A 144179-nucleotide genomic window follows, 5' to 3' on the forward strand; every position below is an offset into this window, starting at 1 on the left:
AGAGTCTGGATTTGGCTGAATCCAAACAGACGAAATTGAACAAACTAAGGTAATCATACAAGATATATTTGTTTAAAAAAAAAAAAAAGCTGGATACTACAAGAGCTGTCATCAGCCCCATTTTGCTGTTTGGATTTGGTCATATTCTTGAGTAGAGGAACAAGAGGGCAGCCTAACATCATCCGTGTAGCCTCCAGCCACAGCCAGTCAGAACTCTGCCCAGACCTAGCAGCTATGAGGCCGTCCAGGCATCTGGTCGAGACTCTGGGAATAAGTTCCTGGGCCTGGGGTGAGAGTGCTTTTGTCACATATGCCTTTCAGCATGATCCTGGCACTTTGGGAGGCAGAACCAGTTTTTCAGCTCTGGGGACTCAACTGTGCTTTATTTGTGGCCAGTGTCTCCTAGTAGGATGAGCTCTGCTCAGGGGGCAAGGGACTGCCATTTGCCAGTTGATTGCAGCAAGTCACTTTATGTCTGAGGGCCTTGGTTTCCTTGGAGTGAGGCCATCTCTAAGCTGGATCTCAGCACAAACAATCTGTGAATCTGTGGTCTGCCTCTGCCTGGGGCACAGAAGTGTGTGTGTATTTTTCTTCCCTCCTTCCCAGCCCCTGGTCCTGGGGATGTTCCTTTCAACTGTTCTTGACCCCTCTTCCATTATCCAAATTTCTCTGTGCAAAAGAACATTAAGTTTGAATGGATCATTGTTTCTTATAAGATAAACAGCTGCTGATAAAGTCAGGGGTTGACCTATTTCTGAAGCAGACAACTGAGGAGAAGTTTATGGCTTTCTCTTCTTCAGAATTAACCAGTTTTTCTTCTTGGAACATGTTTTATGGGACTTGACTAATCACCCTGGCAATATGTGGCTGAAGTTTTCTTGGCTATAGATCAAAGTCTCCGATACACCAGCACAGACAATGAGAAAGCAACAAGAGGCAGGAGAAAGCCTTTGCAATGAATTTTGGAGTCAGACTCTAATAGAATGAATGTTTGGAGTCAGACTCTAGTAAAGCAGAAATAGGATAGGGATAATTAATTCCTGGAAGAATTGCAAATGACCAGTACATAGGAATAAATGTCTAACTTTCTCCAATAATGAAAGACATGCAAATAAAAATTAAAATGTTATCATTTCCCTTTGTCATTTTGGCAGAAATGTAAATGGTTGGTTAAACCTGGTGCGCCCGTGATGTGAAGAGATGTACACGCTCATGCAGCTACCTGATGCAACCTTTTGGAGGGCAGTTGGGTGATATGCACTGAAATGTAAAATGTATCATCTCTTTGCCCAACAATTCTCAGTTTAGGACCTACCCTAAGGGGATAACTACTTGAATGTAAAAATAAGTTTGCAAAAGCATACTCATAGGGAAAACTAGAAATAATTTTGATGTTCATCAGTTGGGATCTGGCTTAGTCAATTATGGTAAACACCTGGGAAGTTCTGTGCAGTCAATAAAAATGACGATAAAGAGCTTTATGTACGGTGTAGACAATTATTTAATGACACAAAGCAAGATTCTAAAACAAAATGATCACATTTGTATACAATTATATGAATAGAAATGTGGGAGGTTTTTCACTTAAATCTTAACTGGTAGGATTTGAGGCTACTTTTACTTCCTTTCTTGTTTAACTTCCAGTTCTGCCACTTACCATCTCCATGTCCTTAGGGAAGCTTATTTAACCTCTCTTGGTAAAAATGGGAATAATAATATGTATCAACCTTTTAGAGGTTACTGAGGAAATCAGGCAGTGAAACACATGTCAAGAACCTGGGATGGTATAAGAAAATTCTTTGATTTTTTTTTCACATGGTTTCTATTTTACTTTAATTATATGAGTACAAACAGCTGTGTTCCTATGCTCATGATTCAGAGAGAAAGCTAAGAAGGCTTTGAATAGCTTCCATTGATTTAAAGGCAGGAAGAGCCCTACTTCCAAATATGTGGAACAGTTTTTTCCTCAGGCTGTCAGAAAAAGGCCATATTGAGTCATTGTTTTCTGAAGGCAGGAGAGGAGAGTGAGCGACTGATCCTGTTGGGTAACCTAAAATAATATTTCATTCTTGTTATCCTGATGCAGTTTAAGACCAAGGATTTTGGATGGTTCTACAATTTCCCTCTTGGTTTGCAAGAACAAAACTTTTGTTATTTATGTTCTTAAACAACAGAGCTTTGTCCTATACTCAGGAGCATGCAAACTAAATAGAAGATTTCCTGAAGGGCCATCCTATTTACTGTGAGGAGTGATTCCAAGTGGTAAGTAGACACAGTTAGCTCCAACCATCTGTGGAGGACCCACATCATTGCAGAGGAAATTAGCCAAGACTCACAGAAGCACAGCAGCCAATCAGGTTGGGGATTTACTTCTCCTATAGTGTGCTAAAGTTGGTGGACTCAACCACTTAAAAATGCCCTATTTACTTGGGCCCTGCTTTGTCTTACAAAACAAATAACCTTGTATTGCTTTCTTTGGGCAGAAAAATGAAAATGTCAATATTTTGAGTGTTTTTACTTTGGGAACTTCTGGTTCGTAGACGATTGTTTCAAATATTGCCGTGTTGTCTTTTCAGAGCTGTTGATACTGTGGAATGGTGAGGGCGGGTAGTTGAGGCTCAAGAGTTTTCGTCAAAGGCTAATAGATCACTAGAAGAACACAAATTCGGCTATCTCTGTCCCGTATCCCTCTTCTCATTTCTCTTTCCTTGCACTAAACTAGCTCCTGGCTTGCTATCAGGCTGCCAGGCCCATGTGCAATTTTCACTTAACCAAGGTTAGGTCTGAGTAGAGTACATGAAGTTGGGATCAATTCCAACTCTTAATCATTACAGCTAGTAATTATTGAGCACTTTGTAACATGCCAGGTTTTATGTTAAGTGGTTTGCATGCACTATCTCAATGCTTCTCAAGAGTAATCCGTGATGACTGGTTTAACAAGCCTAGGGGCGGGGGTGTGTGTACCAATAAAAAAATGCAGATTTCTTGGCTCCATTCTAGACCTGTGAGATGAGCACCCTGTGGTGGGTTCAAAGATCTACCATGTTAACAAGCACCTTCAGCAATCCTCACGTGCAAGAAGTTCAAGTGCCTCTGCATTATTTTTCAAAGCACATGGGACACAAGTGCCATCTGCTCTCCTTCCACTGCTCTGATGTCTGTGCTTAAATTCTCATGGCAAAAAAAAAGTAAAAAAAAATCCTGTGGACTGGGAGACATTGTGAGACTTATGCCTTTTAGTAACTGGTGATCACGAATGTGTCCCCATAGCCAAAGTGCTTTTGAGATGCCAAGTATTTATCTCTATTGTGGGAGGACTAAAAATTGAGAAATCTTGACTGATGGTAGGCTGTGCTCTGTAAATAGAGAGGGAAGCCTCAGGGACCACAGAGACATGACTGTATGAGTTGTTGTACGGGTTGTGCAATGCCCAACTGGCCTTGCCCGAAGGAGTGAAAACCCAGCATTCTCCTTGGCTCCGGGCTGTGTGTTGCGGTGGCCCGCTCCTGAGAGGAGAAGGTAACTGATATGCTGGTGTGGGTCCCAGAGCCCAGAAAGCCCCGCCTGCCTTCTGCATGCCTTTGTTGTCATGCTCCAAGGGGCCTGAAGTGTTCAGTTTCATAAATTCCTTTGTTCTCAAGTTTATTTCTAGAAAGCCTCTATTAAAATGAAGTGCCACGTGGAAGATGACAGGGATATTTAATCATAGTGGCACAGACTGGTTTAATCTGGTTGCTCTGGGGATGGCAGCCCAGAGGATTCATTTGGTGGGAGGGGAGGACAGGCTCCTTTGTGGACCACTTTGGTGGAGGAAACTGGAGATATTAGGAAAAAAATATATATATATAATGAAAAAATAAATATATATTTTTTGAGGCGCAAGGCAGAGGTGAAGTGGGAGAGGGCTTAAAGACACATTGGACCTGTGTCACAATTCTGCTGGTTACCTTCCAACACACTGTTTTCTTAATTCTTCAGCCCTTCCCATCCTCCTCGTCTTTGGTGAATGTCCAGTGCCCAGTGACTGTCCCCTCAGTAACAGGCCTGGACTGCAGAAATACTGCAGGTGGCAAGGACTCAGTGGCATTAAGTGGGCCCCGGAGAGAAACTTCATGTCCAACTCTGGAGCTGGTGCAGCCTAGGGGAGTGGGGGAGATAATCACCCACCCCTGAATCTGAGACCTCCCCCTTCCTTTTGCATTCCTCTGCCAGGAGCAGGATAATTAGAATAAAGAGACTTAGTTTAGGTCATTCAACTCCCTGCTGGACTCCATACAAACCTTTCACATGTGCAATCATTTCTAGCAACCTGGGTAGGCTTCCGTGCATTTCTTTATCAACTTGTTGAGAAAGACCAGAGATGATTCTCTAACTCTAGTGAAGAGTCTGTCTATGGGACTATTAAGCCTTGACAGTTGATTTCATTTTGGATCTTGTTGAAAGTACCCTAGATTTCATTTTGAAATCTTTTTTTTTTTTTTTTTTTGCTAAATTGAAAATGTTCCCCAATTTTCCCACTGATTATTTGTCCTGCTAATTCATGAGGTAAATGGTGCTGATTCATTACTTTATCCGGCAGGGAATAAGCACCTTCCATGGAGAGGAGGTGGGTAGGAAGGGGTTTGCTGGGAAGGAGGGGCTTTTCCTTGGTCTTAGTTGTAGGTGCTGGGGAGCGGCATGCAGATGGAGAGGGACATCCTCAGAAGCATAGGGGTGAGAGAGCATGGCCTCCCTGAGGCCCTGTAAGCCATGAGATGTGACTGGTGGGGGTTTGTGTGGGCGTGGAAGGAGATAAGGACAAGACCCTTAGTGAGTGAATGAATGAATGCAGGAATGACTGAGTGCAGAAGTCTATTGTCCTTCCCTAGGGTGGCTGCTCCCTCACCAAGCAGACTGTTTTTTCTCTGCACTTCTCAGTGAGTAAGTTGAAGTTTCAGTTAATAATCTCCTAAACTGAGAAATCCCCTATCACAGGAGGAAAGGAGATAATTAGCTTCAGTGTTCTCTCATATCTAAGCTGAGAAGTCAGCATGAATTCTAGACATGGTTCATGTCTTTGGATAATCAGCGCACTGCTGTTCATGATAGGTAACTCTCTCTCTCTCTCTTTTTTTTTTTTCTCCCTTCAAATCTTTTTTTGGTTAGGGTACCATGACTGAAATGAATGGCTTCCATTATTTTTTTGCCTTCACGCAGGAATCTTTAAACTAGCATGAACTTCGTACCAACTATCATATGAATCATGTCTACTACAATTACCCCTTTCTGTGTCATTTCCTAGGTTAGTGTCCTTGTGTGACACAATAATAGGGGGCAGGGTTGAAAATGTCAAGTGATAACCAGGCAGAAAACTGACAGCTAACAAACCCACCTCCTTGAGCTTTTATCTCAGAGGCCTTAAGACAAAAATCTTACTTGTATAAATATTACCTGAAATGAAATATGTAATGTTAATAGATATATTTCACCATATCTGTCTGTTTAGTAATTCACCTCCATTTTGGATATTGTGTACCTTTATTGCAATGAGCTTAATAATCATTATAAAACAAATGATAGTTTTCTTTTAGTGAATGTTCACCATATAATAGGCTCAGTTCTAAGCAGGTGTTGCCCATTTAATCTTCATGCCAGCCCCAGGAGGTAGTTACTGTGGGTGGCACCATTTTTCATATGGGGAAACTGAGGTGTGGAGTTCTTAAGTAACTTGCCCCAAGTCCACAGTTAAGAGTCAGCTGGGATTTGAACCCAGGCAGTCTGGCTCAGAATTTATGCTCTCAACCTCCATGCTATAATGCTTACACATTGCTTGAAACAAGAGGCGGTTTTAGCATCAAATATGAAGAATGCAACCCTTCAAATTTTTCTCTTCCAAATGTAAGTAATTGCCTGTTTTGTATCTGTATTGTTGTATGGCTTTTGACAAACACTGACAAACAGCAAGGCCAAAGAAGTATCCTTTCGCTCACGTCTCGTTACCTAGAAGAAGAGTTTTGACTATATATGAGTGCTAAAGGTTGTTGATTTAGGTTAATTTTATGTATGATATGGTTTAGAATCTTGTCACATGCATTTTTAGTACATTTCCAAACATTCATGTTCTTGGGGAGACAATTGAAAAACAGCCACAAAAATTCCCCCCATGGGCCAAGAACAAGTTTGATTGTGAGGTCTGTGTGCCCAGATGATGTGTTTTGTTATCTGAACCAAGAACATAAGCTTACTCCCGGCAATGACCATCATATATAAATGCCTTTTTATATAAGTGAAAAAAAATTTTTTTTTTTACTTTGTTAAAGTGAGCAGGCCTTCTTGCTGACGTTTTTCTAAGTAACTGCTTCTCTTTCGGTTTACACTATAGACAGTGGCTCCAAGAGCTGGCATTTGAACTGTCAGCAGTCCCCCCCCACACCACCCAGCAACCTGGTCCAAGGTCTAGGATTTCTTTAGGCAGAGTCCAGTGCTGTGAAAACAATGGGGCTATTTATCCACGTCCCCTGGAGTGCAGTTAACATCCCGCCAATCTCAGCTGGTCTGACACACTGACATGGTGGGTCTGGATGTTTCTTATGAGTTTTCTCATGAGCAGCTCCTTTGGCCACATAAACTGCAGGGCCAGACAGATTAGTTTATGGGCCTAGAAATCCTTCTTGGCCCAGATATAGGGACACTTTTCAGTCAACCAGAGTTGCTCTGATATTTGAGATTTGCTGACAGTTCTTGGTTCAGAAAGAGGTTTGCATTCCTGAGCTACTTTTCTTTTATTGGGATCATCTTAATTCTTATCTGTGAGGTGGAGATCCAGGAAATGAGTAAGAATGGAATTCAGCTGTTTGGGTGACCCTTGTATACCACGAGCCTCTCAGTGCTGGATGCAACAGCCAACAGATATTAATTGATGGTGATGATGGAGGTAGTCTTTCTGCCCAGAACCTGCTAGCACAAGCCCTGACTGATTGGCAGTGACACCTAGATGACTTTAACACACTGCACTAACAACTTTAGGCAAAAGAAGTTTAGAGTATCTGTGTGTATTTTTAAATGTCCTCCTTCATTGCATTGCTTTTTAATAAGGTATTGAAATCAGATGTAAACGGTATAATCAGCTTAAGTTGGATTGTACTGAGACATCACTTCCCTCATCCCAATGTGGGGTTTTCCCTGCTATGTGACAGCTCCAGGCGCTAAATATCTACCCCTCCCCCGCAAATTGCCAAGTAGCAGTAACATGTCTCAGGCTATCACGACTGTTACGATTATAGGAAGGGAAATCCATGCTGGTCTTTTAGAAAGCTCTCGTCATGAATGTGTTTTCGGGCGTGCATTTCTTACTAACAGATGAACAGCTTGCAGTTGAGTCAGACAAAACCTTTAGTGTTTGTAAGAGTCAGGGCACCAGGGATCAGTCTGAAACTGAGTTTTATATTGACACAGACAATCTCCAGAAGCTGAGAAAGCTTCTACCTCAAGGACTTGCTGGATGGTTGTTGGCCATTGTCTTGAGTGGTGAGATGGTTATCTTCAAAGTTGTCAAAGATGAAGTTTTCCTATAGGAAACTTCTGGACAATTATCATGTGAAGTGACTTAAATGCCTTAGTTTAGAGTATCCTTGGACTTGTCTGTTGACAAATGGAGGTTTGAACATGGGCGTTTGAAGGGATTTTAATGTAATATTTTTCAGGGAATGAGAAACGGGGAGTGTTGTGTGTTGAGGTTTCAATGACAACATTACCTTAAGAGCTTGCTTTCCCTTTCAGACTAGATCATCCGTGTTACCGTTGAGTAAAGGGAATCACAGTTTTAACAACCTGGCTTCCCTCAGAAATTTCAATTCTCACATAGTCACCATAGGCAGCAACACTGTCAAATAAACAATTCATTTTATATTAATTGTCAAGTAAACAATTTAATTAAATAAAAAATATTTAAACAGAGTGAAATATTCCTCCCTGGCTAGTCACAAGTTGGACAATTCAAAGAACAAATCTTGGGGGAATTGAGAATGGATTACTTTTTCTGTTCCCTGTGTACTGCCCTGTTTTTCTTCTTGGGGTCAAATCTCAAGTTGAATTCAGTCAACTATCTACAGCAAACAAAAAGGGCATAAATGTCTTTTCTGTTACTGTTCCTTATATTTCATCACTAAACAAAGCAAGTTTCCCTTCCTGGCTTCTTCCTTTGGGAGCATATAAAACTGACATGAGTTTAATACTGTGGAGGTTCTACTGTCACTTTGGAAGTATAATGATTGATTTCATTATTTAAAGGTTTATTACAGTGATTTTTTTTTGTTGCTAATGTCACACTTGCTACAAAATTTGTTGAAGAAACACACCATTTGCTGAGGATATGGAAGGATTTGTCATGAGGTAAAGTATCTGAGGGTGTGGTGTTGGGTTACCTGTACATCAGTTCCAATACTTTCTTTTTTTATTTTCTCTTTCCGTCATCTCTTTTTGCTTAAAATGTTTCCCACAGATCCAGTAACAACTACACATTTGGCAGTATGGTAAAACAAGCTGTTGGCATAACTAACACTTCAAAATGTAATGGGAAATAAGGAAACTAGTGCCAAGAAAACAGAAACCTGGGCCACGGGGGCTCTGCCAACTTGCGCTGATGTCATTCTCTGCCCCAAAGATCCCACCAAGGTTCATCCTAGTACCTTCTCATATGGCCTAAGTGCCAAGGGTCAGAACAATACCGTGTCTTCCTGCATACGGTCTGAGCACCGTTATTCCTTTTAAGACCCTAAAAGCACTTAATTGTACCCATGAAACCCCTTTCCTCTCCCCCGTGCCTGAGCTGTCTTTATTCTTGTTTCTGTGGGTGGGTGAAAAGGCTGCCCGTCTGAAAAGGCAGCTCAAAAACAGTTCTGGCAAATGATCTCTCTTCTTCCGCAAATGGTCATTTTGGTTTTAAGTTTATTTCAGGTACATTAAGCCACCCTCTACTCATACTTAATAGCAAATGATCCTACAATAGATGAGAGTAGAAAAAGGTAATCTAAAATCAAAGCATACCTCGTTGCCCAAGTGACTTCATGTATATCATTTTGACTCAGCATTACTCCTACTAAAAATAAAAAGAAAGATGAAAATTACCTTCGGGTTTTTGCTGCTATAGTTGCCTTCCGGGTTCCAGCGGTAGGTGGGATCTTTAAGGCCAGCACTGTTGGGATTGCCAAACCATAAAAGATCTTGCTCCAGGGTGAGGTCGCATTTCCCAGGTCCTCTGTCCTGCTTCCCTCAGACAGTGAAATGGTGATTTTTCTCTGGCCCTGCAAAGAAAGTGATTCCAGATCAGCTGAGTGTTATGTGGAATATCTCATCTTTGTTGTTCTAGTGCAGCCCTTTCAGCCTTCCAGAGCCAGTTAGACTTGTTATGAGGAGCTAAATGATTGGCTGGATCTGGGGCTCAGTTTCATAAATTATAGCCCAGCGTACGAGAAGCCCGAGTCCTATAGTTGCTGTGGTCCAGAGGCCTGCCAGTTCCTGCTTTAACGCATATGTAGTCGTAATTGAGTTCTAACACGGCCTTGGATGTTTCTGTCCTAAATAGCTGACATTGCATCTTCAAGACTGTGTGAGTAATCCTGACTTCTTTTTTTTTAAACTCCGTAAATTAATTATATGCCCCGAGAGGGAGTGATTGCAATTAGAAAATACTGAAGTAGCAGATGATTCATTTTCAAGTTGCTGTTTTCTATGTATCAAGTTCAATGCAGCTAATCTTAAAGCTTCTAAGACCTGGCAGGGTCATTCCAGCTTTTTGCCACGACTCACAGGCAAGCTGCCTTTTGAATGAGGCTCTTCAGTGCCTTTGCTAGCCCTGTTTGTTTTATGGGGTCAGGAAAAGTGATAAAGGTCCAACAGGTTAAACAGATTGCTGGTGTCAAAGCAATGGCTGAGAGTCCTCGAGTCGGGCAAGTTTCAAGATTTCCCACCCCTACCATCCATAGCTGGGAAGGAGCAGCTCATGGCAGGCAGTCCTTTTGGGACACAGGTACATAGCAGTTAGAGCACAGAAAGAGGAGAAACATGAAATGACAACAGAGCTTTTCCTTGCAGTCATCTGAAGCTGTACTGAGACATAGTCTATGGATAACTAGAACATTTTTACATGCATAAAAATGTTCCTCAGTGGTCCTGTTTATGTGGTAGGGAGCTGAATGAGAAATCCCTAGGTTGTTTTTTAAAAGGCCTTTTAAGAAGCACATTAAGCACACACAGACAACAGTGGTAACAGAAGAAAGCATGTGGATTGGGATGTGTGGTGGGAACGGATCAAATCCCAAGGAAGCCGTTGTTAGGTTTGTGTAATTGCTGGGGGTGGCTTCTGTTGCTAACCAGGTTGAAGATAAAGCCGGAGCAGACTGAAATGAGCAACTAGAAAACATCAGCATTTTTTAACCCTCAATAGCATACACTGCAGGATAGAATTAATACGAGTGTAGACTGGTGAGTGTAAGTAGTTTACTTTTTACTTTGAAAACATTATTGATTTTATCCTAACCTATCATAAAAAAATCAGGCTTTTGTCTATGAAGTTAATGTGTAAAAATAAATAATTTTTCTTCCTCCCAAATCATTTTTATACCTTTTCTCAATACAGCACAAAGTTAGGTAATTTCTTATAATTTGAGGTTGTTTTCCAGTTTGCTTTTTGTCGTATTTTTCCTCTTTAGACTTAGAGATACAAATGTATATATTTGTGCTATGTATAAGCCTCAAGCATAAATCATTTGAACAGTTTTTAAAATCACAGGTTTCTGTGGCAAATATAAACTTCTAATAGCTAGAATAGTTACTTGCCAATTCCTATAAAAATATTATTTTTATACCCAAGAGTGGTTTATTTTTGGTTGCACCTATTTAAATGACATGATTTAGTCAGTAGGAAAGAAATAGTAGTTGTGTTTTTTGCAAAATTTTATGTTTGGTCACACTGAAGTGCAAAGTTTTGTTGTTAAAATATTTTTGCCCTCTAAAATATGACCCCTTTTAGGTCACAGCAATGGATGAGGTTTATAAAAGAAGAGAAAAATAATGAACATAGAATCCTTTTCTGTATCAGCCAAGTGTATGTGAAATAGTTTTAAAAAGTGTAATTCTAGTACGTTCTTTCAGAAATACATTTACTTTGTGAAGAAACAGCATAAGCTTCTTTATCGTGATAGTATAGTGAGTTCACTTTTTGGGTTTCTGTGGCTGTAGACGCTAATAGTAATAGTTGACATTCACTGTTCTACATTCCTAACTGACTGTAACAGTGGAAGAAAGTAGTGCATCTGTTGAGGGACTATGATCTCGCCCCTCCAGGTGGTTCGGGATCCATCTACAGTGAGAAATGGTAAGGGTGGAAACTGCTTTCTCTGAACTAGTTTCTGACCTCTAAGCCGGCTCCTTTTCTTGCCATAGGATCAGTGTTGCTTTCTTGCCATAGGGTCAGTGTTGCTTTCTCGGTGTAACAATCACATTCCCTTCCAGCTTTTTGTGCCCTCATTCTTTATAGCATTAACTTGCTTGAGCTCTTATTGAGATGAATCAAATAAAAAATGACTTATGCTTAATTATCAAACGTGAATCAGCTGCTCATGCAATTCAGAAGGTGTTCAGAACGTGGCTCAGGGAAATTCTGGTGAGAGTATTGACATCTTGCACTGGTGCTTCCTCCAGGACCTTCATCTTTCAGTTCTCCCTGAGATGCCAGGGTTACATCTCTTTTTCATGAAAGGGCAGAATATTAAGAAAAGAAAGAGTAGAGGTGTGCCAGGTGTCCAGTGGACAGGTATCCATGAGCAAGGCGTTGTGAAAAAAGGAGACATTTTCCAAATAGCAGTAGTTGATCTGTTTTCCCTCCCGTCCTCTTTATTTTCTATAGCCATTTTTGTCTGACTCTGGAAGTTCTTTTGCAGATAAGGTTCTGTAAACTATGCATATCTGCCATAGACAGATGGATTTAACAAAAGATATATCCAAAAAGGAATGTATTACATCATGAACTTGCAAAGCTCCATGAATACAAATCGTTTTTTGGCAACTATTAACACTACCTACTAAAGCAATGACATCAATCCAAATTGAAAGAAAATATTATTCCTTGATTGAATTACATTTTCTAGTGTTTCATTTGGTAAATTTTGCTTTTGGAAAGACTTACTCTTCTCTAAGACATTTTTTCCACTGTTATATATAGGACTAATCTTATTGCTTACTCTTGCCAAAGAATTTAATTGTTCTTAGTTGGCGTTTTCAAAAGACTCACTGTCCCACCTGGAGCATGTTTTAAAGAAGGTGGAGCAAACCAAATGAAACAATCCCCCCCCCCACCCCGCTACCACATAGAGTTAAACGCTTTAGAATTGTATGACTCCCTCTGTTTGTGGAGCTCAACACTACCCATTGGAAGAGGAGGAGCTTTCATTTAATTAAAAAAAATCATTTTTTCCACTTTAATTATATAGTGTATGCAGGTGATACAATTTTTCAGTATATTAGTCACTAGCCAGAATTGTATCCTTCCAATTTCAAGAAGCAGAAAGCCTTAGTGAATTAATCTTGGAGTCAGTGAGATCATGCTCAGGTCATTAAATTTTTCTAAGCCTCAGTCTCTATGTCTATAAAATGAAAATAATGATATATGTCCTGGTATTTTACTGTATTGGCGAATATCAGCAGCATGATGAGAAAGTGCTGATTAAAGAACGTTTTAATTCTTTGTGCATTGTGATCTACTGTACAGCTATACATTATTATCGTTGCAGAAGATCTTAGCACTAGTTAGCTTCCTTTACTTCTAAAAGCGTGTTCCCGGTATCGGATAAGTACTTTTTAAAGCAAAGAACGTCTTCACTGTTTGATCTTGAAAAATTACAAAGGTTTTCAGAGCCTCAGTCCTCATCTGTCTGTTGCTTGAGTCTTAAAAATACCAGTATGGTTACCGTGACAATAAAAAAGTGATATTATATGTGAAAATATATTTAGTAAACTTCTAAGTGCCATGTAAATCTTACTTATGACAACTGTTATCAGAATATTAATACAAGGTATAATTGTCAAGTTTTTAAAATGGGAAATATCACACACATTTCTTTTCTGAAAAATCATATGATTCCATTTATATAAAATATACAAAATAGGCAAATTCACAGAGACAGAAAATAGATTAATTGTTGCCAGGAACTGGGGGGAGAATGCATGGGGAGTGACTGCTAATAGACATACATTTCTTACTGATTAGTTTGATTAGCTTTCTAAGCTATGTCTGCTTCCCTCAAGCAGGGTGGATTTTCTTGTTGGTTAAGCTGGTGCCATGACTTTCCTTCCACTTAGATATAGCACAAAGCCAATAGTCAGATAAGCATTCCCTCACAGTCTATATTTAGAACTGTTAATGACAAAGTTTTAGAGGGCATAGTTTCCTCAGAGGAAAAAATGAGTTAGAAAATTTAGACTGACAGATGTTCTTGGCTTTTTATTCCTGTTTTGACTCTCTTTATTAAATTTAACTAATGAAATAAACATGTAGGTTGAGGTGATGCTTATTCCTAGATCTTTTCATCCCAGGAATAAAATGAATGGTCAAAATGACTTTCTGAATGATTTAGAAAGTTCAGTCAGCAGTTTTGAATCCCAAATTTTTAACTAGTTCTACTCTGGAAGGTCATCACACTTTTTGGAAGATTGGCCACAGGTGTGTCCTACGTTTCGGCTGCTTAAGTGCACTGTTGTTAAGAGTGATTATTTTCTAATAGTACTATTGGTTAGTCTGAGACAGTTCTACCACCTATAGGATCTCTCTCTTTTTTTTTTAAAGATGAAACCATACAGGGAGCACAATAAGTAAAACAAATATAAAAATGAAATGAATCCTCTCTTATCTTTATCCTACATACTTTACCCAGCAATTTATGAGAGGACTTTACAGAAATGAAGGAATTTCATTTGTAATATAGTTAAACAATTTTTTTTTAATTTTTAAAATTTATTTTTTTATTGAGCTATAGTTGTATAATATAAGTTTCAGGTGTACAGCATAGCGATTTATAATTTTTAAAGGTTATACTTCATTTAAAGTTATTATAAAACATAAGCTATAGTCCCTGTGCTATATATATAGTATATATATATTATATATATAGGATACAGGATTATATATTATATACAGGATATAATATATCCTGTAGCTTATTTATTTTATACATAGTAATTTATATTTCTTAATCCCCTACCCCTATCTCGCTCCTCCCCCTTCCCTCTCCCAGGAGATACACACACACCACATCTTCTTTATCTATTTATCTGTTGATGGACACTTAGGTTGCTTCCATATCTTGCCTATCGTAGATAGTGCTGCTAAGAACATTGGAGTGCATGTATCTTTTCAAAACAATGTTTTGTTTTGTTTTGTTTTTTATATATCCAGGAGTGGAATTGCTGGATCTTATGGTAGTTCTATTTTAGTTTTCTGAGAAACCTCCATACTGTTTTCCACAGTAACTACACCAATTTACATTCCCTCCCACAGTGTACAACAGTTCCCTTTCCTCCACACTGACATTTGTTATTTGTGGTCTTTTTGGTGATAGCCATTCTGACAGGTGTGAGGTGATATTTCATTGTGGTTTTGATTTGCATTTCTCTGATGGTTAGTGATGTTGAGCATCTTTTCATGTGCCTGTTGGCCATTTTTATGTCTCTTTTGGAGAAATGTCTATTTAGGTCTTCTGCCCATTTTTTGATTAGGTTGTTTGTTTTTTTTTGATATTGAGTTGTATGAGCTGTTTATATATTATGTTTTGGATATTAATTGCTTGTTGGTCACATCATTTGCAAATATTTTCTCCCGTTCCAGTTTGTCTTCCATTTCATTGACGGTTTCCTTTACTGTGTAAAAGCTTTTAAGTTTAATTAGGTCCCATTTGTTTACTTTTGCTTTTATTTCTTTTGCCTTAGGAGAGAGATCCAAAAAAATGTTGCTACGATTCATGTCATAGAGTGTTCTATGTTCCCTTCTAGGAGTTTTATGGTTTCAGGGCTTACATTTAGGTATTTAAGCCATTTTGAGTTTATCTTTGTATATGGTGTGAGGGAATGTTCTAATCTCATTGTTTTACATGTGTCTGTCCAGTTTTCCCATCACCACTTGTTGAAGAGACTATGTTTTCTCCATTGTATGTTTTTGCCTCCTTTGTCATAGATTAATTGACCAAGGGTACATGGGTTTATTTCTGGGCTCTCTATTCTGTTCCATTGATCTGTGTGTCTGTTTTTGTGCCAATACCATACTGTTTTGATTACTGTAGGTTTATAGTATAGTCTGAAGCCAGGGAGCATAATACCTCCAGCTCTGTTCTTTCTCAAGGTTGTTTTTGGCTATTTGGGATTTTTATGTTTCCAAACAAATTTTACAGTTATTGTTCTAGTTCTGTGAAAAATGCCCTTGGTATTTTGATAGGAATTGCATTGAATCTGTAGATTGCCTTGGGTAGTATGGTCATTTGTAACAATACTCATTCTTCCAATCCATGAACATGATGTATCTTTCCATCTGTTTGTGGTGTCTTCAGTTTATTTCATCAGTGTCTTATAGTACAGGTCTTTTGTCTCCATAGGTAGGTTTATTCCTAGGTATTTTATTCTTTTTGATACTATGGTAAATGGAATTGCTTTCTTCATTTCTCTTTCTGATAGTTTGTTGTTAGTGTATAGAAATGCAACAGATTCTATATGTTAATTTTGTAATCTGCAACTTTACTGAATTCATTGATGAGCTTTAGTAGTTTGTTGATGGTGTCTTTAGGATTTTCTATATATAGTATCATGTCATAATGACACGGTTTACTTCTTCCTTTCCATTTTAGATTCCTTTTATTTCTCTTTCTTGTCTGATTTCTGTGGCTAGGACTTCCACTACTGTGTTGAATAAAAGTGACAAGAGTGGGCATCCTTTTCTTGTTCCTGATCTTAGAGGGAATGCTTTCAGCTTTTCACTGTTGAATATGATGCTAGCTGTGGGCTTGTCATATATGACCTTTATTTTGTTGAGGCATGTTCCCTCTATAAAGACTTTCTGGAGAGCTTTTATTATAAATGGATGTTAACTTTTATCAAAAACTTTTTCTGTATCTACTGAGATGATTATAGTACAGTTTGAAAACTGCCATCTGTAACCATTGTCCTGACTTTCTTTAATAATTTTAATACCTTTTAGTACTTTAATACTTTTTTAGTACCTTTAATAATTGGATAAGACCACTCTTCAGTAATTTAAAATTATAATTAAAGAATGTTTTTAACTCCTTTGTTCCCCCCGGGTTTACTGAGATATAGTTAACATATAACATTGTGTAAGTTTAAGGCATACAATGAGTTGACTTGATACAGTTAGATACAATAGTCCTCCCTTGTCCAAGGTGTGACTTTCTGCAGTTTCAGTTACCCGAGGTCAACCAAGGTCCAAAAATATTAAATGGAAAATTCCAGAAATAAACCAGTCATAAGTTTTAAATTACACGCCACTCTGAGTAGCGTGATGAAATCTCATGTCATTCTGCTTCTCCTCCCTCCCAGGATGTGAATCATCACTTTGCCTACCTGCTAGTCACTTAGTAGCCATCTGATTATCAGATCAGCTGTAAAGATATCATAGTGCTTGTGTTCAAGTAACCTTCATTTTACTTAATAATGGCTCCAAAGTGCAAGAGTAGTGATGCTGACAATTCAGATGAACTTTATTATAGGTAAGTAAGTGTAGGGAAAAATATTATGTATAGAGTTTGTACTATCCGTGGTTTTAGGCATCCACTGGGGGTCTTGGAACATATCTCTCAAGGATAAGAGGGGACTACTGTATTGCAAAATGATTGCCACCATTGTATTAGCTAACATCTGCATCATGTCACCTAGGTGCCATTTTTCTTTTCTTGGTGAGAATGTTTAAGATTTACCCTCTTAGCAACTTTCAAGTATATAATACAGTATTATTAGCTATAATTTCTGTGCTGTACATTAGATCCCTGTAACTTTTTCATACTATAACTGGAAGTTTGTACTCTTAGACTAACATTTCCCCCTTTCCTCCACCTCCCCAGACCCTGGCAAACACCATTCTACTCTCTATTTCTATAAATTCAGCTTTTTTAGATTTCACATATAAGTGAGGTCACACAATATTTGTCTTTCATTTATTTCACTTAACACAATGCCCTCAAGGTTCATCCATATTATTGCAAATGGCAGAATTTCCTTCTTTTTTATGGCTGAATAATATTCTACTCTGTGTTTGTATGTGTGTGTGTATGTGTGTGTGTGTGTGTGTGTGTATCTATCATTGTTGAAAAACCATTCATCCATGGATTGACATTTAGGCTGTTTCCATATCTTGGTCATTGTGAATAATGCTGCTATGAACATGGGGTGCAGATATCTCTTAGAGATAGTGATTTCATTTCCTTCAGATATATACCCAGAAGTGGGACTTATGGATCATATGGTGGTTCTATTTTTAATTTTTTGATGAGCCTCTGTACTATTTTCCATAGTGGTTTTACCAATTTACCAAAATGGATATTCCTGATGGGCAAATTTCTCCCATTCAAGTGGTTTTCTTGTGGCACTTTTCTCATCACCTAATTATCACCAGTTTCCAGGTCCTTGTGCTTTGGCAAAGGGGAAAACACCTAGAGGATTGCTCACATTCTTTAGGCCAGAGTTTGGTCACCTAATGGCCTCACCTAATATAAAGGAGGCTGGGACATGAGTCCTATTTGTCTCTAGGAAAAATAGAAAGTTGGTTTATTGGTCAACTCACCAATTTATGCCATATCTTTTGTTCTTTTCTTTTCTATTCTTTCCTTTTATTTTTTCCTTCTCCTCCCCTCCCCTCCCTTTCCCTTCCCTCTCTTACTGTCTCCTACCCTCTCCTCTTCTCTCCTTTCTTTTCTGTTATTTAATAGGGCTACATAGGATCTAAGCCTTGAGTCTGACCACTATGTATAAGTTAGATTTTAAAAATTATAATCTTCACCATCTAGAAAAAATTAAGAATACGATTTAACTTTTCAATTCTTAATCCCATATGTTAACAATTTTCCAAGGCTATTTACATATGATTGAAAATGATGATTATAGAGATTACCATTGATTTAACATTTATGTCCAATAGTGAAGAAAGTGGTAATGGAATGTTTTTCTCCTCCCACCTAGCCCATCCTCTTCTGTGTCAGGTGTTTGAATATCTTGCTTTGTAGTTATAGAAAAAGGTAGGAAGAAATTGGAAAACAGGCAACAACTATAAAATGCCTGATCAAAACTTCTCCACTCTTTCCTGTTCCTTGAGTATGGTGTAAATTTTGCAGTGAATGCTAGTTTTTTATTGAGGAAGAGTGCTATAAAGAGAGTGTACAGCTTTTGGAGAAATGTTTCTTGCCTGGGGTTGAACATATGGTGGAATTAATATAAACTTTTCTGTAGCCTCTCTATTTTCTAGAGGCTACAAAGATTTCTTTCCACTCTGAACTTTTGGAGATTAGCAAAAATATTTATATCACAAACAAAAAAGAACACAGATGCCTACTCAGTAACCAAAAATATTTTTCAGATCATTGCTATTTAAAAAAAAATCTCCCACAAACCTGTAATTTTCTTTTAATGAACATCATAAACCAATTTTAGTCCTTTACTCTGGATATATTAGGGTCAAATATTTTTGTTGGGTGTTAAGTCAGTAGTAACCTCAGTTATTTTACCAAATTACTTTCCTCCAATATAAGCCAAATTTACAATTAAGTTATTTAAGAAATAAAGACAACTGGGGCTTCCCTGGTGGCGCAGTGGTTGAGAGTCCGCCTGCCGATGCAGGGGACACGGGTTCGTGCCCCGATCCCGGAAGATCCCACATGCCGCGGAGCGGCTGGGCCCGCGAGCCATGGCCGCGGAGCCTGTGTGTGTCCGGAGCCTGTGCTCCGCAACGGGAGAGGCCACAGCAGTGAGAGGCCCACGTACAGCAAAAAAAAAAAAAAAAAAAAAAAAAAAAAAAAAAAAAAAAAAGAAATAAAGACAACAAATAAATATATGTTTCTTTTTGTTGTTGTTGTTGTTTTGTGGTATGCAGGCCTCTCACTGTTGTGGCCTCTCCCGTTGCGGAGCACAGGCTCCAGATGCGCAGGCTCAACAGCCATGGCTCACGGCCTAGCGGCTCCGTGGCATGTGGGATCTTCCCAGACTGGGGCATGAACCCGTGTCCCCTGCATCGGCAGGTGGACTCTCAGCCACTGAACCACCAGGGAAGTCCCTAAATATCTGTTTTAATCTTCATGTCCTGACCTAAGAAATAGAAGGACTTACTCATTTCACATCCTCTTATTTATCTGATAGAACTAGGAATGCCTAAAAAGAATTTTCCCATAACTCCATTTACTTGTTTATTTTCCTGGCACATTCCAAAAACAATTTTAAAGGCAACACTGAAAAAGCATAAAATATCTTCATCTAACATTCAAGCAATCTTTTTATTTTGGTGGAACTGAACAAAAATAATAGACACTTAGAATCTTTACCCCGAGGCATTGAAAAACAGTGACGATTCTAAATCGTTAGATTGTGAAGATTATATTGTATTTAGTAGAGATTTTACATATATCTTATCATGTTCATGGTCTTTGAAATAAGGCAGCCCACATATAGTTATAAGGTAATTCCTTTTCATAGTGTAGTAATTGGAAAACTGGTGTCTGGAGCCAGACTGCCTGGGTTCAGGTCCCACACTTAGTGGCTGGGTAAATTATTCAGTCTCCTTGTACCTCCATTCTTTATCTGAAAAATGGGATAATAATAGTAGCTATTTGGTTGGATTGTTGTGTGTATTAAATAAATTAATATATGTAAAACACTTGGAAGGATGCATGACTCATAGTAAGTGCTTTATAAATGTTTGTCTTCCTATTATTATTATCTGGGGAATTATTTAATAAAATATATATTCTAGATGCCTAAAGTTTCTTCAGTTAGTTCCAAAACTCCTGGTGGCCAGTTTTCATGGGTCTTTCTAAATGGATCTTATGTGTCTCCATGTTTCTTCTGTCTTAAAGAGATTAAATGGAATCTCTCCTCTGTTGATTCAGAGTCATCATTCTAAGTAAGTGATATTGAGTCATGTGATATTGAAATCATTAAGATGATGTTAAAGTACTTAGGGAGAGTGTTCTGCCCCTAAACTAGCTGATACAGACTGCTCTGCTGTTTCAGTCCTCTGGCTGTGTTCTGACGGATTTTGGCCTTCACTATACTGGCCTACACTAGCACCCTTGATTTGAAATACCTGCTTCAATTTTGCTATAGGTTGTAAGCAAGAATATATATAGCCCAGTTTTTAAAAATTGTGTACAAAATGAGAGAATAAGACTTCACTCAGGATGTCAGTCCTCCCTTGAGAGTAAATAAGAACATGAGTGCATTTTTCCCTTCTGGGTGAGGGATGTGTTTCACAACAGGGATTGGCAAACTACTGTTTGTGGGCCAAACCTGTTTTTATAAATAAAGCTTTATTGGAATATATCTACACTCATTTGTTTGTGCATTGTCTGCTGCTGCTTTCACACCAGGGCAGAGTTGAATAGTTGCTGCAGAGACCATATGGCCTGCAAAGCCTAAAGAATTTACCATCTGACCTTTTATGGAAAACGTTTACCAAACCCTGTACTCAATCTTTTAATCTGGGCAGAGTCTGAAATAAATGAGATGTTACTTTGTTTAGTAGTCTCACTTAATTGGCAAATTCAGTTATCTGGAGCATTGTCTCTCCTAGGTATATTTTTGATAAACTAGAATTTACTGGGAGAGATTGGTTCAAGATGGCAGAGTAGAAGGATGTGTGGTTACTCCCTCTTGTGAGAGCACTGGAATCATAACTAACTGCTGAACAATCATCAACAGGAAGACACTGGAACTCACCAAGAAAGATACCCCACATCCAAAGACAAAGGAGGAGCCACAATGAGATGGTAGGAGGGGCACAATCACAATAAAATCAAATGCCATAAGTGCTGGGTGGGTGACTCACAAACTGGAGAACACTTATACCACAGAAGTCCACCCACTGAAGTGAAGGTTCTGAGCCTCATATCAGGCTTCCCAACCTGGGGGTCCGGCAACGGGAGGACGAATTCCTAGAGAATCGGACTTTGAAGACTAGTGGGATTTTATTGCAGGACTTTGACAGGACTGGGGGAAACAGAGAACCCACCCTTGGAGGGCACAAACAAAGTAGTGTGTGCATTGGAACCCAGGGGAAGGAGCAGTGACACCATAAGAGACTGAAGCACACCTACCTGCTAGTGTTGGAGGGTCTCCTGCAGAGGCGGGGGGTGGCTGTGGCTCACTGTGGGGACACAGACACTGGCAGCAGAAGTTCTGGGAAGTACTTCTTGCCCTGAGCCCTCCCAGTCTGCCATTAGCCCCACCAAAGAGCTGGGTAGGCTCCAGTGTTGGGTTGCCTCAGGCCAAACAACCAACAGGGAGGGAACCCAGCCCCAGCCATCAGCAGACAAGCGGATTAAAGTTTTACTGAGCTCTGCCCACCAGAGCAACACCCAGCTCTAACAACCACCAGTCCCTCCCATCAGGAAGCCTGCACAAGCCTCTTAGATAGCCTCATCCATCAGAGGGCAGACAGCAGAAGCAAGAAGAACTACAATCCTGCAGCCTGTGGAACAAAAACCACATTCACAGAAAGACAAGATGAAAAGGCAGAGGGCTATGTACCAGATGAAGGAACAAGATGAAACCCCAGAAAAACAACTAAAAGAAGTAGAGATAGGCAACCTTCCTGAAAAAGAATTCAGAATAATGATAGTGAAGATGATCCAGGACCTCAGAAAAAGAATGGAGGCAAAGATTGAGAAGATGCAAGAAATGTTTAACAAAGACCTAGAAGAATTAAAGGACAAACAAGCAGAGATGAACAATACAATAACTGAAATGAAAACTACACTAGAAGGAATCAATAGCAGAATAACTGAGGCAGAAGAACGGATAAGTGACCTGGAAGACAGAATGGTGGAATTCACTGCTGCAGAAGACAATAAAGAAAAAAGAATGGGGCTTCCCTGGTGGCACAGTGGTTGAGGGTCCGCCTGCCGATGCAGGGGACATGGGTCCGTGCCCCGGCCTGGGAAGATCCCACATGCCGCGGAGCAGCTGGGCCCGTGAGCCATGGTCGCTGAGCCTGCACGTCCGGAGCCTGTGCTCCACAATGGGAGAGGCCATAACAGTGAGAGGCATGCATACTGCAAAAAAAAAAAAAAAACAAACAAAAAGAAAAAGAAATGAAGACAGCTTAAGAGACCTCTGGGACAACATTAAACATAACAACCTTCACGTTATAGGGGTCCCAGAAGGAGAAGAGAGAGAGAAAGGACCCGAAAAAATACTTGAAGAGATTATAGTCAAAGACTTCCCTAACATAAGTAGGAAATAGCCAACCAAGTCCAGGAAGCACAGAGAGTCCCAGGCAGGATAAACCCAAGGAGAAACATGCTGAGATACATAGTAATCAAATTGACAAAAATTAAAGACAAAGAAAAATTATTGAAAGCAACAAGGGAAAAATGACAACATACAAGGGAATTCCCATAAGGTAACGCTGATTTCTCAGCAGAAACTCTACCAGCCAGAAGGGAGTGGCATGATATGTTTAAAGTGATGAAAAGGAAGAACCTAAAACCAACATTATGCTACCTGGCAAGCATCTCATTCAGAGTTGAGGGAGAAATTAAAACTTTTACAGACAAGCAAAAACTAAGAGAATTCAGCACCACCAAACCAGCTTCAAAACAAGTGCTAAAGGCACTTCTCTAGGCAGGAAACACAAGAGAAGAAAAAGACCTATAATAACAAACTCATAACAACTAAGAAAATGGTAATAGGAACATACATATAGATAATTACCTTAAACGTGAATGGATTAAATGCTCCACCCAAAAGACAGACTAGCTGAATGGATACAAAAACAAGACCCATCTATATGCTGTGTACTTGAGACGTACTTCAGACCTAGGGACACATACAGACTGAAAGTGAGCAGATGGGAAAAGATATTCAATGCAAATGGAAATCAAAAGAAAGCTGGAGTAGCAATCAGATAAAATAGACTTTAAAATAAAGAATGTTGGAAGAGACAAGGAAGGACACTATATAATGATCAAGGGATCAATCCAAGAAGAAGATATAACAATTGTAAATATATATGCACACAACATAGGAGCACCTCAGTACATAGGCAACTGTTAACAGCTATAGAAGAGGAAATCTACAGTAACACAATAATAGTGGGGGACTTTAACACCTCACTTACAAAAATGGACAGATCATCCAAACAGAAAATTAATAAGGAAACACAAGCTTTAAATGACACAATAGACCAGATAGATTTAATTGATATTTATAGGACATTCCATCCAAAAACAGCAGACTACACTTTCTTCTCATATGCGCACAGAACATTCTCCAGGATAGATCACATCTTGGGTCACAAATCAAGCCTCAGTAAATTTAAGAAAATTGACATCATATCAGTCATCTTTTCTGACCACAACGCTAAGAGATTAGAAATCAGTTACAGGGAAAAAACACAAACACATGGAGGCTAAACAATATATCACTAAATAACCAAGAGATCACTGAAGAAATCAAAGAGGAAATCAGAAAATACCTAGAGACAAATTACAAAGAAGACAAAACGATCCAAAACCTATAGGATGCAGCAAAAGCAGTTCTAAGAGGAAAGTTTATAGCAATACAAGCTTACCTCAAGAAAGAAGAAAAATCTCAAACAAACAATCTAACCTTACACCTGAAGGAACTAGAGAAAGAAGAACAAAAAAACCCCAAAGTTAGCAGAAGGAAAGAAATCATAAAGATCAGAGCAGAAATAAATGAAATAGAAACAGAGAAAACAATAGCAAAGATCAATAAAATTAAAAGCTGGTTCTTCAAGAAGATAAACAAAATTGATAAACCATTAGCCAGACTCATCAAGAAAAAGAGGGAGAGGACTCAAATCAATAAAATTAGAAATGAAAAAGGAGAAGTTACAACAGACACCGCAGAAATACAAAACATCCTAAGAGACTACTACAAGCAACTCTATGCCAATAAAGTGGACAACCTGGAAGAAATGGACAAATTTGTAGAAAGGTATAACCTTCCAGAACTGAACCAGGAAGAAATAGAAAATATGAAAAGACCAATCACAAGTAATGTAATTGCAACTGTGATTAAAAATCTTCCAACAAACAAAAGTCCAGGACCAGATGGCTTCACAGGTGAATTCTATCAAAGGTTTAGAGAAGAGCTAACACCTATCCGTCTCAAACTCTTCCAGAAAATTGCAGAGGAAGGAATACTCCCAAGCTCATTCTATGAGGTTACCATCACCCTGATACCAAAACCAGGCAAAGATACTACAAAAAAAGAAAATTACAGACCAATATCACTGATGAATATAGATGCAAAAATCCTCAACAAAATACTAGTAAACAGAATCCAACAACACATTAAAAGGATCATACACCATGATCAAGTGGGATTTATCCCAGAGATGCATGGATTCTTCAATATACGCAAATCAATGTGATACACCATATTAACAAATTGAAGAATAAAAACCATTTGATCATTTCAATAGATGCAGAAAAAGCTTTTAACAAAATTCAACACCCATTAATGATAAAAAAAACTCTCCAGTAAGTGGGCATAGAGGGAAACTACCTCAATATAATAAAGTCCATATACGACAAACCCATAGCAAACATCGTTGTCAATGGTAAAAACCTGAAAGCAATTCCTCTAAGATCAGGAACAAGACAAGGATGTCCAGTCTTGCTACTACTATTCAACATAGTTTTGGAAGTACTAGCCATGCCAATCAGAGAAGAAAAGAAAAGAAAAGAAAATTAATCCAAATTGGAAAAGAAGAAGTAAAACTCTCACTGTTTGCAGATGACATGATGCTATGCATAGGGAATCCTAAAGATGCCAGCAGAAAACTACTAGAGCTCATCAATGAATTTGGTAAAGTTGCAGGATACAAAATTAATGCACAGAAATCTCTTGCATTCCTATACACTAATGATGAAAAATCTGAAAGTGAAATTAAAGAAACACTCCCATTTACCACTGCAACAAAAAGAATAAAATACCTTGGGCTAAACCTACCCAGGAGACAAAAGACGTGTATGCAGAAAACTATCAGACACTGAAAGAAATTAAAGATGATACCAACAGATGGAGAGATATGCCATGTTCTTGGATTGGAAGAATCAATATTGTGAAAATTACTACCCAAAGCAATCTACAGATTCAGTGCAATCCCTATCAAATTACCAATGGCATTTTTTACAGAACCAGAACAAAAAGCCTTAAAATTTGTATGGAGACAAAAAAGATCCCAAATAGCCGAAGCAGACTTGAGGGAACAAAATGGAGCTGGAGGAATCAGACTCCCTGACTTCAGACTATACTACAAAGCTACAGTAATCAAGACAATATGGTACTGGAACAAAAACAGAAATATAGATCAATGGAACAGGACAGAAAGCCCAGAGATAAACCCATGCACCTATGGTCAACTAATCTATGACAAAGGAGGCAAGGATATACAATGGACAAAAGACAGTCTCTTCAATAAGTGGTGCTGGGAAAACTGGACAGCTACATGTAAAAGAATGAAATTAGAACACTCCCTAACACCATACACAAAAATAAACTCAAAATGGATTAGAGACCTAAATGTATGACTGGACACTATAAAACTCTTAGAGGAAAACATAGGAAGAACACTCTTTGACATAAATCTCAGCAAGATCTTTTTTGATCCACCTCCTAGAGTAATAGAAATAAAAACAAAAATAAAGTAATGGGACCTAATGAAACTAAAAAGCTTTTGCAAAGCAAAGGAAACTACAAATAGGACGAAAAGACAACCCTCAGAATGGGAGAAAATATTTGCAAACAAATCAATGGACAAAGGATAATTTCCAAAATATATAAACAGCTCCTCAATATTGAAAAAACAAACAACCCCATCAGAAAGTGGGCAGAAGACATACAGATGGCCAAGAAGCACATGAAAAGCTGCTCAACATAACTAATTATTAGAGAAATGCAAATCAAAACTACAATGAGGTATCACCTTACACCAGTTAGAGTGGGAATCATCAGAACATCTACAAACAACAAATGCTGGAGAGGGTGTGGAGAAAAGGGAACTCTCTTGCACTGCTGGTGGGAATGTAAATTGATATAGCCACTATGGAGAACAGTATGGAGGTTCCTTCAAAAACTACAAATAGAATTAACGTATCACCCAGCAATCCCATTACTGGGCATATAGCCAGAGAAAACTATAATTCAAAAAGACACATGCACCCCAATGTTCATTGCAGCACTATTTACAATAGCCAGGTCCTGGAAGCTATCTAAATGCCCATTGACAGATGAATGGATAAAGAATATGTGGTACATATATACATGGAATATTAGCCATAAAAAGGAATGAAGTTAGGTCATTTGTAGAGACTTGGATGGATCTAGAGAGTGTCATACAGAGTGAAGTAAGTCAGAAAGAGAAAAACAAATATCGCATATTAACGTATGTATGTGGAACCTAGAAAAATGGTACAGATGAACTGGTTTGCAGGGCAGAAGTTGAGACACAGATGTAGAGAACACACGTATGGACCCCAAGGGGGGAAGGTGGCAGGGGGCAGGTGGTGGAGTGATGAATTGGGAGATTGGGATTGACATTTATACTCTAATATGTATAAAATGGATAACTAATAAGAACTGCTGTATAAAAAAATAAATAAAATAATATTCAAAAATTCACACACAAAAAAGAATTTATTGCAGTAGCCTGTGTTGGCTAAGGAATAAACAGCCTACAACAGCACAGTTAGAACATTAAGAGGAGGTGAAAATGTGTGCAAAGTTGTGGGGGAATCCTCATTTGGTATTTGTTGTTCTACTATTATCGTTACATAACATGACAAAATTATGTGGCTTTCCATTGTGTTCTGTAGAATGTTCTAGAAATGTTAGCAGTTAGTAGCTGCTTTTCTTACACAATTGTCCTATGTAAATGTAAATGTAAATGCCTCTGTTGTCTCTTTTGTCACATATAGATCTCTGTTCTTTATCTTTCTTCTTACATATATCCCTGTTCTTTTTCTTTTCTGTGAAAAAATTGTTCTGAGTTTTCCAACAATGTATTACTCTGGAGCATAGTGTACAAAAAAGGACTCTGAACTTGGGTTTGAATTCTGATTTAGTCACTTTATGGAAGAGAAACCTCGAGGAAGTGTCACACTGCCACCCCCAGCTTCATTGTCCCTGCCTGTAAAAGGGAGACAAGAATCCAGGCTCTGCTGACCACGTGCTATGGGCTGAATGTTTGTATCCCCTCAAAATTCATATGTTGAAATCCCAGTGCCCAATATGCTGGTATTAGGAGGTGAGCCCTTTGGGAGGTGATCAGTCATGAGGGCAGAGCCCTGATGAATGAGGCTAGTGCCCTTCTAAAGAGCCCCATAGAGTTCCCTAGCCCTTTCTGCCACTTGAGGATAAAACAAGAAGTGTGCAACTTGGAAGAGGGCGCTCACTCAGCCATACGGGCACCCTGATCTCAGCTTCCAGAACTGTGAGAAATAAATTTCTGCTGTTTATGAGCCACCCAGCCTGTGGTATTTTGGTACGGCAGCCTGAATGGACTAAGACACCATGTGAGGGGCAGTGTGGGTCTGAGCACAGAGCGGACTCTACCAGTATTATTACTTGTATCTTTAATAGCATTCTCAATTTTGTCCGGTTTCTTTTTATACAAAGATATATATGTTTATGGAACAGAATATAAAATGGATTCTGTGAGACTAAAATTGTGGCTGGGTGCGAGGCTGTGAGAGTGAAGGAGGTTGGGTGGGAAAACCTCTTCAAACAGTGTATTCATTGCTCTGTGTCTGCTTCCTTATTCACCTGTCTAATGTGAAAGTTTATGCTTTTGTGCAGACCTCGTGGGAAACGTGTAAAGGAAAAAGGAAGAAGGGTAACCTTGGAAGAGGAAAAAGATAGTGCTTATGTCAGTACAAAAGTCTGAATAGAAGCAAATTACGGTTGGTTTATTTTAGCTACAGTTCTGTGAATGAGTTTCATATGTGCACAGGAAGGTTGTTAATTTTTTTGATATGAAAGAAAGAATAGTTTAATGAAAATAGACTCTAGTACTGTGGAAAATAGAAGTCCCCAGTGATGAGGCTAGGGTAGAATGACTGAAGGGTGAAGAAAACATGCAGTTTCATTTTTTAAAAAATTAATTAATTAATTTATTTATTTTTGGCTGTGTTGAGTCTTCATTTCTGTGCGAGGACTTTCTCTAGTTGCGGCAAGTGGGGACCACTCTTTATCGTGATGCGCGGGCCTCTCACTGTCGTGACCTCTCTTGTTGCGGAGCACAAGCTCCAGACGCGCAGGCTCAGTGGGTGTGGCTCACGGGCCTCGTTGCTCCGCGGCATGTGGGATCTTCCCAGACCAGGGCTCGAACCCGTGTCCCCTGCACTGGCAGACAGACTCTCAACCACTGCGCCACCAGGGAAGCCCTCCATTTTGTTTTTATTGGAGCCCACAAAGAGAACCACCAGTCTACTGTGTGTCAGATATTTATGCTTGTAAAAGATCACCCCACTTTTATAATGTAAGAGGATGCTAATAATTTAGCTTTGAATTGAAATTACATTGCACATATTTCCTCATATTCCTGTTGTTTTCAAATGATTTTTAAAAACTTTAATTAGAAACTTAAGCCCTCTTTTGCTTAGGTAATGTCATTTTAGCTTGTCCATTGTAACTTGTCCATTTTTAATCTCAGTTATTTGGAGGGTAATTATGCAAGTTATATCAGTTAGCTATTGCTGGGTAACCAACTACTCCAAAGCATAGTATCTTGAAATGACAACCATTTATTATTTTTTATGAGTCTACTGGTTGGGTAGGGAAGTTCTGTTTATTGAAGCCAGATTCTGATTATTTTAGCTGGGCTTCCTCATGCATTAGTGGTTAGCTGGGAGTCTATGATGCCCTTGATTGAGGAAAGTCAATACTCTTCCATGTTTCTCTCATCCCTGATCTCATACCTCCAGCAGGCTGGTCCAGGCATGTCCTCATGGTGGTGGCTGGGGTCCAAAAGCATGAAAGCCCAGTCATGCAAGCGGGTAGGTGGCAAGACACATGTGCTTTTCAAGGCTCGATTACTGTCACATTTGCTAATATCCCATTGGCCAAAGCAAGTCATGGTGTAACTCAGGGTCACGATGAATGAATACAAAGCTATGGGTCAAAGGTGTAGATATAGGGAGGCCATGAATTGGGACCTCAATCTCCCAGATGTCATTTCACTTTCTTTCTCCATCTTTGCAGCCTTCATTTTGGAAGTTTTACTGTTCATTAGCACTTTTATAGACTGGGCAGAAAGAAAAAAAACCAAATGCTATCTTGTTACTTGTTTTCAAAGCTTGATGAGGGAGTAGCTTGTCATTAAAGGCTAAAATAAAAAAATTTACTTTATTTACTTATATGCCTCCCCCCCCTCCTTTTTAAACCAAATTAAGCACCACAAATTCTTGTATAATGAAGTGAGTTCTTTTCCAATTCTATCAATATCCATCCATGAGTTCTGTTTCCAACTAATTTCTGTATTTTGGGGCCAACATTCCAGTAGCATTTGGAGGATTTTGGTGGGTGGGTCTGTGCATTTTTAGTCTTGCTTTCCGGTGTTCTTGCTTTTTGCTTTCCTTTGTCCTAAACTCCATGTTTGCATTTCTTACTGCCCACTCTATGAGTCCTCAAGAAACCTCAAACCGAACATGTTTCAAAGAATACTCATTATCCACGCTTTGTGCATTTGCTCATGCCTTCAATCACTAAATATTTGATGAGTGGCTTCCATAGTATTTCAGGCATTAGTAATACAGTAGTGTGCAATACAGACAAACTGCAGGCCCTCCTGGAGCTTGCGGTCTAAAGGGGCTTGAAAGACAGGAAACAAGTGCATGAATGCATGTCATTTGATGTTTAGTAGTGGTAAGTGTTATGGAGAAAATAGAGCAAGGTGAGCAAGAATGATGGTGATGGAGGAGTGAGCAAGTATTCACGGAAGACCTCTGAAGTCAGGGAGTGAGCTGTGATGACCTGGGAAGGATGCTGCAGGCAGAGGAAAAACAGATGCAAAGGCTGCCTGAATAAATATCCAGTAAAGCTGCAGCTATGTTCCCAGTGGGAAGAGTGGTAGAAAGTGTGGTGGGGAGACAAGCAGAGGCCAGATCATGTAGGGCCTTGGTAGAGTGCAGTAAGGTCTTTGCATTTATTCTAAGGAGATGGGAATCCATTGGTGGATTTGGGGCAAGGGAGAGACATGGTCTAGTTTCAAGGGTAGAAGCTGGTAAACTATGACAGTCATGTTAAAGGGAAGCTGCCTTAGGGGAACAGCAGGGGAAACTGTGAGAGGATGGCAGACTCTGGAACTCTCCAAAATGTGTTTCATTTAAATAAGCCAAATTTAGATATTGAGATCAGCTCTGTAAAGTTGAGCATATGGAGAAGTGTTTCCCAAAGTAGACCCAGCATATTTCCAGTGATATCTGAGTTAATTTTAGGTGCTATGTCACATGAATGGAACCTTTTAAATTTTAACAATTGCTTATGAATTTAATATATATTAGGAAAAATAGAAAACTTGTAATTCTATAGTTTTGAATTACACTTGAATTGAAGATAAAGTATTGAGTATACTACACAGTTGAGTACAGAAATAGAAAAAATTGTGAGGGATGTATCTGAATGACTAGATTTAGGACATAGTGACAGTATTACTTGTAAGGTTTAGTCCTGAGAGACAAGTGAATGATGACTCTGATTTTGGGTAGTGTGTAATCATAATCACATGTTACCGTTTATTGATTATCTACTGAATGTGAGGCTCTGTACTAGGCACCTTATAGATGCTATTTCATCCAATTCTCACTGCAATCCTATGTGATATAGGTGGAAGAGTTTTTTTTTTTTTTTTTTTTTTTCTGTACGCGGGCCTCTCACTGTTGTGGCCTCTCCCGTTGCGGAGCACAGGATCCGGATGCGCAGGCTCAGCGGCCATGGCTCATGGGCCCAGCCGCTCCGTGGCATGTGGGATCTTCCCGGACTGGGGCACGAACCCGTGTCCCCTGCATCGGCAGGCGGACTCTCAACCACTGCGCCACCAGGGAAGCCCGGTGGTAGAGTTTTGATGTTCCCATTTAACAGATGAGAGAAATGAAGTTCATAGGGAATAAATCACTTGTTCTAGGAAGTCTCTGAGTTTTCAGATATTGCAATATTATGGAAGTGATGTGTAGTTCTGGTAAATTCTCTGCAAGCAGAGACTTAGTCTGTTTGGTACACCACTGTATCCTTAGCACCTAAAATAGCTTCTGATATGTGCCAGACATTCAATCTATACTTGCTGAATGAATGAAAGAAAAAAACAGTGGGGTGTTTTCTTTTTTTTAATTGACATATAGTTGATTTACAATGTTGTGTTAGATTCAGGTGTACAGCAAAGTGATTCAGTTATACACACACACACACACACACACACATATATGTATTCTTTTTTCAGGTTCTTTTCCATTATAGGTTATTACAAGATATTGAGTATAGTTCCCTGTGTTGTATAGTAGGTCCTTGCTGGTTATTTATTTTATATATAGCAGTGAGTCTTATTTAAGTCTGATTCAAGAGTGGTGAATATTGGCGTTTCTCACAACAGGATGAGATTTAGGAAGTAATCACCTGAACTTTTCATGGGAAGGCCATATTTGGGGACAATAGGGTGCTTACTGTGCCCCCTAAATGCAGGTTTTCCCAGCATCCTAGTCTTGCCCTTATATTTTTCTCCTATTCTCTCTTAAGAATCTCATCCACTCCTCTGGGTATAATTGTGCATCTCCCAAATATCAGACTATGGTCCTCAACTCTAACCGAAGAACAAATAAACCTGCTGACAAACTTGGAACCACTTTAGGGCAACTTAAGCTTTGGCAAGTTACTTAACCTCCGTTGAGCCCAAGTCTCTGTCAGTAAGAGGAAGAGACGGACGCTGGGTCTGAGCCCTGATCTGAGAGGAACCAGTGTGTGCCAGAAGGAGAGGACCAAGATTCTTAGGGAGAGTGGCATTAGGGGAAAGATGACTTGAAAGGCAAATGACATTCAGGTTTCATTTTTCTTGAGCATCCTTTCTTTGCTTTTTACCTAGAACTTTAAAAAAAGTTTACTACTCCTGTTTTGGGTAAGTTTTCTCTAAAGCCTTGATATTTATTTTCCTTAAAAAAAAGTAGAAAAGGCAAAGTATCGAAAGCAAAGTCATTCAAGCACTTAGACTCCTGGGTGAAGCTCTCACATGCAGCCAGGGAAGCTCCACACATACTCTCTCTGCTGGCAGCAGCTGGGTGCATGGCCAGCACAGGGCAGAAATGCTGGGAGGTCTGTGTGAGGCAGGGGGACAGACCGAACTGACTGAAAACAGGGCTCCTGGTAGGGGACAGGAGCTCTCTAAAGGCGAGCCCAGGAAGATGTTACTGAGCACAGAAGGCCATTCCTTTTCTTCTTTCCTTTCCTTGCAGAGGTGGGAGCTGCAGAGTAGGGCGTGTGCCCGAATAAGAACTTGCCAGGTTTCATGCTCACTGCCAGAGCTGCGGCCTTCTCCTATCCCTTCCTATCTGCTGCCCTGTGTCCCTGATCAGCCCTGGCAGTACACATTTTCTGAGTTATGAAATAAATAGTTTCTGCAGAATTATGTAAGAGAAGGTGGAGGCGTAAGGATGAAAACTACGTTATTATCATCTTCTGCAAACTCCCAATCTCCTAGATGAAAGACATAAAATTTCTAGTACAAGGTTGAATGGAGGTAAGCTCTACAGAGAGGTAAACGCCTGCTTTAGGAGGCTGGGTAAGATGAACAGATTCTAACTGGGTGGATCTGGGAAGCCATTTTGAAAGAAACAGGATTCCAATTAGGCTTTGAGGGAAAGATATGACCTTGATGTTTATCTTTCGGAAGAAAGGGGGTTCTAGTCTAGGCAAAGGTAACAGCCTCTTCAAAGGCCTGGATGCAGGAAAATGCTGAGGCTGGGGTGGGGTCAGGGGGCATGGGGAATCCAGCAGTGGGGAGGGAGTTTGTGCATGCTGTTGGGAAGGGTGCCAGAAGATTGGAATAGAAGTGGGGGAGGTTATACATTGCTTTGCATGCCAGCTGGGTACTTTGAACTTAATTGCCTTCCACATTCTGGTGGAGGGACTTGGGAAGTGGAGTGGCAGGAGAGGGCCATGGTCAGGGGCAGCAAGGAGACTGGTGGTTTTTTTGTTTTAAGCTTTGTATTTTGAACTAATTCTAAATTTGGAGAAAAGTTGCAAGAATAACCAAAGAGCTTTGAAATATCCTTCCACTGGATTTACCAGTTGTTAAAGTTTTGCCACATTTGCTTTACCATTCTCTCATTCTCTAACATATACATACTACTAAGAGTTTTTTCTAAACCATTTGAGAGTGAGTTGCAGACATCATGCCTCTTTTACCCTTAAATATTTCAGTGTGCGTTGCCTAAAAATAAGAGCTTTCATTTATGTAACTTCAGTACAGTGATTGAAATTGGGAAATTTAGTATTGATATACAACTGCTGGCTGTTATACAAATTTTACTAATTGTCCCAATATATAGGAGGTCTTTTCTTTCTTTTTTTTCCATGTATTAATGAAATAGGCTGGAGCTAAAGCACTGATGGTGTGAATAAGTCAACCATTTCAGAGGTGGACGGAATAGGATTTGGCAGCAATATGTTCTGAGGGTGAGAGAGGAAGTAAGCTGATGAGGGGTGGTAGTTTATACGATTGGTATCATTAACCAGGAACTCATGAAAAAAATTTGAATTGCAGGGGTGGCCTGATGTTCTGGATTTTTTATTTAATAATAATAATTTGATTTCTGCAGTGCATTAAAAGGCAGATAGGCAGTATAAAGAGAGGCAGCTTAGCGTAGCTTTTGGGGCTAGACTGCCTGGATTGGAATCAGGCTTTGCCACTTATTAGCTGTGTGACCTGGGGAGGTTACCCAAATCGGCTGTGTCTCAGTGTTTTCATCTGTGAAATGGGGATAATAGTACTACTTGCCTCACAGCATCCTTGTAGGGATTCAATGAGTTATTATTTGTAAAGTCCTGTATTATAAGCCTTCCTGACAAACTGTAAGTGCTCTATTTAAATCAATATAAATAAATTGAATTTCCTACTTTTATGTCACTGAATCCTCACTAGCAAACCTATGAGGTAAGTACTACTATTTTTACTAACTGGGACTCATGTTACATGGTTTGCCAAGGCCAAACCACTGCTCATATAGAAAACTCATTCTTTTCCACATACCAGACCATTCTTGGGTTTCCGCTTGAGATTACCCAGCAGGCAGTAGAAACGGGCTAGTGACTCAGTATTGGGCTAAGGGCTGAAGGCTCTGGAGTTGAAAGTCCTCTGCACTGAGGTGATTGTTGAGGACATGGGATGCATGCAGTTCACAAGAGAGAGCCTATAGAAGAAAAGACTGAAGGTTGGAGCCGGTGAATGAGACTGGGTAGGAGCAGTCAGAGAGGTAAGTGATAAAACAGGGTGTGGAATGAAAAAAAGGACGAGAGGGTTAAGGACAACCTGCCCATTCTTTGGGAGTTGAAGTGGGACAAATTCCAAGCAGAGAGCTGGGATAGTAATGAATGGGTCCCTGTCACCTTAGTGAGAATGGTTGCCTTGGCTTGGTGAAGGCAGAAGCCTATTTACTGGGGCTCAAGAAGACAATGGGAAGAGAAGAAGTGAATTCCATGAACGTGAACTATTCTTTCAAGACGTTTGATAATGAAAGGAGAACTTGGGGAGAAGCAGGATTAGGAAATGATCCCTTTTCAAAAGAGGCAATTGTCTTTGTCATCTAGGAGGGGAAAGACAAAGTCTGAAGATACAAGAAATAGTGGGGAAGATGGAAAGAGCAGGCTGTCAGAGGTAGGTCAGGAGCATGGGTTTGGTCTCAGAAAAGAATAGGGATACTGCTTTAAGATGGGAGGGAAGAAAGAGACTATGTGCCATGTCCTATGACATTTCGTGGAGAGAGAGAGAAAGTTGATGCAGTTCACTTAAAATCATCTCAATCTTTGTAGAGTGGGCAATGAAGCTGTTCTTTGGGGAAGTTAGAAGTACATTTGAGAAAGTGAAAGAATTGATGAAAGTTAGGATGTATATTAGAGATAAAAACGGGGGCTTGTCTAGTGGTGGCCAGTGCCTAGGACTGATTGAGTGGCATGGTTCTATAAAGTATTGTAACGGGACTTTCTCTAGTGACACCCTGGAATTAACTGAGAAGAGATGGATTGGGTCAGTCCAAGTAAGGGTTTTAATGGAGAGTCAAGAGTACTCGGCATTCTCAGAGGTCAGAGAGAATTTGGTTGGGAATGGTTAATCATAGGCTGTGAAGCCAAGAGGAGGCTGAATAGGTTAGGTTAATGCTTCTCAAACGTTTCCTATGAAATATTCATAATGACAGAGAAGAGAAGCTTGTCTCCAGGACATGGAGTCTTAAAGTAGCCTATCAGAAGCCTTTGTAAGTTCTAAAGTCCTGAGCTTTATTTTAAAAATATTTAAAATTCCATGATGTATCTGTATTTGTTTTAATTTTAAGTATTAAGCTATTTATTATTAAGTAAAATAAAGAGTTAAAAAATATATGCCACATTTTTCCATGACTAGGCCCTATACTGGGATGAGGGTGGGGGTATATATCCTAGTTTAAGAAGCCTGAGGTTAAAACAAGAAGAAAAAGCAAAATTAACTGGAGAGAACAGGGAAAGATAAATTCAGTGGGAGGCAAGGTGGAAAATTTTGAGATGGTAGCTATAGGGAGGTTTGTCAAAATGTCAGATCTTGAAGATAAAAGAGTTGTAAGTGATAGTGGGTCTCAAGTGTGATCAAGCAAGCCACTTACTGATTCAGATGAAGAGGTGGAGGCTGCCTTGGGTGATTTCAGTCTCATTGAGTTGCTCTTGACTTAGAACCTGAATGCAAAATTTCTCTCTTGTGGTGCACGAAGAAAAATTAATGTTTAAAAAGAAGATTTTGTAAAATGTTAAGCCGGACATTTATTTTTAAACATTGTCTTGAAGTCAGAGAGAGATTAATAGAGCCAATTTAAATCCCCTTAGGGAACATCTGTTATCTGCCTGTTGCCTTTTAGCCTCCATTAAAAGTGGAAGCAAGAAGAAGTGTACAATTGAAATGTCAATTGTGACACTCAGTAATTTTTAAATGAATGCATTTTCCAGTTCATTGATAGGAGACATCCTTATTTACTTTATCTGTGGCGGTCTCTGTCTTGAACAACAGGCAGATAATTTGTGGAACTAGTGGCTATTTAAGGAGAGTAAGTAAGCTGTCATTTGTGCCCATCTTGTTTCAAAATAATGTTGCAGGCAAATACAGTAGACCCTTGAACAACTGGAGGTTAGGGGTGCCGACTTCCTAAGCAGTCAAAAATCCACATATGACTTTACAGTAGGCCCTCCGTATCCGTGGTTATGTATCCATGGTTCCACATCCATGGATTCAACCAACCCCAGATACTGTAGTAAGTAGTTCCTGAAGAAGATCTATGTGTAAGTGGACCCCTGCAGTTCAAACTCATGTTGTTCAAGAGTCAACAGTACTTCCATCCAACTAGTGGATGGACTTTTGGCACTGGTGGATACTGCAGCCAAAGAAGCGATGTTGTCAGAAGTCTAATGTTAGCCATTTGTCCCTAGAGTTTTGAAATAATTAATTTCACTGTCTGATGTTGATAATTTCCATTGGTAAATACCTTCAATACTTCCCACTTCTTTTTTTTTAAGTTCGAAAGGTGTACAAGTAATAAATGTTTATAGAAGAAAAGAGTTAAGTAAGAGGAATAGAAATCTTGGACCATCCCAAACCGACCAATGGGAAAGTCTCTGTGCACGTTCTTCCAAACTTTGTTTTAAGCTATTTCGTGACAAATTTGTGTTTACACAAATGAGATTATACACAGCTTGTTTCTTATGATTTATGGAAGTTATGATTTATGGAAGGTAAGCATTTAGCCTTACTTTTAAACTACCTTAGGAAAATTATCTGAAGCTTAGTGAAAAGAATAATAAAGCAAGAGAAGTGAGACTTAAGTTAATCACATAACAGCATGCTGGAGACTAGTATACTGAGGAGTATTTCTTCAGCTTAGCACATGTTCAGGAAGTGAGTGGGTTCATTTTCCACATTTGAGTCTGGTCTTTTTATTTTTACCTTTTTAGCTTCATACCCTGCAAAAGCATATCAGCGGGATGGAACTGGGATTCCATGCTTAGCGCTGACTTACTTCCTTGCAGCATATTGAGATTTTCCAGTGTCAAGATCAGAGAGCTCTCTTGTAAGGCTCCATCCCTGAGATCTATGGGAACATCCCTGGAGACAGGCAGCAGCTGCTCCCAAGGGAAGTGGCAGTCAGAGCCCCGACTCTAGTGAGCTGGGTAATGCTGAACCTTGAAACTGTGCTGGGCGAGTAGAGCCCTTTTTACCTCTTCTGCTCCTGCAAAAGCTGACTTATCTATGGATTTGCCTGTGATGATAAGATCCAGAGTGAGGCCTGAACTCCTGTGGTCAGTCTTTCCATTGACAAGGAGGGATTTCTACCTGATAGCATTTCTCTTATAAATTTAGGTTTATTTCTGATTATGCTAGGCTATTTGTAAAACACAAAATTCAGGTTGATTGACTGCAATAATTTCTTCCCATCCGTATTCTGGATGAACCAAAAACGAAGCCAGCAGTGTTTCTTATCCTTTGAAAACATTTGGCTAATTTTCACAAATGGAAAATTACACGGTTTCCTGGAGATGCTGATGTGTTCTCTTAGAAGGGTTAGGCCCTTGGGAATTATTCATTTAACCAAAAACTCACAGATTACAATATGGGTGTGTGGAGGATGGGGAGGAAGAGGGAGAGAAGGGAAAGAAATGGGTTAACATTTCATTCAAAGGAAAAGTTTCAACATTGGATTAGGAAATAAAGACTGTCAATAAAAAATGGACCATTCTAAAGTTTGCATAAACTTGTTGCATGTGTGTACTTTTATTTCTGAGTAAAGCTCAAACAGTTTCTCATGAAAGGGAATGAATACAGAAATCTTCCAGGATGTGTTGGAATTGGCAGTTGGTTGGAGCTTGGCCGCGGCAGGAAAGGACAGCTTTTCGTTGTGGTGCTTTTTGCCAGGGTGTTGGGTAAAACATCTTCACTTCTCTCTGGGAAGACCCCCACGGAGGAGCAGGCTGGGACAAACAGAGCATGAGGGCACGGCTGCATCCCCGTCAGGCTCGAATGCTTTGCTTTCATAGTCATCTGGATTGTTTACTAAGGGTAGAAATGTCTTGGCTCCACCCCAGACCTGCTGATTCAGTCTCTGTGGGGTGCTGCTTGGGAATCTGTATGTTAGAGAAGCTCCCAGGGTAATTGTGATGAGTGGTCATGTTTAAGAACTTCTAATGTAAATAATGGCAGATAGTAGGACAGACTGACGGGAGGCACTGTAGGAAAAAAGTGTGTGTGTGTGTGTGTGCGCGCGCGCTTGTGTGTGTGTGTGTGTTGTGTAACAGCTATGAGTGGAAATCAGGCTACTGGAATTTGCCAAGAGGCAGCAAGGGAGACACAGTAACCAGGTGCCAAGGATGTGGCCTCAGGCCTTACCAGAAACTCCCTCCTCTACGGTGTGAGCTTCTGGAAAACACTGACTGGTCCGGGTTAAATCCTGCATTCCCAGGCCTAGTGTAGGATTGGCTCCAGAAAAGGCCATCACAACATTTTCTTTAAGGTTCTGTTTACTGTTTATCTTTGATTTTCTACCTCAGTCAGGCATCCTAGCATCCAATTTTCTTTGGTGTGTTTGCAGATTTCCGACAGTTCTCTGGTTTCTTAGGTTTTCCTTTTATTTCATTTTCTATTTATTAGGATGCCAATCTACAGATTTAACAGATTGAACAACCTTTGCAGATAAACAACAGAAGCTGGAACTACATCCGATGCTTTCTATTATATACCCAAAGTCTGTTGTACATGACAAAGGTGAAGTTTTATTTACTTCTTGAGTGTACCAAGCATAAACACTCACTATGTGGGGAAAAAAGAACCTTACGGGAAGAAAAGTGCTGGATGCTACTGGGTGGCAATTGTTTTGGAACTCTGGGCTTGGTGTTAGTGAGGGATCATTACAGGGGAGGCTACTACCTGTAGTTTGGTGTAGCTGGGATGAGTTTATATCCCAATTTACAGGACAGTCTTGGCTTCACCTATTGAGATGTTATCCCATTTGGTTAGGGTCCGTTTTATACTCAACAGTGCCCTGGTTCAGATAATAAGTTGTGTCATCACTGTGAGGATAGGAGAGAGAAAGACATTTCCTGGGATCACTGAATAGCACACGTTTCAGTCTGTGATTTATCTCATTCCAGGCCCACCCCTAACATTTGCAGGCCCAGGACAAGAGACCCTTCTGTCCCACAGTCTTGTCCTTTCTCTTCCTTCCCTGGCTCCACTGTGCAACTGTAGGAATATGTGTGGACCAACCAATCTGCTCATTCAAGCTTTATCCACACCCATAGCCGGACAGCTGCCCATGATCACCCCTCAGGCCTAGGGGTACACACACTGGCTGTAAGGTGGTCTGCCCTTGGGAGAGTAAAGACCCACATGGGCCTTGGAGGCTGGCTTTGGACCATGTGAGACAGGGAATTCCAGGGACATGGGAACTTGGGGAATGGTCTAGAAGGGAGATTGTTGCTATAGGGAGGTATATACTCCAACCCTGCAGACTCCTAGTCCCATGGGAAGGGGTGGCTAGAAGAGGAAGAGGGGAGCCTTAATTTAGGGTTACCCGGCCCTAGGATGGTCCTGTCCTTTTCACTCCTCCTTTTCAGAGATCCTGCTTCTAGCACATCCTTGAGCATCCTGGGAAAGCAGGCTCACTATGCCATGTGGGATAAGCACACTTCAGACATGAATTCTGCTTGGTCAAGTGACTGAGATCCAGAGGTGTTGTTTATCTGGCCAGATAGAAATCCCTTATCCTACTTTCAAGCTGGCGTGTCCTCAAATGCCCTATATTTAGGGTATCAACTCCATGTTTCAGATTGAAACAAAACCTTAAATTATACGGCTTAATGTTTTCAAAGTCAACCAAAGAGAAGGCATGGCATATTTCATCAATGGAAATTTGGTGAATGTTTTCTTTGCTTGCTGATATGTTCTACTGTGTGTGTGGGTGTGAAGATAGGAAAGTCTTTTGCCCAGCCATTCCCACTGTGGTTTTGTTTATCTGAGGATCAGTCAAATGGAAAGACTTTCCTTTCTTGTGATTGCGGTCAAATCTTTTACAATTCTCAGATACTTCTGAGTCTGTTTGTGGAACTTCTTGAGTAGTTTTAAAGTCAATAAACACTCTCTCTTTTTTCTCCTTATCTCATTAGGATTGAACTAGGTCACAGGGCAACATGGTATTTTCCTGGACTAGGAGTGCTCAGGTTTTTTGTGGATCCTTGTGTACTCTTAGATAGGCTCACTGTATATAGCACAGAGATTGAGCCTTGCACAGCCCTGGAGGTGGATTTCACAAAGAGTATGAATGGGATTGTGTAAAGTGGTGGCCCTGTCTGTGAAGGTTTTGGTCAGGAATTCCTCCTAACTGTGCACTCCCCAGCAGGCCTGTTGTTTTCCTCTTTCTCATTCATCATAAGTATATGGAGAAGATGGGTGTTTGGAGAGAGGAGTCGAAAAACATGCTATTTTCTATACTTTTCTCCATTTTTTGAGGGTACTCATTCTCCTTTTAATGTTAATGTAGATCAGGGAAAATAGAAGCCACTAAGGATGTACAGAACTAATTTTTATATAATCAATGATTTTGGCCAACAATTGTCCCAAAAATATGTTTTCAAACTCTTGTTCTATCCTGTCAGTTAGCTTCCCTGGGGTCTGAACAACTATGACTTTTCCATTTTAATAGATGGTTCAGTATGTGATTTTCCTGGAATTAAGAGCATAAAGTGATGCTTCAAATATCTATGCGTTATTGCCCATTTGTAATCAATGAAAGTTACACTAAGTCACACTGCTTTGGGTAATTAATTGTCTAACTGTCTGTCTTTATTTGGTCATAACTAGAGACTCAACTGAGCAGGAATTACTATCCAGATATTTTCTTGCTACATTTTTGGTTTTCAGTGGTGGTAGACTGAGGAGGGGTGCATTTGAACGGCAAAATAATTACTGGATGAGTCCTGGTGTGCAGTGTATGTGCTCACTCATTATCTTTGTGTGCTGCTCATTACCGCTTCTCTCCTTTGATTATTGGAAACTTCCATTCTTAATAATTTAATTTATCCCTACCAACTCCAGCCTCCCCTGACAGCCTGAAAACCAGGCTTGATAAAGTCCAGGTGTATTTTAATTCTTCTTTATCAAACCCAAGAGAGAACTTCTTAGAGACTGTGCTGATCTATGTGTCTTGAAAAAACACCAACTGTGGGAATTTTGATGTATAATGAAGCCCAGGGAGGGATGGACTCCTTTCCAAGATGCTGCCAATAGATATAATTTAAGCAAGCAAACATGACGTACATTCTTAACTATCTTCCAAAAGGGAAAATACTAGAAGAGATGTGATTTGAAAATAGAAACTTTCCAGTAGCGACGGGATGGCTCATAGCTACTGTGGTTCTCACAAGTGCTCAGTGGAGAGTCAGATGCTTATTAGGTGCTCAACAAAGCATTTGTTAACTGAATAAATAGATGGATCTGATCTTGTTCTGAGAAATTCTGAAGCGAAGAATACCTGGCATGAATGTTCACATCAACCACACATACTGAGCCCCACTGGGCTGTGTGCTCTCCCATACAAGCTAGTTGATTTGGTCTTGGCTGAAACAAATCCCTATTCTATAGATGACATTGAGGCTCAAAGAAGAGTTCAACAGCTTCCTCGAGGCACCTGAGCATTAGAGCTGGAATTGGAATGTGAGTTTTCTGACACTAAGCTGAGGGTTCTGGGATTTCAGGGATTACCTGCCTTTTTGAAATCATGGGCCAGAACAATGTCAAAACTGCCATTTTCCAAGCAGCTGGAAAAAACTGAAGTGGACTCAGTATTCACCCTTATATAGAGGAGAATAAAGCTAACTCTCAAGAACCTTGATACATTAAAAGACTTAAAAAATAGAGGCACATGGAATGTGTAGGGACACTGCTAAACATCCTCGAAAAGGCCCAAATTTGGGGAATTAGAAGAATGTGAGAGTAGAAGAGGGGAAACGTGTCTAAGTTCTTCCAAGCTATTTCTTTTGCTACTCAAGCCAGGTGTTCTGTCTCTTAATCAAAATTTCAGGGAAAGCTCACAGCAGATCAGATGTTTGGAAGAGTATTAGAAATCAGGAGGAAAAGGCCTTATAACTCATCCATTCGCATCCTTGTGTTACTTTGTAATATTATTAAAGAGTTTTCATTATACATAGATTCTGTCTTTTCAATTGCCCTGAAAAACTATTAGGACAAGTTTCTTTTCTCTCATCTCTTCCTTGTACTCTAGGTACATAGAGAGACCTCTCAGCGCAGCAGGCAGTTGCCTGCATGATATGTTCAAAGTGCTCCAAGAAGCTTGTGTGTCCCCCACTGGCCTGATCTCATTTCTGCAATACATACCTTCTACTGGAGTCATTTTACTTATTAAGGAATGATATGTTTTCAAGGCCCTGTTTACAGTGTTAATTAACTTGCACAAATGACCTATTCAACTGATAACACTCACTAGCCCATTGGTACATGGTAGGTAGTTTATTCTATTAGTTGGGTGACCACCACCAATGGATAAAGCCCTGAAAAGATGAGAAAAAGAATTGTCTGGTGGTAGAAAGGGGGAAGTAGAGGCACAGGACACATTCTTGGGCAAGTGGATCTTTTTGTGTTCCTATGGAGAACAACTCAGGTATGGTAGGGTGAGGTGCTAAAAGAAGGGAGAATGAAAGGGAAGATTCATCATTCAGTTCGGCTCACAGGCTTGACCTGTGATGTTTTGTAGACTGAGCGTAAGGAAGTAGAACTTGAGACAAAAGCTTTTCTCTCTACCTGGTCACTGCCTAGCAGCTCACAAAGCTTCTCTTCGTGCTGGCTTATTTTTTAGTTGTGTCTAGACTTTTCTCGCTGAAGAAATGCATCCTCTTGTGCTCACTGTGGACTCCATGGTATTAAAACCAAAATCATTTGACCAACTGAGCTAAAGTAATGTTATCACTTAGGATGGTTACTTTCACTAAATAGTATAACCAATACTATCTAGTCCGGCTTTTGGGATATGAGATACAGCTAATTAGATTTTCTGGCTAACCCAGATTAAGGCAGAAATGTCATATCAACAGTAACACCCTTTGGCCTTGGACAAGAAAGATTCTTGGCTTCGTTCCATGTTCCACGAAGAGAGGGTTCTGCAGGGACGTGGTTTGTGCAAGGCACCCTCACCCCCACTGCTAAACCACTCAGGACTCCACAGTCCCCTGCTTAAGTGACCCCCATATTACTTCCAGAGCCTGTGAGGGTCTGTCTTGGGGTCAGATCTCTCAGGTGTGAACTGCACTACTTGAGTACGAGTGCTACTAGGACCAAAGAGTGTGGAGCTGTGTGCGCATCTTGGATGGGCGGGCTGGAGTGTTCTCATGAGTGTGTGCAGGGCTCCTTGAATTGCGGAACAGAGCTGAAGTTGGGAAAGAGAAGGGGAGTGGGGCTACTGGCTGGGGCTACTCCACAAACTTTATGGATGAGGTTGTGTTTTAAAGTCTCTAGTGGGAAACCGTTGCAAACAGTCAGCTCATTCTGACTATGAAATTCACTACTTTGAGTAACTAGGGTTTCATTGACCACTGGGTCCTTGAGTGGCTTCCTGATCTCTGGTCTGCATGTGGAGTAACAGTGGTTATTGTTCTGTGGATACGTAGGAACCAGGGATAACTAACTGTTCTCCAGGGACACTCCTAGGAAGTTGCTACTGCTGGTGATCACTATTATTTCATGAACACCGAAATATCTTATGTTCTTGTAAATTTGTTTCTCCTTGAATACTGGACAGTAAAGGTAAACTACTGTTCTAATTTAAATTTAAAGGTAAATTACAGTTCTAGTAAATTCAGGATTCTGGTTGTTGAGTTCTGGTTACTTAACTTTTTATTACTGAAGTTTGTACTTGCAGCTTGTTCAGAGTCTTAAGCACTTTAGCATGGGCATATTTTATCCTTTTGTCCTCTCTCCACTCTAATGTATGGCTTTCGAGCTCAGGAAGATTATTTATATGTCACTTTAAAATATTACCTTTCTTTCTCTCTTTCCTTCCCCTTTCTCTTCCTCTGAGGTATATTTATGCCTACCCTCTCCCAGGCCCTGTGCTAGAATTTCTCTCATGCTAATTTTTAAATAATAACATATGATTGTTTAAAATGTCATTATCTAGTGTGTAGTAAACACATAATAGAAGATAACTTTGTTCCTTCACAAATATTTATAGAGCTTTAAAGTTATCATTTCAATATCCAAATATTGTGCTTTTTTTTTTCTGGAGAGAAACAAATAACTGGAGGTATCTGTTACCGTGCAAAAAGTACATGTGAAGATTTTCAGATGTTATGCTCTGTAATTAGAGTTGTGTACTGTTACTTGGGTCTCTTCTTGAGTTCTCTTAACTGTGCGTACCTTTGTGGTGTCTCCTCTTTTTCTCTAAACACTTTGCCCTGCTCCCCACTTACCAGCCCCCCCACCATGTCTCTGGAGTTTTCCTCTCTCTCCTCATTATTCTCTCTTTCTCCTCCTCTTTCTCTTCCTCTTCCCTCTCCTCTCCTGCTCTTCCCACACATCCCCGTCTGCCTGCTTCTCTCTTGTTTACACTCCCTCCTCAGGTACGTGCCCTTTGTTCTTGCCTGGGTTTATATCCACTGGGAGAAGAGCCAACCATATTTTTAATGTAACAAATGGCATCCAAGTGTGAGGCCCCAAGTCCAAGAGCTAGAATGTCCTCCAATGTCAGGGTTGTCAGAACTTTTGAGATTGATCATCTAATAAGGTCCTCTTCATTTTGTGCCAGAGAAGACAGGCCCGGTGATTTATATAACTGGCCCAAGGCTACACAATGACCAGGCTCCAAATCTCCTATTTCCCAGTTCAGTCCTTTTCTAAAAAATAGTTTCCAAATACATTCAAGTAAAAACAAATAAGCCACTGTAAGTTATAGACTTTTGTATGTTTTCTCCTATGGTGCCAAGGAAGGAAATAAAGGGGGAGGGGGCATGAACACAAAAGAACACATGAGATGCCCTGATAAGTCATTTCCTCAGAAGATCTCGAAAGATAACTTAGAAATTGCCAGTAAGAACTACAGACAAACAAGTTCAGACAAGTTACTGCAGGGAGTAATGTACTTAAGTTAGGGGGGCAGGAAAGGTGCATTTGTCAGCATATGCAGAGAAGGAGGAGCTATAGACCTTATAATTGGAAAAATATTTTGGGAAAATAGGAGTTGATGCTTTTCCTTGATTTTTCTTGTTTTGTGACAAGGCATACAACAAACCTGTTTTAATGCATCAGCTTAAATCAGTAAAATGTAGTTTACTTGGCTTAATATAAATTTAAAACTCTTTAGGCTAGACCAGCTGTAATAGTATTCCCAAAGATCTCCATTTTATCATTATTTACAGCTAACAAGACATTTATGATCTTTTTTTGGTTGTCTCTGGTGGGACATTGTTGGCAATAGTTTCCTGACGTGAAATTCTCATGTGCATGGTAATCTAGTTAGGAAAATGAGTAAGTAAATAGCTTTTCCTAAGAGTATAATCTCTCCTTTGTGACATAAACTAGATATCCATTCACATCTATGGAATAATTCCCAGTTTTGCAATTAAATAATTTGATATGCACAAGCAAACATGCCAAGTTCTTTCTAGACTAGGAGAATTCAGTCAACTTTCTACTTGAACAAACTATGCTTTTAAATAGATGCATTGTTTTCTCAAAATTGGATTATAAAGAGCTGATCTGAGCTGCAATCAGATGGATAATTAAACAGCAAAGGTAAGAGGCTTCTGACTGTGCATGTTTACAGTGTTCATTGAAAAAGCTAAAATGTGATTTTTAATCCTAAGGGTAATTTGAACACTGTACCTGTATAATGATGTGAAGTTCGCTCGCTTCACATTTTAATCTCAAAGCTGCTGGTGCATTTGAAACTAGCTTTCTCACAGAGACTAGGCAAAGTTGGATTGGAGAAATCTGGTCTCATTTTATGTTTTTCTGTTGTGTGTGTAGTTGAATGAAAAAATGAAGATGCTACTTTGAAACTGTTTTTTTTTTTTTTTTGCGGTTCGTGGGCCTCTCACCGTTGTGGCCTCTCCCGTTGTGGAGCACAGGCTCCGGACATGCAGGCTCCGCGGCCATGGCTCACGGGCCCGGCCGCTCCGCGGCATGTGGGATCTTCCCAGACCGGGGCACGAACCCGCGTCCCCTGCATCGGCAGGCGGACTCTCAACCACTGCACCACCAGGGAAGACCTGAAACTGTTTTTTAATTTTGTTTTTTCCTCCCTCAGCTGTGATGCTTTGTTTTCTCAGATCTGTTTAATAATCTGGAATATTTTCTGGAGTGATTTTTAAAAATTTATTAATTGATTTATTTATGGCTGCATTGGATCTTAGTTGCTGAGCGCGGGCTTTCTCTAGTTGTGGTGAGCAGGGGCTACTCTTCTTTGCGGTGCACGAGCTTCTCATTGCGGTGGCTTCTCTCGTTGCAGAGCACGGGCTCTAGGCTCGTGGGCTTCAGTAGTTGTGGCTCGCGGGCTCTACAGCTCAGGCTCAGTAGTTGTGGTGCACAGGCTTAGTTGCTGCGCAGCATGTGGGATCTTCCTGGACCAGGGCTCGAACCCGTGTCCCCTGCATTGGCAAGCGCATTCTTAACCACTAAGCCACCAGGGAAGTCCCTGGAGTGATTTTTTAAATGCTGGGCAATGTTCTCACTTTCTTAGCATAGCTGTGGCCTCTGAAATGTCATAGATGTTGGATTTTTTAAAGAACCTTATTGATGGCAGTGTGTACATTTTACTTCATGTTCTAGTAATTTGGCATGCAAATATGTCTTCCATACTAAATTTTAAGCTCTTCGAGTTCAGGGTCTGTATCTTCTTCTTTACCCAGGGCTTTTCATTTGGTTGGTGAAATGTTTATGGACTCATTGAATTATGATAAGGCATACATTGCTCTCTAAGAGTGTACAGATGTATGGCTGACTGTTGGCTGGAAAGCTGGCTGGCCAGTTTACACCTAGGTGAGGATTAGGATTCAGAGACAGCATGTTCATAATGTCCTATAGATTATGTTGTTTCTTTGAACAAGAATGAAGTGAAAATGTGGATCTCTGTTCTAGCCTTTTTTTTCCAGTGTGATTGAAAATGTAATTCAGTGTGATTATGTTGAAAATGAGCAGGAAATATGATGGCACTTAGATTAGTTGAAGAAAATTCCAGATTTTGCCCTTGGGTCTTTGGACAAGTGACCTTTCAATTTTTTCTCAGATATTTAAATTCCAAAGGCTGAGCATTCTCCATTAGAGAACATCCTGAGGATTTCTTCTTACTATTTCTCATTTAACTGATATTAATTTTTCCAAGAGAAGGAATGAGAAATATGATTTTTTTTTCCTGTTATTTAAACCTTCCCGTGAAACCATTTAGACTCCTTTTGTGCTAATGAGAAAAACTGTGTGGACACTTTTCCTGGGCCTTTGAGAGTGGTAAGAAGAGTTCTTTTATTATTGTCATTATATATTTAATAATACTAATTCCAATTTCATTTCACTTTTATGTAGTATTAATTTTGCAGCAAGCCTAGCAAGACATCACTCATACATCCTGGTCAGTAAAGATGCTGTTATCAGTCATGCTACTGAACATGACTGAGCTGATAGTGGGGTCAGTTCAGCTTCCCTCTCTTGGCTTGGTAGAGAGTCCAGCGGTAGGTGCTATGGAATTAGGGATGAAAGGAAACTCTTCTTTTGGTTTTTCCAAATCTCTTAACACCATTTAAACTCCTGGAAGTTTTCCCCATTGAGAGGAATAGTGTGGTTCTGACATCCTTAACACCAACAGACTATGGGTCAAATTCAGCCTTTAATCCTTCTGTGGGTAGGGAAATAAAGGCATGTCTTATGACTTCCCTAAGGCCCATAGTTATTGGGAGAGCGGGGAAGACTATGTTTAGAACTTAGGTTTCTCCTACTATGCATATATTACATTGTGAACTCCCTTGGAGCAAACTTGGGTTATCCTAGAGGTAGCAAGGAGACCCAAGAGAGACAGGGGCAAAAAGAGATGCTTAAAGACAGTAGCAGAAATGTGTGCCTCCTGTAATTTTCATCTTATATGAACATCTAAAGGTCTTAGCAAGAACCACAGGGTGCTTGGAAAGCCTGGTGATCTGGGCTGTGGAGTGTCAGTTCATTCATTTACTCCACAAATATGTGTTAAGTGCTTACTGAATGTGTTAAGAGAACTATTTTCAATACATTTACACTTCTAAGTCCTATTTTTAACCTCATACTATATGTCGGGCAGCTTGTTTTTATGATTTCTACTTTCACTTTTTCATTTATAGGTAGGAGATAGTAATAGTAATGCTCTGGTACCTTCACAAGAAACTTAGGGTTGATTACTGGATGAGCATCTTATTCAAATAAATCCATATAAAGACATAAGGACAGCATTTATATATTTGTGGTCAAATCAATTGCCAGTCTTACTTTCTCCGTGTAAAAATAGGTTTCACCATTTATATGGCCAATTACCTTTATCCAGCTCAATTTGACCAGGTCAGTGAACCTCGTAATTTTGTATTGTGGAAGATATAGAAAGCATACTGACACCCTTAACTTACATTTGGTAAAACTGAGTTTGTGAATTTTCCCCAAATTTATTCTGCTATAAAGTAAATTATATTGTAGATACAGATTTTTCAGTCTCTAACCTTGTATTCTCATCTAATTGTTCTACAAAGAAATGCATATTAAAGTTACGTTTTTAAAATAACTCAGTCTCCTTGTCCCTCTCTCCCCAAGTAAAATAAATAACCCTCATTCTTCATTTTGTCGTGATTTCAATTTGTCCAAAATAGACTGGGGATAGGTTAATTAAAAACTTATATATTGGGCTTCCCTGGTGGCACAGTGGTTGAGAGTCCGCCTGCCGATGCAGGGACACGGGTTCGTGCCCCGGTCCGGGAAGATCCCACATGCCACGGAGCAGCTAGGCCCGTGAGCCATGGCCGCTGAGCCTGTGCGTCCGGAGCCTGTGCTCCGCAACGGGAGAGGCCACAACAGTGAGAGGCCCACACGCTGCAAAAAAAAAAAAGAAAAAAAAGAAAAAAAAAGACATATATTAAAATTAACTTGGGGTTAGAACTTTTATCCATTTGGGGCAAAACCACTTTTCAAATGATTAGCAAATGATAAAATACACTCACTACTAACATTGTCATATGAACATGACTCACAACTTTAGAATCCTTTTCATATTTATGAGGCTACTTATTTCAGGTTCAATCTCCACTGATCGTATCCTAATAGCTGCTTTTAAAAATAAGTCTCTGAGCCAGCTTGTTTATGCTTCATTTGTCTCTTTCTCATGAAAGGCGACTTAATGAAACAATGGTTATGTGAACTGCTGATGGTTTAATTCCAGTTAAACAGGAGTTTGCTTCAGTTTCTTTTGTTATGATCAGGGAGAAAAATGACTTCTTGCTTTTCAGTTGCGTTTGTGAGGGACTTGCTTCTTTCAGAGCACCTCCTGAAGCCTCCGCACTTGCCATCTCATAATCTCAAAGGGTCTTTGCACTCACCTCTCTGCTTTTTTGGAACCTGGGACAGTTTACAAAATCTCCAAAGATTTTTTTCCCAGGTGATCTTTAAAAATGGACTTCAGGGAGATGTGAACAATCGAGTCAATGATGTCTGTGTTAAAAAATCTTTAAAATCGTGTTTTCATGATCCAGTGTATGGGATGGAGTGGGGAGGGCAAATAATAACCAGAAAAACCTAAGTAGGATTAAAAAATGTTTTCTTCCAACTTTTACGCTAATACATATTCAGGCAATTTTATGTAGGCTTTTTGGAAATTCTAGAAGCTTTTTCATTTCAGGCTTAATATATTTGGCTTATAAATAAATATCAGATACCTTCTGGAGGCATTAGAAACTGAACATTATGCAAAGTCTACCCTCTGTGGCGTCAGGAGCTTGAACTGTTTTCATTTAAATATCTGCTGCGAAAGCACTTAGATTAGATGGGACATTAGCTCCCTCTTTTTTTCCCTGCTATCAAATGTCAGAGATTTGTATTGTTGGTAGGAACTGAGATTTCATTTCCCTTGGCCACATGCTGATGCTGCCTGTATTGCAGCATCTCTCCCGTTCCAGATTTGTATGCCCAAGGTAAGTTAGAAAAGAAATTTCAGGAGTGAAGCATGGGTTTGTTGATGAAGTGTGGGGGAAACCAAATGAGGATCTTCAGAATGAAAAAGTACATCTTTCTGCCTGAATGTGTGAGAAATGGTAAACCCTTTCCAACCTAAACCTCCCACTGGTGAGATTATCAAGTACGTAGTGTTTATGGTCAAAATGTGACTGAGGGTTTTTTTGAAGCAAAATGTTTTATGTTATGTGTGGGGCAGGCGTCTGTGTGCCTGCCTTAAATTTATGAGCTAATAACATTCTGTTCCAAGAAATACTGTCAGGTCTTATAACACCACGGGTTTGTTCTGAGTTATTCTGGTAAATGGATGATTTCGCTTTTAAATAATCACTCCTGGAATTTCCAAATATAAAGGAAACTCACATAAACTTTAATTTATGAGGAGTATGCCTTTTTCATCAATGAAAACTGTCAAAATGGACTAATAATTGCAGTTTCTCTTAACAAAATGTAATTTATTATTTTCTACTATGTGGAATGACTGTAGATGTCAACCAAATAGGTTCCAGCAACTTTTAGGAGTGAGGTTCCAAACAAATGATAGTAAGCAAAATTGTGAGATAAATCCAACAAGATAATTGAGCTAGAATATACTATAAATAAAACAAAATAAAATAAATTAAAAAAATTATGAAGAACTAAAGAACTGTTGATAGTAAAACAGATATTCTCTGAGATTACCACTCTCAGTAATAGGAATTCTGCTGAAACTGATCAGGACTGGTGAGAGTAACTTCTCGCTGCTGATTAAGGAACTGGACCCTGTAGCTTCGTGTCCTCACTGTGTACACAGCTCTCCCCTGATAATGTACCCTGGTCTTAAATAAAACAGAATGGCAAATATTTAGAGTAAGTTTTATGTGTCTTTGGGATTTTTTCCTTCCCCACCATTGGTAAATAGCATATTTCCTCTGCCAACCTCTGACCTTTGGGATAACTTCCTTTGTTAAACATCCACTCATTTATGTGGGCATTAGTTTTCTTCCTTTCTATTTTTCCCCAATTTCAAAAGCTACTCCATTTTTTCTGCCTCACATTCAACTGCTTTCAGTACCGAGTAAGGTCTTCTGATGAACCTCTTGTCTATAGTTTTGAAAGGAGGGAATCAGAAGCAAAGGAATTAGCAGTCACAAAGATAAGTTTGCAAATGTGAACTAAATAGAAACATGTTTTCTCCATTGCAAATTAGGCTTAAATATTACTTGTTGTAACTTCCATGCTAGCATATCTCAAAATGAAGTACAGATTTGTTGAGATGCTGTTCTAAAGTGTATATGATATGGTTTGAATGCATGGTAAACTGATTTATATGAAAGCTGTAAATTTTCAGGGGCCCCATGTGGACCTTTTGAAATGAAAACATCATATTGGAAATAGATGAAAACATGGTACTTGCCATGAGCCATACAAACCGGGATACTTAGAAATCAGCATGTGTTAGTGAGCCGGAGGCCACAGGATGGTATCTAAGCACTGTTGTGCTAAGTTATGCCAGGACTATCACCACGTAGCTGTCAGTCCATCAATCCGGAGCAATGCTTTCCAACTCATGTCAATCAGTACCACTACTAGAGAAATTATTGACGCCTCCAGGGGAGGCAGCAGCAACCCCAAACTTCTTTTTCTGTCCCTTCACAGTTTCCATGTCCAACTGCATGTAGTTTTCCTCTCTGTGTTCTTCCTTTTGAAATCTCTGGGCCAAAATTTGGCAGGGAAAGGGGCAGGATTAGGATGAAGCGACCGGTATGAGGAGATATAACAAGGTTAATCATGTTACATCAGCGGTATTGCAGCAGACCAGTGAAGGAATGCTAGAAACCTGGCTCCCTAACTAAATTCCATTACTGACATGTTAACTGTGAGTCAGGCTGCCATTTGCTTAGTGTTGTGTATTGTTTCTATTACTACTACTACTACTACTGATAATTAGCTATCATTTGTTGTACCAATGTATTTCAAATTAATATCTCAACCAACATATATTTTCTTGTTTATGTATGGTAGCATAGGGTGGTAGTGGGGTTGTGCTAGGCTAGTATGTGATATTACGGTTTTATAACCTGCTTTTGTTTTTATTTTGTTTTTCCATTTAACAAACTGGTGTGAACATCAGATCATGCCTCTAAATATTTTTCTACAACATACTTTCTTATAGTTAGTTTTTAATGATTAGATGGCATTCACCTATTCAATCAAATTTAAATTATTTGCTAGAGTAAAAATTGTTATGTATTTCCTTATAGCTAAAACAGAATTATTTCCTTAGGATACACATCTAGAAGCAGAGCTGGTAGACTAAAGGGTATGTGTGCTTATATAGGTTTCATTCTTTTTGTTAAATTGCCCTCCAGAAAGTTTTTTTTCCCTTCAATTTATTCTCCTACTACTGGTGCATGAGAAGACATATTTTTGCATATCTTAAATAGTATTGTTTTTATTTTTATTTGTTTTGTTTTGTTTTTGGTACGCGGGCCTCTCACTGTTGTGGCCTCTCCCGTTGCGGAGCACAGGCTCCGGACGCGCAGGCCCAGCGGCCACGGCCCACGGGCCCAGCCGCTCCGCGGCACGCGGGATCCTCCCGGACCGGGGCACGAACCCATGTCCCCTGCATCGGCAGGCAGACTCCCAACCACTGTGCCACCAGGGAAGCCCTATTTGTTTATTTTTAACATCTTTATTGAAGTATAATTTCTTTACAATGGTTTGTTAGTTTCTGCTGTACAACAGTGTGAATCAGCTTTATGTATACATATGTCAACATATCCCCTCCCTCTTGCGCCTTCCTCCCAGCTTCCCTATCCCACCCCTCTAGGTGGTCACAGAGCACTGAGCTGATCTCCCTGTGCTATGCAGTTGCTTCCCACTAGCTATCTGTTTTACATTTGGTAGTGTATATATGTCATTGCCACTCTCTCACTTCGTCCCAGCTTACCCTTCCCCCTCCCCGTGTCCTCAAGTCCATTCTCTAAGTCTGGGTCTTTTTTCCTGTCCTGCCACTATGTTCTTCAGAACCTTTTTTTTTTTTTTTTAGATTCCATATATATGTGTAAGCATATGGTATTTGTTTTTCTCTTTCTGACTTACTTCACTCTGTATGACACTCACTAGGTCCATCCACCTCACTACAAATAACTCAATTTTGTTTCTTTTTATGGCTGAGTAATATTCCATTGTATATATGTGCCACATCTTCTTTATCCATTCGTCTGTTGATGGACACTTAGGTTACTTCCATGTCCTGGCTATTGTAAATAGAGCTACAATGAACATTGTGGTACATGACTCTTTTTGAATTACGGTTTTCTCAGGGTATATGCCCAGTAGTGCTATTGCTGGGTGGTATGGTAGTTCTATTTTTAGTTTTTGAAGGAACCTCCATACTGTTCTCCATAGTGGCTGTATCAATTTACATTCCCACCAACAGTGCAAGAGGATTCCCTTTCTCCACACCCTCTCCAGCATTTATTGTTTGTAGATTTTTTGATGATGGCCATTCTGACTGGTGTGAGGTGATACCTCACTGTAGTTTTGATTTGCATTTCTCTAATGATTAATGGTATTGAGCATCCTTTCATGGGTTTGCTGGCAATCTGTCTATCTTCTTTGAAGAAATGTCTATTTAGATTTTCTGCCCATTTTTGGATTGGGTTTTTTGTTTTTTTGATATTGAGCTGCATGAGCTTCTTGTATATTTTGGAGATTAATCCTTTGTCATTTGCTTCGTTTGCAGATATTTTCTCCATTCTGAGGGTTGTCTTTTTGTCTTGTTTATGGTTTCCTTTGCTGTGCAAAAGCTTTGAAGTTTCATTAGTTCCCATTTGTTTATTTTTGTTTTTATTTCCATTTCTCTAGGAGGTGGGTCAAAAAGGATCTTGCTGTGGTTTATGTCATAGAGTGTTCTGCCTATGTTTTCCTCTAAGAGTTTTATAGTGTCTGGCCTTACATTTAGGTCTTTAATCCATTTGGAGTTTATTTTTGTGTATGGAGTTAGGGAGTGTTCTAATTTCATTCTTTTACATGTAGCTGTCCAGTTTCCCCAGCACCACTTATTGAAGAGGTTGTCTTTTCTCCATTGTATATTCTTGCCTCCTTTATCAAAGATAAGGTGACCATAGGTGCATGGGTTTATCTCTGGGCTTTCTATCCTATTCCATTGATCTATATTTCTGTTTTTGTTCCAGTACCATACTGTCTTGCTTAATGTAGCTTTGTAGTATAGTCTGAAGTCTGGGAGCCTGATTCCTCCAGATCCATTTTTCTTTCTTAAGACTGCTTTGGCTATTCAGGGTCTTTTGTGTTTCCATACAAATTGTGAAATTTTTTGTTCTAGTTCTGTGAAAAATGACATTGGTAGTTTGATAGGGATTGCACTGAATCTGTAGATTGCTTTGGGTAGTATAGCCATTTTCAAAATGTTGATTCTTCCAATCCAAGAACATGGTATATCTCTCCATCTGTTTGTATCATCTTTAATTTCTTTCATCAGTGTCTTATAGTTTTCTGCATACAGGTCTTTTGTCTCCTTAGGTAGGTTTATTCCTAGGTATTTTATTTTTTGGTTGCAATGGTAAATGGAAGTGTTTCCTTAATTTCCCTTTCAGATATTTCATTATTAGTGTATAGGAGTGCAAGAGATTTCTGTGCATTAATTTTGTATCCTGCTTTAAGTAGTATTGTTTTTAAATAAAAACCTTGCCAGTCTGATGCGAGGGAAATGGTACCTCACGGTGGTTTTATTTGTATTTCTTAAAATACTAATGAAGTTGGACATTTTTTCCAGTATAAATTGCCTACTAGTATTCCTTGCTTATATTTCTTTTGTGATGCTTATTTTCCAATTAATCTTATTGAAATTCTTTATGCAGCAAGATAGTATTCATTTGGCTATGCATCTTCTATCATTTTTCCCATTTGCTTAGTCAGCTTTTGAATTTTTTCCCTTGGTATATTTTAACATGAGAAATTTTTGTGTATGTAGTTGAGTCTTTGCCTCTTTTTGTTTTAAAGTTTTTGCCTTTGTTGTGTTTAGAAAGATTTAGAAATCTTCCTCATCCCAGGATTATATACACTTTCCCTACATTTTCTTCCAGTACTTTTTTGGTTTCTTTATTTTACATTTAGATTGTGATCCACCTGGAATTGATTTTGTTGTATGGCAGTGTGAGAATTTGTTTATATCTTTTCCAAATAGTTTTCCACTTGTCCTGACAATGATTTACTGAATAATCTGTCCTTTCCCTTTCAAGTTTTATCTTGAAAAAACATAATACAAAATTCTGTATGTAGATTTTCTCTTTTTCATTGATTTCTTTAGCTCTTTTTTGATCAGCATCACATTAACTATTGTAATGCATTTAAATATCTGATAGGTTGAATCACTCATCTTTCCAAAAATTTCTTGACAATTTCTTTTATCATCTCCTGACCAGATGGTTGTCATTGTGCCTTTTTCTCATTCTACCATTAATCTCACTTGCTTTTAATCTGTTCACAACAGAGCTGGCTATTGCTCTGAAACACAAATTGGATAATATTACTCTCCTGATTGTTGTATATACTTCCAGCCATTTAAAAAAACTGAAAATGGGCATGTTGCCTATAGCAGGATTTTAAACCTAAAGTCCAAGCTGTTTCTGGGCTTCAGAGTGTCTGTGGACAGTGCATTGTTTTGGTGAGTGTGCTTTTTTCCTTCTTTTTCCTGAGAATTTGGTTCATAGTTTCACTAGATTTTAAAGATTTATGACCCCAAAGCATTGATAACCACTGGACTCCATGAAGGAGGTCAGATTCTTCAAAATGGCTCATAAGGCGTAGGCTCTCCATGGGTGGACTTTGCTTACCTTCCTTACCACCCTCCCACATCCATCCTGCTCCCTACCCATCCTGAACTGCTTTCAATTTACTAAACAGTCTGCTGATTCATGCCTCAGTGCCTTTGTACATGCTATTCCTTCTGCCGACAAGCTCTCCCCCACACACATTACTCATCTAGAAAATTGCTGCTTGTCCTTCAAGAAATGATCAAAGGGTGTTCTCTTCTGTGAAAACTTTCCTAATCTCCTTAAGCAGAGCTGATTTCCCTTGCTCTCCTTCTGTTTTTTTAACTATTGTACTTAGTCTGTATTTTATTATTACTCTTATATTACCCGTGGATTCTTGAGCAGAAGTCAGAGAAATTTGGGGTACAAAGTGGAGTGGGAGGGTGAATGAAAGGAAAGAGGATGATTCGGGGGCTCTTGCAGTCTCACATGTAGGCAATGGAGATGGAGGAAGGGAGTGGAGATTTATTTTGGTAGTAGAGTGGACAGAATTTGTTGATGAACTGTTGTATGGGGAAAGAAAGAACAATCTGATATGATCTCTAGGTTTCTGATTCAAACATCTGGGTGCGTGGTATGGCCATCATTATTCTCATTTAGCTCATGGGCTTAGTAAGATTTCATCTAGTAGATAATTCTCTACATCCTTAGATACCACTTTTCCTGACTTAATGCAAAAGTCTGATGCCATCAGGGGTAGGATGACTAGTTCCTGTACTGCCTCCTGAGACTAAGGCTCTGGGGGTGCTTGTCATGCAGTAGTCACAGGGGACCAGGGGAAGCCTTCATGGAGAAAATGTATCTTGAAGTGGATCTGGAAAGTATAACAAACTAAATTTAAAATTATTGGAGATGAAGTAAAGTTCATGTCCATCATCTACAGTCCATTTGTGTTAGTTTTCTGAGATGCCTATAATTCTAGATAAAACAGATATTTTCACAATTATAAAAGCTTTGCTATTGGAGTAAAAATAATGTTCACTAATAAAACTGTAAGATAGTCTGCAAATTCAAAAAATGTTTGGCAGTACCAACTGTGAGCTTCTGGAGAGGTGAAATATAGTGGTCTACCTTATTCTTTTTTAAAGGCTGCAAGGAGTTCTGTTGCTTATATGTCATATCATTTATACAACCAGTTCCCTTCTAGTGGATATTTAGGTTGTTTTAATCTTTTCCTATGCCCAACGGTGCATACATGTGCAAGTATATCTGCAGGACAAAGTCTTAAGGGTAGAATTATTAGATAAAAGTAATTACACAATTTTTCGCCATAGAAGTTGCAGCAATCTACCCTTCCAGCAATGTCTGTGAGTCACTGCTTCTCCTATGCCCCCAGCAACACTGAGTGCTAATCTGACAGGAAAAAATACTGCCTCATTCTTATTTTAGCTGTTTCTTCTATCATGAGTATAATCGAGCACCTTCTCCAAGTTAATGTTTATTTTCTTTTCCCACCATTAGCTACTTTTGAGCTTCTGAAATTGTGAGAAAGTGGTGAGTATCAAAAGGAAAATTTGCCTATTTTTCCTAACATCTCTCTGGGAATTGACTAGAAGCCTCAATTTCCAGTCTTGTGGAGGCCGACTTGGGTTACTCAGCTAATGGTCCCTATTCCTTCCACATACATATTTATTGAATGCACACTGTATGCCAGATTCTGTCCTATCACTTGGGGAGGTATAGTCAATGAACAAAATAGGCACAAAGTCCTGCCATTATGGAGCTTGCATTCTTAAGGGGAAAGCATAGTATATTTATTTATATATTTATTCATTTTTGGCCACACAGCATGGCTTGTGGGATCTTAGTTCCCCAGCCAGGGACTGAACCCGTGCCCTGGGCAGTAAAAGCACAGAGTCCTAACCACTGGACCACCAGGGAATTTCTGAAAGCATACTATAAATAAATTAGCTTAAAAAAAAATACAGGCTGTTTGGAAGATGGAGGAGGAGTAAAACATGGAGATCACCTTCCTCCCCACAAATATATCAGAAATACATCTACATGTGGAACAACTGCTACAGAACACCTACTGAATGCTGGCAGAAGACCTCAGCCTTCCCAAAAGGCAAGAAACTCTGCACGTACCTGGCTAGGGCAAAAGAAAAAAGGAAAAACAGAGACAAAAGAATAGGGATGGGACCTGCACCTCTGGGAGGGAGCTGTGAAAGAGGAAAAGTTTCCACACACTAGAAAGCCCCTTCACTAGCAGAGACGGGGGTTGGGCGGTGTGGGGGAAGCTTCGGAGCCATGGAGGAGAGTGCAGCAACAGGGGTGCGGAGGGCAAAATGGAGAGATTCCTGCACAGAGGATCAGTGCTGACCAGCACTCACCAGCCTGAGAGGCTTGTTTGCTCACCAGCTGGGACGGATGGGGGCTGGGAGCTGAGGCTCAGGCTTTGGAGGTCAGACCCCAGGGAGAGGACTGGGGTTGGCTGTGTGAACACAGCCTGAAAGGAGCTAGTGTGCCACAGCTAGCCGGGAAGGAGTCAGGGAAAATGTCTGGACCTGCTGAAGAGGCAAAAGACCATTGTTTCAGGGTGTGCAAGGAGAGGGGATTCAGAGAACTGCCTAAACGAGCTCCAGAGATGGACGCGAGCCATGGCTATCAGTGTGGACCCCAGAGACGGGCATGAAATGCTAATGCTGCTGCCACTGCCACCAAGAATTCTGTGCGCAAGCACAGGTCACTACCCACACTCCCTCCCAACTTGGGAGCCTGTGCAGCATGCCACTACCAGGGTCTTGAGATCCAGGGACAACTTCCCTGGGAGAATGCACGGCACGCCTCAGGCTGCTGCAGTGTCATACGGGCCTCTGCCGCCACAGGCTCACCCCGCATTCCAATTATGACTACCGTACCCCACCCTCTCCCTGGCCTGAGTGAGCAAGAGAGCCCTAATCAGCCACTGCTTTAACCCCGTTCTGTCTGGGTGGGGAACAGATGCCCTCAGGTGACCTACATGCAGAGGCAGGGCCAAAATCAAAGCTGAACCCCAGGAGCTGTGAGAACAAAGAAGAGAAAGGGAAATCTCTCCCAGCAGCCTCAGGAGCAGTGGATTAAATCCCCACAGTCAACTTGATGAACCCTGCATCTGTGGAATACCTGAATAGAAAATGAGTGTTTCCAAAATTGAGATGGTGGATTTTGGGAGCAACTGTAGACTTGGGGTTTGCTGTCTGCAACTGATTTGTTTCTGATTATTTGTTTATCTTAGTTTGGTTTTTAGTGCTTGTTATCATTGGTGGATTTGTTTACTGCTTTGGTTGCTCTCTTCTTTTTATTTTTGTATTATATATTCTTTTATTTTATTATTTTTTATATTTTATTATATTATTTTTTCTCTTCCTTCTTTTTCTTCCTTTTCTTCTGAGCCTGTGGCTGACAGGGTATTAGTGCTCCAGCTGGGTGTCAGGCCTGAGTCTACAAGGTGGGAGAGCCAACTCCAGGACACTGGACCACCAGAGACTTCCTGGCCCCACATAATATCAATCAGTGAGAGCTCTCCTAGAGATCTCCATCTCAACACTAAGACCCAGCTCCACCCAACGGCCAGCAAGTTCCAGTGCTGGACGCCACATGTGAAACCGCTAGCAAGACAGGAACACAACCCCACCCATTAGCAGAGAGGCTGCCTAAAATTATACTAAGTTCACAGATACCCCAAAACATACCACTGGACGTGGCCCTGCCCAGCAGAAAGACAAGATCCAGTCCCACCCATCAGAAAACAGGCACCAGTCCCCTCCACCAGGAAGCCTACACAAGCCACTGAACAAACCTTACCCACTGGGGGCAGACACCAAAAACAACAGGACCTATGAACCTGCAGCCTGCAAAAAGGAGAAGACAGAGAAATATGCAGCAGATGAAGGAGCAAGGTAAAAACCCACCAGACCAAACAAATGAAGAAGAAATAGGCGGTCTACCTGAAAAAGAATTCAGAGTAATGATAGTAAAGATGAGCCAAAATCTTGGAAATAGTTTGGAGAAGATACAAGAAACATTTAACAAGGACTTAGAAGAACTAAAGAGCAAACAATGATGAACAACACAATAAATGAAATAAAAAATTCTCTAGAGAGAATAAATAGCAGAATAACTGAAGCAGAAGAACAGATAAGTGGGCTGGAAGATAAAATAGTGGAAATAACTGCCACAGAGCATAATAAAGAAAAAAGAATGAGAAGAACTGAGGACAATCTCAGAGACCTCTGGGACAACATTAAACACACCAACATTCGAATTATAGGGGTCCCAGAAGAAGAAGAGAAAAAGAAAGGTTCTGAGAAAATATTTGAAGAGATTACAGTTGAAAACTTACCTAACATTGGAAAGGAAATAGTCAAGTCCAGGAAGCACAGAGAATCCCATACAGGAAAAATCCAAGGCGATACACGCCAAAACACATATTAATCGAACTATCAAAAATTAAATACAAAGAAAAAATATTAAAAGCAACAAGGGAAAAACAACAAATAACATACAAGGGAATACCCATAAGGTTAACAGCTGATCTTTCAGCAGAAACCCTGCAAGCCAGAAGGGAGTGGCAGGACATATTTAAAGTGATGAAAGGGAAAAAACTACAACCAAGATTACTCTACCCAGCAAGGATCTCATTCAGATTCAACATAAAATTAAAACCTTTACAGACAAGCAAAAGTTAAGAGAATTCAGCACCACCAAACCAGCTTTACAACAAAGGCCAAAGGAACTACTCTAGGCAGGAAACATAAGAGAAGGAACAGACCTACAATAACAAACCCAAAATAATTAAGAAAATGGTAATAGGAGCATACATATCAATAATTACCTTAAATGTAAATGGATTAAATGCTCAAACCAAAAGATATAGACTGGCTGAATGGATACAAAAATAAGACCCGTATATATGCTGTCTACAAGAGACCCACTTCAGACCTAGGGACACATACATACTGAAAGTGAGGGGATGGAAAAAGATATTCCATGCAAATAGAAACAAAAGAAAGCTGGAGTAGCAATTCTCATATCAGAAAAAATAGACTTTAAAATAAAGACTATTATAAGAGACTAAGAAAGACACTACATAATGATCTGGGGATCAATCCAAGAAGAAGATATAAAAATTGTAAATATTTATGCACCCAACATAGGAGCACCTCAGTGCATAAGGCAAATACTAACAGCCATAAAAGGGGAAATCAACAGTAACACAATAATAGTAGGGGACTTTAACACCCCACTTTCACCAAAGGACAGATCATCCAAAATGAAAATAACTAAGGAAATAGAAGCTTCAAATGACACATTAGACAAGGTGGATTAATGGATATTTATAGGACATTCCATCAAAAAATAACAGAATACACCTCCTTCTGAAATGCTCCTGGAACATTCTCCAGTATAGATCATATCTTGGGCCACAAATAAAGCCTCAGTAAATTTAAGAAAATTGAAATCATATCAAGTATCTTTTCCAACCACAATGCTATGAGACTAGATATCAGTTACAGGAAAAAAAAAAAAAACCTGTAAAAAATAGAAACACATGGAGGCTAAACAATATGCTAGTAAATAACCAAGAGATCACTGAAGAAATCAAAGAGGAAATGCAAAAATACCTAGAAACAAATGACAGTGAAAACACGACGACCCAAGACCTATGGGATGCAGCAAAAGCAGTTCTAAGAGGGAAGTTTAACAATACAATCCTACCTTAAGAAACAAGAAGCATCTCAAATAAACAACCTAAACTTACACCTAAAGCAATTAGAGAAAGAAGAAAAAAACTCCCAAAGTTAGCAGAAGGAAAGAAATAAAGATCAGATCGGAAATAAATGAAAAATAAATGAAGGAAACAATAGCAAAGATCAATAAAACTAAAAGCTGGTTCTTTGAAAGATAAAATTGATAAACCATTAGCCAGACTCATCAAGAAAAAAAGGGAGAAGACTCAAATCAATGGAAAGAGAAATGAAAAAGAAGAAACAAGTGACACTGCAGAAATACAAAAGATCATGATAGATTACTACAAGCACCTGTATGCCAATAAAATGGACAACCTGGAAGAAATGGAAAAATTCTTAGAAAAGCACAGCCTTCCAAGACTGAACCAGGAGGAAATAGAAAATATGAACAGACCAATCACAAATAATGAAATTGAAACTGTGATTAAAAATCTTCCAACAAACAAAAGTCCAGGACAAGATGGCTTCACAGGTGAATTCTGTCAAACATTTAGAGAAGAGCTAACGTGCATCCTTCTCAAAATCTTCCAAAATATATCAGAGAGAGGAATACTCCCAAACTCATTGTACAAGGCCACCATCACTCTGATACCAAAACCAGACAAAGATGTCACAAAGAGAGAAAACTACAGGCCAATATCTCTGATGAACATAGATGCAGTTATAGTCAACAAAATTCTAGCAAACAGAATCCAACAGCACATTAAAAGGATCATACACCATGATCAAGTGGGGTTTATCCCAGGAATGCATGGATTCTTCAGTATATGCAAATCAATCAGTGTGATAGACCATATTAACAAATTGAAGGATAAAAACCATATGATAATCTCAATGGATCAGAAAAAGTTTTCAACAAAATTCAACACCCAATTATGTTAAAAACCCTCGAGAAAGTAGGCATAGAAGGAACTTACCTCAACGGAGTAAAGGCCATATATGACAAACCCACAGCCAACATTGTTCTCAATGGTGAAAAACTGAAAGCATTTCCACTAAGATCAGGAACAAGACAAGGTTGCACACTCTTACCACTCTCATTCAACATAGTTTTGGAAGTTCTAACCACGGCACTCAGAGAAGAAAAAGAAATAAAAGGAATCCAAATAGGAAAAGAACTAAAACTGTCACTGTTTGCAGATGACATGATACTATACATAGAGAATCCTAAAGATGCTACGAGAAAACCACTAGAGCTAATCAATGAATTTGGTAAATTAGCAGGATACAAAATTAATGCACAGAAATCTCTTGCATTCCTATACACTAGTGTTGAAAAATCTGAAAGAGGAATTAAGGAAACACTCCCATTTACCACTGCAACAAAAACAATAAGATACCTAGGAATTAACCTAGCTAAGGAGACAAAAGATCTGTATGCAGAAAACTATAAGACACTGATGAAAGAAATTAAAGGTGTTATGAACAGATGGAGAGATATGCCATGTTCTTGGATAGGAAGAATCAACATTGTGAAAATGAGTATACTATCCAAAGCAATCTACAGATTCACTGAAATCCCTATCAAACTACCAATGGCATTTTTCACAGAACCAGAAAAAAAAATTTCACAATTTGTATGGAAACAAAAGACTCCAAATTGCCAAAGCAGTGTTCAGAAAGAAAAACGGAGCTGGAAGAATCCAGGCTCCCAGACTTCAGACTATACTACAAAGCTACAGTAATCAAGACAGTATGGTACTGGCACAAAAACAGAAATATAGATCAATGGAATAGGATAGAAGCCCAGAGATAAACCCATGTACATATGGTCACCTTATCTTTGATAAAGGAGGCAAGAATATACAATGGAGGAAAGACAACCTCTTTAATAAGTGGTGCTGGGGAAACTGGACAGCTACATGTAAAAGAATGAAATTAGAACACTCCCTAACTCCATGCACAAAAATAAACTCCAAATGGATTAAAGACCTAAATGTAAGGCCAGACACTATAAAACTCTTAGAGGAAAACATAGGCATAACACTCTATGACATTAATCACAGCAAGATCCTTTTTGACCCACTTCCTAGAGGAATGGAAATAAAAACAAAAATAAACAAATGGGACCTAGTGAAACTTAAAAGCTTTTACACAACAAAGGAAACCATAAGAAAGACAAAAAGACAACCCTCAGAATGGGAGAAAGTATCTGCAAATGAAGCAACTGACAAAGGTTTAATCTCCAAAATTTACAAGCACCTCGTGCAGCTCAATATCAAAAAAGCAAAAAACCCAATCCAAAACTGGGCAGAAAACCTCAATAGACATTTCTCCAAAGAAGATATACAGATTTCCAACAAACACATGAAAGGATGCTCAACGTCACTAACAGAGAAATGCAAATCAAAACTGCAATGAGATATCATCTCACACCGATCAGAATGGCCATCATCAAAAAGTCTACAAACAATAAATGCTGGAGAGGGTGTGGAGAAAAGGGAATCCTCTTGCACTGTTGGTGGGAATGTAAATTGATACAGTCACTATGGAGAACAGTATGGAGGTTCCTTCAAAAACTACAAATAGAACTACCATATGACCCAGCAATCCTACTAGTGGGCATATACCCTGAGAAAACCATAATTCAAAAAGAGTCATGTACCACAATGTTCATTGAAGCTCTATTTACAATAGCCAGGACATGGAAGCAACCTAAGTGTCCATCGACAGATGAATGGATAAAGAAGATATGGCACATATATACAATGGAATATTACTCAGCCTTAAAAAGAAACGAAATTGAGTAGTTTGTAGTGAGGTGGATGGACCTAGAGAGTGTCATACAGAGTGAAGTAAGTCAGAAAGAGAAAAACAAATACCATATGCTAACATATATATATATATATATATGGAATCTAAAAAAAAAAAAAAGTCCTGAAGAACCTGAAGTCAGAATATGAATCAAGACCCGTGTCTCTAAATCCAGCTTTTTCTCTCTCCTCCCCGCCTCCCTTTCTTTACTATATTATAGCCTGTTCTCTGTCTGCACAATGATCATGATATTATTCTTCCAGTTGCCTGCTCCTTTCAGGTAAAGTGATAATTAGCAGAGATTCCTAGGAGAAAGGTGTCAAATATCTGCACTTGTAAAACCCATGCTGGCTTTTTCCCATCATTTAGCCCATTACCTTGCTGAATCTAATTTGGTACTTCTAGAAACAGTATGAGTTCTGTGGGTAGTGTTCAGTATGCTTCAGTGAACTAAATGGCATCCTGATGACCCAAGAAGACTCATACTGCTCCTAAACATGTATGAATAATGGCTGCCACCTGCAAGTAGCTTAAGCAGTGGGTGGACAGACTTCAATTCTGAAGAGCTTAGAATGGATGGGGATTTTCTGATTTCCTTTTTCTCCCACAACTTTTTTGTGGTATAATTGGTAAGTAAAGTAAAAGATATTTAAAGTTTACAATGTGATGATTTGATATACATTGTGACAGGATTCTCCCCCATTGACTTAATTGACACAACCATCACTTCACACCTTTGCCTCTTTTCTTTTTTCTTCTATTTTTTTATGACAATGTTTAAGTTCAGTTCTTTTAGCAAATTTCAATTGTACAATACAGTGTTGTCATCTATAATCACCATGTTAAACATTAAATCTTCAGAACCTGTTCATCTTATAACTGAAAGTTTATACCCTTTTACCAACCTCTTCCTATTTCCCCCAACTGCAGCCCCTGGAAACCAATTTTATACTTTGTTTCTACGAGTTGAACTTTAAAAAAAAATATTCCATTATAAATAACACTGTGTGGTATTTTTCTTTCTCTGTCTGGCTTATTTTATGTAGCATAATATTCTCCAGGTTTATCCATGTTGTTGTGAATAAAAAGGTTTCCTTCTTGTTTTAAGCCTGAATAATATTTCATTGTGTGTGTGTGTGTGTATGTATGTGTGTGTGTCTATATATATATCACATGTTCTTTGTCCATTCATCTGTTGAGAAATACTTGGGTATTTGTGAATAATGTGAATAATGCTGCTATGAACATAGGAGTGTAGGTATTTCTTTGAGATACTGATTTCATTTCCTTTAGATATATACTCAGAAATGGGATTGCTAGATCATTTGATAGTTCTATTTTTGATTTTTTGCGGAACCTTCATACTGTTTTCAACAGTGGCTATACCAGTTTACATTCCCACCAACAGTGTACAAGTGTTCCCTCTTCTCCACATCCTTGCCAACATTTGTTATCTCTTGTCTTTGTGATAATAGACCTTCTAACAGATGTAAGATGTTATCTCATTTTGGCTTTAATTTACATTTCCCTGATGATAAGTGATGTTGAAACCTTTTCATGTACCTGTTTGCCATTTGAAAATCTTCTTTGGAAAGATGTCTATTTAGGTCCTTTGCTCATTTTAAATTTGAATTATTTACTTTTTTGCTATTGATTTGCATGAGTTCCTTGTATACTTTGGGTATTAGCCAAAGTATACATTGGATATGTGGTTTGCAAATATTTTCTCCCATTCCATTGGTTGCCTTTTCACTTTGTTGGTGATTTCCTTTGCTGTGCAGAAGACTTTTAGTTTGATGTAGTCACATTTGTTTATTTTTGCTTTGACACCTTTGCTTTTGATATCAAATTGAAGCAGTCATCACCAAGACCAATATCAAGGACTAACCTCCCATGTTTTCTTTCAGGTGTTTTATGGTTTCAGGTCTTATGTTCAGGTCTTTAATCCATTTTGAGTCGATTTTTGTGTATTGTGTAGGATAAGGGTCCAGTTGCATTCAATGCCATGTGGCTGTCCAGTTTTCTTAACACAATTTATGGAAGAAATTATCCTTTGACCATTGTATATTTTTGAGTCCTTTGGTGAAAATTCATTGACCTTATATGCATGAGTTTATTTCTGGGCTCCCAATTCTGTGCCTTTGGTCTGTATGTCTGTTTTTATGCCAGTATCGTACTGCTTTGATTTCCATAACTTTGTAATATAGTTTGAAAACAGGAATGATGCCTCTAGCTTTGATCTTCTTTCTTAGGATTGCTGTGGCTATTCAGGTTCTTTTATGGTTTCAAATAAATTTTAGCATTGAATTTTGCGTTTTCTGTGAAAAATTTTGGTAAGAATTTTAATAGTGATTGCATTGAATCTGTAGATAGATTGCTTTGATTAGTGTGGAAATTTTAACAACATTAATTCTTCTAACCTATAAACATGGACTATCTTTCCATTTATTTGTATCCTCTTCACTTTCTTTTATCAATATCTTGTAGTTTTCAGTGTACAGATTTTTCACTTCCTTGGTTAAATTTATTCTTAAGTAATTTTATTCATTTTTATGCTGTTGTAAATAGGATTGTTTTCTTAATTCATCTTTCTGACAGTTAGTTGTTGGTGTTTAGAAACACAACTGACTTTTGTGTATTGATTTTGTATCCTGAAACTTTTCTGAAATTACTTATTAGTTCTAATAGTCTTTTGGTGGAATCTTTATGGGTTTTCTATATATAATATCATGTTTCTTCAAATAGAGACAATTTTAGTTCTTCTTTTCTGATTTGGATGCCTTTTATTTCTTTTTCTTTCTTAATTGCTCTGGCTAGGACTTCTAGTACTTTGTTGAATAAAAGCGGTAAGAGTAGGCATCCTTGTATTGCTCCTGATCTTAGAGAAAAAGCTTTCAGTGTTTCACCATTGAGTATAATATTAATTGTAGGCTTGTCATATATGACCTGTGTTATGTTGAGGCACGTTCCATCTAAACAGTTTGTTGAGAGTTTTTATTATGTAAAGATGTTAAATTTTGTCAAATGCTTTTTCTACATCTATTGAGATGATTGTATTATTTTTCACATTGATTGATTTGCAGATGTTGGGCCATTCTTGCATCCCTGGAATATTTCCCACTTGATCATAGTGTATGATATGTTTAACATATTGTTATATTTTGTTCTCTAATTAATATTTTGTTGTGGATTTTTGTATCTATATTCCTCAAGGATACTGACCTCTAATTTTCTTTTCTTGTAATATCCTTGTCTGACTTTGGTATCAGAGTAATGTTGGCCATGTAGAATGAGTTTGAAAGTGTTATTTTCTATTTTTTTAGAAGAGTTTGAGAAGGATTGGTACTAGTACTTCTTTAAATGTTTTATAGAATTAACCAGTAAAGCCATCTGGTCTCAGACTTTTGTTTGTTGTGAGGTTTTTAATTACTGATTCCTTACTAGTAATCAATCTGTTCAGATTTTCTATTTTATCATGATTCAGTCTTGATAGGTTGTATGTGTCTAGGAATTTATCTGTTTCTTTTAGGTTGTCCAATTTGCTAGCATTTAATTGTTCATAGTAGTCTCATGATCTTTTGTATTTTTGCAGTATCAGTTGTAATATCTCCTCTTTAATTTCTGATTTTATTTATTTGACTCATTTCTCTCTCTTTTTTTAGAGAGTCTAGCTAAAGGTTTGTCAATTTTGTTTATCTTTTCAAAGAATCCGTTTTTTAGTTTCATTGATCTTCTCTATTGTCTTTTTAGTCTCTATTTTATTTATTTCTGGTCTGATCTTTGTTATTTCCTTCCTTCTGCTATCTTTGGGCTTATTTTGTTCTTCTTTTTCCAGTTCCTTGAAGTGTAAAGTAAGGTTGTTTATTTGAACTTTTTTTTTCACCCTAAATGTAGGCATTTATTGCTATAAACTTCCCTCTTAGAAGTGCCTTTGCTGCATCCCCAAGGTTTTGGTATGTTGTGTTTACATTTTCTTTTGTTTCAAGATTTTTTTGATTTCTCTTTTGATTTCTTCTTTGATCCATTGGTGGTTCGTGAGCATGTTGTTTACTCTCTACTTATTTGTGAATTTTCCAGTTTTCTTCTTGTAACTGATTTCTAGTTTTATACCATTGTGGTAGGAAAAGATATATATATATATTTTTTTTTTCGCAGTATGCAGGCCTCTCACTGTTGTGGCCTCTCCTGTTGCAGAGCACAGGCTCCAGATGCGCAGGCTCAGCGGCCATGACTCACAGGCCCAGCCACTCTGTGGCATGTGGGATCCTCCCAGACCGGGACATGAACCCGCGTCCCCTGCATCGGCAGGCGGACTCCCAACCACTGTGCCACCAGGGAAGCCCAGGAAAATATATTTAATGATTTCAATCTTCTTAAATTTATTAAAACTTATTTTGTGGCCTAACATATTATTTATCCTGGAGAATGTTCCATGTGCACTTGAGAAGAATATGTACTCTGCTCCTTTTGGATAGAATGTTCTGTATATGTCTGTTTACTCTCTCTGATCTAATGTGTGATTTAAATCCAATTTAAGTCCATTGTTTCCTGATTGATTTTCTGTCTGGATGATCTATCTCTTGTTGAAAGTGGGTTATTGAAATCCTCTGCTATTATTGAATTGCTGTCTCTTTCCCCCTTTAGGTCTGCTAATATCTGCTTTATATATTTAGGTGTTCCTATGTTTGGTGCATAAGTATTTATAGTTGTTATATCCTTTTAATGAATTAACCCCTTTATCATTATATAATGATCTTCTTTGTCTTTTGCTACAGTCTTTGGCTTAAAGTCTACTTTGTTTGATATAAATATAGCTATCCCTGTTTTCTTTTGGTTTCAGTTGGCATGGAATATCTTTTTCCATCCCTTTGCTTTCAATCCATATGTATCCTTAAATCTGAGGTGAATCTTTTGTAGGCAGCATACAGTTGGGTCTTGTGTTGTTGTTTTTTTTTTTTAATCCATTCAGGTATTCTATATGTTTTGATTGGAGAATTTAGTCCATTTATTTTTAAAGTAATTATTTATAGTTATGGACTTTCTATTGCCATTCTTTTTATTGCTTTCTGATTGTTTTGTAATTCTTTTGTTAGTTTCTTCTTCTCTTGCTCTCTTTGTGATTTGATGATTTTCTGTCGTGGTATGCTTATATTCCTTTCTCTTTCTCTTTCATATATCTACTGTGGGCTTTTGCTTTGTGATTATATGTGGCCTATATAAAACATCTTATATTTATAGCTGTCTATTTGTAGCTGATAATAACTTCAAATGCAGAGCAAAGGTCTTCTACCCCCACATTTTATGTTTTTTATGTCACAGTTTGCATCTTTTTACATTGTGTATCCATTTACAGCTTACTGTAGTTACAGTTTTTTAAAGTACTTTTGTCTTTTAAGCTTCATACTAGAGCTATAAGTTATTTGCCCACCACCATTACATCATGAGAGCATTCTGAATTTAGCTATATATTTACTTGTACCAGTGAATTTTATGCTTTTATATAGTTTCCAGTTTCTAATTAGCATCCTTTTGCTTCAGCTTGAAGAACTCCCTTTAACATTTCTTTTAAGGGTGGTCTAGTAGTGATAAACTCCTTCATTTTTATTTGTCTGGAAAACTCTTTATCTCTCCCTCAATTCTGAAAGACAGCTTTGCTGGGTAGAGTATTTTTGGTTGGCATTTTTTTCTTTTCAGCACTTTGAATATATCATGCCACTCTCTTCTGACCTGCAAGGTTTCTGCTGAAAAATTGGTTCAAAGTCTTATGGGAGTACCCTTGTATATAATAAATTGCTTTTCTCTTGCTCATTTTAAGATTCTCTCCTTGTCTATAACTTTAGAAATTTTAATTATAATGTATTTCAGTGTGAGCCTCTTTGGATTCATCTTATTTGACATTCTCTGTTCTTCCTGTACCTAGATGTCAGGGTTTTTCTCCAGGTTAGAGAAGTTTTCAGCCATTATTTCTTTGGATAAGCTTTCTACCCCTTTCCCTCTGTCTTCTCTTTCTGGGACCACTAATGCATATATTGGTCTATAAGTCTCCTAAGCTATCATAACTCCTTTTCATTCTTTTTTCTAAAAGCCTCTCTAATTGGATAAATTCCACTGCTTTGTCTTTGAGTTCACTGATCCTTTCTTCAGCATCATCTAGTCTGTTGTTGAACCCAAATATTTAATATTTTAGTTCAGCTATTGTATTCTTCAGCTCTGTGATTTGCTTTAACATTTTCTATCTCTTTGTGGAAATTCTCACTTTTTTCATACATTGTTCTCCTGACCTTGGTGAGTCTGATCTTTATGATCATTATTTTGAACTCTCAGGTAAACCACAGATCTCTGTTTAATTAAGATTTGTTTCTGGATATTTATCTTGTTTTTTTGCTTGCAACATATTCCTCTATTTCTTCACTTTCTTTGACTCTCTGTGTTGGTTTTCACATATTAGATAAAACAGCCACCTGTTCCAGTTTTGACAGAATGGCCTAGTGTAGGAGATGAATCTTGTTGATCAGCCTGGCCTGAGCTCCTAGTTGTCCCTCAAACTTTTGTGATTGTTCAAGCCTCCTTCTTTGTTTTTAGTGACTCCCAGTCATTAAGGATGTGCCAAGATCTTTCAGTGTCCCAAAGGGGAGTATTGCAATCAGAACCTAGATGCAGGCTGATTAGATACTGGAACCTCAGGCAGCCCCTGGGGAAGTATGTAGTTAATCTCCTTCTAGGGAGAAACTGGGAGATGGGCATTTTACCTGCTTCCTCTGTTCTGGGCCTAGGTGTATAGCTATGTGGGTGGAGAATAACTCCTATGTCTATTAAAAACTATTTTTTTGTTTGCTATAGTCCTGTAGAACTTGTGTATGCAAGCCCCATTGACAGTTAGAGCCAGGCAACCCAAGGGTTCATTCCTTGGGTAATTGTTGCAAAAGCTGGGTTGCCAGATGTGTGCACCAGCTCCTTCCAGGGAGATACTGGTGATTTGTTTTTATAATTGGAGTGAGGTGAAAGGAGAAGATGTAAGAGGTATCCACCAGCTTCTCTGGTCTCTGAGGAAGAGTTCAGCCAACCACTAGATGCTGTCTAAATTAGAGCCTGGCCTTCATGCAGCAGTTTTTAAAGTATGTGTATAAATCCCTTTCAGAGAAAGACTAGGAGATAAGCAATTTTGCCTGCTTTCTTTGTGCTGAGCTCTGGGTGGTTGGGTTGGGGGATAGTTAGTTAAGAATTGCTTCTTTGTTTGCTACAATTCTGTGGCACTCATGAATGGAAGCCTCTTTGCTATCAGATCCCAGCAATCCAGGTCCTATCTCTCAGGTGGCAGCTGTAAAAGCTGGAGCATGGACATGTGTACAAGCTCCTTCTAGAGAGATACTGGCAACTTGGAGTGGGCTGGAGGGGGAAGTGGGAGTGGTGTACACTGACTTCTCTGGTTTCTGGAGATGATTACAGATAGCTCCCAGTGCTTACTGAATTAGAAGCCTGGCCCTTAGGCAGCAACTTTTAACGTATTTGGATAAAATTCTTTTGGGAAAGACTGGGAGATGGGAGATTTTGCCTGCCCCCACTGCACTGAGCTCTGAGGGGATAGCCATGATGAGTGCTGTGCAACAGTTAAGGATTTCTTCTTTGTTTGCCATATTCTTGTGAGTCTCATGGACACAAACCCCATTGGCTTTCAGAGCTAGGTGTTTGGGGAGCCCCTCCCTCTGGTGGGTTTTTTAAAACCTAGGGTACTAGATGTGGGATCCAAACCCTTCACTCCTCAGGGAGAAACTAGGAATTGGGGGGTTTCCTCCCAATTGTATGGCATGGTATCAAGAGAGTTTATGGTGAGAGCATGTCTCAAGCCTTTCCTACCTATTTTAATGTGGGTATTTTCTCATTCATCTGATATGTAGGAGTTACTCAGCTAGTTTCTGAATTTCTTTCAGAGTGAATTGCTCCACATGTAGCTATATATTCAGTGTATTTGTGGGATGAGGGGAACTCAGGAGTCTTCCATATTGCCATTTTGGTCAACTCTCTTCTTATTTCCTTTGGAAGCTAGAATTAGATTAAATGAATTCTTGATCTTGATCTCAATCTACTTTGAAGTCTACTTGAAAAACATCATGAATTTTAACTTATCATTATTATTTTTTAAATACAAGTATGATGCTCTAGTATTCAAAGCATAGGACTTTGTGTAGGAGAAAGTCTGTTAATTTCTTAAAGATATTCAATAGAGAGAGAGAGCAGGGAAATAAATGAAAGCTGATAGATTTCTAAAATCTTTATTGAGAATTCATATTGGGAATTTGCAACACACTTTAATTTTTTCACTTTGCTTATGGGCTATTCCATTATTCCATATAGTAAGACAGTTTTAGTAATTTCAGAACAAATATAGCTTTATCTGGTTCCTAATAAATGGATACTATTTAAGTTCAGTGGAATTTCGTTTTCATTCTCAAGAAGTTTTTTACATTAGCATTCTCCTGGAAGAGTTTTAGAATAATCAGATAACTTTAATTCACAAATTATCAATATTCAATATTCTGATAGATTCAGATGAATTTGCCTGCAAAAAAAAAAAAGAAAGAAAAAGAGAAAGAAAAAAAAACTACCATGGCAGACTTCTTTAGAATTTTATTATCTATTTATCTACCTTAACTATTTTTTATGTAACAATTATTTTTGCTGTGTTCCATTTCCCTACTAGCTTTGAAAGATTTCTTAGCTATACATCCTGAAAGCTATAAACTAAACCTGGAGGCTCTGAAAAATTAGAAATCAGTCTTTTCATTTTCTTATAACTAAGAAGGTCTACTGTGGAAAACCCCTCAATTTGTCCTAAATAGTTCTTTAATTTATTCAAGTAGAAATAAAATGAAATGGAAGGAGATATTCCCAAATTTGAAATAATATATTGGACTTTAGCTTCTAGAAGAAAATCTTGACAGTAACGTGCCCTCATAGACTTCTAAGCCAAGAGAGTCAAGAGACATTCATATTCTTGGTTGAAGGCTTAACTAATATATTTAGATGTTATCATAAAACATCTAAATGTAAACCTAAACTTCTACTTAGGAGTAAGAAAAACAAAGTGAAAGCTGTAAACTTTCTAAAATGTCTTAACAAAGATTCTCTTGAAATTTAAACATTTTATTTATGTTTATGAAACAAGTATTTTAAGAAAAGGGAAGATTTAAGCAACTTAACTTATGCTCTAATAGTTTGATTTAAAATGCTTATGTCAAGGAAATTCAAGATAGAGAGATTTAGTAATGAGTTGAAAAACACATAACATATTCTTTCCATAATCCCCGCCACTTGAAAGGAACCATCTACACTGAATATTCTTAGATAGTTTTTCAAGTTCAGTTTTACATCCCATAGGTGGAGGAACTACTTTTGCATCTCTTAGAAAACGGTTCTGGTTTAGGAGCTTATAATCTAACAGCAAACACACCTCACAGTTCTCCTTCCAGTGTTCTCAACCCATGTTTACTTCCTTTTAACTATTACATAGTCTGTGCTTTGGGCAAAGTATATTCTGTTCATATTTGTAAACCATTATTTTCCCCAATCATTAATCATTTATTGGTAAGTGAGATTTATTTAACTGTTTTTTTTTTTTTCCCATTTCTGCATCTCCTTCAACATTTTCTTTGCAATGTGCTAAGGCCATTTGTTTGACATACAGAACTGTCTCCCAGAGCTAGCAGGACAGAGGCAAGCACTTTCTTCTGTACCTTGATTGTTCACCTTCAACGTATTTGGGATCACTGTTAATGCAATGAGACCCGGAGGCAGGAGTGAGAGCTGCTTGGAATCAGGGAAATCTCAGAACGGATTCAAGTTCTACCATTAAAAATCGTTAGGGTTTCTATGAGCTATGTCTTTTGCATCTGTATAATAGAGAGAATTGTAATACATTACGAATTACTGTGAGCATTAACTTAGTTATGTAAGATGTCTAACAGTGTGCCTGATGTAGTCAATGCTCAACAGATATAGTTTGCAACAGTAGCAATCATATTGATAGTAATTGGTCTAGTTGTTGAACATTCTTCTTTAAATGCACACCTCGACATCACTTTCCTTTTCCTTGGAAATTTTCTGCTTGCAAAGTATCTGAACTACAGGATTTATTTTTTGAAGTAAAACTTAAGTTGTTTCATGAAACTGAAAATCACTTTGGTTTAATTTATCTCTTTTTGTATCCATGTAAATCTATTAAGTCTTTTTAACCTTTACTCTCAAAATTAGGGTGATCTACAGAATGAATGCTATTAGCTCTGCCTTTTAAGACTCTTACATAAAGATTGAGCAAAAGAGAAACACTCCTGTTTTTTCACTTCAGCCCAGTGACACGTTCTTATTTGTCATTGTCTTTTGTTTTCCAGTCATTTAGGAAGCTTTCAATCTCCATTGCTTGTGAACATCTGTGAAAAAAAAATTTTATTTAAAGAGTTTCTTCGAGTGCCAAATCTCACAACTATTTACACATTCATTCATATGTCGTGTTTTTTTAAAGTCACAGAATCCTTTTCACCTTTTAAACCTTATTCTCTTTTCTGTCTAGCAAATGCTATTCATCTGTTAAAAAGTTGATTTCAAGTGCCCTCTGTTGAAAGAAGAGTTCCTGATTATCCCAACCACAGAAGAGAAGGAGATTTCTTCTCTGAAATCTTAGAGTAACCATATATTTTATTATTCAAATTTGGCTTTTTTTGGAAGTGAGTGAGGACCCTATTAGTAATCACATTGGGACAATAGTCATAAACTAGAACTGTCGTGTACCAACTGGATGTATTTGTCACCTAGGTTATTGTTGTTTGGGATCCTAACTGTTAATATCAAGGACTTTGAACTCAAGTCCGTCTGACTCCCAATTCTGGTTCTCTGCATGAGGAAAATTATTGTGTCTTTTAAAATTCATTCATTCTTTTGACAGCTGTTTATTAAGCACCTATTAGATGCTCTGCAAAGAGTGAGATATGGTAGCACAAAGATAAATAATACTTATGGTCATTGCCCTCATGGAGCTTGCATCCAATTTTACCTACAAAATGGGGCTAAGGACACCTACGTTATGGATTGTGAGAAATAAATGAATTAATATTTATAAAGCATTTAGTCAAAGATCTAGTGTATACGAAGTGCTTGGTGGTAACTATAATATTCTTTGTGTTTCTCATATGATAATTGTTGTATATCTATGTACAATTGTAAGATCTTTGATGTTAGGAGGAATGTCTTATTAATGTTTGTATTTCTTAAGGCCTCAGCATTGTAGGCTTGCTCGCATTTTTTGAATGAATTTGTTGAGTGAGTCCCACTAAACATCAGGTATTAAAGTTTTTTTCCTCATTTATCTCTTATTTTTGGTTCCTCTGTTGCTTCTTTCCTGCCCTCTTTGAGTTAATTCAATATTTTTAAGTGTGCCATTTTATTTTTTCTATTAGCTTTTAGTTATAGTCTCTGTCATTATGAATGAATCAATGTCTTTCTATCTGTCTATCTATCTTTATTTAGTTTTATTGATTGCTCTAGGGCTTAAAATATGCACTTTTAACTATTTAGAGTCAATATTTTACCTTTTCACCTTTACAAATAGCATCTCACAAGTATACAATAATAATCTTATAACAATATAATTCAATTTACTTATCCCTTTTTCTTGGTATGATTATTGCCATATCTTTTATTTCAACATATGTTATAAACCCCACCTTAGAGTGTTACTGTTTTTGCTTTTAATAGTTAGTGGTCTTTTGATTGTCTATTAAAAGACAATAAACTTATTTATATTTACTAGTTTATTTAACATTTCTAATGCTCTTTATACTTTACTGCAGATATGAATTGCCATCTGGTATCATTTGCCTTCAGATTTTGCATTTCTTGCAGTGTAGATCTGCTGGTGATTAATATTCTTAGTTTTTGTTGATCTGAAAGTGCCTTTGTTTCATCTTTGAAGAATATTTTTGTTGGATATAGAATTCCAAGATAACAAATTTTTTTTTCCTTTTAGCAATTTAAAGTTGCTATTTCATCGATTTCTTTCAGTCTCCATTGTTTTTGATGAGTCCATGATCATTCTTATCCTTGTTCCGCTATATATAATATGGACATTTTCTCTGGATGCTCTTAATATTTTCTTTTTAATTTTCATTTTCTGAAGTTTGACTACAAAGTGCCTGGGTGTGGTTTTCTTTGTGTTTATACTTTTGGGGGGTTGCTAAACTTCTTGGATATGTAAGCTAGTGTTTTTCATCAAATTTGAGAAGTTTTCAGCCATTATTCCTTCAAGTATTTTGTCTGGCTCATCTCATTCTCTTTTCCTTCTGGAATTACAATTATACTTATGTAAGACTATTTGAAATTGCCCCACCTATTCCTGAGGCTCAGTTCATTTTCTTAATGTGTTTTCCTTCTTCATTTCCCAGGTTGAATAATTTCTATCGACATGTTTTAAGCTCTGACTTTTTCCCTTCCATCTCCAATCAGCTGTTTAGGCTCACCCACTAAATTTTTCATTTCAGTTCTAGGATTTCCGTTTGGTTCTTTTCTCTGCTTAGGTTTCCTCTCTGTCTACTCTTTATGATAATATATTTCCTTTATTTCTTTGAGTAATTTTTTCTTTAATCCTTTTAAAATATCTATAATAGCTGCTATAAAGTTTTTGTTAGGCCAAATATCTGGGCCATTAAGGTTTTTTTTGTATTTACTACTTCTTTGCTTGTCTGTGTATCACATTTTCCTATTTCTTTGTTTGTCTAGTGATATTTGATTAGCTATGGGAAATTTGAGGTAATATGTTATAAAGCTTCTGGATTCTGTCATCTTCTTTGGAAAAATGTTGATTCTTATTTGAGCATTCTGTTGGATTATTGGTTGATCATCTTGAACACGGTTTTATGCTTTGTTAGTGCAAATCTCTTGGAAGCCAAAGTGCTTCCTGATCCCCTTCAACTTGGCAGTATTCAACATACAAGAGACACTGCTTTCCTTGAGGATAGGCTTTGTTTTAGGCTTTGTGGGGGTCCTAGGACTTACTTTAGGACAGGCCCTCTTTATAGAATGCACTAACTTCCTGTGTCTCAGGTAGCTGCTAAAGGTGTTAATGGAATGTTAATGAGTTCTCCCACTCTCATAGCACCTGAGCTCCAGTGATGTCCAGCACTATTCTTCTTCTAGCACAACTTGACCTGTAGTATCTCTGTTCTTTCCACTCCATAACATTTGTTATCTGGTAAGCCTCAGGTGTTCTCATCCTGCAAAGTATGGCCCATATGTAAGCCACAGACTTAGGGAGAACTCCCACTTAGACTTCTGGGAAGTTCTCGCTGCATAACTTTTTACTCTCTAGGACCCTGCCTTATAGGTTCCAGCCACTTCAGCCGCCCTCAACCCTGATCTCTACCTCCTCAGTTCAATGTGACTGCACTGGCTATCCATTTGACTTGCAATTGTTTGTAACTTAGAATGCATGCTGCCTATCTTAAATTTTTTTTTGTAATTTAAATTATGTAATTTTTGATCAGAGACCAATACATTCACATGGGAAAATTCAAAAGTTACAGGAGAATATATATTGAAAAATCTCCCTTCTAACCTAGTAGCATAGTTCCTCTCCTCAGAAATGAGAGATATTATTAGTTTCTTGTACTCTTTTAGAGGTACTATATATCTTGAGTAAAAATAAGAGGGACAAGATATATATTTTATATATTTATATTAAATATATATTTATATTATATCTTCTCTTATTTTATTAATGTATATATTAATATATATCTTGTTAATATATAATATATCATATCTTCTTTTTCTCACATAAATGGTAGTATATATATATATTTTTCTGTACCTTACATTTTTTCCACTTAATTATAAACCTTGGAGGCTATACATATTAATACATAATTTTTCCATTCTCTTTTGGGCCTCCATGATATTCATTGAATACATTTATGTACATATTCATTGAATACATATGTATTCATAAATGAATATATTTATGATGTACTCATTCAAATACATCATAAATTATTTCACTAAATTCCTATTTATTATTATTATTTTTGGTTATTATAAAGAATGCCCCATGAACTACCTTGAACACACCATTTGGTACAAGCCAGTATTTCTGTAGGTTAAATTCATAAATGTGCAGTTGCTCCCTCAAAATATATGCACGTTTGTTATTTAGTTAAATATTGCCAAATTTCCCTCCATAGTGTCTATAGTCCCACCAACACAATATCAGAGGGATGCTGACATTTTTATTGTGCCCCCAGTGTTCATTTTCTCTATGATGCATCTGAAAATTGGCTTCTGCTTTTTATTCTTGTGTTTTATTCTCAATAAATCAGTTAATAATCTTTTGCTGATTAACTTACCCATTTTTTGTTACAACAAATGAGATGAGCAACCGTGATTTATACAAATTAGAGGCGGCATTATTATTATTACTGCTGTGGTTCATTTCCTTAATATTCTAGGACAGATACCAGCTGATAATTTCCATTGTGATAGTGTAATTTTATTTCCATTTGCAAAGAATTCTCCTTTTTTTGTACTTTAAAAATATGGGTAGAGCATATGCTAACTTGTTCCCCATTCTGAATTGGATTGTACCTTCCAAATGCACAGTCTAAATTTATTAATACTTTATGGAATCATGTCCTTTGAGCTTTCTAGCTTGTTTTCTTTCTTCTGTTTTCCTTTACCTTACTTGCTCCTCTGAATTTGAGAAGTGAAGTGTGTCTGGCACAAAGTGTAGCTATTCATTGAACATTCCAAATCAATCCCTTTCTGTGGAAAAAGAGGCTATCTTAGAGTTTCTCTACTTCCTACGACATAAAGTTGTCTTTAGGTATTTCAGGTGTCTCTTTGAATTTTCAGCTTCCTTGTCTTTTTACAGTCTGCTGGAAAGCAAATTGTAAATTCATTGCTGTGAAATATGAAAGAATCTATCTCTAATATTAGAATCTATTTTTATTTTCTATAAATAAATACTAATATTGAGACTTTTCCCCCTTAGCATTCACTTTAAACCCCATCCATTTAAATATCATAGAAATTTCTCATTTGTCTTTTCTATACTTAACAGGCATACCTGTTAGTGTTTCACTGCTGTATGCTCTCATCACTCGGTTGTAATGTAATGTACCCAAAGTATGCACACTGAAAAGACCCCATTAACATTTTTTTCTTCTTGGTAACTGCGTTCTAAAAAAATTTCTTCTTTATATTCCAAAGCTTGTTTCCTCTGCTGCATGTTGAGATTCCTATTGCTAACTGCCTTTGACTCTGTATTTTTCTGTCAAATACCGTTACTGACCTATTGTACAAAGTTATTATGCAAGATTGTAATTGAATGACTTGAGAAGATCTTGAAAATATAGTTGATTTTTCCACTGAGAAAGAAGTATATCACCTACTTTGGAGAATGCATTAACTCACACTACCAGTGTTCATTAAGTGCTAGGCTTAGAACTGTGTGAGGAGAACTAAAAATAAAATAAAAAATTGAGGAGTCTGGTTTTTGCCCTCAAGGAGTGTAATGGTTGAGAACACAGGATCTGAAGTTAAGCAGACAGACCTAGTCTGGACAATCTTGGATGAGGTGCACTAAGCTTCAGTTCTGTCATCTGTGTAATAATTGTACTTATTGCACACATTAAATGAGCATAATCTGTGGGGAGAATTCTCCTCAGAACTCGGAAAGATTGTTTCTCTGGGAACATTTGCTTTTTATGGTCTTTTCAATGGTTGTCAATCATTTTTTAAAATCCAGCTGCTGAACACCGCTGTGGCTATACCATGGCCACTTCAAGTACTGGCAGTTAAAAAAAAAAGTCTGGACACCTTCTACTTCAAGTAACTTGGATATTTGATTAATTGATACCCATATTGGCCATTTGTAGATGGAGACACACAGTATGATTAGTCAAGATAGCACAAAGACTGTAACAAACTAATACCTAAATTTCAATGGCTTAACACACACATTTATTTCTTGCTCACATCACAGTGCAGTGTGGGTTGGGGGAGGAGGCTCGGTATGCTCCACGAAGTCATTCAGATATCCAAGCTCTTTGTATATAGTGGCTTCACCATCTTCTAGGGCTCCAGAGTCTTGCCTTATGTTTAGTCCAGTTGCCTCATCCAAATTGAGCACAACCACTTAGTCATTCCTTCCATGTGACCTGGTATTGCCAGCTGGCTTGATGTATGTCTACCTGAAACCAAGTGACTATTCTAAGACCTAAACTCCCTTTGCTCTCTTCTTGCTTCTTAACCAAGGAGGAATTTTGAAACATATGTTCCAGAGACACACAGGCACCTTAGATTTGGACTTGCGTGGGTGGGTGCATCTTGGTTTGGCGATATGATCTCAGGCAGGTGAGTGCAGGCTGTCACATGGGATGACTCCCTACCTGGATTTAATGTAATTAGATTGCAACTATGTTCTCATAAGAGGCACTCACTTTGTTTCTTAGTTATTCATTACTGTCAGTATTTATAACACTTAAAACAGAGCATTCAAAAAATTGTTAGGATTGGTTTACATGAGCTTCCCAGAGTGTTGAATGACAGTAAACTGCTTCATGGTCTGTTTGTACCAACAGAAACAGGTTCCAGATTTTTTTTCTTTCTCTCTAAAGCAAACCCTTCACTGATCTTTTCTTTTCTTTTTTTTTTTTTTTTTTTTTTTGTGGTACGCGGGCCTCTCACTGTTGTGGCCTCTCCCGTTGCGGAGCATAGGCTCCGGACGCACAGGCTCAGCGGCCATGGCTCACGGGCCCAGCCGCTCCACGGCACGTGGGATCTTCCCGGACTGGGGCACAAACCCATGTCCCCTGCATCGGCAGGTGGACTCTCAACCACTGCGCCACCAGGGAAGCCCCCCTTCACTGATCTTTAACTTAAATATATCCCTGAGTATTCCAGGGAGAATTTTTGTAATAGACCCAGGTTATAGTTGCCTGTATTGATGTATATATATATATATTTTAAAATAAAGTGGCTTTATTTCTGGAGGGGCAGTGTATATCTCAATAGTGTGTAAATTTGGACCCATAAAAATACTCAGTAAAATCAAATTTCATTTTTATGACTATTCTTTCCATTCTTTATCTCTGGAGGCAGATTGACATACAAGAACTACTTAAAGAATATAAAAGCAACTGATAGAAAAAGTTCCATAAGTGACATATAATTGATATGGCATGGAAAGCTAGGGACTGCTCAGTATACAGAAGTTTTGGTTTGGAATGTTTCTTTGAGGAGATTAATTTATTTTTGGCTGTGTTGGGTCTTTGTTTCTGTGCACGGGCTTTCTCTAGTTGTGGTGAGCGGGGACTACTCTTCATTGTGGTGCGTGGGCTTCTCATTGCAGTGGCTTCCCTTGTGGTGGAGCACAGGCTCTAGGTGCCCAGGCTTCAGTAGTTGTGGCACTTGGGCTCAGTGGTTGTGGCTTGCAGGCTCTAGAGCTCAGTAATTGTGGTGTACAGGCTTCATTGCTCTGCAGCACATGGGATCTTCCTGGACCAGGGCTCGAACCCATGTCACCTGCATTGGCAGGCGGATTCCTAACCACTGTGCCACGAGGGAGGTCCCAAGATTAGTCTTAAAGTGGGTCCTAGCACATGTGGTAGACAAGGGCTGTCAGCATGGCATGTGCTGTGAACTATGATCCCTTCTCCTTAATTTCCAAAGGGGAGAAATTATAACTGTCAAGAAGCTTGATAGAAAAAACAAAAGTACATGAAATTAGTTAAGTAAATTGTAAAACATAGCTCATGGTTCTCTTTTTCTCTAGAGCTGTGTAAAGCAAGGTTGAAAAAGTCAACTCTAACTCCAGTAAAGCAGCTGGGAAAATCTAGAATTTCCCTATGAGTTAGGAGATGCCTACAACTAGGTGGTTGTGTTTCATTCTTCTGAAGGGTAGTTATATTAGGATCATTTGTTACCGTGGGATTTAACACAGGGCTGAGACAATCCAACATAAGACCTCATGATACTTGTACCAAATTGAAGTTCCTCAGCTGTTCTCTCCAAATAATTTTTTTTTAATTAAAATAAGCCACCCTGAAATCCTCTTATAGTCTTGGCTTTCTGAGTTTATGAGAATAGGCTACTACATTGATTTCTTTGGAATCTGATTTTATGCACGTGAGAGAAATGATTAGGCTTCATGCATAGTATAAAATGCACATTGTGTCCTTTTTAGTAAAAATGTACCACTGTGTGCCTGATTCTGTGTAGCCTTCCTATCTCCTAAGTCCTTTATTCCTTCACTTTTCTCATGCAATTACTTTCATCTTCAAAAAATGAAAGGCTCTGGAAGCCCATTATGTACTAGTATCTATGGGACCATATGAAACACAGAGCAATATGAATGCAAAATATGCTTTCCTTTCAAGATCAGAAAGAAGATTGATTTAAATGAAAGTAGATGTCATGTTCAAACATTTTCTGCCTGTGGGTCTGATGAAGTAATATTATAGTATATTGCTCTCCAAAAATCCTGAGGGTTTTTGAAGCAATGAAGTAAAAAACAAGTCTATACCAGTCATTGGGAATGTAGTCTGGGAAGAATGACCAGGAGTAAATGAAGCTGGTGATAACATGAAAATTATCTGTTTGTAAGCTCAACTGGCAAGGGAAAGACACTGCTTGCTTTTATTAAATAAATTGGGTTGATGAATTAAACATGCATTCCATACTTGAAGCTTCATAATGTTGTGGTTAAAAGCATGGTTTCAGAATCGCACTGAAGTGGGCTTTAATCCTGGTATCATGACTTAATAGCTGCATAGGCTTAAGCAAGCAACTCCACCTGCAGCCCCGCCTCAGTTTCTTCAGCTATAAAAAGTATTTGATAAAACCTGTCTCATGTAGTTTTTGTAAGGTTTATATGAAACAATGCTATAGCCTTTGGCAAATAGATAAATATACAGGTATAGCTATCTGTTATTATTAAAGACTGGATTACCTATTTGTAAATAACCAGGGTAATTAACATGAACTTAACATAAAAACAGTTTTTTAAAAAATGATTCAGTGTGTACCTTAAGATCTTGGAGCTCACAGTCATCACTGAAGATATAATGGCTATTGTACTTTGCTGAGACCAGTAACAGAATTGTGAGTGAGAGACTTCTTTTGCTAAAAGTACCTATGACAGTATATAAAACAGGTAGGGTTTGAACTGGGCAGGAAATAGTCAGGATGATTTGGGAAACATTTCTGTCTTCCTGAAAATAATACAGATCACTCATCATCCTTGATAGTGATCCAGAAATGCAGAAAAAAGACAAAAATGAGATGAGGTGAAACACAGGCACTACATGAAAATATTTGAGACCACCCAAAGGTAGCCAGATGCAGTAAGGCTCTCCAGAAAGGTGGTGATTGAGAGGGCAGACAGCAGAAACAAGAAGCACTACAATCCTGCAGCCTGTGGAATAAAAACCACATTCACAGAAAGCTAGACAAGATGAAAAGGCAAAGGGCTATGTACCAGATGAAGGAACAAGATAAAACCCCAGAAAAACAACTAAATGAAGTGGAGATAGGCAACCTTCCAGAAAAAGAATTCAGAATAATGATAGTGAAGATGATCCAGGACCTCGGAATAAGAATGGAGGCAAAGATCGAGAAGATGCAAGAAATGTTTAAGAAAGACCTAGAAGAATTAAAGAACAAACAAACAGAGATGAACAATACAATAGCTGAAAAGAAAACTACACTAGAAGGAATCAAGAGTGGAACAACTGAGACAGAAGAACAGATAAGTGACCTGGAAGACAGAATGGTGGAAGTCACTGCTGTGGAACAGAAAAAAGAAAAAAGAATGAAAAGAAATGAAGACAGCCTAAGAGACCTCTGGGACAACATTAAAGGCAACAACATTCTCATTATAGGGGTCCCAGAGGAGAAGAGAGAGAGAAAAGACCCGAGAAAATATTTGAAGAGATTAGAGTCAAAAACTTCCCTAACATGGGAAAGGAAATAGCCACCCAAGTCCAGGAAGTGCAGTGAGTCCCATACAGGATAAACCCAAGGAGAAACACGCCAAGACACATAGTAATCAAATTGGCAAAAATTAAAGACAAAGAAAAATTATTGAAAGCAGCAAGGGAAAAATGACAAATAACATACAAGGGAACTCCCATAAGGTTAACAGCTGCTTTCTCAGCAGAAACTCTACAAACCAGAAGGGAGTGGCATGATATACTTAAAGTGATGAAAGGGAAGAACCTACAACCAAGATTACTCTACCTGGCAAAGATCTCATTCAGATTCAATGGAGAAATCAAAACCTTTACAGATGGGCTAAAACTAAGAGAATTCAGCACCACCAAAACAGCTCTACAACAAATGCTAAAGAACTTCTCTAAGTGGGAAACACAAGAGAAGAAAAGGACCTACAAAAACAAACCCAAAACAATTAAGAAAATGGTAAGAGGAACATACATGTCGATAATTACCTTAAACGTGAATGGATTAAATTCTCCAACCAAAAGACACACTCTTGGTGAATGGATACAAAACCAAGAACCATATATATGCTGTCTACAAAAGACCCAATTTAGACCTAGGGACACATTCAGACTGAAAGTGAGGGGATGGAAAAAGATATTCCATGCAAATGGAAATCAAACAGCGGTGGAGTAGTAATACTCATATCAGATAAAATAGACTTTAAAATAAAGAATGTTACAAGAGACAAGGAAGAACACTACACAATGATCAGGGGATCAAGCCAAGAAAAAGATACAACAATTATAAATACATATGCACCCAACATAGGAGTACCTCAATATATAAGGCAACTGCTAACAGCTATAAAAGAGGAAATTGACAGTAAACCAATAATAGTGGGGGTAAAATGACACAACACACCAGATAGATTTAATTGATATTTATAGGACATTACATCCAAAAACAGCAGATTACACTTTCTTCTCAAGGGTGCATGGAACATCTCCAGGATAGATCACATCTTGGGTCACAAATCAAGCCTCAGTAAATTTAAGAAAATTGACATCATATCAAGCATCTTTTCTGATCACAATGCTATGAGATTAGAAATCAATTACAGGGAAAAAATATAAAAAACACAAACACATGGAGGCTAAACAATATGTTACTAAATAACCAAGAGACCCCTGAAGAAATCAAAGAGGAAATCAAAAAAGACCTAGAGAAAAATGACAATGAAAACACGATGATCCAAAACCTATGGGATGCTGCAAAAGCAGTTCTAAGAAGGAAGTTTATAGCTATACAAGCGTACCTCAAGGAAAAACAAAAATCTCAAATAAACAATCTAACCTTACACCTGAAGGAACTAGAGAAAGAAGAACAAAGAAAACCCAAAGTTAGCAGAAGGAAAGAAACCATAAAGATCAGAGCAGAAATAAATGAAACAGAAACAAAGAAAACAACAACAAAGATCAATAAAACTAAAAGCTGGGGGCTTCCCTGGTGGCGCAGTGGTTGAGAATCTGCCTGCTAATGCAGGGGACACGGGTTCGAGCCCTGGTCTGGGAGGATCCCACATGCCACGGAGCAACTGGGCCCGTGAGCCACAACTACTGAGCCTGCGCGTCTGGAGCCTGTGCTCCTGCAACAAGAGAGGCCGCAATAGTGAGAGGCCTGCGCACCGCGATGAAGAGTGGCCCCCACTTGCCACAACTAGAGAAAGCCCTCGCACAGAAACGAAGACCCAACACAGCAAAAATACATAAATTAATTAATAAACTCCTACCAACAACATCTTCTTTAAAAAAAAAAAAAAAAACTAAAAGCTGGTTCTTTGAGAAGATAAACAAAATTGATAAATCATTAGCCAGACTCATCAAGAAAAAGAGGGAGAGGAGTCAAATCAATAAAATTAGAAATGAAAAAGGAGAAGTTACAGCAGACAACGCAGAAATACAAAGCATCCTAAGAGTACTACAGGCAACTCTATGCCAATAAAATGGGCAGCCTGGAAGAAATGGACAAATTCTTACAAAGGTATAACCTTCCAAGACTGAACCAGGAAGAAAGGGAAAATATGAACAGACCAATCACAAGTAATGAAATTGAAACTCTGATTAAAAATCTTCCAACAAACAAAAGTCCAGGATGACATGGCTTCACAGGTGAATTCTATCAAACACTTAGAGAAGAGCTAGCACCCATCCTTCTCAAACTCTTCCAGAAAATTGCAGAGGAAGGAACACTCCCAAACTCATTCTATGAGGCCACCATCACCCTGATACCAAAATCAGACAAAGATACTACAAAAAAAAAAAAAAAACAAATTACAGACCAATATCACTGATGAATATAGATGCAAAAATCCTCAACAAAATACTAGTAAACAGAATCCAATCCACATTAAAAGGATCATACTCCATGATCAAGTGGCATTTATCCCAAGAATGCAAGGATTCTTCAATATACACAAATCAATCAATGTGATACACCATATTACCAAATTGAAGAATAAAAAACATATGATCATCTCAATAGAAGCAGAAAAAGCTTTTGACAAAATTCAGCACCCATTTATGATAAAAAATTTCCAGAAAGTGGGCACAGAGAGAACCTACCTCAACAAAATAAAGGCCATATACGACAAACCCACAGCAAACATCATTCTGAATGGTGAAAAACTGAAAGCATTTCCTTTAAGATCAGGAACAAGACAAGGATGTCCACTCTCACCACTATTATTCAACATAGTTTTGGAAGTCCTAGCCATGGCAATCAGAGAAGAAAAAGAAATAAAAGGACTACAAATTGGAAAAGAAGAAGTGAAACTCTCACTATTTGCAGATGACATGATATATACATAGAGAATCCTAAAGATGCCACCAGAAAACTACTAGAGCTCATCAATGAATTTGGTAAAGTTGCAGGATACAAAATTAATGCACAGAAATCTCTTGCATTCCTATACACTAATGATGAAAAATCTGAAAGAGAAATGAAGGAAACACTCCCATTTACCATTGCAACAAAAAGATTAAAATACCTAAGAATAAACCTACCTAGGGAGACAAAAGACCTGTATGCAGAAAATTATAAGACACTGATGAAAGAAATTAAAGATGATACCAACAGATGGAGAGATATACCATGTTCTTGGATTGGAAGAATCGATATTGTGAAAATGACTATACTGCGCAAAGCAATCTTCATATTCAATGCAATCCCTATCAAATTACCAATGGCATTTTTTATGGAACTAGAACAAAAAATCTTAAAATTTGTATGGAGCCACAAAAGACCCCAAATAGCCAAAACAGTCTTGAGGGAAAAAAAAGGAGCTGGAGCAATCAGGCTCCCTGACTTCAGTCTATACTACAAAGCTACAGTAATCAAGACAATATGGTACTGGCAGAAAAACAGAAACATAGATGAATGGAATAAGATAGAAAGCCCAGAGATAAAGCCACGCACCTACGGTCAACTAATCTATGACAAAGGAGGCAAGGATATACAATGGAGAAAAGACAGTCTCTTCAGTAGGTGGTGCTGGGAAAACTGGACAGCTACATGTAAAAGAATGAAATTAGAACACTCCCTAACACCATACACAAAAATAAACTCAAAATGGATTTGAGACCTAAATGTAAGACAGGACACTATAAAACTCTTAGAGGAAAACATAGGAAGAACACTCTTTGACATAAAATCACAGTAAGATCTTTTTTGATCCACCTCCTAGAGTAATAGAAATAAAAACAAAAATAAACCAATGGGACCTAATGAAACTTCAAAGCTTTTGCACAGCAAAGGAAACCATAAACAAGACAAAAAGACAACCCTCAGAATGGGAGAAATTATTTGCAAATGGATCAATGGACAAAGGAATATTCTCCCAAATATATAAACAGCTCCTGCAGCTCAATATTAAAAAAAACAAACAACCCAATCCAAAAATGGGCAGAAGACCTAAATAGACATTTCTCCAAAGAAGGCATACAGATGGCCAAGAAGCACATGAAAAGTTGCTCAGCATCATTAATTGTTAGGGAAATGCAAATGAAATCTACAATGAGGTATCACCTCACAGCACTTAGAATGGACATCATCCAAAAATCTACAAACAACAAATGCTGGAGAGGGTGTGGAGAAAAGGGAACCCTCTTGCACTGTTGGTGGGAATGTAAATTGATACAGCCACTATGGAGAACAGTATGGATGTTCCTTAAAAAACTAAAAATAGAATTACCATATGATCCAGCAATACCACTACTGGGCATATACCCAGAGAAACCATAATTCATAAAGACACATGCACCCCAATGTTCATTGCAGCACTATTTACAATAGCCAGGTCCTGGAAGCAATGTAAATGTCCATCGGCAGATGAATGGATAAAGAAGATATGGTACATATATACAATGGAATATTACTCAGCCATAAAAAGGAACGAAACTGGGTTATTTGTTGAGACGTGCATGGATCTGAAGACTGTCATACAGAGCGAAGTAAGTCAAAAAGAGAAAAACAAATATCATATATTAATGCATATATGTGGAACCTAGAAAAATGGTACAGATGAACCGGTTTGCAGGGCAGAAATTGAGACATTGATGTAGAGAACAAACGTATGGACACAAAGCAGGGAATGCCGCGGGGGGTGGGTGTTGTGGGTGGGGCTGGTGCTGCGATGAATTGGGCTATTGGGATTGACATGTATTCATTGATGTGTATAAAACTGATGACTAATAAGAACATGCTGTATAAATAAATAAATAAATTTAAATTAAAAAATTAAAAGAAAAATGTGTTGACTGATTTTCCATTTCTTCTGGACTATCCTTTTGTGTGGTGTACAAATAGGTCTTTTTATAAAAGAGATGCATTTTGGGGTAATTGGAAGCAACAAAATTGATTGCGGTGAGTTTTCTATGGCTGCATTTCTCCCTCACTTCTTTGTGTCCTGATTGCTCTACTCGTAAGGTGGAAATAACAGAGATACCACCTTCCCAGTGTTATTGGAAGACATACCTAATTGCAGACGTATTGGCATCTTACTGATTGTGCAGGTGGATCTAGCCAGGCATGGTGAAGGCCTCAAGGAAGACAAAAGAAAAAAAAGTGAGCCAGCCAGCATTTATCCCAGCTCCTTCACTGGATTAAAAATACTCAGCTAAAAAGAAATAGTTACTCTAATAGTTACTGTTTCATTAAGTCAGCGAGTTATTTCTAATAACGTGATTTGCCTTGTGGAGTCTTTAGGCACACAGTGAACATGGACAGTGTTACACACATCCAGCAACCTCCATTATTTTACTCTTTCAGAACTAAATGGTTTGGACTGGATTAAAATGTTCAGAAATATGTTAAAATTTGAAATTCCTTGCTCTTGGTGTGAAATGAATGACTCCATTGAGAAAATTCCCTTTACATAACTATCACTTTCCTATGTTGTGATGTCTTGGTTTTATATTATAACTGCAGTAATGATGCTAATGTTGATGACAATGAAATTAGCTAACACTTATGTGGTTCTTGCTCTTGTGATTTGACTTTCTTCTGTTATCTCCTACAGCTCTGGTAATAGTGTACTTGAGAGTCCAGGATAGCTCTAGTCCTTAAAGAACTTTCTTTCTACTTAAGCTAGTCTTTTAGTCCATCTTTCCTTTAAATGCCATAACTTACTTACATCTAGCTCCCAGTTGTAACTATCTTCAGATAGATTTTTCACAGTGAATGGAAAATGAACACTTCTGGAAATTATATTACTTTTATTTATTTATATTTTTTATACAATTTTAAGGTTACTTTCCATTTACAGTTACTACAAAATATTTGCTATATTCCCCGTGTTGTACAATACATCCTTGAGCCTGTCTTACACCCAATAGTTTGTACCTCCCATTTCTCCAACCCTATATTCCACCACCACACAACCTGGTAACCACTAGTTTGTTCTCTACATGTGTTAATCTATTTCTTTTTTTGTTATATTCACTAGTTTGTTGTATTTTTTAGAATCAAGATATAAGTGATATCATGCAGTATTTGTTTTCCTTAGTCTGATTTATTTCATTTAGCATAATGCCCTCCAAGTCCATTCAGGTTACTGCAAATGGCAAAATTTCTTTCTTTTTTATAAATGGGTAGTATTCCATTGTATAAATATACCCCATCTTCTTTATCCATTCATCTGTTGATGGACACTTAGGCTGCTTCCATATCTTGGCAATTGTAAATAATGTTGCTATGAACACTGGGGTGCATGTATCTTTTAAAATTAGGGTTTTTGTTATTTTCAGATATAAACCCAGGAGTAGAATTGCTGGGTTATATGGTAGTGCTATTTTTATTGTTTTTGAGAAAACTTCATACCGTTTTCCACAGTGGCTACACCAACTTACATTCCCAGCAACAGTGGAGGAGGACTCCCTTTTCTCCACATCCTCACCAACATTTGTAATTTGCAGACTTTTTGATGATAGCCATCTCTAATGAGATGATATCTTATTGTGGTTTTTTTTTTTTTTTTTTTTTTTTTGCGGTACGCGGGCCTCTCACTGCTGTGGCCTCTCCCATTGTGGAGCACAGGCTCCGGACGCGCAGGCTCAGCGGCCATGGCTCACGGGCCCAGCCGCTCCGCGCCACGTGGGATCCTCCTAGACCGGGGCACGAACCCGTGTCCCCTGCATCGGCAGGCGGACTCTCAACCACTGCGCCACCAGGGAAGCCCCTTATTGTGGTTTTGATTTGCATTTCCCTGATGCTTAGCAGCATTGAGCATCTTTTCATGTGTCTGTTGGCCATCTGCATTTCCTCTTTGGAAAACTGTCTGTTCAGGTCTTCTGGCCATTTTTAAATTGGGTTGTTTGGTTCTTTCTTTTTTTTTTGATGTTGAGTCGTATAAGCTGCTTATATATGTTGGATATTAATCCCTTATGAGTCATATTATTTGCAAATATTTTCTCCCATTCCATAGGGTGTCTTTTCATTTTGTTGATGGTTTCCTTTGCTGTGCAAAAGCTTTTAAGTTTAATTAGGTCCCACTTGTTTATTTTTGCTTTTATTTCCTTTACTTTAGGAGATGGATCCAAAAAGATATTGCTGCGATTTATGTTATATTGCTGCTATTTATGTTAGTGTTCTGCTGATGTTTTCCTGTAGGAGTTTTATAGTATCCAGTCTCACATTTAGGTCTTTTTTTTTTTTTCACATTTAGGTCTTTAATCCATTTTGAGTTTATTTTTGTATATGTTATTCAAGAGTGTTCTAATTTCATTCCTTTACATATAGCTGTCCAGTTTTCCCAGCACCACTTACTGAAGATACTGTCTTTTCTCCATTGTTTAGTTTTGCCTCCTTTGTTTTAGATTAATTGACCATAAGTTCATGGGTTTATTTCTGGGCTTTCTATCCTGTTCCATTGATCTATATTTCTGTTTTTGTGCCAATACCATGCTGTTTTGATGACTGTAGCTTTGTAGTATAGTCTGAAGTCAGGGAGCATGATTTCTTCAGCTCTGTTCTTCTTTCTCAAGATGGTTTTGGCTATTCAGGGTCTTTTGTTTCTATACAAATTTAAAAAAATTTGTCCTAGTTCTGTGAAAAATGCCATTGGTATTTTGATAGGGATTGCATTGAATGTGTAGATTGCCTTGGCTAGTATGGTCATTTTAACATTATTGATTCTTCCAATCCAAGAACATGGTATATCCATTTGTTTCCATTTGTTTGAGTCATCTTCAATTTCTCTCATCTGTGTCTTATAGTTTTTGGAGCACAGGTATTCTGCCTCCTTAGGTAGGTGATGGTAAATGGGCTTGTTTCCTTAATTTCTCTTGCTGATAGTTCACTGATATTTCATTGATAGTATATAGAAATGCAACAGATTACTGTATATTAATTTTGTATCTTGCACCTTTACCAAATTCATTGATGAGCTCTAGTAGTTTTCTGGTGGCATCTTTGGGATTTTCTATGTATAGTATTATGTCATCTGCAAATAGTGACAGTTTTACTTTTTCCTTTCCAATTTGGATTTCTTTTATTTCCTTTTCTTGTCTGACTGCTATGACTAGGACTTCCAAAACTATGTTGAAAAAAGTAGTGAGAGTGGGTATCCTTGTCTTATTCCTGAACTTAGAGGAAATGCTTTCAGCTTTTCACCATTGAGTAAGATGTTAGCTGTGAGTTTGTCATATATGGCCTTTATTATGTTGAGGTATGTTCCCTCTATGCCTACTTTCTGGAGAGTTTTTATCATAAATAGATGTTAAATTTTATCAAAAGCTTTTTCTGCATCTATTAAGATGATCATATGGTTTTTATTCTTCAATTTGTTATTGTGGTGTATTACATTGATTGTGGATATTGAAAAATCCTTGCATCCCTAGGATAATATATAACTTTTTATTAGCCATGAAGATTAAACCATTGTAAGTTTTATTACAACCTAGAATCAATGTAACTTGAAAAAGTTAGAATTTGAAAAGTTTTTTGATTCTTTGTCTAGTGCAGCAGTTAATAGCTCATTTCTCATTCTCTGTGGTCTGGGTTCAAGTATCAATTCCTCCATTTATTAGCTGCAAAATTGACCTGAGGCAAATTATTCCACTTTCTGAGCTCAGTGTTATATGTAAAATGGGAGTGATAACACTAACTACTTCATGTGATTGTCGAGAAGATTAAAAGAGTCCATATTTGCAAAGCAGTAAGAACAGTGCCTTCCCCATGGTTAAGTGCCTTGTGATTTTAAATTAAATATACACTTGTGATGCTCACTGCCATCACATTAACAGGAATTCTAGACCAAGAGTGATGAGGCAAACCCTGCATTGGTCAAGCACTCAAACCTTTGGTGGCTCTGACACTCAGGGGTTGCGTCAGCTTCATCAGTTTGTTGAACCTGACACTTTCCTCCTTGTAAGATGGGGAAGAGATTCAGAGTGATGCCTTCTTATTGTTGTTCTGAGGATTGCATGAGATGATAAGTGTAAAGCACTTGTAATGAGTCACAAATTTCTCTCCCACCACATCTGGATGAGCAGAGAATATGTAGCTCCTTAATTTTGATTTTCACTAATGTGATCTTCCTCCTCAACAAACTCTTGCTGATTAGAAGGAAATTAATTGAATGTCCAAATTGTTTTAAATCGTGGTCTGCTGTATTGATTTTAGATAAAGCTCTATGTCTAGGAAAAAGTGCTCAGACTTTCAGATCTCTCAATGTTCCAGGCTTTTCTGGGCTCCTCTCCAAGATGAGATGCAAGTATGTGGGAGGGGGGAGGGGCTGAGGCAGTCTTGGTGGAACGGAGGAGTCCACAGCCCTAGGCCTGGGGTTCATTGACCACTCGTCCCCCCACTTGCTGCGTGGTCCACTGGCGTTCTTGGCTGAGATCTGAGCTGGTGTAACAAGGACTCTGGTGTCTTCGGGATTGATTAGGGTCTGGCAGTCTCCCTGGATTGCTGGGTATCATCTTATTCTCAGTGGTATCACAGGCCCTCTGAATCCCTGTCCTCCTTCAGGAACAGAGGTTGGATGCCCCTGAATGGAGTCTCCACACCCAGCCTTTGATAGGGCACCATCTCTTTCCTCTCCAGGCTGGCATACTGGCTCTAAGCTCAGCTACTTTCTAATTTCCCCCCTTAGGGAGCTGTGAACCCCCAGATCCCAGCCTACCACAATGGTTCCCACAGGCAACCAAGAGGTGCTTAGAAAAGCTACACTCCAAGCTGTCTCTCTGCCTAACTGCCTCCACATTGACTTTGGAATGGGGCAACCTGAGAGGTCATGTCTTTCTATAGCCCTGGACAGGAACAGGGTTAGAACCCTCATTCCTCTGGCTTTCCCAGATCTATGTAACACTCCTTAAGACACACTCCAGCCACTTTGCTCTTTCCCCTGCTTCTCCTCCTCTCACAGCCCCTGGGATGAGGATGAGGGTGAGGTTTCTCCACACTCTTCTATGTCACATCTTTACTTCACTGTGGGAGAATTCTTCAAGTCCTTCTGATATGTGAAAGGTGATACAGGCATTTAAAAATTCTTTCTCAAGACAATATATTAGTAAGGCTTGCATAAGGCCTATTTTGAGTGCCAGATTCTCCTTCTTTCTGTCCTAAGGACATTTTTTTACTTGAAAGGCAAGGAAAGAGCACAGCAGTGTTTTCCAAAATATCAATCCAAAGTAAGCACGTAATCAATATAAACTTTACTCTGATGACAATGATGATTAAGTAACTATTAGCACAGTGTAGTTGCTATTTAGATTGCTTTTACCCTTGGATGGCTTATAGTTTCAGAGACCATATGCTTGGCCTCATGACACATACAAGCTCCCCCTCTCACGGCTCTTAACTCCTTCTCCTTTCTCCTCCATCTCTTTGGACACATAGGCCTTTCTCTTCTTGGAACATGCAGTGATTTTTTTTACCTTGGGGCTTTTGTAAGTGCTGTTCCCTCACCCAAAACCCTGTTTCAGTAGATTTTCCCAGCGTCTTCTTATCTTTAGGATCTACCTCAAATGTCACCCATTTGCTTATTTTCCTGGGTCTTCTGTGGCCACCCTCAGCAAAGTGGCCATCCTACTTCTACTTAGTGTCCATTGCATCGTCCTCCTTATTTCTTTTCCTGTGTAAGTCATACTTCTAAAATGTTTACACATTTGTTATCTGTCTTCCTCACTAGAATGTAAGCTTCGAAAAGATATGGACTGTGTCTGTCTTACTCCTTGGGTTATACCCAGAGCTTAGCAGAAGTCCTGGCACATACAAAGAGAACAGTAAATGGTTATTGAATGTGTGAATAGGTGATTGAATAGTAACTTGTTTCAGATATAAGGAAGCAGTAAATGGTTATTGAATGTGTGAATAGGTGATTGAATAGTAACTTGTTTCAGATAAAAGAAATCATTCTTATTGTTAACACTGGTGACACGGATGTGCACGGAAGAAGCATGCCTTGTAAGCACAGAAATATGATTTTCTATATTCTTATTATGTATAATGTGACTGTGAGAGTGGGTCCCTCTATCTTTATTATTTTGTTTTATAAGACTAATGGTGGGGGAAGGGTGGATAGCACTGCCTTCCAAACAAGATTAGAAGTCCTTTGAAGGGGGATATCATGACATATTTCTTTTACATCTTTTATGATGTTTAGTTGTTCAATACATGCATGCTCTTGGTTATGTGTGGTGGTGCTGGGAGATGGGTGAGGGAGGAAATTACAGGCCATCAACTTCTGTGTGATTAAGCTGGGAAGGCTTTCAAGAAAAGGCAGTATTCCAGAAATTATTTGATTGATTGAAGGAAAGCCACATGTTTATTTTCTGGATGAAGGGTGATTGTCAAATTGTGAGCTAAGGAGCCCTAGAGCTTCTGTCAGCCATTGATTTCTTTTTTGTGTTTTTTTAATGTTTATTTATTTATTTATTTGATTGCACCAGGTCTTAGTTGTGGCAGGCAGGCTCCTTAGTTGCGGCTCATGGGTTCCTTCCTTAGTTGTGGCTCGCCAGCTCCTTAGTTGCGGCACGTGGGCTCCTTAGCTGTGACATGCAAACTCTTAGTTATGGCATGCATGTGGAATCCAGTTCCCTGACCAGGGATCGAACCCGGGCCCCCTGCATTGGGAATGTGGAGTCTTATCCACTGCACCACCAGGGAAGTCCCATGTTAGCCACCAATTTCTTAGGCAGAAATTTTCCCTTGAACAAAGAGCTTTTGGGCACAAATAAATAGAAATGACTCATTTAAGGATTTAAAAATGTAAGCCTCCATAGAGAAAGATCAGAATGGAGCAGAAGGATTGTTCCAGAGATGACTGCTGTGTAACAAATTACTTCGAAACTGAGCTGCTGAAAACAACCATTTTCTTACACTCATCAGGAGGCTAGGGGCCAGAAGTCAGGGCACAGCGGGGCTTGGTTGGCTCTGCTCTGGCCGTGAAGACTTGAAGGGCCGGGAAGACTCAGTGCTGGGCCTGGGAGACTTTTTGCTCGTATGTCTGGTGACCAGAATGGCCCCATGGGACCTCTATGTGTGGCTTGGCTTTCTCACAGCCTGGTGGTGGCGGGGTTGTCAGACGCTGTCCCTGGAACCCAGGGCCTCATGCACACGTGTTCCCACGGCGGAGGCAGAAGCACATTGCCTGTCATGACCAACAGCGGAGACCACTCCGCCTCACTTCCCTGTCCTCTCTGGGTCACTCAGTCCCAAAGCCCACCCAGATTCAAGGGGAGGGGGCATACAGCTCACTTCTTGATGGGAAGAGTATCTAAGAATTTTGGAACTACATCTTAAGCTACTACAAGAATAAAAGAACGAGATGGAGGGGCGGGTCAGGATTTTGTACTTGGGATCAGGAGACAGGCCTATGAACGTGCTCTGTATTTTAAATGGACAAACAACAAGGACCTACTGTAGAGCACAGGGAACTCTGTTCAATGTTATGTGGCAGCCTGGATGGGAGGGGAGTTTAGGGGAAAATGGATACATGTTTATGTGTGGCTGAGTCCCTTTGCTGTGCACCTGAAACTATCACAACATTGTTAATTGGCTATACGCCAATTTAAAATAAAGAGCTAAAAAAAAAAAAAGAAAAAAGAAAGTGCTCTGGATCCAGGTTACGTTTACTGTGCACCTGCTCTGACCTTTAATGGCTTCTTGGGCTAAGTTAGAGCTCTTTCAGGATCTTCCAGGAGAAAAGTTTCCTTCCTCAACTCTAATGTGCTCAGGGGCTGAGAGCTGGATGACAGTCGCTTGAGAGCTTTGGGGGATGTGATAAAACAGGTAGAGGTACTCATATATGTTATATGAGCCCCTTGCCACCAAGCAGCTGCTTGTTAGAACCTTCCCAGATGCTTCCTCTCCTTCTCCACTCCAACCCACACTGCTTGGCCTCCTCTCGCTCCATCACATCTCTGCCCCTGGCCTTTTTCATTCCTTATCCCCTGTATGTCTAGTTCCAGTTGGCACCTCATTTAGCCCACGGATCTGGGTTCTTAGAGTGAGAAGGGCTAAGCAGGCTAAGTTTAGAGTACTTTTTAAACCAGCCACCGGGAAGCAGATTGAAATCTCTGAACTCACTTTTACTGCCATTCATTTCAACATAATTTACAAGAGATAGAAGGAATGGGTATTAGCTAATTGTGCCACTTGGTCCTATTTTCTCAACAATGCTTATTTTTATTAACACAGTGGATAGAGAGAAAATGAAATTAATCTTCATCAAACAGTCTGCTGATATAAAGCTGAGAGTTCTAAGCAGCCAGCAATGAAGTAAAGAACTGCAATCATGTTATCACTATTTTGGGAGTTTTACACTAAGCTCCTACACAATAATCAAATGGTGAAACACCATCATAAATTTTGCCCAGAATTTAGGAATGTGGCAGCTGTGCTGGGGCACATTTACAGGAAAATCTGAGCTCAAATGGAACTTGCTGGGGACTATATATCAATTTGCCATCAGGGTAGACAGTATTAGAAACTCTAGACTTCACCCATCAATCACTGTAGGTGTGGCATCTCAAAGAGGGAAGAGTTATGATTGATATAAACAGCACATCCAGAGGTTTGGCTTTAGATAGAGAAAACAATTGAAGGCGTGTGGGATAGCACCTTCTTTGTCTCCAGTCCCTCCTCTTTTTCCTTTTAGTTTAAAAATTAATTTTCCGTATAAGAGTCCTGTGCATGAAATGTTTAGACACGGTAATTTTAAAAGGAAGATACATAGACACTTCTGACCCACTGTTGATGGGTGGCAGGAATGAGGTAAATCTGGATGGGGGACGCTTACCTGTTATTTTGGCACAGATATTAAATTTTATTTTGTTGTTATTTTGATTCAGCAAGGAATAGCTTTATTATTTTTCTCAGCTATGGTAATGGAATTTTCATCATTTGTTAACAATGAAATTACAATTTAGGAAAGAAAGTAAAAAGTGCAAGATGATCTACTGCATGGAGAGTCACTTCGAGCCCATCTGTTAGAATAAGGAACCTCAGTGGGTGGAGTTGGTGTTGTGAGAGGAGAGTGGGATGTGGTGGGAAGTGCGTAGACTTTGGAGCCCAATTTGCTGTTGAACTCATATTCTACTACTTGTTCCTTGAGCAAGATGCTTAACCTCAATAATCTGTGACCTATAAGTTGTGAGTAATATCACTAGTGAGGATGTTTTAGAGATGAGGGTGGGGAGAAGACAGGTTAGGCCAGAGGTTGCAAACTCTACTCCTTGTTTCTCTTGAGAAAATTGGACAATTGGGTGACATATTCTTACATGGCAACAATTGGCTGCAAGTGGCAGTTGCCCAGTTTTGATGGGATGGGCACTTCTGCTGGGGATACCAGTCCCTACATCCTACTCTTGGCATCCTTTATACATTTTCATTGTTCCCCTGCAACCCCCGAAAACTTACCTGCCCACAGTTTATTAGGGATAAGAGCTGAGATGTCCGCTCAGTTTAGTTGAAAGAGCATGGACTGTGTATCGGGGGCTTTTATTGTTCTGCCATCATATGACCTAGTGAAGAGGGCTTCCTCTTTGACTTCCAGCTTCCTCCTCTGTAAAAAGATGGCTTAGAGGTTCCAAAGTCCCTTTGCTTTCTCTTGTTCTCTGGTTCCTGATGGTGGTCCAGGTCCTACCTGAAGAAGTCCCAGAATTAGAGAGAGGAAGGACATCACAGACAAACTGGTCTCCTTCCAACATGGCCCAGAGCCTCTTGGTGGTCATGCTTCTGGGGGGTTAAGAATCTGTCAAGAAACTAAAACATCAAGTTACTGAGCCCTCGCTCCGCCCTCCATAAACCAGCTTTCCTGCCATCAGTTCCTGTAGAACTGGGCTATCTCCTATAGTAGCCATCAGCTACATGTGGCTATGCGCATTAATTAAAATGAAATAAAATGAAAACTCCAGTTCCGCAGCCACACAGCCCCATTCCAAGTGATTAGTAGCCATGTGTGGCTAGTGGCTGTGTACTTGGCTGAGTGCACACAGAAAGAACATTTCCATCATCACAGAAGTTTCTGTTGGACAGTGCTGCTCTAGAAGCTCTGTGCCTCTGAAACTGTATTCAGTGACCTGGCATCAGAGTCAGAGAGTTTTGGTTGTCACTTGGGCAGAGGTGATGCAACCCCGGGGGAAGTCCTCTCATTTTAATTATGCTCAAGTTAACAAACCCATTGTTCTGAGCAAAAGAATGGTTACTCAACACTCCATTCTCACAGCTCTCAGTCAGGGAGTCAGCTTGGCTTTACTGAGCACCATCCACTCCCTGTGGACTCTTTAAATGAGGAATGAGCGTGGCCCTGTCTCCACCTAAATAAATATAGAGACAAAAGAACATTGAATGACTGGGGATGTTGGCACACAAAATATAGCTGGTCAGACTGTAGGAACCAGAAAATCTCTAGGTTTTTTTTTTTTTTTTTTTACATTCATGGAAAATTGCAGACAACTTTAACAGAATGATCAGGTCACAGTAAAACTCACTGCCATTTGTATATTAATATTGGCATTGCAAACCGAAGTGTCACTGAGTTCCAAACTAAACAAAAGTTTTATAAAATGGTTTGTCTCGTCCAACTTTAAAAAGATAAAGCATTTACTATCTGCCAAGTGCTGTGTTCACTGCTTCACATGCTTTTTCTTATATGAGTTTCCTGATACTCCCCCAACCAAGGTCAGCCATGCACCTGTGGAGAGAGGGCACCAGGAAGGGGACAAAGGCACAGGCTCTGGAGTTGAGCAGGCTGGGTTCGAGTTCCAGCCTGCTACTTACTAACCTTGGGACTTCGGCACTCAACGTCTATGCTTTGGTTTCCCCATCTGTAACATGGGGGATACAAACATCTATTTCATATGATTATTGTGAGGATTGAGTCAGAGAAGGCAAATAAAGTGCTTAGTGCAATACTTGGCACACAGAGTGTGAGTAAAGCGGGCTGGAGGAGTCATCTTTTCAATCCCTATAGCAGGATACCGTGTGCATAATGTATGTGTTTGTACATGCAATCCCTATAGCAATATACCATGTATGTATCAGACATTCAGCAACTGTTCGTTGAATAGATAGATGGATGGGAAATGGAGGCCACATTTTCCTTCATCTGCAGAACATTTCCTGGAACTATAGGTGGTCACCGAAGTGGAATGATTTGAGGGAGACCAAAAACCTCTTTTTCAACCCCAAATATCTACCCACCGGCCCTGGCAGCTGTTTTGAAATTTAAGCATCACTCATCCCGTTTAACTAAAGGTCCCTGTTAAAAGCAACTATTACTTCAGAGCAGGAATACACTAAGCTATTGTGTGCCTTGGTTCTGGTCCAGCTGCCAAGCCTACCATCTAAGAAGCTCTGGCCTGGGAGCCAGCGGGTCTGGCCTCCAGACCTGGCTCTGATGTTACCTAGCATCTGGTAGGCTTCAGGACCATGGTTTCTTATTAATTAAATGGAGGATTAGAGTAGGTCTCCTGTAAATGGTTTGATTTGTAATTCTATAAGCCAGACAATAAGCTGGTAAATTTTTGTGGGCATGGGGCAGAGTCTGGGTTGGTGGGCCTTCGCGGGTGACACTATAGGGATTATAGCTCTGCAAGGACAGGGAACAGGGCGCGTTTATCAAATATGATCATGCAGTGCCTGATTATGAGGTTACAGGGGACATACCATGAAGGTGAAGAGGAATTAACAATGCCAGTTTTAAGACTGCTTTATAACTTTATCTGAGTTCAATCTGATTTATAAATATCACATAGAAATTTTACTAGATGTGAAGCATCAACAAAAGATCACCAACCCTGCGGGACTGGAGTGAAGCCAGTTTACTGTTCTAACTGTGATCTTCAACCCTGGGTACCTTATGCAGTAAGAACTTGTGTATTTTATGGAAATTTGCTGCAGACCATTCCAAGGTGTGACTGTCAATTTGGAGGTGCAACCGTGGATTGCCAGGAAGCTCTAGGCCTGGAGAGGCTGGCTTGGCCTGCAGCAATCAGGAATGAAGCAGCCCTTGTGGCTGTAGGTGTTCCAGGGAACAGGAGTGGAGCCAATGGTTATTGAGTACCTTGCACGTGCCAGGCCCCATGGTGGACATTTCAATACGTTGTCTCATGTAAACCACACAGTAGTTCCATGTGGTAGAGGTTATTATCTTCATGACACTAGCAAGAAACTGAGACTCAGAGGAAAGTTGTAGAGCTGATATTTGACCATAAGATCTCTGGATGGTCAAATGCATACTTTTCTTCCAAGTAAGGCACACAACCTCCAGGATGTTCTGCAGATATTACTTGCTGTTACAGTTCAGTGTTCTTTGCCTACAGGCATCGTGGATGGAATTATTGTTCTCACATTATTGCTATTTCCAGGCATTTCTGGTGCAAAGAAACAGTCACCACCAGTGGTCCCATCAGCATCCACTAAGCATTTGCAGTCGTTATGTAGTTGTATTTTCCAGCTGTCAGGTTTCCAATGTAAGGTTTTCTGCTGGATCTTTTTTTTTCTTTTACACTTGGTTGATCAGGAGTTAGAGTTTTGTGCTTTTCCCCCTACTCTGGGAACTCATGTTTAGGTTTTATTGAGATTCATTTCTAGTGTTTTGAAAGGTTAACAAAAAAGCTGGCAGTTCTCTGGGTTTCTTATTAAGATGTGGCCGGGAGGAAGGCAGAGTGTATCAGTTTATCGAGCTAGATGTATCTGCTGAGTGAGGCAGACACTGTGAACACGGTCTGGGAACCTTTTCAATGTTCTGTAACAAGCGGCACATTCATGGAGGCTGGGCAACCTGGAGGGGTCTCTGCAGGGCTGGAGTTTCCTGGGAATTGCCTGTTAAGACAAAGAAATAGCCAGTGCTCACGTTTAACATATGGATCCCTGGAATGAGGGCTGGGGAGGGAGAGCCCTTGATCAATGCTGAGTGGTACCTTCACCGGCAACTGATTATCAGCACAGGGCCTCTATCTGCCTAGTTGTATTGCCATGAGAAAAGATGTAGGCTCTGTCGTTCATCTTAAGATACGGGAAGGAATGTGTGCTTGCTCCAGGGGCTGTATTATCAACAGTCTGGGCTTCAGCAATTAAGTAGGCTGAAGGAAGATGTGCTTGAAGCATGGTCTTTTTTAGTTTTGTCATTATTTGTCCTTTGTGTCTTTAGATTTTTCATTATAAACTATGTTATATATTCAAGAGTTTGTGTCATGTAGTTTAAAGCATAATAATGAAATAACCCTCTCTGAATCCACTGCTCACTTATGGAATATAAGCCCTTCCCCTTTTGCATTATCCTCCTCTGAACCACTCTTTTGAAATTTGTGTTTATCATGTCCTTGCTTTTCTTGACAGTACTACATATGATGGTTTGTTAAACGATTTTCCTCTATTTAAATTATGGCTTTTGTGTAATAAAGCCCTGTGTAGCCCATAGTAATTTTCCTGTTTACGAAGACTGGTTCTATTTTAAAATAGCTTAGAAGGCCTTTGTCCCAAGTACTGTGTTGTGATGTTGCCATGATGAGCAATGAAATGAAGAAATTTGTGCATTAAGCAGGTCTTCACTTCTCTACCCCCAATACCACGTAACTCTCACTTTTAGTTCCATAAATTAGTATATTTTACAGAAAGATGTTACAACAAGGAATTTCTATGTTATTAAATACACTTGGGGTTTGATAAGAATTTACAGTTAAGTATAGTGGGAAACTAATAAAAGACGTTCGAAGCATATTCTCATCTGTTTCTGTTTTCCCATTCTTCAGTCTTGTGTAGTGAGTGAGATTCTGAGGAGGTGGTCACTGCATGATGTAATAAAAAAAAAAAGAAATTCGAGCCTGGCCATCCTTGTGATTTTCCAGGTCCAAAGGTAGGATAAGGCTCACATGCTGAGATGGATTAAGTGGCCGCTCCTAATGTGGCTTGATGCCGTTGTTCTGATTTAGCACAAATCTGTCCTTGTACATAATGTATCCCTTAGGAATCTTCAAGGCAAGCCGTTGAAACTGACTCTGGCTGGCTTAAGGGTAAAAGGAATTTCCTAAAAGATATCAGGCATCTGGTAGAGTCACTGTGAAGTGTCGGGCACCAGACTTAGAATATGGGTGGGCATCAAGAAGCCAAAGTCACAGTCAAAGTTACACCACAGAACCAGCCTGGTGAGCCACCGCTGCTGCCCCGATGAACATGACACGGTGGCTTGCTTGGCTACTGCTGGTGTTGGCCTTGGATGCTGCTGCTTGGAGCTGCCAATGCTGCTGGCCTGACAGCTGACTGCTGCCCCCCCAGTTACCAGAATGAAGGCTCCCTGTTCGCTGAGTCACTGAGCCCATGATTTGATGCCCCAGGGTGTCTCATTGCTCATGGCCAGCTCATGATCTCTGCCGTAGTTACCTGAGGGGCTGGAAAAGCAAGAATCTGGCTACTTTGACTGCTATAATGGAAGTGGCTTTGTTTCCCACAAAGACCTATGTGGTAGGAGATTCATCAAATACAGGCAAGAGCTCAGATGCTGGGAGGCTACAGTTTGGTTACACATCATCATCTCATTTTATCAAAGGCATTCCTTTGAGCCTTTCATTTTCCTTCTTGTTGACATCTTTTTTTTTTCTTTTAAAGCATTTACTACAATTCTGTATTTCAAGTAGGAGAAGAAAAGATAAAGAGATAACATTTAAAATTATTTTACTTTATAGCTTTCTTGAAGTTTCTGTAAGCAATACCCAGATGGAATGTCACACTGACTCCCCACCCTCATCCCTTGAGATCTCACAGCCCCACCCCTAGAAATGGAGGTGTGAGCCTCCTTTCTGAGCGTACAGCTGTGAAGTAGGCCTAGAATGGATCAGGTGGAAGGAAATGAAAAGTAGTTATTTAAATGAGGTTTAAATATTTAAACTTAGCCTTTTGCTCCCTCATTAGTGTAAACAATCAAATCATGGAATTTCAGGGACCTAAAATTTCCATTTTAAATATACACCTTATTGTAATTTGCAGTTAGAGAGATGGCTAGACACTCAGAAGCAGAGCATAGTGATTACAGACAGAGTGCTGGAGCCAGGCCTGAGTGCAAATCCTTGTTCAGCAGTGTGGCCTTGGGCGAGTTCCTTCATTCACCTATAGAAGGGCAGGGACAATCCCTCCCTCTCAGGGTTGGTGTGGGGATTAAATAAATTCATATATGGAAAGCTCATAATATGCATTCAGTAAATGGTAGCTAAATTTTCTAATTCCTGATATAACAGAATAGAGGAGGAGCTGGTTCTCTCAAAGTGAAAAGGGGTTGCTTTTGGAGAAATGCCCCCTCGTGGGAAGTGTTCAAGGGAAGCTTTTTTTAAATTTTTATTTATTTGTTTATTAATTTTTGGCTGTGTTGGGTCTTCGTTTCTGTGCGAGGGCTTTCTCTAGTTGTGGCGAGGTGGGGGGTCACTCTTCATCACAGTGCGCGGGCCTCTCACTGTCGCAGCCTGTCTTGCTGCGGAGCACAGGCTCCAGACGCGCAGGCTCAGTAGTTGTGGCTCATGGGCCTAGTTGCTCCACAGCATGTGGGATCTTCCCGGACCAGGGCTCGAACCCCTGTCCCCTGCATTGGCAGGCAGATTCTCAACCACTGCGCCACCAGGGAAGCCCCTCAAGGGCAGCTTGGTTGACTTAAACCGAGGGGCATTGTAGAGGGGGTTTCTGAATGTGGAGAAGGCTTTCAGGGTGCCCTTCAGAAGCTTAATCTATGGTATAATAATTCTCTTGAGAACTCAGACAAGGGTTAATTCTCTGAGCTCGACTCCTCCTGCTCTAAAGGGCAAAACTATCAGCCACTCAGGAAGTGGCAACCAAAGTCACCACCTGAATGGAAATGGACTGATTAGGCCACGGTGGAAATTGGGTTGCTGTGTCCAGATAGTATCAGGTACATAAATGTGGTAGCCACTTTTACTACTGTCCTTGCAACTCTGACCACTTTCCCTGACTTGATTTAGCCAATATGTTGAGTAGCTTCCTCAGTGATGGTGAGAAACCTCCATCATTTGCAATGCAGTCCACAAATAGGAGGCCTTCCCAGGTGGACACTAGTAGCTGATTCTCTTGGTAACTGTGGACTAGGTTTCAGCTTTCACTTGCCCCCTTCAGCTGGGGAGCTTTGTGCAGTAAACTACCTGTACAACTCTAGACGGTCGTCCTGGAGGTGGTGATGAGCAAGCCTGGGGAGCATGATATTGGGAAGGGGGCTCAAACAACCTGTGAAAGAGATACCCTAGTAGGTTAGAGGGATGCTGAGGCAGAAGGTGGGAGGGTTCTGAAAAGGAGTTTCATTTGTTTGCTTTTTTTCCTTCTGAATCTTGATAACTTATATTAACAGGACACAGTGTGGATCATGTACTATATTTTGTAGACATGAAGAAAAAGAAAGAAAAGGCACACTCTTTGCTCTTGAGATGCTTGCAGTCTAACTCAGCAATTCCATTCCCCCATCCTTTACACCTCACTACTTATTACATTTACTTCTCGTTCTTCCTCTTTCAATTGAGAAAGCAGAGGCAAAACCAGACACTGTGATAATGGAATTTTATGCTATGGTCTTTGATTACACTTCCCTTTCAAAGCCTCAATATTTCATGTTGTGAATAGTAATGTTCTTTGTAGGAAAAATCTTTAATTTGAAAATGTTGCAGATGGCCTTTTATCAGGAGCTGTGGACTGTCAAAATAAATAGATCTAATTATGAACCATTGTTGTGGAATGGACCGTCTTAAAGAATAGAAGTCAAGTTTCCTGAAATTAAAAAAGACCTTACATTTTAAAAGTACCTTAGAATAATCGTCTCTCTGGGGTTGATTGGTTTTCAACAAGTTATTCAGCAGGTGGAGGCTGTCAGCTTTCTGCGGGTACAGCTATTCTCATAACTAAGGTAGTGATCATAACCATCACCTCTTTGCTTGAGCAGGACTGGTTTAGGAGAATCCTACCGCGTTAGTACATTGAAATGGAGCAGCAGGAAAGGTCTTGGGATTGAGCCATTTTTAAAAAGTCTGGGTTCTCATGGGTCATTTGGGGAGCATTAATATAACTTTAAACAACACTGGGTTTTGGAACTACCCTGAAGGTAAAGATGTGAGAGAGTTGATATTTCTCAGCAGGAGTTCCTTGGTTTTGCTTTCAATGAAATGTTTGCCTCAAAGCAGGCTGTGGAATCCCCCAGATCAGTGGATATTCATGGAGATTCATAGGCTCTGCCAAGGTCATGTCCTTCTTGCTGCTCCATCCCCAAAGAAAGAACTTAAAACATTTGTGAATAGACAAACAAGTTAGGAATGTGTAATTTTGTAACTAGTGACTGGAAGTATTTACTTCATTTGTGGTTAGTGGTTACTTGAGTTTCTAAGGAAAAGTTAGAGGACAACAGATTTGAATAGATATAAAGATGACAGAATAAAAATCTAAATGATGAAACATCTTACCTTTTGTGGATTATTCAATTTAGTTCTTAAAACTGCAATAAATAAAAGGTTATATTAGTTAAAGACACACATGAGTTTAGAAAATTTAGGCAAATCTGTAGATAATAACCCTCTCAGGGAAACATTTAAGGAATTCTCTTTTTAAACATATGAATTAGTTCCCTAATAGAGTTAAATCAGTATTTTACTGTGAAATGTTTTTTTGCCACCAGAATCTATGGTAAATTGGTAAAGAAAAATAGACTAACCATTCAGTACTGCAAGAGTTTATTACTTGCCCTGGCCATCCTAATGTTTAGTGAGTGACTAAAGTGGAAATAGTTGGAAATGCTACCCCTACAGTATTAGATTTGGGTGAATCCAGATATATTTGCTGTGTTTGGCAAAATAATTATTGTGGAATTAATTGTTGAATTGGAATTTTCTGTTGCCAGCAAAAATTCACACTGTCAAGTTGTCTTTCCCTTTATCTTCTAAATCTAAGAGTATTTCAAGAGAAATTCAATACAAACGTGTCTTACACCTGTAACTTCTTGATTCAATTGGCATTGCTTTCTAATTGCAGTGGGCTATTCATAGGGTCTTTTTTTTTTTTTTTAATCTTACAGCTGAAGGGGAGAATAAATGGAGCTGATCTCCCTAAGTATTGAGGACAGATCCACAATGCTCAAAGACTCTCAGCTTGGAAAAGACTTTCTCTGCTCTTGGCAAATCAGGCAGTGTGGAATCATCAAGGGCCTAGCTTTCACAGTCTTTTTATGAAGTTGTTCCAGTGTGTGCGAGGTTTTAAACTGGTTGTAGCTTGAGCCTCACAAAAGCAGGTTCTGGGATTTGTATAAGCCCTTGATTTATGGGAACACATCTAATGATGTGTCATCCACTGACCCCTGAGATATGAGCCCTCCTTCGGGAAAGGTCCACCAGAGGCCAGGAGGTTCAGAGTCAGATCTTTGTCCCTGAGAACATTTATCAGCCTCTATGAAATCCTCACCTGGCTCCGTAAAAGAAATGATTACAACTACCTTAGGGGAAGTACCCAGTTAAATATGTTGCAGATCTTCAATTCTTTTGTTTGAATATGAAGTTCGAAATCTTCCCTGTAGTATCCTTCTTAGGGGAAATTGAGGAAGAAATAGTTGATCATGAGAGTGGTGGTTGGAAGCATAAGTGGGAGGCTGGTGCTCCCCATTTAAAGAACTTGCTTTAGGGCTTCCCTGGTGGCGCAGTGGTTGAGAGTCCGCCTGCCGATGCAGGGGACGCAGGTTCGTGCCCCGGTCTGGGAAGATCCCACATGCCGTGGAGTGGCTGGGCCTGTGAGCCATGGCCGCTGAGCGTGCACGTCCGGAGCCTGTGCTCCGCAACGGGAGAGGCCACAACAGTGAGAGGCCCGCGTACCGCAGAAAAAAAAAAAAAAAAGAACCTGCTTTAAAGAAGGAATTTTAGCGACTTTCCAGAGGCCAGGCAAAGGCATTTCCCCTTGATGTCGGGAAGCTCTAGGTGGGATTAATAAGAAACTGGAAAATGAAGATAGAAAGGAATTATAACTGTATAACAGCAGCAGAGAGAAGTTCCTAATGTGCATCTCTAATTAGCTAACTAATTAATCCTTAATGTATTAACTTATTTATTCATTTAAGAAATATTCATTAACTTAAGGGTATCTCTACCAGGCAAAACTTTGTGTGCCAGAGTTATAAAAATGAATGTAACACACTTCTTTCCCCCTAAGGAGCCTAAAAGGAAATATATTATACAAATAACTACAGTGACTGCTTCCCAGATCAAATAAAGGTGAGGATTATCTGCTTTCCAATGTTTGTTTGTTTGTTTGTTTGTTTGTTTGTTTATTTATGGTATGCGGGCCTCTCACTGTTGTGGCCTCTCCCGCTGCGGAGCACAGGCTCCGGACGCACAGCCTCAGCGGCCATGGCTCACGGGCCCAGCCACTTCGCGGCATATGGGATCTTCCCGGAACGGGGCACGAACCCGCGTCCCCCCGCATTGGCAGGCGGACTCTCAACCAATGCGCCAACAGGGGAGCCCTCTATGTTATTTTTGAAGAAAAATACATGAAACTTCAAATAGGAAAAACCAAATTCGTATTCGCAGTTGGTTTGTCTGTACAGTATTGTTATCATAAACCAGGTAAAGGTAATGCAGGACTTGGACTGTGAGTAGCACTGTCAATTTCAGTTCCGATTTGTCCAAAGTGTGCAAGTGATAATTCATATCGTTTCTTTCAAGGAACAAAACAATCAAAACCACCGTGAGAACAAACTCAGGGTATCCTTGGTGCTAGAGATTTCTGTCATAATAATGATTCCTTACATTGTGTGGAGTTTGACGTTTATAGAGCTTTTATAAACATTACCATATTTAATCTTCATAATAGCCCTGTTAGGAGGTTTTTTTTTTTTTTTTTTTTTTGCGGTACGTGGGCCTCTCACTGTTGTGGCCTCTCCCCTTGCAGAGCACAGGCTCTGGGCGCGCAGGCTCAGCGGCCATGGCTCACGGGCCTAGCCGCTCCGCAGCATGTGGGATCTTCCCAGACCGGGGCACGAACCCATGTCCCCTGCATTGGCAGGCGGACTCTCAACCACTGCGCCACCAGGGAAGCCCAGGAGGTTTTGTTATTTCCATTTTTCTGTTGAGAAAGTGAAGTCTCAGTGATTGTGACTGAGTTGGTCAGTTTCAGAAAGAGTCTCCAGTGGATGTCTTCTGCCTCTAAGTCTGGGGAACTTTGTACTATACCTCAATAAGTATTTATGAAAGGACCAAATGTAAGGACTCAGTATCTGGATAAGAAACATCACAGCTATCAAAGTGATGGGAGAGGCCTTATCATTTCTTAGGTCATTCTAGAGGGTGATGTGGTGGGAAGAATGAATGGCCATCAAAGAGGTCCACATCCTCATCTCCAGGATCTATGAATATGTTAGGTTGCCAGACAAAGGGAAATTAAGATTGCAGATGGATTTAAGGTTGCTAATCAGATGACCTTAAAATAGGGAGATTATTTTGGATTATCTCTGTGGGGTTAACATAATCCTTAAAGAGGGAGGTGGAAAATGAGAGTCAGAGGGAGACGTGACTAAGGAAGAATAGTTAGAGGCATGTGACATTGCCAGGTTTGAAAATGGAGGAAGGGGCCACACGCCTTCCTGGGTATGGGGATGGCCTCTAGAAGTTAGAAAAAGCACAGAAACACATCTTCCCCTAAGACCTCCCGAAAGGGACAGAGCCATGCCATGCCTTAGTTTAGCCCATTGAAACCCACGTTGGACTTCTGACCTCAAAACTGTAAGATAATAAACTTTTGTTGCTTTGGGCCGCTAAGTTTGTGGTGATCTGTTACAGCAGGAGTAGGAAACTACCACAGGTGGGGTGGCTGTTAGATGCTGATCTGTAGCTCTCTACCTTCAAAGCAGGCAGTGCAACTAGGAACCCTGTGTTACCACCTTGTGAGGACAGCTACAGGTTGGATCGCCGTTCCCTTCAGTTAGTTATTGTGTGTGTGTCTCACACACTTACTTGACGCCAGGTACTATTCCAGGACCAGCGATAAACAGGACATAAAAAAATCCTGCCTTCACGAAGCTATCATTGCAGAAGGGGAGACAGGCAATAACTAAGTAAAACACATCATATACTAACTAGTGATAAGAACAGGATAAGGAGAGAGGATGAGGGGAAGTGGTGTGTGTACAGTGGTTTGTGAATTTTAGATGGGGCTTCCAAGGGCAGGTTCACGGAGGAAGTGATAGGCAAAGGAAGGCCTGAAGACTTACGTCAGGAAAGAGGAGACAAGCCAGGTGGCTTTCTGGGGCAAGAGAGTCCAGAGCAAAGAGGATACAAAGGCTCTAAGGACAAGAGGGGTCCTGACATGCTGATGGATGGGAGAGAGTGGGCTGGTGAGAATGTAGTTAAAACTTCTGGGGTGCCTGGTTGATCTGAATAGTGGCTTATAGCCTCCTCAGGCCTGGAGTTGGGACCTTTTCTCCTCAGCAGGTGGCCCTGTTTTATCACCTCTGCTGCAGAGCAAAAACAGACCATTTCCAAAGGCCTGCCTGAGGCAGCCCGAGGCAGATACTAGAGAATTTTTCAGTGCCAATAACCAATGTTATGGATCAATCATTTGAATTACGGAAGAGAACGGGGGAAAGTGATGCAAATAATGTAAATACCGGTTGGCATTTCCTTGAAAATTTGAAAACTCTTGCTTTTCAAAGAGCAGTATGGTTGGTTAGTACCTGGAAACAGGCAGAATTGGGAATGCTTTCAACCCAGCCAGCAGTTCACAGAGTGATGCTGGGAAAGATCAATCTCTTTTTCTCTCGTGACATCACTTGTATCTAATATAAGTCTCTCAGAGGACCTTTTATCCCTCGGTCTTCAGACAGAACCCACAGCCACTATCCCCCTAAAGCCATTGTGTAGTATTTCTGTAAAGGAGCAGGCTATGCAGAGTACCTCAAGTGACCCTCGCAGTGAAGCGAGGAAGTCTGAACACCTACAGCTCAGAAGCCCAGTGTGACCCACTGAGCAGGCCAGCTGGCAGTCGTAGGCTGGGTTAGCTACAGACTCACCCCAGAAAGAAATGTCAGAGCTTGGTTTCTCACACAGCAAAGGTCTGTAAAAGAGAGAGAATAGTGATGGAGCAAAACACAGGAGGAGAAAAGGTGACCCTAGAGGTATGTGGCAGTTTAAAATCATGGCCTCACAATTCTTTGATGCTCTTCCCAGCAAGAAGTGAGGTCTACGCCTCTTCTCCTTGAATCCTCTTGTGACGGCTCGACCAATAGAACGGAGCTGAGGGGCACTGTGTCTGATTCTGAGTGCAGGCCTTAAGAAATGGTAGTTTTCACTGTAGGTTTATTGAGACAGTTGCCATGCTGTGTGGACCCTAAGCCTCCCCCACGCAGGCCCACGTGCAGAGGAAGCAGCAGCCAGCCACGTGGAGAGCCACCTTGGAGGAAATCCCCCAGTCCCCGTTGGGTCACTCTGGCTGACATTACACGGAGCAGAAGGCGGCGCCTGCTCAGCCCTGCCCAGATTGTGGATTTGTGAGAACATGAAATGACTATTGTTCTTTTAAGCTACTAACTTTTGGGATAGCTTGTTGTATGTGGATAATTGCGACAAGGTACTTTTTAGGAGATGGGAAGGAGAAATGTCAGTTCTCATAAGTGATTGCTTTGTTGTTTCAAGTATATATAATATATAGCATATGGTTAAAATCATTCTTAACCATTCTGGAATTATTGACTCTTTCCTCAGAAAAATGCACATATATTAACCTTTTGAGTACAGTTTCAGGAGTCCCAGGCCCTTCTACTTTTGTTCATCCACAGGCATATAGACCCCAGGGGGAGAGGCTCTGGGAAGAGACTGTCCCTCCACCGCCATTTGTTATAAAGTGGAATTTGGTATAAGCTTAGGGAGGGATGAGGGAAAGGACACTGGACTTTGTTATTAGACTTGTGTTTTATTCCAGCCCTTTCATTGACTTGCTCCTTGTTTGTGGATAAAGTACAAAAGCTCTATATTGCAGTTTCTTGGATTGTAAAATGTGGATTCAAATCCTGTCCTTTCTTTCTCCAAAGGAATGTTGAGATTTAAAAAAAAAAGGAAGTGAATGCTTAGAAAAGTGATAACTTGCCCCTCAGAGGTACTTAACGAATATCTGTTGAGTTCATTGCTAGTTGTTGTTATCCATTGGGGATTGCTTGATTGGGTAGCCCAAACCTTTAAGGGCAAGGTTTTGCCCATAAAACAACTCTGAGACATGGACCCCAGGGAAAGAGTATCAAGGAGGGTAGGAATGAAAAGGGGACTTCAGTACAGTGTTATCTTTTCACTCTGTTCTTAGTTCTGTAGTTGGTGGAGAGGAACTAGGAGAAATGGTAGCCTGCAAAGATTGGTATCAGTTTACACCAAAGCAAAACTCTGCTCACCAACACAAGGTCTTGGAAGCCCTATACACAGAAATCTCATAAAGTATAAAAACACATAGACACTGCCTTCAGCATTGGCGTCATTGGGTAGAAAGTCTATTTACATTGGTTCTTGTGAGGTCAGCAAAACATTTTGAATGGCAACTCCTTGGCTGCCTGCATTGGGTCTGAACATATGAAATAAAACGGAAACAGCAAACCTGACCTCTGAGCAGGGTGTTCCAAGATTCCTTCTTTGCTTTCTGCTGCAACCGATTGCACTGTTGCAATATTTGTAGATTTCTATCACCTTAGGTTAAAGGAGCCCAGCATCGGTTAGGGTAAAACCCCAAACACAGGTGATGGAAGGCAACACCCAATGTTAAAACCTTCAACAGTGAAGATCCACTGTGGTTGTTTTCCTTCCTATTGTGTAACTATAAGGATAGGGAAGGGCAGGGGAGTAAAAAGCTGAAATTGTGTCCAGGTGGATCGAAGGCAATTTAGTTCCCATCAGACATGGTGACATTGATCAATGAATCACAAAATCTCGAACAACAGTTGCCCAGCACAAACTGTGCCACAGGATCCAGATCAAAGATATCGGCAATTTGTTTAGTTTTCACATCAATATAAGCAGAGTTAATTTGGGCTGAACTAAATGGCCTTTAGAAATAGTTTATCACCTCTTTCTCCTTTTTATCCACTACTGTCTCAAAACAAGACAAAAGCAAACAAACACAACAAGGCCAAAACAAACCCTACCCCAGAATCTGAATTTAATCCTTATTCAGGTTTGGGTACATTTGCATACAATAAATTGCTTATGATGAATCCAGTGAAAGGTGAGGGGCAGGACAACCCCTACCCCACGTTGCATTGGCTTTCCACCCATCCGCATGGAAGCTGGCGGAAGTCCCCTGCAGGGACAGCTCAGCTGGGGCACAGATGCAGGTGACTTTGAGGGGCCTGTAAAGCATGTCTTAGGAGAGTAATTATATCCCTTGTTTCTTCCTTCTAGGGGTATAAATGGGCTCAGTGTGAAGGCTATTCACTGTCAGGCACATGAAAGAGCCTGAGTGTGAGGGTTTGAAATGTGGTCACAAAATACCCATGAGTGAATATGTAGAAGGTTTTTTCTCCGGGGCTCCCTGTCAGGGTCTCTTAAGCATTAGGTTCCCTTTAAGGAAATCAATGTCAATAAAGAGGCACTTAGCTAAAGAAGCTGAGACAGAGTACATCAAATTGATTTATAGCCCATATATAAGGAAAAATATCCCTAATAAGCAATTTTATTTTTAAAGAAAAGCATGCACTAAAGGGAGAATTGCTATTTTTCCCCCTAGGTTTTCCTTTTGCTCTATTTTGTTTGCCATATTAATTGGACACTTACATTATTTATTCTGTATGGTATCTAGACCTTTCAGGAATTATTTGGTGTTTTTCCCATTGTTCCTTTTCCTTGCATTGGGCGTGGTGCTGGAGAAGCAGAGATAAATCAAGCATAGTCCTCACATGTTAGGAGTTCACACTCTGGCCAGCTGGCCTAACCATGGGGACCAGTAACTACCACGCAGTTTGGTGAGAGAGACAGTTTGACAAGGCAGGGCAGTGGCACGGGTGCAAGTGCTCAACTTAGGGGCAAGCATTGAGGGAAGGCTTGAGAACTTGGGGAGGGCTGCAAGCTGTATCTTGTCAAAAAGCAGGGGTATTTCAGATAGAGGGGAAGAGGGTTGGGAGGTAGAGGTGGTCATTCTGGGAAAACGACTACCAAGTCCAAACACAGTCGCGGCAATGACCTTGTGGTTTCGGGAACCACTGATAGGTAGGTAAGGCTAAAGCACATGAGTGTTAGTCCAGGAAGCCTGGGTAATGATGAAAGAGTAAAGCAGTCAAAAAGCAGAGGTATTTCAGATAGAGGGGAAGAGGGTTGGGAGGTAGAGGTGGTCATTCTGGGAAAATGACTACCAAGTCCAAACACAGCCGTGGCAATGACCTTGTGGTTTCGGGAACCACTGACAGGTAGGTAAGGCTAGAGCACATGAGTGTTAGTCCAGGAAGCCTGGGAAATGATGAAAGAGTAAAGCAGGAGACGATCATGGAATGTCTGGTAGGCTGTGCAGAGGCACTTGGATTCTATCTAAAGCCTCTGGGAGCCTCAGAAGGATTTCTCATATTCCCTCGGTAGCCACTGTTCCCACACAAGCCAGCAGCTACAAGCCTCAGTGACTGGAAGTTTGCAAGACTCCAAGGAGGCAGGCCTAGAGTGGGAGAGTTAACCCCCTTGACAGCAGCCCTGAGACAGTGATGGGTAAATGTCTCAGCTTCCTGGCTCCTGCTTGGGGCAAACCTGCAGGGTGTCCTAGGGTCTCCGGGAGGCCCCCGCCGTGATGAAACCCCACTGCTCACAGCAGTCATCTGACCATTTACAAGCCAGTATTGACTTCCTTCCCACCCCTGCCATTCTTCCATGCCCCCTACATTTGCTTCCTGGGGGTCTCTTCTTTAACAACGATTTGCACTTAAATTCTTAGCTCAGAGTCTACTTCTGGTGGAACCCAAACTGAACAGTTTTTTGGGGGATGGGGAGAGATACGGTGATGAAGGTGGACTCTCATGAGCATGGGGGTTAGACGGGAGGATCTAAGAGCAATTTAGAAAGTACAGTTCATAGAAATTACAGCTTCACTGGATGTATCCTAAGAAGAAGGGACGGAGTCTCAGGTGATTCAAGGTTTGGGCTTGTTGACTGGGGGACTCCATGAAGCAAGATAAGGACTACAGGATGGGGAATAGGATTTTTGGTGAAGTAGAAGGGATTTGGATTTGATTATGCCGAGTTTGAGGTTTTGCCACAGACAGTGTGAAGCTTAGAGGAAAGAAGCAGTTTTGAGACCCCAGCAGTGAAGCCAGGCATCAGCTCCTTAGTGGCAGTGGGAGCTGTGGTGTGAGTGTGGGCAGGGGATGTGGGGGAAACCCAGCAAGGACAGAACTCTGGGAGTACCAGGCTTTACCAAGCACGTTGATGAGGAGGACCTGCTTAAGAGAAGGAGTAAAAGACCAGGCAAGGGCCAAGAGAATGATGTTATAGAAGCTAAGAGAGGGAAAATGTCAGGAGAGGGAGAAAACAATGGAGAGCTTTTGTGAGGTAAGCCTGCACATTTCCACTGGATCTGGACATTGGGTGGTCACTGGTGTCTTTAGGACACCAGCTGATATTAATTTGACCAATTAGAGAAGCAGGAGAGGTCCCCCTCCCCTGCTTAAGAAATCTGATTTTATTACTTGGAAAATAGGTTCAACAAGAAATGTCTAGAAGAGGGATTGTCTTAATAGATAGATAAGAATAATTTCTAATTCTAGGTAAGCATGATTTCAGTTAGCATACCAAAGGATGCAGCCCTCTATTTAGATGATTTCTATGAAGTTGGATACTTACAAAGCTTCGGGTTTGTTGTGCTAATTGGGTAAGAATTTTCCTTCTAAGCCAGTTGTTATTGTTTTCTTTTAAGTTGGTCCTACTTCTGTTTTAATTATCACAGGTTTCAGTTTTGTGTTGCCTAAAAAAAAAAACAAGGTTTAACCCTATAGCTGGTGTCCCTTTGAATTTTGAATAATGATTCTACTTTTTGTATCCTATTTAGTTACCTGTGGTTAAGAATTTAATCTCTAGAGTTATACTGGCTAAGTATTAGAGTGACTCTACCACTTACTGGGGAGGTACTTTACTTCTCTGTGCCTCAGTTTCCTCATCTGTAAAATGGAGGTGATAATACAACCTCAGAGTGTTCTTCTCAGTACAAATGAGTTAATTCAAGTAATGTACTTAAAACCATGTCTGGCACAGAGTAGGTACTTAGTACCTTTTAGTATCGGAAGTATTATTTGTTAGTATATTTTCTGCTTATTATTCGTTACTATTATTAAAAATTGGGAAACAGCATGGTGTAAAGGAATAATGATTGGATTAGAAAACAAAAGACTAAGGGTCTGTTCTCAGCTTTTCTGTCAGTTCTATGGGCTTAGACAAGTCCACTCATTTCTCTGAGCTCACTTTCTTTATCTGTACAAGATGGAGATTGGAGTAGAAAATCTTTGCCAGCCTTGGTTTTAATATTCTGGAAGTCTACCTTTGGCTTGGGGGGCAGGGGTAGCTGATTTACACAACAGTCTTAGCTATAGTATGTTTTTCCATGAGGGAATGGTAAACGGGCAAAAGGGGAAATCTGAAAACCTTTCAACTAAGCAAATGCTTTCTGGAAAGTGTGCTAAATATTTTGTTACATTTTCATGTAATTCCTTTCTTGGGCTGAAATATATAAATCAGTTGCTTATGTTTTATTTGGATGGCTTTTCTTTTTGAGTGTATCCAGTTATTTTTCATTTTTTGGCATTTTTTTCATCCCACTCATAGAAAAATCAAAATTTTTTTATGTATCTGGTTCATTTGTTGATGCTATAATCAGTATAAAACCAGTCCACTTAAATTAATTATACTTTTAGATCATAAACATGCCGTGTAAATGAATAATTATATGATGTGCTGTTTTCTTGTATCTTAGCACATTTTTGAGGCCTGAAAAGTGGTCCCTGTTCTAATTTTGCACTTATTCCAGTGAATTTTTCCTCCGATGAGTTATTTTTCATGTGCACACATGGGGGAGCTTTTGAGACACTGGTTGGAATGTTATGCGCAATGGCTTTCCCAACAACTTGAGTCTGAGATGATGAGGTGGACTTCTCCATGGTGGGCAGTGTAATAGGGCAAGACTGGCTATAGAACTGCCTGAGATTTCCTCAGTGCTCATTGTCTGATACGAGGCCCTAGGACCAATTTGTAATTCTCTTCTAAATGTAGCCGTGTATGTGCACTCTCTAGCAAAAAGGGGTAAAGCTAAAAAAAAAAAAAGAAGAGGAAAATTTTAACAGGTTCAGTGTTTTCTGATGCCTTGGTAAGAAGCACATGGGCCATAAATGTGGGAGGGACTGTCTCTTCAGGTGAAATGGGGCTGGGGTGGAACTCTGATTTCCATAGCAACCTTATTGGAAATGCCCCTGAAATGATCCCAAATCAATTCTTCCATAGAAAAAGGAGAACCTAAAAGCATGGTGGAATAGAAAACAAATCCTACCTGGAGGGAGCAGAAGAAAAAGGGAAAGGCTGGAGTTGGGCCTGACGTTCTTGGTCTCTTGCTCTGTTTGCTGTATGAGGAAAACGCAGAAAAATAGAAAATGCTGTGTTAAATGAAAAGAAGCCTCTGTTTCACAGGTTCTTAACTGGCTTTATCATTGTCTTTCTTTTTACCCAATTTCTTAATGGTTAAAAACGTAAATAAACATATAAAAATAGCCCTGGTGGCAGCTGCACATACACACGACAGAGTATCACGATGGCTGGGGCTTCCCTCTGCCCCAGTTTCTCTGGATTTATCAACAGCACCATAGTCATGCCTGGATGCTTTGCTCATGAGGCAGGGTTTTAAATGCTCTTGAAAGGAAGATTCCTTGAGAAAATCAATACTGCTAATTTTTTAGTGCTATTTATGTATCGACAAAACCCCTCTAACAGTTATTTTCTTGTGTAAAGTCTATGATATAACTGGATTAATACAAATTTATATAAAATTAAACAGGCCATCCTTTATGATGAATGGGAAATAGATAAAAGTTGCCTCCGCTTCTCATTGTTTTTTGCTCCCAAGGCAGCCAAGTTATATTCTCTGCAGTTTATGTTTGACTCCTTGCTATTCCTTTTCTCTCACCTTTTCCTCAGGACCCTCACTCACTCTCATGGTTTCAATCATTAACTATATTCCCATCCTGGGCTTCCATCATAGACTCCGGTTGTACATTTCCCACTGCTCATTGCACATTCCTACCTGGATATGGAAGTCAAATTTATTAAATCAAGCACCAAACTTACTTTCCTTTCTCCACTTGCCTTCTCAGCCTCCTCCTTTACCCTCCCCCTCAGCTCACCATTTCCTTCTGGCTGTCCCACTTCTGTTCTTGAACCTCTACTTTTTGAGTCACCTGGGCTTGAAAATTTGGGGTCATCTTTGACACTTGCCTGTCTCATGTCCTGCGCTGTGTTGTGAGTCCTCAAGACCACCCTTAGGCTTGATGACTTGCTAAAAGGATACATGGGACTCAGAAAACTATTACACTCCTGGCTGTGGTTTATTGAAGTAAAAGGATAGAAATTAAAAGAGAGAAAAGGGAAAGATGCGTGGGGCATGATTTCCAGGAGAAACCAGGTGCAAGCTTCCAAAACTTCTTTCCCAGGGGAGTTGCGTGGATGTGCTTAATTCTCTGAGCAATGATTTGTGACAAGATGTGCAACCAGGGAACTAGCGGAGCTAACCTGAGCCTTGGTGTCCAGGGTTTTTACTGGGGATCAGTCATGTAGACATGCAGGGCCAGCATGATTTATCTCAGCTGTTCAGACTCCAGATCCCCAGGAAAAAATAGGCATTCACCATGAATCATATTGTTAGCACAAACTATTTGACCAAACTGATACTGCTTGGCCCAAGGCCTCAGGCATACAACACTCTTACCAGGCAGAGTATTCTAAGGGTTCAGAGCTCAACTCCCAGGAGCTGGCCAAGTCCTGAAGATAGGACATTTTTGAGAACATTCAGGTTTTGAGCAACCCAACTCTGATGAATTAACCTTACAGGCACGTACAATACCAAGCTTTATTGGCTGTTGGGGAAAATGGGTAAGAGCACATACTTTGGTGTTAAACAGATATGTGTGTCTAGCTCTATGAGGATTAAATGAGATATAGTTAAGAGAATGCTGGTCATATAAATACTAAATGAATGTTAGATGATGGTTTTTCATTGTTGTTATTACAATTATTGTCTCTGCCCTTTCCTATCCAATACTACTATCTATCTAGTCTATGACCTTATTGCTTTCACTTTCATAGTGCGTTAGCCTACCACGTCAGTGAGCTTAGGATGTGTTATGCTGCACTAATGATCCCCAAATCTGAATAGCTAGCAAAAACAGGAGTTTCTCAATCCTGTACTTATTCATTCTGAGTCGGCTGCAGCTCTGCCTCATATTATCGTCATTCTGGGACCCAGAATGAAGGGATATTGTGGCAAAGATAAAAGAGCATGTGATAGAACTACTTAATGGCTCTTAAAGTTTTTCTTGGAAGTGGCACGTATTCTGTCTATCCCATTTAATTGTCCAAAGACTATCATGTAGCCAGGCCTGAGGTTAATGGATTAGGAATATATAATATTCCCTTGGGGGGTGGTGGTGAATGTTTGGACAATAATATAATCTATCAACTTCCTACCTGGCCTCGCTGCCTCTAGCCTCCTTCCACCCTCGTCACATTCTAGTCCATCTTGTTGATCATCACCAAGTCTGTATCCTCAAAGCTCACTGTTGGTGAACTATTTCCCCTCTCTAAAACTGCCTTAATTCACGGTCTTCTATTGACTAGTCATGCAAGCTCTTTTTTAAGTTCAATCACTCACGACTCTCCTATGCTCCAGTGAAACCAGAACATTCACCAGCACTGGGCAGATTAATTCCTAGCACCTCAACAGCATTGCTCATGACCGTCATTTACTGAGAAGGATGACCCTTTTCTGAAGAAACCCACTGTTTTATTCACCTTTAAATTCTCCACAGAGCCCAGGTGCCTTACCCATTGTCATGCCTGAAACGTGATGAATGAATGGAAGAATAAATGTTGCTCCAGTGTTACAAAGAAACCCAAGTACTATTCAATGATGGGAGAGGCCAAGCAGGGTGTGTGTGGGGGGAGGTTGAAATCCAATTCATGCTTTTCTCACAAGCCAAGTCCTGAGGAGGGGTGTGGAGGAAGGGTGTCTTCTAATTAACACAAAAGCATCAAATAGTGTAGCAGTGGCCTTCCTGTTAGGGTCTTTGCATACTAAAAGGAAACCTCCTACAGGAATAAAGATGCAGACGTAGAGAATGGACGTGAGGGCACGGGGAGGGGGAAGGGTAAACAGGGATGAAGTGAGAGAGTGGCATGGACATATATACACTCCCAAATGTAAAATAGATAGCTAGTGGGAAGCAGCCACATAGCACAGGGAGATCAGCTCGGTGCTTTGTGACCACCTAGAGGGGTGGGATAGGGAGGGTGGGAGGGAGGAGATATGGGGATATATGTATACGTATAGCTGATTCACTTTGTTATACAGCAGAAAGTAACACAACATTGTAAAGCAATTATATTCCAATAAAGGTGTAAAGAAAAAAAAAAGGAAACCTACTATACAGGATCTTTGTGCCACCAAAGGACCATATATATGGAAGTCATCACAGAGCAGCAGGAAAAAATATGTTGTTTAGGCTCTGCTTTCTTGTAAATTTCACATCCTAGGCCACTAGGTCATCCACCTACACAGCATCCTTTGAATATCTGTGACTCAGAACCCTTCATGAGATTGGGTCCTCGTGCCGCTTTGGGTTTCATGAGAAGGGACCCATGGACTTGGCTGTTTTTGCCCGCTCAAGTTTTAGTTATCCTGGGGGCAGCACCCCTATTACTGGAGAAGATAATTCTTGAGGCCAAAAATAGCAGACCAAGAGTAAGGATGAAGAAAAGTAACTGGATCTATTATGCTTGATAAGAAGAGATAAAGCCTTGTTTCACGAAAATATTCCTAAAAATAAAAACCAGTCCCTGCCAGTGCAGCAAATAGTCAAAACGACTTCTTGGGTGAGTGATTTTTAAGTTTTTTTTTTTCTTTTTCCTGGTTGCAATTTAAAAAACTGCTCTAAAGGAAGTCTGTTCCAAATTCAGTACTAAAGGGGAATGTTGCTGATTAGTGGAAAGGAGAGCCAAAGTACTTTGATGGCCCAAGGCAGTGACTGTGAACGTGGGGCCTTCATCACTGCCTGGGAAGAGCTTTAACACTGGGCGTTAACTCTCAGCTGGGCTCTGCATAACAGCTGTAAAGCTGATAAAACCACTGTGCGTGTTGTCAGCAGCATAGTGGCTTTACTTTTTTAAATGATATTTTACTTATGCTTCTACTTTGTGTCAAGGGGGTTATTTTACTTATGCTTTACTTTGTGTCAAGGGGGTTAGGTTCTTAGATGACTAAGGTAATAAACCAAGCAAAGAAAAATCAGTGTCATCCATGTTAAGGTATTAACTGAAGCACTAATGAGATGCTGAATAGCAAGACAGAGGTGATTAGAAGACACTGAATGAAGGAATCGATCAAGTAAACTTTTAGATCCTTATGTTCAGAATCCTGGTATTAGAAGTGGAGTGTGGAGCTAATTGGTTTGTGGCTGGAAAGAGAGACCTGGCTTTGAATCAGAGAGAAGATGAAGTTTGATCAACTCAACATATGTCCCCTTCCCTAGTGTGAAAACTCCAGGGCATTTGTGTTGTCATGAAAATATTCTTATTAATTTAATGGAATACAAATGTGTTTGTGGCATTTTGGGAACATTGTCATTGCCATGATACAACTGTTCATGCTTCATGCTTATGGCCTCCAAGACTGATCTGAAAGTCCTTCATACACAACCTAGCAATCATGACTCGCCAGTGGACAAAATAGTAGAATCCTATTCCAGAATCTGAAGGACCTTGTCATTGTTTCCAAGTCTGAAGAGACTTTCTGGAACAAGGTGAAAATGAGACAGCGTGTTGCCTCCATTACATATGTTGTATATAGAAAAGATTTTTATATTCCTGTTGAACAAGTCATCCTTTTTAGGAATGGCTTTTCCTCCATGATCTTATAAAATATTATTAAGTAATATACTTTAACTTTGCTTTTGCTTCTTTTTATTTGAATGCACTTTCTCCTCTTTTCAGACTGATGGGTAGTCATTTAATTATCAATTTAGGGGGATTTGGTTCCTTAAGACCTTCCTTTAATGGGGAGTGATATAATATCTATTGGTAAGCATTGTTGATCCCCTCTGGGAAAATCCTTCCTAGTTCTTGTAGGCCTTGGTCTCTATAGGACTTGAAAGTGGATGCTGAGTTTTCTGTCTGAGTGGTCACTCCTGAGACTGTTGACTAAGCTGCCAGGTCATTTTTCATCTAGGCCTGAGTTGGCCTCCCTGTCTGCTGTGGCTGGGGAATGTATTGGGTCAGATTTTGAAACTGAAAACTTTCTCAGTGCTCCATATAGATCCTATTTTTTAAAGCAGTTAAAAGTAGAACAATTCTTCAATTCACTGATGTCATTTATGGCAGTGATAATATGAGGACTTTTTCTCTGAACGGCCCAGTTACTTTTGCTTTGTTCACTCATTTATTCTGGAATGTTTGAGCACCTATTATATGCTGGGCAACATGCTGGATACTGGAGGTTCAGTAGTGGGGTCTAAGTCAGATTAATTCTTTGTCCTCATAGTATTTAAAATAGTTACAATCAAATGGGAGACAGAAACAGGCTGTTACAGCATATTGTGATGGGAGCTGTGATAGGGAAGCATGGTGAGCACCCAGGAGGGACATTCAACAGGATTTGATTGCCTGTACGTACTAGGAAATGTGTAAGATGTTGAGTTTATAGTTAACTAACAAAATAGACATTGCTCCTGCTGTCTTCATACTTACGACTGGGGAAAACTGGTTTTGATTGAATAATCACATAAGCACATATGTGTGATATTGTTATAAAAAAATATGGGGTATGGTAAGAGAATCTCTGAGGGAATCTAATTTAGACTGAGTGGTCTGGGAACACGAATCTGAGGAGACATTTAGGCTGAGACTTGAGGTATGAGTAGGAGCTAGTCAACTGCACTGGGAGAAGAAAGGGCTCCAGGTGGAAATAGTGTCCTGTGTTAAGGCCTGTGGCAGCAAAAACGTGAAGGTTCATGGGGCAGAATGTTTGGTGTGGTTCTGTCATTGTGTGCAGTGAGGGGTCAGGGCAGAGAAAGGGTCAGGTGTTCGGCTAGAGGGTGACCAGGATCAGATGACAAGGAGCCCTTCCCAGACACAGGAAGGAGTCTTGACCTTATCTTGAAGGGAATGAGGGAGCTATTGAAGTGTTTGAGCAGTAAGGAGACATGATCAGATTTGTACCTTTAAGAAATTCATGTAGCTGCAGTAGTGGATTAAGTTGTGGGACAAGTTAGGGAGCATGGAGACTAGTTGGTAGACTGCCGCAGGAACCGGAGTACAAAATTCAGGAGGGAGCATTGCTGGGTGTGTGTGTCCTGGGACCACAATGCCTGGCTTGAATCCCACCTCTGTCACTTAATAGCTGGACAGCTCTGAGCAGTCACTTTGCTTCTGTGGGTTGCTGGTCTTGCTTCTGTAAAATGGGGATGATAATACTAATGCCTGTCTCTTGGGTTGCTGTGGAGTAATTGCCATTTAGTGCCCTGAGCAGTTTGTGGCTGAGATACTTGTGTACTCTATTTTATGCAGGCTGTACCCTGCCAAAAGACTCAGGATTGGCGGTGGGGAGGGTGGGGGCAGTGCAGGTGGGAGCCTGCTCTCATTTTACAATCCCTGTACCCTGGAGGGAACTTACTCATCCTGGAGCAGGAGATGCCTGTTTAAGTTCATCCATCCAAAAGGGGCATCTTTTTGTAATTTGAGCAAAGTTACCTTGGGAGGCAAAGCAACAGCCCTGCCTCGCACATATAAGTACTCAATAAATGTTATCTGTTATTAATGGCTGTGTATGATTTTGTACAAATCAGTGAACCTTTCTATGTCCATTTTCTTATCTGTAAAACAAGGAAATAATGGCCCCTGCATAATAGGATTGGTTATAAGAGTTAATGAATGAATACATGCAAAACACTTAAAATAGTGCCTGGCACGAATCAACATGTGTGTTAAAAAGATACACAGGAGCATTATTCATTCTGTCGTGTTTGTGAGTCCACTGTGTGCTGGGCACAGAGCTGAAACTTGGAAGAAAGAAGCAGATATGTCCCTGTCCTCATGGAGTAAACAAAAATTTACCTCAATAATTAATTAAAACTGTGATAAATGTTATGAAAATGAAGTCTAAGGGATAGAGACAATTAAGAAGATTTGAGAACATTTAGAAGTAGGAAGGCCAAGAATCTGATTAGATATAGGAGTTGATGCCAGGAAGATTGTGGACTCATGACAATGTTTCAAGGAGGGTGAGGTTGCCGTGTTGCCCAACTTTATAGCTAGATTCCTAAGGATGAGTTGGATTACGTAGCTAACTTTGTGTGTGATTTAGGAAATGATTTCAGATGGAAATTAAAGTGTACAATATTTAGAAATTATTTGATGCACTGAAAAATTCCCTAAAGTTTATATAGAGAAAAAACATATATATTCAACTGATTTTAAACATGCTATATAATCTGTAAGACTTGAAGTAGCAAATGAAGTCTGGATGCCAGCTTATTAGAGACATTTATAGATGGGATATGAGTCATCATTTTATCTTTTATTCTTTGTAAACTGGAAACAATGTCCTGATTATCTACTTGGAGAAGAGATAGGTGAAAGTATCCCATGTGATTTTGCTTGCTTTGTCCTCTTTGTTTTTTCCTGTTTGATTCTGATAGTGTCATGGGTGAGTCAGATGACCTCCCCTGGGCAATTTCTGAAACACTGTGGAGAATTTCTGAAACACATGGTAGAATATTCATGGGCACCTTCAGTAGTTTAGGATTACTCTCAGACTGAATTCTTTTCTTTTAAAAAATTTTTTTTAATTTTTAATTTTTTAATTATTTTTTTAAACATCTTAATTGGAGTATAATTGCTTTACAATGGTGTGTTAGTTTCTGCTTTATAACAAAGTGAATCAGTTATACATATACATATGTTCGCATATCTCTTCCCCCTTGCGTGTCCCTCCCTCCCACCCTCCCTATCCCACCCCTCTAGGTGGTTACAAAGCACCGAGCTCATCTCCCTCTCAGACTGAATTCTTATTCAGAGCTGTGCTGAGGGCTTAGAGTACCCTAGGCAACACGGAAGTTTCTTTGATATGTTCCTTAGTGTTTCTTCTTTTAAATCCCCAAGAGGAATTGTACCTGGATCTGTTCAGCTTGTGTCATTCCTTTTCACTCTCTTCTCTCTCCTTCTTTCTTTCTAACAAGCCAGAAAGGTGATGGTGTTTTGGAGAGCAAGCAAAAGTGCCAGTTGGAATTTATAGGCATGCAGGAGAAAACTGCTTTGCTTTGCTGTAGAAAGTTATAATGCTGGCTATGAGTTGTTTGGATTTTGGAGGCTTGTTTTGTTTTTGGACTGAAGGAACTGTAGCAACATTATTACATAAATTAACAGTGCTATCTCAGGTGTATTTTTCAAGGAAAGAAGGCTTGATAACTGTGTTGAGGGCCATGGAATGTAGAATCATGCCCACCCCCTACTTCCAAGATGTCCACATGGAATCCCCGGAGCCTGTGAATATGTTGTGTTACCTGGCAAAGGGGAATTAAGGTTGCAGGTGGTATTAAGTTGCTAATCAGATGACTTTGAGGCGGGGAGGTTATCCTAGATTATCTGGGTGGACCCAATGGAATCACAAGGGTCCTCAAGAGTGGAAGAGGGAGACAATGGTGCAAGAGAAAGTGTCAGAATGATGCAGCATGAGACAGACTCCATCAGTCCTTGCTGGCTTTTGAAGATGGAGAAAGAGGGCCTTGAGCCAAAGAATAAGAGCTGCCTCTAAAAGCTGGAAAAGGCAAGAAACGCGTTTTCTTCTAGAGCCCTCAGAAAGGCATGCAGCTCTGCCAACCCTAATTTAAGCCATTGAGACCCATTCTGGACCTCTGATGTCCAGAGCTGTAAGGTAATATATATGTATTGTTTTAAGTCACTAAGTTTGTGATATTACAATTCCTCCCTATTGAAATCCTGGTGAAAACCCATAATTGAATATCACCCCTATTCATGCCTGACCTGATTTTTCCTTCTGATTTTCCTGACTTTCATCTTTCAGGGTCTTATGAGTATGAGCAGACAAGTCTCAGCCTTGTTAAACATAAGATTTTTTTCAATGACGAGGGTAGGATGTCTGTATAGTGTGCAGTGTGTTTGCTACTCATTACTTCTCACTGGGTCTGGCCTCCCCGCGATGGGCCCCCTTGCATGTCCCGCCTTACTCCTTCTTGGTTCTTGGATCAGCTGGCTCACTCTTCTGTCTGTGTGCTCCATCCTCAAGAGTGGAAATTATTGGGAATCCGAGGGCTTGATTACACTCCATCTTTCTATGGGCTTTGGATCAATGGAGAAATAAAGACATAGACATCAGAGGAGGATTTTTTTCATTGTTGACTTATTTTCTTTATTGAACTAAAATCATACTATTATAAAATAGCAATATATACGAAGGAATTTAATATATCAAGTGTATATATAATTATCTTTTAAAAGTCAGAATGCAAGTTTCAATGATTATGAATATAAAATTTACTTTGAAACATTCTCCATAAGTGATTTATTTGGCTGTTTTGGTTCAAAGTCATCAGTTAAGAATCTGATGATCACTTTCCTTCACTTTATGGTCCATCCAAATCACTTGGCCAGATATGTGAGTAGGAGAGGAAATTTCATTCTTGTATAATTTCCCTTTGGACGGTTTTGGTTGAGACCCAGTTTCTTTACTGCTACATTTGAGAGCTTTGAAGAGCTCATCATTTCAAATATCATAAATAATGTCTTCTTTAATGCTGGCACATCTTCATTACGGGGCCAGGCCCAATGGGCTTCCCACCATCTTGCCTCGTAGTGGACTTACCTCCTCCATCACAAATAAAGCAGCCAGTTCTGCCCCCGTGGCTTTAAACAAGGAAGACAGAAGAACATCTGTGATTTCAGGTTGGTAGTTCAGAGTGAAAGGGAGAGTGAAAAGAAGAGAAGAGAAAGAATTACAGATAGCTAGAAGAAGGAGGAAGGCATGGAAAGAGAGGGAGGAGAGAGGAAGAAGGACAGAGAGGGAGAGGGTGAGGGAGAGAGTGGGATGGAGCAGTCCAAATACAGAGAGGAAGGGAGGGAGAGAGGAAAGGAGAGACAGAGAGACATTGAGAGAGAGGGGGACCCAATAGTCAGATAATCCTTTTCTCTACCCATGATGGAAAATGGATGAATGACAGAGCAAGGGAAGGATACCTCCTCCGTAATACAAATAGGTATCTGTGGTCATTCCTATTTTATGTGTTAAAGTGAGATTGTGGGGAGAGGGAGAAAAGGGGCCCCCCAACACGTCCTACCATCCCCTCCCCACCACCAGCCAACATAAGGCATGATATTCCCAGTGAAACTCCATTAAGTACGTCCCGAGATGGCAACTCCCAGAACATTACTATTCAACCGTCTCACGTGCCATGTCCTAGTGGCTAGTGTGAGAACCCTGGATGATCACAATGCCTTTCCAACTTTGTCACTGAGGAATGTGAAGTCACATCTTTGTCACCTGTAAGCTGCAACAGAGCATCGGCTGTCTGTCTGCAGGAGAAGGGTATAAAGCTTTTTAGATTAGATAAAGACAACTTTATTATTATTGTTGTTATTTTATGAAAGGGAAAATTGCATGAGCATGATGGAGACCCATTTTCTGAAATATCTGCAAATATTTTATCCTTGGGTAAAACCAGGGAATGGGAGAAAATCAAAGATATTTCAAAGATGCAAAATGTATTTCTTTCTCCATAATGCTTCTTTCATTTCCACTGTCTATAAGATCTGAAACAGAACATTCAGTGATGACATACATGATTCAGAAGTGCTTCCTCTGGAGAGGGCAGGGCTTTCCTTTACCTCCTTTTAGGACAGGGCAGCTATTTCAGGCAAGTGGAAGCGTGAGGTCATGTTGGGGCTAGAGGCTTAGTCCTGAGGATTCCTCCAAGGAGAGTCAAAGGGGTACTTGACATGTGTACTTCCAATGGACTAGGAAAAAATCACTTTGGTGTTAAGTGCTTCTTCTTCAGACTCAAAAAGCACAGGAGACTGTACTGACAAACTTACTGAGCAAGGCCATCAGGACTCCCATTGAAAGCTCAGAGTTACCAGGTCCCAGCAGGGAGGAGAAACATGAAAGTGAACAGTGAGATAGGACAGGAGAAATTGCAGGGCAGTAAGACTGGTACAACTTGTTGAAATTCATATTCCATTAAGGGGTGGGAAAATTTACTTGGACCGGGCTATTTAAGATGGAAAAAAAAAAAAAAAAGGAATAGTCTTTTCAAAGTTTCCACTTGCTATAGAATTCTTATTGACACAAAAATTCTTCTGGTACCAGTCAAAACTGGGCAGAAGACCTAAATAGACATTTCTGCGAAGAAGGCACACAGATGGCCAACAGGCACATGAAAAGATGCTCAACATCACTAATCATTAGAGAAATGTAAATCAAAACTACAATGAGGTATCACCTCACACCAGTCAGAATGGGCATCATCAGAAAATCTACAAACAACAAATGCTGGAGAGGGTGTGGAGAAAAGGGGACCCTCTTGCACTGTTGGTGGGAATGTAATTGGGTGCAGCTACTGTGGAGAACAGTATGGAGGTTCCTTGAAAAACTAAAGATAGAACTACCATATGACCCAGCAATCCCACTCCTGGGCATATACCCAGAGAAAACCACAGTTTGAAAAGATACATGCACCCAAATGTTCAGCACTATTTACAATAGCTAAGACATAGAAACAACCTTAAATGTCCATCAGCAGATGCATGGGTAGAGAAGATGTGGTATATATACATACATATATATATATATATACATACATATATATATATATATATACACATACACACACACACACACATATACATATACATATACACACAATGGAACATTACTCAGCCATAAAAAAGAAATGACATTTGCAACAACATGGGTGGACCTAGAGATTATCATACTAAGTGAAGTAAGTCAGAAAGAGAAAGACAAATATCATCTGGTATCACTTATATGTGGAATTGGAAAAAATGACACAAATGAACTTATTTACAAAACAGAAATAGACTCACAGACATAGAGAACAAACTTATGGTTACTGAAGGGGAAAGGAGAGGGAGGGATAAATTAAGAGTTTGGAATTAACATACACACTATTATACATAACATAGATAAACAGCAAGAACCTACTGTATAGTACAGGGAACTATATTCATTATCTTTTAATAACCTATAATGGACAAGAATCTGAAAAAGTATGTATATATGAATAACTGAATCACTTTGCTATATACCTGAAACATTGTAAATCAACTATACTTTGAAAAATAGAGAAGTGAAAAAAATTCTTCTTGTGAATCATTTTTACCTCCAACAAATAAGAAGTTGGCTTTCTGAATAGACTGTGTATCTACGCATGTGGGAGACCTGTTCTTCAGGACAGAATGATCTCAGAGATTATGTAGAGTGGTTTGGTCTTCACCGCTCTTGGCCTGGTGTGGTGCTCACTTATTTCCCTTTTCCAAAGGCTCTAAGATCTGTTTCATCTGAGAGATTAAAACCCAGTGCACCAATGAAAAAACACCCAAGTCTTCATGTCCCTTTAATCTCTTGGCTTGTCAGGTGCATCTTTCTGTTTGAATTTCATATGCATGTTGATTTCATTTGTGGTTTGTGTAAAGTTTGTTTCCGGGGCTGTGTTGCTGCATATATCTGTGCAGATTAATCACTATACAAATGGGGCCAGGGTGCAAGAGATGAGTGCCAGTGAAAAGGCAGCCATACTCTGCTTGCCAAGCCTAGCCAGGTGATGTTCCCCAGAGGAAGGGGAACTTTTTCTGTTTTCCACAAAGGTGCCATGTGGGCTAGCAAGTGGCCATGATTTCCCCTGAGGTCTCCTGTTTTGGAGAATAGGCAGAAATGGTAAGGTCTAGAGTTCCAGAAGTGGCCAGATTCTGAGATAGTCTCAACTACTTAAGTCTATTACTCAGTTTAGTTAATCAAAGGAATTCAAAATTCTAGTTTTAGGGAAGCCTTGGAACCTCAGCATATTTGGTAGTAAAGAGTGTTTGCTATAAAATTTCACTGTTCAGGGAAACTCCATAATTTGGGGCTTAATTGCTTTCCATCCATCCATCCATCCATCCATCCATCCATCCATCTGATCTGTCTCTTCATTACCAAAGAGGGTTTGCACCGGTCAGGCAGGTGCTGTAAGTGAATGGTGTAGGGAGGGATTACAATATAATAAGGCATGGTAGAGACTTAGCAAATCAAGTATTTCTCTGTCTATGGGGAGTGGCCACTACTTACCCTCTGGGGATTGTTGTCTTGAAGAAAAGCAAGCATGCATCTCCAGGGGCTTTAGATCTTTTGAGTTTTTCCAAAGGAACTGGCAATCAAGTTGTAAAAATCTGCTGATTTTTAAATACTGACAGCCAATTCAAATGTTTAAAAAACACTGTGCTAACATTGTGAGACTTGTGCCCCTGTTGCTGCATGTTAAAGTGGGGAAAATGGGTTGGTCACATTAGGTGTTTGGGTATCAGTTTGTAACCTGTGCCTCTAAGGGTAGTATGTATGCCCTTAGAAGGGTGTCCAGTATTATCTTGTAGATGAATGGGAAACTCCTCTACTTTTAGTGAGTTTTAAAGTAGAGTTATCATATCATCCCTTTACATTTTGGAGGATAGGCTGGTTACATTACTTGGATCATACAGAATAAACATTATTGGTGGTCGTTTAAAAAAATAATTATTAGTCCACTGCTTCCTGATTATCTAAAGCAAGTCTATCAAGACTTTTCAGTGGGGTCCTCCATAGACTTACAAAGGAGTTTAGGATTGACAGTAAAAAAAGAGGGATGGGAATGAAACGTTTCTGTTTCTTGGGAATGGAGCCGATCTGTATATATTGGTTTCAAGAGTAGGGATTTTAAAGTAAGCCACTTTAATCTACATTTCTAAAAAGAAATACAGAACTTCTTGACAGGAATGCCAGCTGTTTTAATGTCTAAGCACCAATGGCGCTCTGCCAAGTTGAAAGCAAATTTAGGCAAATTTTAGTCAAGCTGGCATTGAACAGAACTGGCACATGCATTGTTCATAAATTTTACATTTTTGCTTGAGAAAAAAATGACATTTCACTGATTCCATGGCAGAAGATCCTTTAAGGTTTTATGGACAACTATTAGTATCAGAATGAAACATGTTACAAAATTCAATAATATTTAATTATATATTTAATGTTTTATATTTTATGATGTATTTTAATACAAATAAATTAATATTTTACAGAAAGCTGATTATTTTTCTAATGCCTTCTAAGGAAATTTCACACTGGCCCATGTAATGGTAGGCCAGTGATGATAAAGCACCCTATGTCCCTAGCTTCCATTTTTCCCCTCCCATCCATCCATCCACACAGCAGCTGACAATTGTCTTCTAATAGATCCTGGCTTGGGTAACACATCACACTGGCAGAGTAAGAATTTAGGAAGTAGCTCAACAGGACACCCCGGTTAAGGTGGCCTTTCTGAAAAGGCTGGTGCATATTCCTCCTGGGTCTGTTGGGTACTGGCTAGTGTGAGCCTTGGAGTCCTAATGAAAAGTGAGAGCTCAGGAGTTCTCCCCTCATGACTTGAGGAATATCCCCATGCTTTCTTTGTAGAACTGGCAGAACTAGCATTCTATTATGAAAGTTGAAAAGTTTGACCGATTTTGTCAGACGGTTGGACTGATATTTGCATATCTACATTTCATGTCACTTTTCTACTAAAATCCTCCAATAGCTTTTCATTGATTTGGAATAAAATCCAAGGGCTTTACCTTGAACTCCATGGCTCGCCTTGAGCTGGCCTCTGTGTTCCTCTTCTACCTTGTCTCCATCTAATTAGGCTTGCTTTCTTTTCTTTAAATAGACTCATCTCTTTCTCACCTCAAGCTCCTTGTTGAACCTACTTGTCCTTCTTTCTAGGTGTTTCTTTCCTCAGATCTTTGTCTTCTTTCCACCTGGACTTTGACTCAAATTTGACCTTCCTGGAAAGTTTTTCTTTGGTGAGCTCACCTCTATCATCCCTCTATCTTATAACTCTATTTCATTTTCCTCACAACACTTATTTGAACTAATCTTATTTATTATTGTCTCTCCATTGATATGTAAGCATCATGAGAGTAGGAGTTCCTCTACTGTACTTTACTGCTCTATTTTCAGAATCTACAACAGCATCTAGTATAAAGTCTGCACTCAAAATTATTCGTTGGATGAACTACAGTTTGCTCCCAGTCAGTGGCTTTACCTGCAACTCTTTCGCTCTTGATTGGAATATAATTTTATTATTTGTCAGGGTTGGGGGAGAACAGGGACAGAGGGTGGTGAGGAAATGGGAAAATATGCGAATGGTGAAATTAGCTACATGTTTTGAGCAGTGAATCACAAGCATTGCCTTAAAACAAAAAAGAAGCAAATGTATAATACCTGAAAGTCAGACCTCAGTATAAACTTATAGTGGATGTCATTGTGTAAATCATGCACACCAAAGCTTTATCTTCGTAATTCTGACAAGAATAGGAAGGCTGATGAGATTTTTTGCAGAGCATTAAATAAACATAGTGGGCTTCAAGTTTGCTTTGAGCCTGTATGCATGGCTGATAAATGCTTTTCTGTTAGTAGAAGGGGAAAACATACACTTAAGATGATAAGCAACCAGTGATACAGCACATAGCTAGTGTCAGAGTTTTAAGATGAATCTTCCTCCTACTACCCTGAAAGTCTGTGATGATCCATCTATTTGTTTATGAATGGCATATCAGGGACCAAGGGCAACAGACTTAATCTTTTAAAAGCAAACAGAAGTAAAATAATATTTATCTGTCCCCTAAGACATGTTGGACAAGAGATGTTCCATGAAGCTGTTGAAATGTTAACTAATGTGACTATTCCATTGAGATTTAACTCTCATCAGTCATCATCCTTATCGTTACCATGTGGCAGAAAAACATATAGTTCTGTTAAATGCTACCTCTTGACAGAAAAATATGAAATATGAAAGTACAACTGAAAATTCTCAGGTTCCCAGACAATGACTCATCTGACCGACCAGTCATCTCTTCAAGACCTGAAACAAAAGAAAGCAAAAAGGGTTTCTGTGGTTAAGAGGTTTCTATTGACACCAGTCCCTAGGAGCAGATCAAACACAGGGAAGGAGAGGCTCAGGAAAATTTTTTGGTCTATTTCACATCTGTGGAGTAGAACTCTAAATGTAATCTCATCTAGAACATGTATTGCTTTTCTGTGAGACATAAATTGCCTTCTCTTCCCTCTATTCCCAGCCCTGATAACAGTCTTCTGCAGAGAGCAGAATTTTAAAATCTAGTGGAATTAATAAACAGATTAGAGTAAGGGTAGTAATAGGGGAAGATTGAAGATGGTCTGGGATAGAGGTGAGCAAAGTCAGAAACTATGAGTTTGAGCTTTGATGTGGTCCTGGCTCATTGTTATTTTCTGGAAGCTTCAGCATCCTGGAATTTTATTCACTTTATCAGTTGGGCTGGGATGAGATGTGCTGCTATAACAGTGTCAGTGGGTTAAACAACAAAGATTTATTTCTTACTCATGCTATGTGTCCACTGTGGGTCGGCTGGACGCTCCGCCGATCGTCGTCACTCAGGGACGAGTGATGGAGTTGCCAGCGTCTCAGATGTTGCTCACTTCCATGCTTGAGGGGAAAGCGAGCTCTAAGGGGTTGAGCTCTAACGGGTTAAATACTCTTGTACAGAAATGGCACGAGGCACTTCAACTCAAAAACTCACTGACTAGAAGTCATGGTGCCTGGTTCCACCCAAACACAAGGGGAACAGAAAGGATAGTCATGAACAGAACTAAGGACATTCATTTATTATTTGTCTCCTTGGTTTTGGCACAGATTGATTTATTAGAATAGAAAGGGTAGGCTGGTTATCAGAGAATGTCTCATTTTCTTCATTCAGAATTACCATTTAAAAAATATTTAAGAGTTTATTTGAGCAAGAATCGATCTGAATGGGGCAGCGCCACACCAGAAGTGTTTAGGAGCCCTGGCTGACAGGTGCCAGGAGCTAGACTTATATAGAGAAAGTGCAGAAGGAAAGAAAGGAGATTATTTGATTGTCTATAGCTGAAAGCCTACTTGGGTGTTTGAGAGTGGTTGTCCTTACAATGCCTCTTGATTAGAATTACCATTGATTTATTAAATCATGATTTCTCTCCTTAATGTATTTTACATGATCGATTAATTTTCACAGATAATTAGCAGGTAATTGATTATCATTTTATGGTTGATGCATTAATTCTTGAATTCAGCCAATATTTATGGAACACCTACTATGTGCTTGATCACTATGCTAAATACTCCATTGGATGGCTTTGCTGAATTATCACTCACTCAGTCATCACTCACTCAGCCAACCCCAGAAATGGATACAGTTCAGTGCAGGCAGGGAAGGTTCTTGTGAGGCTTACCTACTTTGTAGTATCTTGGTGGGCATTCAAGACCCTGTTTTCAAGGTACCTAGTACTGGAGGTAGTGATGTTGATAATGATGTTACAACTTGACTTGGAGTTTGTAGTTCACTTCCTAAGGTAATTTTTCTTCAACTGGTAATTCAATTAAACAGTGCTCACTTGACTATTAGTCATGGGGTCAGGACAGCCTCCTGAAATTCTCTATTCATTATCCACCTGCGGCCTGTTGAGATGGGATGCTGAAATAGGATTCAGTCCTGGTGATAATAAGAGCACAGATGCCAACTACACATGCAGTAGCTCCTGGGAGAAGACTTGATGACTCAGCACTGTCCCTAGGAGATGACTCCTGGAGAGCCAGGTACAATGTTAGATATGGATGGATGCACTTAGAATTTAAGGGCTTATGTCCAATTAAGCTTAAATTTATCTTCTACTCTCTGGCCTTTTTGTCACTGAGGTTGGTCCCTTAGCTGTGTCTTCCCCCAGCCACAGGGATTCCCTTCTGCTGATCACAATTCCCCACATATTTTCCCCTTAGTAAATAGCAGTTGTGTACTTGGTGACAAGTTTGTTTTGTGCCATTGAGTGTTGAAAGGCAGATCTTCTGCATGACGATTGTGGATTACTTCTTGAAAGGTTTTGTACCCTCCCTTAGCTGTTTCCAAAACCAGCTGCATTTCAGTTGAGTGTGAAAATTCTCTCTTTGTGGTTTCCTCAGATTAATGCTGTCAAATAAGACTGGTTGAGGTTTCGTCTACATGGATCTGAATTTGGGGCTTCTGGCCAATGTGTTACTGCTTTGTCTGAGATAAAAAGGTATAAGCACACATTGTTGGTATGTGGCTTCAAAAAGCCAAGTCTGCTTTGCCTGATTTTCATGTAAGCAATCACACCTGCTCCTTTGATTCTGTTCTCAGTGGGTCACAGATAGAAACTACAGCTGGAGGAGACCTTGTCCCATAACGATAAACCACATCCACTTTTGCCCCTACAGGAACATTCCATTTACCCACTGCCCTCAAATTAACAAAAGGTATATACAAAAGTGGAGAGGTTGAATATAAGGAAGAAGCATATCTTGTTAGGTAAGAAAACAATGTAACTAGAAACATGGGAGGTGTGTGTGTGTTGTGTGTGTGTGTGAGTGTTTACCAAATGATTCTATAATGTTAGTGTATACATAACGAGCACAAGAACACCTTTGGGAAATGTAAGCTGACTTTTTATAAAGGCCAGAAGATACATTATTAGATGTGTTTTACTAAAAGAGTTGTCCTTGCCAAAAGGTTCTGAGCTAATATTTTAAGAAGTCTTTAGGGAACAGGTAATTTCCTTTTTTGTTGCCCTAAGAATGGAATAGAAATAGGAAGTTCCAGCCTTTTATTTGTTTTATCCAAATCTTTGTGGGGGGAAATCAGCTATTACTTTCTTATGAGATCCACCCTTGGTAACTTTTTTTTTTTTCCCCCAAGATGTCTTGTTTTTATTAGAATATTCTGTTTAGGCTATGTTCTCCAAAATCTTAGTATGGAACCATATTTTTCCTTGCATACATTTTGTAATTCATACCTCCTTAATGGAAGACCACATATGTCCTTATTTTAACACTTAGCATGGAAGCCACCTGAAGACAGAGTTTATATCTTCACTTTTGTAATCCTCACATAGTGTGTGCCCAATTGATGTCTTCTGATTGACTGACTGAATGAAGACAGACCCAAGATTCCCAATAGAAAGAGAATAAAGGGCTATTTCTGTTTACTCTTCTGCAGTGGGGAGATGACCTAAATATCACATCTTGTTTGCCAGTGATTCGACTTTATTTCCTGTTTACTTGTATTCAGGACAAAAATATAGATAGCTCTTTCATGTAATATTGCCAAACTGAACTTGAATGAAACCGTATATTAAATAATGTACAGGACTTCCCTGGTGGCGCAGTGGTTGAGAGTCCGCCTGCCGATGCAGGGGACACGGGTTCGTGCCCCGGTCCGGGAAGATCCCACATGCCATGGAGCAGCTGGGCCCATAAGCCATGGCCGCTGAGCCTGTGCGTCCGGAGCCTGTGCTCTGCAGTGGGAGATACCACAACAGTGAGAGGCCCGTGTACCACAAAAAAATAAAATAAAATAAATAATGTACAAAATTAACTCTGTGTTTAGCTACGAAGGGGCTCCGGCATTTTGCTTGGGTTTCTTTCATGTAATATTGCCAAACTGAACTTTAATGAAACCTTATATTAAATAATGTACAAAATGAACTCTATGTTTAGCTACCAAGGGGCTCCGGCATTTTGCTTGGGTAAATTCGAGGCTGGTCTGGAAGGCTCAGGCTCTGGAATGGCAGGTCTGTGTCACCATGGTGATGTGAGTTAGAGGAGATGGATGGCTATCATGTAAAGTGTCTACTGAATGCGCTGTGCCAGCAGCAATGCTTGGTACCACCAAGGTACTCTAAAAGAATAAGATATTTTCTTGGCTCCATATAATATACAATAATGTGTCTGATACAGTCAGCCAAAACATGATCATTTGTCATTGCCTCTGCCAGTTACCCAGGCTAAGAGAACCAAAAGCCAAATGCAGTGATCAAAAGGACAACTAGACAAGCAAAAGGCAAAAGGATGAGGAAAAAACCAGCCAGGAATCTATGTTTTGCTTGATTATGTCTCATTCTCTGGGAGTCAGCAGTGTGGGAACCTCTTTTACCTCTGTGTATAATCCATCTTCTCTGTGGGTATAGGGCCAGTCATTCCTGAATCCTCCCACTATGACCATATCAGTCATTGGGAAGCAGACAAAGGGCCACCACAACATAGCAGAGTGGTAAAATGCATAGGCTCTATTGGCAGACTGCCTGGGTTCAGATCCCTGTTCTACATACTAGCCAGGAAATTACTAAAGCCTTGGTGCCCTAGTTGTTTGATCTCTAAAATGAAGAAAGTAATAAAAATATTACTTTCTTGGGGTTTCATGGGGTTATTGTGAGGATTAAATGAGTTAATACACATTTATCTCTTAGCATACTGCTGTTATTAGTAATGACAGGATCAGAAGACTCAGTATAAGTGGTGAATGGAGTTGTGAAATGTGTGTGGTTGGCCCCCTGAGTTCAGTATACAAGGGTGGATCAGGAACACAAGTTGAAGAAAAACATATTGTTAATATTACTTATATTGTTACTGTCACTACTGATGTTTTTACCAAGGAGATGTAAAAAATATTTCTATATGTACCATGCATCCTACTTCACATAAGTGAATATTCAAAGCTCTCAATTCTCAGTGCTTGAGTTTTTCAAATGTTCTGTTCTCATCTCAACTCTATTGAGAGGTGGCAGTAGTCAAAAGACAGGAATCTGGTAAAAATTCCAAGTGGAAAGGCACATAAAATTTTACTCTTCGAAATATAATTGCTTTGGCATAAAAAATAAGAATCAAGCTTTAGTTCCAGGATGATATTTTTTAATGAATTGAAATTGCAGTTAATAGGAAATTGAATATAAAGATTAGTGAATAGGAAAAGAAGTCATGGCATGGATTATTCATTATAGGTGTTTAAAGAGCAATAGTGAATTTTTTTAACAAAGACAACTCAGAAAAATAAGCCAGGCAGTTTAAAAATGAATTCGCTGCACAGCTGGATTCTGCATTCATAAATATAATGAAGTTTAAAAAAATATTTAGTAGCAGAGTTATATGGGAAGAGCCTTACCGATGTAAACTGTGGTCTTTGGAGCAGGCTTTGTGGGAAGTGCATTCTTGGGACCCTATCTGACCCATGGGACGGCTCTCCTGCCTCTGATTTCAATTATTCTTTTCTTCTACTGACTAAGCACACCTGGGTCTGGTGCCCTGTCCTTGCCTTTTCTGCTTGTTTTCCACTGGGACTGAAACTCTTTTCTTTGCTCTATTTCTACCTCTAGTTGCTGTACTTTTCTTTATCTAACTCACTTTTTCCCCTGACCTATAGCAACATGACCAGTGAGTTTGTGACACGGGTGCTTGTCACTGTGTTGATGGATGTGAGTGGTCAGTTTCATAGCTTCGAGCTAGATGAATAGTAGTGTAATACAGCTCACAGAGGTACCACCAGCATGGCTGGAATCATGCCAGTTTCTTCGTTTCTTGTCTTTCCAAGCCACAGAGTCCCTGGTGATGTACACTTTTAATCAAACAAGTCTAGTGAATGCAAAATCAGACAAATTTAGTGTGAGGTATCAACAACATCAGTGTCATTTATACAGTTCCTCATCATTATGCATTCTTTTATTCAATAATATTCCTATAGTAAGTGATGGGAGATTAAAGTGGGGGAAAAAAGGGGGAAAACTAGCAATTTCTCAAAAGGAAAGTAGAAGTTAGAAGCCATTGCAAATGGCTTCAAGAGGACATTTCTAAATCATAGGTGGATATTGGAATACCCAGAGTAAAATAAAATGTTCAAGAAAGTTATTGTTCAAATATGAATACACAAATATAATATCACTATTTGGATTTCTCAAAATTTATAAATTATATGAAAATAAGAACTGCAGCTGAAGGCAGTCCATATAAATATACAAGGTGTAAGGAAAATAGTAAGTGAAAAAAAGCACCGACCGTCTTTGCTAGGTACAAGGCTAAATGTTCATCTTGATAATAAAATGTTCAGGGCAATTACTTGGTCTGTTCAATGAGCAGAGCCAGAGAGAACCAATCATTCCTTTGGTGAGAACACTGCTAATATTAATGGGAATGCAATGGTCAAAATCTTGGGGATTGATAAAGGGGCAGCTCTAGATCTTTGAGTCTGACAGGTGGCTCTTAGGTCTACTGACAAGTTAATTAGGGGCACCCTGGGGATTCTCCACCTCTTGGGGGCATTCCCAGGACCTCTCCTGAGGCCTCTTAGTACCGATGAGTTGGGGGAAGGTGGGGATAGGAAGACAGACTTTATTTTCAAATTCCTCTGAATCGAGAACCAGGCTAGAGGTAGGGATATAAGGAAGGGGAAGCAGTGGATTAAAAGGTGTTTCCCGGTCTGGGATAATTCTCGGTTTCTGCACGGGTTCAAACTGCTGAGGCGCCAACATGAATTCCAAGGAGTCAAGGTACTAATGCTTTTTTGGCTTCTAGGGGCACATGGCCCTCTTCCAGGAGGCTCTGGGGAGAGTGAATTGTCACCGTCTAGCTAGTCCAGCTGTGCAGCCAGACATCCTTGCTGGTAATGTAAGGATTTGCTCACGAATACCAGTACAAGTCTAATGTGCAATGAGATACATTTGAAAGGTGCAGGGAGGCCCACAGTAGACGTCCTTGGATTTTGTCTCCTGACTATAGTCCCTGGGGCTTATTTTTATTTTTTACAGTATTTTCAAACTACAGTTGTGGCATTGTAATTCGTTGCTAATGTGTTTTTCAGTTGTGGTAAAAATAAAACCAAAAATAAACAATAACAAAGAAATCGCCTCCAGGAAATGTGTGAATTTTGCCTGTTATATCATATGGCATTTCCATAATTGGATTCTGTGTTAATGAGAGTTGGCTATGGGAATAGTAATCACAGTGTATAGCCCTTATCACCAGTGCTGCCTTTTTTGCATGATTTATTGCAGAAGTAGTTACATAGGAGAGTGGATTCTGCCCAACGGGCAGCTTCATCAGTGGCCAGACTGTTGTTTTTCCCAGTGATTGTAAAAGGATGGATTTAATACCAGGCATATTTATTTGTGTCCAACAGAATGAAATGAATGTCTCAGACCATTCTTTTCAAAGACATCTTAGCAATGGTCTGAAAACCAATTCACAGTATTTAATAGTGTGCCTTGGTGTTTTCTGCAATACACTGATCCCTGCATGAACTTCTGTTCCCTTTGCACTACTTCTGCGTTTGCTACTTTGTAAGAAAAGTGGTCAATGCTACTTAAATGGTGTTTCTTAAATAGGTAAATGGGGGTGCTAGTTCAGGCAAACCTACTTTACCCCATTTCCCTTAGGGACTATTTAAATCTAAAGTAATTATAACTAAATTTCAGGGCTGGTTTGGAACATTTTTTATATACCTGTCACTTCATTCATAGGTATTCATGTTAGTACTGTATTCTCTTATTAGATACTAAGCTTCTTAAGAAAGCATATATTTTTTATAGTGCCTTCCAAAACACTTACCATGATCATCATTCTCATTCATAAGCATTCATGCAGTGGCTGTTAATCTATGGTTTGGTAAATGGTGGTATAAAAAATGGGATAGTTTAGATACTATATATTGATGAAAATTGAAGTTGATGAAAACTGAAGACCCTGGCCTGATGACTTTCTCAGCAAATGCTGTTGATTGCCTGGGCTATACATATAGTATTGTGTGCATAGCAGGTATTTGATATGTACTTAGTAATATGGCATGTTAAAAGTAAATTTATTCTGTGGTAAAATGGTGGATTGTCTCTTAACATCCATTCCAAGCCCCTATTATTCATCTGGTAAAAGGTGGAAAGTTACAAAACAGTCTCTCTGACTTCCTTGGAGATAAGGTGGTGAATGACCATGGGGATGTTTCGTTGTTTTGCTTTCAGCATTGGCCCAAGTCCCAGGGCCCAGTCACTAGCTACATGAGTGTTAAGAGGCAAGGTGTGGAGTATCAGTTGTGCTGATGAAGGACATAGCAGGTACTGTATGATTTGGAAGCAGACAGCAGTAGCAGCTGAGTCAGCAGCTTCCCAATTGAGTGGCCCCTGGATTCTAGCGATTTCATGATCCAGCTGCCTTACTGTTAGTGTTTGCTTCCTAATTGTGGCGCAGCACTGTGGTTATGGAACTGATGGCATCCCAAGGTGGCAGGAAGCTAATCACAGAAGAGGTAATGGTTCTCCTGGTGGCCCAGTTCTGTGATGTGGCTTGGGAATTATTTCTGAAGGCTCAGCTTAGAAGTATTTCTTCAGCCTTCCCCGGTGATAAGTCATTTAATTATCTGTATAACATGTTTTTCTTCTTAAAATAGCTGGGGAGATTCTGTTCTCTTGAACTTTACCATGACCAGTATCTTATTGGGCTATGTATTGGGTTGGCCAAGAAGTTTGTATGGGTTTTTCCATAAGCTGTTACGGGAAAAACACCAACAAAGTTTTTGGCCAACCCAATACTTGCTCCAAAATTTTCCAGGGTCAACTCATTAGCCATTATGTGATTTCATGAAAAATTGTGGAAGTACCACTAGAAATAGTCACAAACATAACTGGTTCATTTCAGAATGTTTATACATACCTCATATTTTTCCTGTAATTGATGAGTCACACTGGTAATATCCCCAGGGCCATTAACTTGACTTATAAAATGCCCCTTGAACTATACTTTGAAGCCCAACAAAATTGAGTTGTTTGAGCTAGAAAAGCAAGAGCAGGGAAAAATACAGAATCTCCACAGGAAATGTTTTGCCTCCAGGGTCCTGTCATTCAAACTAGAGATTGAAGATACCTATATTCTAGCAGATGTCTAAGGCTGCTCATTTCTACGGGTTAAGGCATAATGCTAATCAGAGGCAAAAGCAATGGGTCCTGTTGCCAGGTGAGCCATTTAGTTTTACTCTCTTTTATGGCCTCAGCCTTCGCTCTTTTGCCCTGCCCGTTCATATGGCCCATCTTTGAGAAGAGAGAGAAAGAGAGAGGTAGAAAGGTGGCAAAAATACTTTCTCAAGATGTTTATGGATAAAGGGTCAGCAGCATCATTTTCATACCTGAGGGACTGTACATTCCAGTTAGTCTCCAGAGAGAGGACAGAAACGCCATCTGTTAAGTAACTGTGATCCTTGTTAAGCTGAAAATACAGGCAAAAGAGGAAGTTCACTACCTTGCCTTGGGAGAGAATTTTTATCATCAGGAAAAATGACATGTATTGATTATGGTGAAAGAGTGATAGAAAAAATTTGAGCATATAAGAGAATTTAGTTCACAACAGAATAGAAGTTTAAAAGGGATCAGAGGTTTAGATGGAGCAGCAATGGGCGATGGAAGCGGAGAGACTAAACTGCTGAAGAATTACATTCAGCTACAAATAATGCAGAGTCCTTTCAAACAGTGGTTTAAATGCACAAAGATTTGCTCTCTCATGTTAAAGAAGTCTGGAAGTAGGCAGTCTGGGGCTGGCATGGCAATTCTAGCACATCACCATGAGCCCAATTTCCTTCTGTTTCTGTTATCCATTTTCTAAACACATGGCTTCCATTCTCAAAGTCAACTCAAGATCCGAAGGAGCTGCTGGAGTTCTATATATCACCTCCACTTTCCAGCCAGCAGGAATGGCAGAACTTTCCTTCCCAGAGGCCCATATAGTACTTCCTCTTACATCTCATTGGCCAGAATTTAGTCACATGACCTTACTTAGCTGCAAGGGAGGCTGGGAAATTTAGTCTGTGTGTCAAGCAGCAATAT

Source organism: Hyperoodon ampullatus, assembly GCF_949752795.1.
Source record: "Hyperoodon ampullatus genome assembly, chromosome: 4".
Taxonomy (NCBI): Eukaryota; Metazoa; Chordata; class Mammalia; order Artiodactyla; family Ziphiidae; genus Hyperoodon; species Hyperoodon ampullatus.